This window comes from Lagenorhynchus albirostris, chromosome X (assembly GCF_949774975.1).
Source record: "Lagenorhynchus albirostris chromosome X, mLagAlb1.1, whole genome shotgun sequence".
Lineage (NCBI taxonomy): Eukaryota > Metazoa > Chordata > Mammalia > Artiodactyla > Delphinidae > Lagenorhynchus > Lagenorhynchus albirostris.
The window spans coordinates 44,427,834-44,572,012 of record NC_083116.1 but is presented as its reverse complement, the minus strand read 5'-3'; the positions used below and the strand labels follow the sequence as shown (position 1 = coordinate 44,572,012).

General features: G+C 39.2%; 4 protein-coding genes and 1 pseudogene across 8 annotated transcripts in view; 1 reads left to right on the top strand and 4 right to left on the bottom strand.

The window, feature by feature from the left end:
* Positions 1-844: 844 nt before the first annotated feature.
* Positions 845-4,698, bottom strand: LOC132513094 (uncharacterized; annotated as a pseudogene).
* A 25,377-nt stretch (positions 4,699-30,075) lies between these two features.
* On the bottom strand, positions 30,076-33,234 carry TRMT12 (tRNA methyltransferase 12 homolog). The gene is given in 6 exon segments (XM_060137296.1): positions 30,076-30,115; positions 30,117-30,271; positions 30,856-30,921; positions 30,924-31,015; positions 32,005-32,097; positions 33,207-33,234. Coding segments are annotated over 6 exon segments (474 nt in total).
* An 11,080-nt stretch (positions 33,235-44,314) lies between these two features.
* On the top strand, positions 44,315-70,063 carry CSTF2 (cleavage stimulation factor subunit 2). Of its 3 annotated transcripts, XM_060137532.1 has the most exons (16): positions 44,315-44,429; positions 45,767-45,845; positions 46,184-46,353; positions 47,580-47,716; positions 48,212-48,331; positions 48,426-48,563; positions 50,911-51,034; positions 53,873-53,938; positions 55,272-55,334; positions 57,833-57,892; positions 58,540-58,681; positions 59,473-59,648; positions 59,811-60,103; positions 63,548-63,658; positions 65,102-65,227; positions 67,358-70,063. In XM_060137532.1, the coding sequence occupies exons 1-15, from the start codon at positions 44,372-44,374 to the stop codon at positions 65,222-65,224; spliced, it is 1,860 nt and encodes a 619-aa protein (XP_059993515.1). In that variant the 5' UTR covers positions 44,315-44,371; the 3' UTR covers positions 65,225-65,227; positions 67,358-70,063. The 3 variants fall into 3 exon arrangements, with proteins under 3 accessions (XP_059993515.1, XP_059993516.1, XP_059993517.1); XM_060137533.1 differs by lacking the exon at positions 57,833-57,892; XM_060137534.1 differs by lacking the exons at positions 53,873-53,938; positions 57,833-57,892.
* Positions 69,284-103,744, bottom strand: NOX1 (NADPH oxidase 1). Its single transcript, XM_060137535.1, is given in 14 exon segments — positions 69,284-70,688; positions 75,361-75,485; positions 75,681-75,827; positions 83,705-83,867; positions 84,083-84,316; positions 85,040-85,134; positions 96,270-96,402; positions 96,489-96,670; positions 96,774-96,928; positions 97,264-97,340; positions 97,583-97,692; positions 100,548-100,582; positions 100,585-100,642; positions 103,700-103,744. Coding segments are annotated over 14 exon segments (1,686 nt in total). The 3' UTR covers positions 69,284-70,561.
* Positions 103,745-137,971: 34,227 nt separating this feature from the next.
* The window catches only part of XKRX (XK related X-linked), a 14,522-nt gene continuing 8,314 nt past the window's right edge, over positions 137,972-144,179 (bottom strand). For 2 of the 3 annotated variants that reach the window (XM_060136892.1, XM_060136893.1), the window contains exon 3: positions 137,972-139,768. In XM_060136892.1, coding sequence (XP_059992875.1) covers positions 139,023-139,768 — 746 coding nt within the window. In that variant the 3' untranslated portion in view covers positions 137,972-139,022. The remainder of the gene's footprint in view (positions 139,769-144,179) is intronic. The other variant, XM_060136894.1, reaches the window with a different exon arrangement.

Sequence of the window (144,179 nt, the reverse complement as noted above, 5' to 3'; positions counted from 1 at the left end):
CCCACATCAGCAAACCAAGACTTAATACCTAATCTAATTGCAATGTCAGCCTCTCCCAAGAATGTGACCTGTAACAAGTCATTCTGGAATTACCTGGTCAGCACTAGTGAGGTAATCTACTCGATAGACCATTTTTGTCCCCCATAGGAAGGTGATTTTGCCTGAGACAGTCCACTCTTGGCTAGAAACTTCCTTTTCCTGTCCCCTTCTGTCTATAAAAGCCTTCCATTTTGTGCAGCTCCTCAGAGCTCCTTTCTGTTTGCTAGATGAGATGCTGCTTGATTCATGAATCTTTGAAAAAGCACAATTAGATCTTCTGATTTACTCAGCTGAATTTTATTTTTTAACAACCCTCACAGACATACCCAGAAATAATGTTTTACCAGCTTTCTGGACAGCCCTTAGCCCAATCATGTTGACACATAAAATTAACCACCATAACTTCACCCCTTGTCAGCTTGGTACCCATACATATCTCCTTAAACCATACTGGATCTCCAAATAAAGACAATAACAAGACAATAACCATACTGGATCTCCAAATAAAGACAATAACAACTGACATGATATAGCTATCCTACAAGCAACTGAAAATGCACTAATCCCTTCCCCAGAAGAGAAGGAAGGGCACTTGAGTGATGCTTACTCTTCTCCTGATATCCTATAACTTATATACTATGATGTAAAATTAGCAATACTCAATTACTGATGTAAAGTCAATACAGCTTATCTTATATGATAAAAGAACAAGAAAGGAAATAAAACAAAAATATTTACTTAGTTTATGTATATATACACACACAAACATATGTATAACAAAATAAGGAGGAAATACTCATGACAATTATAGTCCTCATTTCTGTAACTGGTGGTGTGGTTGTAGCTGGTATTTATAATTACCTTCTTCTACTACACATCCTGTATTCCCTTTGCCTTCAGCAAGCACCTCAGCTGGTCATTGTTCTTTAGCTGGCAGAGTAACCCTAACTTTCATTCCTGAAGGGTCTGGCCCATTAGTAGTCTTGCTTGGATTCGTTTGTTGTAGCTTTCCATTGACTTTGACCACAAGGCATGGTAATACTCAGAGATGCCCTAAGGCATCTCCTGTATTCCAGACACACTCTTCCTCACTTCCACCACGTAGTAGTAGTCCAATTTCTCCTTGATAGTCAGGATCAATCACCCCAGATAACACCATAACTCCTTTTTTTGCCTGTTGATTCAGAGCCCAAAGTGGCAGGGTGACAGTCTTAATTTCCAGTTCAATGGAATCATTGTCATGTCTCCTGATAGAAGCTTTCCTCCCTCTGACACTAAGACCTCTAGGCCAGCAGAAAATAAAGTCATGAAAACAGGAAGCTAGCGGGTCACTATGGATAATAGTGACTGGTGCACTTTCATTTCCACCTGCTTGATTTCTGGACCTGTAAATCCTGGCTACTTGAGAAACAGCACCATATAGTGGATACTAATTAAGTGCATATACAGCTTTCTGGAGAAACTTGCCCCAGCCCTGCAAGGTACTGCCACCTAGCTGGTGCTGTAACTAAATCTTCAAAAGGTCATACCACTGTTCTATTAAGCAAGCTGCTTTAGGATGGTGGGAGACATGGTAAGACCAGTGAATTCCATGAGCTTGGGCCCACTGTCACACTTCTTTTATTGTAAAGGGTTGTTCTTGATCAGAAGCAATGCTCTGTGAAATATCATGACGGGGATAAGACATTCTATTAAGTCCGCAGATGGTAGTTTTGGAAAAAGCATTGCATGCAGGGAAGGCAAATCCATATCCAGAGTAAGTGTCTATTCCAATAAGGACAAACACTGCCCCTTCCATGATGGGAGCAGTCCAATGCAATCAACCTGCCACCAGCTAGCTAGCTGATCATGCTAGGGAATGGTGCCATATCAGAGGCTCAGTGTTGGTTTCCTCTGCTGGCAGATTGGGCACTCAGCAGTGGCTGTAGCCAGGTCACCCTTGGTGAATGGAAGTCCATGTTGCTGAGCCCAGGTATAACCACCATCCCTACCACCATGGCCACTTTGTTCATGAACCCATTGGGCAATGACAGGGGTGGCTAGCAAAAGAGGCTGAATGGTACCGACAGAATGGGTCATCCTATCCACTTGATTATTAAAATCTTCCTCTTCTGAGGTCACCTTTTGGTGAGCATTCACATGGGACACAAATATTTTCACATCTTTTTCCCATTAAGAGAAGTCTATCTACATACCTCTTCCCTAAATTTCTTTGTCACCAATTTTTAAATCATGTTCCTTCCAAGTCCCAGACCATCCATCCAAACCGTTGGCCACAGCCCATGAATTGGTATATAATCACACATCTGGTCATTTTTCCTTCCAAGCAAAGTCAACAACCAGGTGCACTGCCTGAAGTTCTGCCCACCAAGAGGACTCCCCTTCACCACTGTCCTTCAGGGATGTCCCAGAGAGGCGCTGTAATGTTGCAGCTGTCCACTTCCAGATGGTGCCTGCATATCTTGTAAAACCATCTGTAAACCAGGCCCAAGTCTTTTCTTTCTCTGTCAGCTGATTGTAGGAACTCCCAATGAGGCCACAAGTACAGGCTGGGAAAGAGAAGGCAGTGTAGCAGGAGTGGGGACCATAGGCATTTGGGCCACTTCTTCAGGTAATTTACCTGTGCATTTAGGGCCTACCCAGGCTTGATCATATATATACTACTTTCATTTGATGACGGAGTGTTGCTGTGCATGCCCAACTTTACGGCTTGGTGGGTCAGATAACACCCAGTTCATGAGGGGCAGCTCAGGTTTGATGGTAACTTTGTTGCCCATGGTCAAGTGTTTAGTCTCTAAGGCCCAGTTGGAAGCCAAGAACTGATTCGCAAAAGGAGAGTAGTTATCTACAGATGAGGGCAGGGCATTGCTCCAAAATCCTAAGGGTCTATGCTGTAATTCGTCCCACAGGGGCTTGCCAAAGGCTCCAAACACTAACTCGATCTGACACTGCCACTTCCAACACCACTGGATCTGCTGGATCATGTAGCCCAAGTGGCATAACAGCTTGCACAAAAGCCCAAACCTGTTTCAGAGCCTTCTCTTGTTCTGGATCTTACTCAAAACTATCAACTTTTCAGGTCACTCAGTAAATGGGCTAGAATAACACACCCAAATGAAGAATATGTTGCCACCAAATCCAAAGAGACCAGTTAAGCATCGTGCTTCTTTCTTGGTTGTAGGAGGGGCCAAATACAACAACCTATCCTTCACCTTAGAAGAGATGTCTCGACATGCCCCATACCACTGGATCCCTAGAAATTTCACTGAGGTAGAAGGCCTCTGAATTTTAGTTGGTTTTATTTCCCACCCTCTGACATGCAACTGTTTCACCAATAAGTCTAGATTAGTTGCTACTTCTCACTCATTAGGTCCAATCAGAATAATGTTATCAATGTAATGGACATTGTGATACCTCATGAAAGGGAAAGGCAATCAAGATTTCTGTGAACTAAGACAGAACTGGAGAGTTGATATACTTCCGATGTAGGACAGTGAAGGTATATTGCTGGCCTTTCCAGCTGAAAGCAAATTGCTTCTGGTGGGCCTTATGGACAGGTATGGAGAAAAAGATTATTTGCCAGATCAACAGCTGCATACCAGGTACCAGATGATGTGTTAATTTGCTCAAGCAATGAAACCACATTTGGTACAGCACCTGCAATTGGAATTACTACCTGGTTAAGCTTGTGATAATCCACTGTCATTCTCCAAGATCCATCTGTCTTCTACATTGGTCAAATAGAGTTTAAGGGGGATGTGGTGGAAATCACCACCCCTGCATCTTCCAAGTCCTTGATGGTAGCACTAATCTCTGAAATCCCTCCAGGAATGTGGTATTATTTTTTATTATTACTTTTGTAGGTAGAGGAAGTTCCAATGGCTTCCATTTGGCCTTTCCCACCATAACAGCCCACACTCAACAGATCAGGGAACCATTGTGGGGATTCTTCCAGCTGCTATATATATCTATTCCAATTATGCATTCTGGAAGGAAGGAAATAACCACAGGATGGAACTGGGGAGCTACTACACTCACTGTGAGGTACACCTAAGCTAAAACTCCATTGATTACCTGACCTTAATAAGCCCCTACTCTGACTGGAGGGCCACAGTGGTGCTTCAGGTCTCCTAGAATCAGTTCTAGTTTAGATCCAGTGGCCAGTAGTCCCTGAAAGGTCTGATTATTTCCTTTTTCTCAATGTATAGTTACCCTGGTAAAAGGCTGCAGGTCCCTTTGGGAGAAATATTAACAGTATAAATTTTCACTAGTGTACTGGGATCCTTCTTCAAGGGGACCCAACCCCCCCTTCATTCAAGGGGTTCTAAGTCTACAAACTGTCTTAAGTCTTGGAATTGATCAAGGGGCTGTGACTCTCTGTTTTTATGATTTGAGTTAGATTTTTGTTCACTTGATCTAGAACTTTTCTGCTTATACAGATCAAGTGAAAATCTAGTAGGCTTCCTATTTATTTCACTTTTTAGAACACTAACTAGCCAGCACCATAAGTCTGCATGAATCAGACTATTCTGACTGCTGCTTTGTCTCTGCTGTCCATTATGGTAACCACACTCACCTTCCCTTTGGTGATTGAATGCTGCCACTTGGCCCCTGCCACGCCAGGATCAAATTACTCCTACTGCATTTAGGTTTTTCCATTGAGTAGCTGCAGTTCCCACGGTAACATCTCACTTACAGAGATGAGCAATCACGGAGATCTTCAAGGATGCTAGGACTCCACTCACCAAATTATTTCTCAAAGTATTGGTGAAAGGTATGTCTTCTAGACCAGCGGTCCCCAACCTTTTTGGCACCAGGGACTGGTTTTGTGGAAGACAATTTTTCCATGGATAGGGTTGGGGGGGATGGTTCAGGCGGTTATGTGAGCGATGGAGAGCCGCAGATAAAGCTCTGCTTGCCCGCCTGCCGCTCACCTCCTGTTGTGTGGCCTGGTTCCTAATGGGCTGCGGACAGATACTGGTCCAAGGCCTGGAGGTTGGGGACCCCTGTTCTAGACACTCCCAGTATGGATGAGTAGGTCTTAAATGACAAATCCACTCTAACATTCCAATCTTTCTAAATCTCTGAACCCCTTCCTCTACATTAAACCAAAGGAGGTCAGGCATTTCCAATTCACATACCGTGGGAAATTTTTTGTCCATGTTTCAGTCAGATAACCAACCAACCAATTAGAGGCCTTTCTAACTTCGTCAGCTACATTAAATGCAGGATCTCTGCTTAGTGAGCTGTTAGAGGAGGTAACTGAGAGGATGTGAGCACTGGTTGACCCATGACCTGGCCCAGGAAATCAGAGGCTCCTTACCCGCCTCTGCTGACCTTGGGATGTATGTTCTGTTCATGTGTTGCTGAGACTATCTGGACTGTGTATGTGACTGACCTCCATTAAGGGAGGTTGATGCGGAAAACTACTCATCTTGCGACCACCCAAGACAAGCCTCATATATAGGTTCCTTTGTTTATTAAAACCACAATCTACCAATCTGGAGTGCTCTGCCTCTTTCTTTGGTCTCTCCTTGCCTTCTGTTAAATGGGGGCTAGTTTTGAATATCACCCAGGGAACTCCCAAGAATTGCAAACCAAGAATTGCAAACCAACAATTGGCAAGCCAGCCAGAAGACGGAAGAAATGGGTCTTGGGAAAGAGGCATCGATAGGGGAAATCCTGAGTTGGCCATTGACCTCTTTGTGGGCAGGGGTGGTACATAGTTAGATGTCTGTGGACTGCTGCATGACTACAGGGACATCCCAAAAATGCTGGCTGGTTTAATGTGTTTGTTTGAGGAACTACACACAGTGCACTGCAGCAAAGAAAGGAAACAAATGGCTGCAACTGTGGGTTGGTCTCTACTGTTGGCACTTCATCTGGCCACTGATGCCCAACTAGAAGCTGAAGCTCAAGTTAGACAGCTGGAAGAAGAGCTGAGGGTAGAGAAGGATGTGTGATTGTTCACTGCTCTGCTAGCTTTGGGGCAGAGCAGGATACTAAGTTGAAGACAATAGCATGCCTGTTTTGAAGAGCTAGGAGGGCACAAGCTGCTGCAGATTAAGGTGTGAGACAAAGGCTGAGACACTAAGACGTGGAATCCCTGGGAAAGTGAGGAGAACAAAGGGGAGAGTGTTGTGGTTATTGACAATGAAACAAGATGTAGCTGTACACCATCTGACCCCTAATACAAATGAAAAATTTAAATAGTAATTACCCAGATTTCTGATAATAGAGAAATATACCCCAAAACTCCTAAGAGAAAAACTTGCATTCTTTCTCTTCCCATTGAAGTTGTAAGTCTTACAATGTCTTTGAAATGTAAATACCCCAGGAGCTAACTAAAACACTGCCCAGGATTGCTCGAGACTGGAGGGGGGAAAAAGGTGGCAGAAGAGGCTTTTTAAAACACATACTGCTATAGAAGCTCCCTTGCCCAAAATCAGTCCACAGCCTCTATATGATTATTGGTCAAGGGCAAATACAAATCTTAAGTCTTCTCCACAAATATTAGTAAAAAGCTTTATCCATTTGAGTGGCTAATCTTAACTTGTTCTGTCTGCCAGTCACATTTGGATTCAACTATTATTTATAAACTAGTGAGTTTTGTATTGCTGTACCTGATTCATGGCTAAAATTTTGAAATGAAAGTTATATGGTCTCTGTCTGTATGCTTTTGTATGTCTATTTTTACCTGTTATATATGATATATTTCTACATCCGAATGGTATTGCCAAAATTAATTTATAAAAGAGCTCTATTTAATTGGTGAAGAAAAAAAGCTTTAATATCAATAGTGTACTTAGGTAAAACTAAAATTTAATTTTCTTTCATCTTTGAGAAGAACAAAGTTTCCTTGAACTATTGGTTTGTTCTTGATAAGATTATGAAAAGTTTTTCTTTACCTTTTAAGTAATCTACCTAGAAAACAAAGATTCTGTGTTTTATCAAAATAATTTTCTGCGCTTCATGTTGTCTTTATCAGTTCTTTCATTACTTAAGAAAACTGAGTCTTCTCTGTTAAAAGAGCTAAGATTTTTTATGACTATGTAACTTTCTGATTTTGCCTTCAAAGTCCTTAACTGACACTTTGGCTAAATAGATAACTAAATATTATTTCACAGTGACCTATAATACTATTTAAGCAAGTCTTTTAAAACCTTTTTTGATATTTTTGACAAACTTCCCCAAAATCAAATTCTAAATGAAGTCTTTTTGACTTCAAACTAACTTTGGGATTTTCCAGAGGGTCCCTGGAACATCTGAAAGATTTGTCCTCTCTCCTGATAAAAGAGACATATTAGGGACTTCCCTGGTGGCGCAGTGGTTAAGAATCCGTCTGCCAATGCAGGGGACACAGGTTTGAGCCCTGGTCCGGGAAGATCCCACATGCTGCAGAGCAACTAAGCCCGTGCGTCACAACTACTGAGCCTGCGCTCTAGAGCGCATGAGCCACAACTACTGAAGCCCACGTGCCTAGAGCCTTTGTTCTGCAACAAGAGAAGCCACCGCAATGAGAAGCCTGCGCACTGCAACAAAGAGCAGCCCCTGATCTCAGCAACTAGAGGACGCCCGCGTGCAGCAACAAAGACCCAATGCAGCCAAAAATAAAAAGAGAGAGAGAGAGAGAGAGAGAGAGAGAGAGATTAAGCTAATTAGACTTATTTGATGTGTTAAATTTGATATGTTAAATTACTCTACTGACCACAGTAGAGACCAGCCCACTGCAGAAGCCATTTGTTTTCTTTGTTTGCCACAGTGCACTGTGGCAAACAAGCATGTCAAACCAGCCAGCATTTTCAGGAGGTCCCTGTACTCAAGCAGTGATCCACAAGCATCTAACATATGGTCCACCCCTGGCCACAGAGAAGTCGTGACCAACTCAAGGTACCTCTTTTCCCCCACAGATGCCTCTTTACCAAGACTCATTTCTCAGGTCTCCTGGCCGGCTCATCAACTGTTGGTTCAAAAACTGGCCCCCATACACAGAGGGCAAGGAGACACTGAAGAAAGAGATAGAGCATTCCAAATTGGTAGGTAGCAGTTCTAATAAGCAACAAAACTTATATACAAGGCTTGTCTTGGGCAGCTGAAAGATGAGTAAATCTCTGCACCAGTCCACCAGAATCTTAAAAGTTTATATAGAGGCATTAACTAGGTTCAGTCACATACACAGTCCAGATGGCCTCAACAACACATTGCTCTTTCAAGGCTGCATCCTTGAAAATGGCTCCTAGTGTTGGAACAGTGAATAGAATGTACATTCCAAGGACAGGGGAAGAGGTGAGTAGCCTCTGATTGCCCAGGTCCAGCCATGGGTCAACCAGTGGTCACGTCCTCTCAATGACCTCCATCAACAATAATTCTAGTTATTTTAAAAATGATGTTACAGAAATAACCAAATTCCCTTGTCAACTGTATTACAATGAACTCTCATCAGATCTTTAACCATGGCCATTTTAAAGTCTTTTGTCATTTACAGACAGTTATTTTTTTACTGATGCTTTTGCAAAAGTATTCCTGCAAAAGTGCTTCATATTCAAGGAGATTCATGGAAAAGACTGACATATACAGGCTTCTGATAAAGAAGATTATACCACTGAACTGAATAAGAATTCACAGAACTCTAAGGAAAAAAAGGATGAATTTATAAAACTGCTAACCAAAGATCAAGATCAACAAGAATTAATTATATTAGACTAAATGAACTGATGAGGATGATTATAATTTTTATGTGTTTTTGTTTGAAACACTGTTGGTTCTTTTATGCTTTGTTTTTCCGTATTTAAGATAATCTTTATCTCTTTTCTCAAGTTATTAGCAATTTGCTAACATATACCTTTGTAAACAAAGATGAAACGTTTATCTTTTTCTCCCTACCTGATCCCTCCAGGATTCAGAAACTCTTGGTGAGTAATCTTATTTTATGGCAACATACTTATTTGCATAAGTTCAATAAGAATCTGTTTTCATTGAAACAGGACACAATTGGAAACTTGGTTATATTACCAAGGCTTTGATTGGAATGTCATATTTTAAAATGTGCATAGAATCAGATATGATCAGACAACTTTAATGAACAGCATATTAAGAACTTCCCTTCCCATGAACAGTTGGGTTGAGAATATGTTCTATCAACTCACCTCTGTTATTGCTCAAACTCCTATTTTGACTAAGTTGCATGCCTGTATGCAGCAGAGGAGCACCCTGTCCATCAGCCCACTGTCTCTGGAAATGCAGGTGCTACTAGGCCTGTGGAACATGTAGATCCTTCAAATGTCTCTGCCCTTATTCCTATGGCGGCCCCTGGGTCCTGTAGAGAGGTAATAGAAGAAATTCCCATTAATGCCTGGTGTACAGATGGATCTAGTCAGGGCAACCCGCCCACATGCATTTCAGTAGCTATTCAGCCCAAACTGACACCATCTGGATGGAAACAAGAATGAACCATAGCAGTCTATGTGCTGAACTCAACAATGTAGCTGGTGATCACTCATGAGCCCTGGCTATTAGCCCTTTGTACTGACAGTTGGGCTGTTCCAAAGGGTTTAACCTTATGTCTTGGATAATGGGAAACCAAGGGATGAATAATCACAAATAAGCCCTCATGGAGTCAGGATGTGTAGAAAGACATTTAAGTTCATCTGCAAGAGACTGAGGCAGTCCTCACTGTCTTCCACAGCAGACTGGGTGCATATAAAGAGTGGCCACTGTAGCACTCAGGTGTGATGGTGTATTACCAAGGATGCCAGATTGCCCTTGGAATACAGTGACTTGGCTAATGCAGCAACAACATGTCCTGTTTGTTCTAAACAACAGCCAAGGCAACTGCCAAAGGAGTCTGGGGCCATCCACAAGAGTTCCCAATGGGTGAGGCATTGGCACATTGATTATATTAGCCTCCTCTATCTCACTGAAGGTGCTAAATACACTTTGGTTTGTGTGGACACTGCATCTGGCCTAACCCAAGCTTTCCATTGTTGCCATGCAAACTAGGCTGCCACCATTAGGAGACTAGAGAAGCTGAGTACCATGTACAGATACCTTCATAGAATAGACAGTAACTGGGGGTTCACATTTCAAATGTCATGGTATGCAAGACTGGCAAAAGTACATGACATTCAGTGGAGGTTCCATCTTCCCTATAGCCCGCAAGCAGCAGTGTTGGTAGAAAGGAAAAATGGAATATTAAACAGCCGATTAAATTACTAACAGGTAAAATGACCTTGGCTTAATGGACTAAAATATGGTCCCAGGCTTTATTACATTTGAAAGATCAAACAGTAGGACCTGTTTCCCCATATGCCAGACTGGTTAATACACCCAACACCGTGAAGGTATAAAAAGGTATGGAAGTCGTGGAAGACAACTATTGTTCGACTCTCATCATGGATCAACATGCTATGCTGCTGAGAACACCAAGCCCCATCACGCCTAGGGAAAGTGTTATCTACTGAAATTTGCAATGTTGCAAATCCCAATCATCCCACCAGGATGGGTGAGTTACTTTGCACCTCTGGATGAAGCAGAACTACTCAATCTCCACTGGGATCCCACCGTCCTACTGCAAGTCAGACCTACTGAAGCACAACATACCTAGAATGGAACATGCACCATTGAAAGAGGGGAGAAGGTGGAAGTCCTGGTCAGCATATCCCACCCGCTGTCTATCTCCTCATGCCTGACAGTGCTGCCTCCCCTGGCAACGTGTATAGTATGCACAACCAGGTCAGATTCCTAAAGATGCAGTCATGTTAACATCTACATATCAGACAACAAGTGTTATTCCTATATGAGAAGACTTCCCCATACAAGTTCCTGCTAAATATCTGTCTTTCCAACCTTAGACTTCTGCTGTCCCTGTCCTGTGGTGTCCAGTCACTGGGTGAGCACAGTTTCCACTGCCAGGGTCATTTGGCCATTGTCTTTATTCCTAACATTAGCCTAGAGAACATTACAGCACACATAGAATCCCTTACTAGATTCACCAAACAAGACTTAAACGATAGCCAGCAAAGCCCTTCTTTACTGAACACTGACAAATATCTAAAGAGAAAAACCATCCTCTAAAATAGGATGGACTTGGACAGTATTACTGCCTCACAAGGAGGCACCTATGCCATTACCCAAACAGAATGTTCTATGTTCATACCTGATGAGTCTACTAATGTATCATCTTTATTAAATCACATGAGGACACAAGTGAATGCCCTGAGTGATCCAATCTCACTAGGGCACTTAGTAAATCAATGTTTTGGATCATGGGGTTCTTGGTGGGAAAAAAATTGTTACTTATATTGAGAATCATTATCTTTATCTGTGTTTTCTCTTGCATGTGCTTATACTGTTGCTGAGGCAACTACCTCCAATGTAGCCAGAGAGCTACCAATTGAGCCACATCCATGGTATTAAAACTCTTTGCTGATTACTTAGAGACACTGCAGAAGAGGAGGATGTATAAGATTGTAAGAGCTGGTCACCAGGGATGGAGTATTAGAGGAGGTTATTGAGAGGACTTGACCTCCAGTTGACCTGCAAGCTGGACCTGGGCAATCGATGGCTGCTTACCCATTCCCCTGTCCTTGGAATGTACATTCTGCTCACCATTCCCACACTATGAGCTGTTTCAAGGATGCAGCCTTGAGAAAGTAACGTATTGTTGAGACAATCTGGACTGTGCACATGACTAAACTTTTAAGATGCTGGCTGGTGGGTGCAGAGATCCACTTGTCTTGTGACTACCCAAGATAAACCTCATATGTAAGTTCCCTTGCTTATTAAAACTGCCACCTACCAATCTGGAGTGGTCTCTTTCTTGGGTCTCTCCTTGTACTCCAAGTATGGGGGCCAGTTTCAATCACCCAGGGACTCCCAAGGTTGCAAACCAACATGAGCCCATATCAGTAAATTCGGCCTGATCCAACTTAATGTTCCTTCCACCATTACCCTACATTCTTAGTATACATTCGTACAATTTCCCCAGATTTCTGCTTATATAAATTAGAAAACTCAATTAGTTCATTTGGAGTGTAGTGCACTCCCTCATGGATCACACTTTGTACCTCATCTTTAGAGGCCTGCTGGGACCTGAGTATAGTTATAGGTCTAGAAGCAGAGAAGGGTGATGGGAGTGGACCCTGAGGGGTCTCACCATGATCTTATATGGCAACTGCCTAAAGGGAGGCAATTACCATTTCTTCAAGCAATGCTATGTTAATCCCCATAGACAGGTGGAGAGGACCATACCACTGTAGGAGGGGAAACTGGGAGTGGAGATGCTGCTGCCGGTAGGGGTAAGGAGGCCACTTCTTCTATAGTTGGGAAAGACACTTTTCCTGGGGCTGAGGATATCAACTCAGCTAGGGGTAAGGAGGTCGATTCCACTGAAGATGGGGAGGCCGCTTCCACTGGGGGTGGGGAGACCTCTTCCACTGGCAAAGAAGATTTATCAGTATTTAGGGGCTCAATGTCTCCAGCTTCATCAGCGTCTTCCCACACATTTCCATCCCAATTTGCAGGATCCCATTATTTCGTAATCAATGCCTTCACTTTAACAGTAGACACTCTGCAAGGCTGAGTTAAATTTGTGTTGTAACTCAGCCAATTACAAGGTGAAGTGCTGTGTTTGACTTTCAGCAATTTTAGCTCTGCTTCTACAGGAGATAAGACTCTTATTCAAGGCACACAGAGAAGCTCTTAAGTCATTTACATGACACTCGAGCTAGGTATTCAAATCCCTGAGCTTATCCTTTTCTTATACCACTTTGTCCAGCAACATTAGAAGCAACCAACCACATCATTTAATTCATTAATCTTCAAAAAACGTTGAAAAGTATCATTCACTGAGTCACTTAGCCTCTTGCTTCTTATAAGTGGTTGATTAGGAGTATATATTTTGTGTATCTCTATAAACAGTTCCCATCATGGACTATTAATGTTCTCTTTACTACTGGAAATAGAGTCATCAGTGTCTTTAAATCTGATCACATTAGAAGGCCAATTCCAGAAACAACAGAACCAAATTATTTAGGTCTATTACCCATTTTGAGTTAATTTTTGTGAAGGGTGTAAGTTCTGTGTCTACATTCATTATTTTGATAATTCTCTTCAGTGGTATGTGTTCCTTTCTTTTTAGTTTTTGTGTATCTATCGTAGGTTTTTAATTTGTGGTTACCATGGGGTACATATATATTGAATACTACTACATATACTTCTTTTAAACTGGTAGTCATTTAAGTTCAAACACATTCTAAAAGATCTACATTTTTTACTCCCCTCCCCACATTGTTTTTGATGTCATATTTTATATCTTCATACTTCTCCCTTTACTGTTTATTGCAGTTATAGTTGCTTTTACAACTTTTTGTCTTTTAATCTACATGCTGGCTTCTTTAAATGATCTTCAATTCTTACTATATATTTGCTTTCCCTAGTGGGATTTTCCTTTTCTTATAGATTCTTCTCTCCCATTTAGAGAAGACCCTTCAACATTTCTTTTAGGGGATGTTTAGTATTGCTGAATTCTTTTAGCTTTCGCTTGTTTGAGAAGTTCTCCTCCTATTCTAAACAATGAGCTTGCTGAGTAGAGTATCCTAGGTTGCAGGTTTTTCCCTCAGCACTTTGAATATATCATGCCACTTCCTTCTGGCCTGCAAAGTTTCTGCAGAGATATTAACTGGTAGTTTTATGGGGATTCCCTTGTATATGACTCTTTTTCTCTTGCTGCCTTTAAAATTCTTTTGCCATTTTATTTTATTTATTTATTTTTGGCTGTGTTGGGTCTTCATTTCTGTGCGAGGGCTTTCTCTAGTTGCGGCAAGTGGGGGCCACTCTTCATCTCAGTGCATGGGCCTCTCACTGTCGCGGCCTCTCTTGTTGTGGAGCACAGGCTCCAGACGCGCAGGCTCAGTAGTTGTGGCTCACGGGCCTAGTTGCTCCGCGGCATGTGGGATCTTCCCAGACCAGGGCTCAAACCCGTGTCCCCTGCATTGGCAGACAGACTCTCAACCACTGTGCCACCAGGGAAGCCCCTCTTTTGCCATTTTAATTGTGGTATGTCTTGGTGTGGGATCTGTTTGGGTTCATCTTGTATGGGACCCTCTGTGCTTGCTATACCTCAATATCTATTTTCTGTCTTCAGGTTTGGGAAGTTTTTAGTGATAATTTCCTCAAATACATTTTCGATCCCCTTCTTCCTCTCTCTTCTCCTTCCGGGACCCCAATAATGTGTTTGTATGCTTAATGTTATCTCAAAAGATCTCTTAAACTGTTCTTTTTTTAACTTGTTTTTCTGTTTGACTTTCTTCTTGGATGATTTCCATTATTCTAACTTCCAGATCACTTATGTGCTCTTCTGCTTCATTTAGTCTGCTATTCATTCCTTCTAGGGTGTTTTTTGTTATTGAATTCCTCATTTCTGATTGGGTCTTTTTTATATATTCTAGTTCCTTGTTAAAATTCTGTGTTCACCTTTCTCCTAATTCAATTAACATTCTTACTACAATTGCTATAAATTCTTTATCTGGTAAATTGTTTTCCATTATTTGCTTTTTCAGGGTTTTCTCTGCCTTTTCCTTTTGCTTAACTTTCTCTGCCTCTATGAGTTTAGGTGAAACAGTTACCTACTGTGGTCTTAAAGGGGTGTCCTTACATGGGAGCATCCTTATGCAGGCTACGTGTGCCCAGTGCCTTTGGTGGGAGAGCTGGATTTGATGTGGATGCAAGTCACATCTTTCCTCAGGGTGTGCTGGCAGCTATCGCCTTGGTAGGAGGTGGGGCTGGAGATGGAGGTGCTAGTGCTGGAGCCAGGTGTGAGGTAGGGTTTCCCCTCTGCTCAGTGGCCATCACTGCCCTATCAGGGACAGGGTCTGCTCCCAAGTTGCTGGAGCAGAAGTCCTGAGGGTCAGGCCCAAGCTGGCTCTGTTCCCTTAAGTGTGTGCTTTTCCCTCTGCCAGGATTGGGACCCTTGACCCAGAGGAGGAGGAGTGCTGAAGCAAGGGGGTCCCCCTAGTGCTTTCAGTTTCACCACAAACAATGGTCCAAGCTGTCTCTGATGCACTACCTGTGCAGGTATCCACATTGTTTCCCTCACTCTGCTCACATGGAGTATTGGGTCCAAGTCCCCTTTGTTCCTCACAGCCAATCACTCCCCCTAGCCTTTGCCACCCCTGCCCTATTGTGGAGCCACACCACAGGGCAGGGGGTCCCATTTGGACTCTCAGCATGCATCTGGGGGTGAGCTGTGGTGGACTGGCCACTGTCAGAGTTCTGGGCTGCTTCTGATGTGCTGCTTGAGTAAGCACTAACAATGGCCACTGCCATCCCACCCAAATGTTGCCCTGGGACTGAGTCACTTCTGCATCCTTCTGAGCTTTCTCCCAGACCATGGCAGCCCTAAATCCAGTCCTGTGCCGCAATGTGGAGTAAGCGAGGGCTGGAGCATTCACATGGCTCAGGCTGGGGCACTTGCTGAGGCAGTAGCAGGAAACTGGCAGCCACTTGAAGAGTCCTTACTCTGGCCTCTCCGCCCTGCTTCAGGGGCAAGCCAGCACATATGCATGCCTCAGGTGTGGAGTCCAGGCTTCCCTAGCCCTCCTGTTAGTTCCAATGGTCCCAATCAGTCAAGGGTGATCATCTCCCCTGCGCAGGACCCCAGGACTGGGGCATCCAATCTGTGACTTGACCCACTCACTTTCCAGGGTGAATCTCCACCCATGGAGTCTCCCTTTTCCCCTGAGTCCCCTCCCAGGGACACTGGTTCTGACCTGATCACTTCTCTTCCCTTCCTATCTGATTATGTGTGGATCTTTCTTACAGCCCTGGTTGCGCATGAGTCTTTCTGGCAGTTTCTAGTTTTCAGTGAGAACTGTTCCACATGTAAATGTATTTTTGATGTGTTTGTGTGGGGAGATGAGTTCCATGTTCTCCTGCTCCGCCATCTTGATCAATCCCTCAATGTATTTTTTTTTAATTTTATTTATTTATTTTAGCTGTGTTGTGTCTTTGTTGCTGCACACAGGCTTTCTTTAGTTGTGGCGAGCGGGGGCTACTCTTCCTTGCGGTGTGCAGGCTTCACATTGTGGTGGCTTCTCTTGTTGTGGAGCACGGGCTCTAGGCACGCGGGCTTCAGTAGTTGTGGTGACCAGGCCCGGTTGCTCCGCAGCATGTGGGATCTTCCTAGACCAGGGCTTGAACCTGAGTCCCCTTTGTTGACAGGCGGACTCCCAACCACTGTGCCACCAGGGAAGCCCTCTCAATGTGGTTTTGATTTGCATTTCTTTAGGGACTGTTTATATTGACCATCTTTCCATATCGTTATTGGTCATTTGCAAATCTCCTTTGGCGAATATTCAATCTTTGCCCATTTTCAAATGGACTGTCTTTTAATTATTGAGTTGCAAGAATTTTATTTTTATTTTATTTTATTTTATTTTAATTTTGTGGTACGCGGGCCTCTCACTGCTGTGGCCTCTCCCGTTGTGGAGCACAGGCTTCAGAAGCGCAGGCTCAGCGGCCATGGCTCACGGGCCCAGCCGCTCCGCGGCATGTGGGATCCTCCCGGACCGGGGCACAAACCCGTGTCTCCTGCATCGGCAGGCGGACTCTCAACCACGGCGCCACCAGGGAAGCCCAAGAATTTTATTTTTGATATAAATCCCTCATCAGATATATGATTTAAATATATTTTCTCCTATTTTGTGGGTTGTCTTTTCACCTTATTCATAGTGTCCTTTGAATCCCAAAAGTTTTTAATTTTGAGAAGTCCAATTTATGTATTCTATTCTTTTGTCATTTATGCTTTTGGTGTCATGTGTAGGAAACCATTGCGTAATCCAGTCATGAAGACTTCTTTATACTTTTCTTCCCTTATATTAAGGTCTATGATCCATTGTGAGTTAACATTGGTGCATTGCCTGATGTAAGGATCCCAATTCATTCTTTTGCATGTGGATATACAGTAACTCCAGCACCATTAGTTAGAAAGACTGTTCCTTCCCCACTGAATTGTCTTGGCACTACTGATGAATTTCAATAGATCATAAATGTTAAGGGTTATTTTTCTGGACTCTCATTGAATTCCATTGATGTGTATGTCTATCCTTATATAAATACTGCAGTACCATACTATCTTGATTACCGTAGTTTTACAGTAAATTTTGAAATTGGAAAGTGTGAATTCTCCAACTTTGTTCTTTTTCAAGATTGTTGGTTATTCTGGGTTCTTTGTATTTCCATAAGAATTTAACATTTGCTTTCCAGTTTATGCCATAAAACAGATGGGATTTTTATAGGCATTCCATTGAATCTATAGATGAATTTGGGGAGCACAGCCATCTTAAAAATTCCAGTCTATGTACATGGGATGTCATTCATTGATGTAGATATTACCTAACTTCTTTCAAGTATGTCTTATACTTTTTAATAGACTTTATTTTTCAAAGCAGTTTTAGGTTCAAGTAAAATTGAGTAGAAGATACAGAGACTTCCTATATACCCCTTGCTCCCGCACATGAATAGCCTTCCCAAATAAAAACATCCTCCATGAGAGTGGTACATCTGTTACAACTGATGAACCTACATGGACAAATTATTATCATCCAGAGTCCATAGTTTACATTAGAGTTAAATTTTAATGTACATTCCATGGGTTTAGACAAATGTATAATGTCATGTATCTACCATTATGGAATCATACAGAGTTGTTTCAATGCACTAAAAATCCTCTGTACTCTGCCCATTCACCCCTCTTCCTCCATAATCCCTGATAACTGATCTTTTTACTGTTTTCATAGTTTTGCCTTTTCCAGAATGTCACAAAATTGGAATCATATAGTATGTGACCTTTTCAGATGGACTTCATTCACATAGTAATACACATTTAAGTTTCCTCCATGACTTTTCATGGCTTGATAGCTCTTTTTTTTTTAGCACATTTTAGGAATATTTAGTGATATTCCATTGTCTGGATGTACCACATTTTATTTATCCATTCTCCTACAGAAGGACATCTTTGTTGTTTCCAAGTTTGGGCAATTAAGAATAAACCTGATATACAGCCAAGACATGGAAGCGACCTAAATGTCCATCGACAGATGAATGGATAAAGAAGATATGGTGTGTATGTATGTACCTATGTGTGTGTGTGTGTGTGTGTATACATATATCACACACACACACACACATGATAGTATATTACTCAGCCATAAAAGAGAATAAAATAATGCCATTTGCAGCAACATGGATGGACCTAGAGATTAACATGTTAAGTGAAGTCAGACAGAGAAAGGCAAATATCATATGATATCACTTATATGTGGAATCTTAAAAAAATATACAAATGAACTTATTTACAAAACAGAAACAGACTCTTGGACATAGAAAGAAACTTATGGTTACCAAGTGCGAAAGGATGGGGGAGGGGCAAATTAGGAGTTTGGGATTAACAGATTAACACTACTATATATAAAATAAACAACAAGGATCTACTGTATGGCACAGGGAACTAAAATCAGTATCTTTTAATAACCTATAATGGAAAGGAAACTGAAAAGAATACATATGTATGTGTGTTTATATATATATGAATCACTTTGCTGAACACCTAATACTACATTGTAAATCAACTACCCTTCAATAAAAAGTTGTTTGCTTTGAAAAAAAAGAATAAAGCTGATATAAACATCCAAGTGCAAGTTTTTGTGTGGACATAAGCTTTCAACTCCTTTAGATAAATACCAAGGAGCATGATTGCTGGATCATATGGTAAGAGTATGTTTACTTTTGTAAGAAACTGCCAAATTGCCTTCTAAAGTGGCTGTACCACTTTGCATTCCCACCAGCAATGAATGAGAGTTTTTGTTCCTCCACATCCCTGCTAGCATTTGGTGTTGTCAGTGTCCTGGATTTTAGTCATTCTAATAGGTATATAGTGGTATCTCACTTTTGTTTCAGTTTTCATTTCCCTTATGATATATGATGTGGAATACTTTTTCATATGCTTAATTTCTACCTATATATCTTCTCTGGTAGGGATCTGCTAGGGCTTCTTGGCCATGTTTTAACTGTGGTATTTTCTTACTGTTGAGTTTTAAGAGTTCTTTGCATATTTTAATAACAGTCCCTTTATTAGGTATGTCTTCTACAAATATTATCTCCCAGGCAGTGGTTTGTCTTTTCATTTTCTTGACAGTCTTTTGTACAGCAGAAAATTTTAAGTTTAATTAAGTTCAGTTTATCAATCCATTTTTTCATAGACTGTGCCTTTGGTGTTGCATCTAAAAAACCACTGCCAATAATCTCCAAAATTTATAAGCAGCTCATGCAGCTCAATAACAAAAAAACAAACAACCCAATCCAAAAATGGGCAAAAGACCTAAATAGACATTTCTCCAAAGAAGATATACAGATTGCCAACAAACACATGAAAGAATGCTCAACATAACAAATCATTAGAGAAATGCAAATCAAAACTACAATGAGATATCATCTCACACCGGTCAGAATGGCCATCATCAAAAAATCTACAAACAATAAATGCTGGAGAGGGTGTGGAGAAAAGGGAACACTCTTGCACTGCTGGTGGGAATGTGAATTGGTACAGCCACAATGGAGAACAGTATGGAGGTTCCTTAAAAAACTACAAATAGAGCTACCATATGACCCAGCAATCCCACTACTGGGCATATACCCTGAGAAAACCATAATTCAAAAGGAGTCATGTACCAAAATGTTCATTACAGCTCTATTTACAATAGTCAGGACATGGAAACAACCTAAGTGTCCATCTTCGGATGAATGGATAAAGAAGATATGGCACATATATACAATGGAATATTACTCAGCCATAAAAAGCAACGAAATTGAGCTATTTGTAATGAGGTGGATGGACCTAGATTCTGTCATACAGAGTGAAGTCAGTCAGAAAGAGAAAGACAAATACCGTATGCTAACACATATATATGGAATTTAAGAAAAAAAATGTCATGAAGAACCTAGGGGTAAGACAGGAATAAAGACACAGACTTACTAGAGAATGGACTTGAGGATAGGGGAGGGGGAAGGGTAAGCTGTGACAAAGCGAGAGAGAGAGGCATGGACATATATACACTACCAAACGTAAGGTAGATAGCTAGTGGGAAGCAGCCGCATAGCACAGGGAGATCAGTCGGTGCTTTGTGACCTCCTGGAGGGGTGGGATATGGTGGGTGGAAGGGAGGGAGACACAAGAGGGAAGAGATATGGGAACATATGTATATGTATATAACTGATTCACTTTGTTATAAAGCAGAAACTAACACACCATTGTAAAGCAATCATACTCCAATAAAGATGTATAAAAAAAAAAACACTGCCAAACCCAAAGTCATCTAGATTTTCTCCGATGTTATATTCTCAAAGTTTTACACTTTTTTACATTTAGGTCTCTAATCTATTTTGAGTTGCTTTTTTGAAGGGTATAAAGTCTGCATCTAGATTCTTTTTTTTTTTTTTTTGCATATGGATGCTCAGTGATTTCAACACCATTTGTTGAAAAAACTATTTTTGGTCCATTGTGCTGTCTTTGCTCTTTTGTTAAACTGCATGGTACTGAAATAAGAATAGACACAGAGACCAGTAGAACAGAATAGAGAGCTCATAATTAAACCCTTGCATATACAGTCAACTAATATTTGATAAGGAAGCCAGAAACATCCAGTAGGGAAAGGATAGTCCCTTCAACAAATGCTGTCAGGAAAACTGGATAACCACATGCGGAAAAATGAAATTGGACCCCTATCTTATGCCACTTACAAAAATTAACTTGAAATGGATCAAAGACTTAAACATAAGACCTAAAACCATAAGCGTCCTAGAAGAAAACACAGGGAAGAAGCTCCCTGACATTGGTATTGGCAATGCTTTTTTTGATGTGGCACCAAAAGCACAAGCAACAAAAGTGAAAATCAACAAGTGGGACTACATTAAACTAAAAAGCTTCTGCACAGCAAAAGAAACGATCAACAAAATGAAAAGGCAACTTACAGAATGGGAAAAAATATTTGCAAACCATGTATCAGATAAGGGAGTAATATCAAAAAAATATAAAGAACTTATATAATACATACAACTCAATGATTTAAAAAATCCATAAATGGGCATGAGAACTAAATACACATTTTTTCAAAAAAGAAACCCAAATGGACAACAGCCACATGAAAAGGTGCTCAACATCACTAAGCATCAGAGTAAAGTAAATCAAAGCTACAATGAGATATCACCTCACACCTGTAAGACTAGAAGTCATCAAGAAGACAAGAGATAACAAGTGTTGGCAAGGACGTGGAGAAAAGGACACCCTTGTGCAATGCTGGTGGGATTCGTAAGCTGGTTCAGCCACTATGGAGAAAAGTATGGAGATTCCTCAGAAAATTAAAATTAGAACTAACATATTATCCAGCAATTCCACTTCTCAGTATATATCCAAAGGAATGAAAGCTGGTTAACAAGAGATATATGAACTCCTATGCTTACTGCATCATTATTTACAATAGCCAAGATATGGAAACAAACTGACTTTCCATCAATGGATGAAAGGATAAAGAAGATGTGATATGTATAGATGCAATGGAATACTACTCAGCCATTAAAAAGGAAATTCTGCTCTTTGCAACAACATGGATGGACCTTAAGGACATCATGCTAAGTGAGATAAGTCAAACAGAGAAAGACAAATAATCTATGATACCTCTTATACGTGGAATCTAAAAAACCCAAACTCAATAGTAGCAGAAAATAAAATGGTCTTGACCAGGCGTTGGGGGATAGGAGAATGGGAGAGATGTCATTTAAGAGTAAATACTTTCAAATAGATAAATAATTCCTAGAGACCTATACACAGTACAGTGATTATAGACAACAAAACTGTATTAAACATTAAATTTGCTAAGGAACTAGTCTTTTTTTTTTTTTTTTTTTTGCGGCACGCGGGCCTCTCACTGCTGTGGCCTCTCCTGCCGCGGAGCACAGGCTCTGGACGCGCAGGCTCAGTCGCCATGGCTCACGGGCCCAGCTGCTCCGCAGCATATGGGATCCTCCCGGACCGGGGCATGAACCCGTGTCCCCTGCATCGGCAGGCGGACTCTCAAGGACTGCACCACCAGGGAAGTCCAGGAACTAATCTTAATTGTTCCCAATATTAGAAGAAATGATAACTATGTGATGCAATAGAGGTGTTAATGGTACAATGGCAATCATACTGCAAAATAAATGTGTCAAATCAATATAATGTACACGTTAAACTTACAGTGTTATATGTCAAATACAACTCAATAAAAAAATTAAAAATAGAAAGTCATCAAACCACAAAAGAAGAGATAAAGAGAGGAAGAAAGGAATAAATGAACTACAAATAGCCAGAAACCAATTAACAATGTGATAAAACCATACATATCAATAATTACTCTAAATGTAAACTAAACTCTCCAATCAGAAGACCACGAGTGGCTGCACAAATTAAAAAAACAAGCAAACCAAGACCCAACAATATGATGCCTGCAAGAGACTGACTTCAACTTTAAGGACATATATCGATTAAAGAGAAGGCCTGGAATAAGATATTTCATTCAAATGGAAACCAAAAGCAAGCAAGGATAGCTATACAGTAGTCCCCCCTTACCCATGGAGGATATGTTCCAAGATCCCCAGTGGATGTCTGAAACTGCACAGTATAGAAGCATATATATATATATACACTATGTTTTTTCCTATGTACACATACCTATGATAAAATTTAATTCATAAATTAGACATAATAAGACATTAACAATAATAACTCATAATAAAATGGAACAATTCTAACAATATACTGTAATAAAAATTATATGAATGTGCTTTTTCTCTCTCTCTCTCAAAGTATCTTATTGTACTGTACTCACCTTTCTTCTTGTGATGATGTGAGGTAATATAATACCTACATGATGAGATGAAGAGAGGTCTGTGGTTGTGTGTCAGGAGCAGACTATGTCAATGATTGGGGATTCCAGGTGGGACAGAGTGGAACGGTGTGAGATTTCATCATTCAATTTAAAATTTATGAAATAAAAAGGATCATAAGAGACAACTATGAACAACTATGCCAATAAACTGGACAACCCAGAAGAAATGGATAAATTCCTACATACAACCTACGACAACTGAATCATGAAGTAACAGAAAAACTGAATAGACTGATTACAAGGTAAGGGATTAAATCAGATTCAAAAACCTTCCAACAAACAAAAGTCCAGGACCAGATGGCTTCACTGGTGAATGGTATCAAACATTTAAAGAAAAATTTACACCAATCCTTCCAAACTCTTCCAAAGAAAAACAGAAAAGAAGGAAACACTTTCAAACTCATTTTACGAGGCTAGTATTATCCTCATAACAAAACCAGGCAAGGACACCACAAAAAGAAAATGACAGGCCAATATCCCTGATGAACACAGATGCGAAAATCCTCAACAAAATATTAGCAAAATGAAATCAACCCTATAAAAGAATCACAGACCATGATCAAGGGGAATTTATTCCAGGGAAACAAGGATGGTTCAACATCTGCAAATTAATCAATGTGATATACCACATTAACAAAATGAAGGGTAAAAATCATATGAACATCTCAACAGATGCAGAAAAAGCATATAACAAAATTCAACATCCATTTATGATTTTTAAAAATCTCAACAAAGTGTACATAGAGGGAACATACCTTAACATAATAGAGACCATATATGAAAAGTCCAAGCTAACACCACATTCAATGGAGAAAAACTGAAACCTTCCTCTAAGATTAGGAACAAGACAAGGATGCCCACTCTCATCACTTTTATTCAACATAGTATCTGGAAGTCCTAGCCACAGCAATTAGGCAAGAAAAAGAAATAAAAGATATTCCAATCAGAAATGAAATAGTAAAACTGTTGCTATTTGCAGATGACATATTATATATGAAAAACCCTAAAGTCCATCAATAAATTCTTAGAACTGATGAACAAATTCAGTAAAGTTGCAGGATACAAAATCAGAAAATGTTGCATTTCTATACATTAATAATGAACTACCATAAAGAGAAAATAAGAAAACAATCCCTTTTACGACTGCATCAAAAAAAATTCTTAAGAATAAATTTAACCAAGGAAGTGAAAGACCTGTACACTGAAAATTAGAAGACATTTATGAAAGAAGAACAACTAAATGGAAAGACATTCCATGTTCATGGACTAGAAGAATTAATGTTGTTAAAACGTCCAAACCACCCAAAGCAATCTACAGATTCAGTGCAATCCCTATCAAAATTCCAATGGCACTTTCCAAAGAAACACAACAAATAATCTTAAAATTTCTTTGGAACCACAAAATACCCCAAGTAGTCAAAGCAATCTTGAGAAAGAAGAACAAAGCTGGAGGCATCACACTTCCTGATTTCAAACTATATTACAAAGTCATAGTAATCAAAACAGTATGGTATTGGCATAAAAACAGACACATAGATCAATGGAACACAGCAGAGAGCCCAGAAACAAATCCATGCATATATGGTCTTATGACAAAGGAGCTAAGATATACAATTCAGAAAGGGCAGTCTCTTCAATAAATGGTACTGGGAAAACTGGACAGTCACATGCAAAAGAATGAAACTTGACAACTACCTTACACCATACACAAAAATTAACTCAAAATGACTTAAAAACATGAACATAAACCTGAAATCATTAAAAAGAACTCCTAGAAGAAAAAATAGGCAGTAATCTCCTTGATATTGATATTGGTAAGAATTTTTTGGATTTGACACCAAAAGCAAAAGCAACAAAAGCAAAAATAACAAGTGGGACTACATCAAACTAAAAAGCTTCTGCACAGTAAAGGAAACCATCACCAAAATGAAAAGGCAACTTACCAAATGGGAGAAAATATTTACAAATCATATATCTGATAAGGGGCTAATATCCAAAATGTATAAAGATCTCATACAACTCAACAGCCAAAAAAATCCAATTGAAAAATGGGCAGAGTATTGAAGTCCTAGCCACAACAATCAGATGAAAAAAAGGAATCCAAATTGGAAAAGAAGTAAAACTGTCACTGTTCGCAGATGACACAATACTATATAGAAAAAAATCCTAAAGACACCACCAAAAAACTACTAGAGCTCATCAGTGAATTCAGTAAAGGTTCAGGATACAAAATTAACATACAGAAATCTGTTGCATTTCTGAACACTAACAATGAAGTATCAGAAAGAGAAATTAAGGATACAATCCTATTTACTATCACATCAAAAAGAATAAAATACCTAGGAATAAACCTATCTAAGGAGGTAAAAGACCTGTACCCAGAAAACTGTAAGACACTGATGAAAGAAACTGAAAACAACACAAACAGATGGAAAGCTACACCATGTTCATGGATTTGAAGAATCAATATTGTTAAAATGACCATACTACCCAAGGCAATCTACAGATTCAATGCAATCCTTATCAAAATGCCAATGGCATTTTTCACAGAACTAGAACAAATAATTCTAAAATGTGTATGGATACACAAAAGACCTCGAATAGCCAAAACAACCTTGAGAAACAAAAACAGAGCTGGAGGTACCATGCTCTCTGGCTTCAGACTATAGTACAAAGATAAAGTAATCAAAACAGCATGGTACTGTCACAAAAACAGACATATAGATCAATGGAACAGGATAGAAAGCCCAGAAATAAACCCACACATTTATGGTCAACTAATCTACAACAAAGGAGGCAAGAATATACAATGGAGAAAAGTAGTGTTGGGAAAGTAGTGTTGGGAAAACTGGACAGCTACATGTAAAAGAAGGAAATTAGAATATTTTCTTACACCATATACAAAAATAAACTCAAAATAGATTAAAGACCTAAATGTAAGACCAGAAACCATAAAACTCCTAAAAGAAAACATAGGCAGAACACTGTGACATAAACTGCAGCAATATTTTTTTGGATCTACCTCTTAAGGTAAAGGAAACAAAAGCAAAAATAAATAAATGGGACCTAATTAAATTTAAAAGCTTTTTCACAGCAAAGGAAACCATCAGCAAAACAAAAAGACAACCTACTGAATTAGACAAAATATTTGCAAATGATATGACCGATAAGGGATTAATATCCAAAATGTATGAACAGCTCATACAACTCAACATCAAAAAAACTCAATTAAAAAGTGGGCAAAGGGCTTCCCTGGTGGCGCAGTGGTTGAGAGTCCGCCTGCCGATGCAGGGGACACGGGTTCGTGCCCCGGTCTGGGAAGATCCCACATGCCGCGGAGCGGCTGGGCCCGTGAGCCATGGCTGCTGAGACTGTGCGTCCGGAGCCTGTGCTCCGCAACGGGAGAGGCCACAACAGTGAGAGGCCCGCGTACCACAAAAGAAAAACAAAAAAACGTGGGCAGAACACCTGAATAGACATTTTTCCAAAGAAGACATATAGATGGCCAACAGGCACATGTAAAGATGCTCAACATTGTTAATCATCAGAGAAAGGCAAATCAAAACCATTAGATATCACCTCATGCCTGTCAGGTGGCTATCATAAAAAAAACCCCACAAATAAGAAATGTTGAAGAAGATGTGGAGAAAAGGGAACCCTTTTGGTATACTGTTGGTGAGAATGTATACTGATGCAGCCACTGTGGAAAACAGTAGGGAGGTTCCTCAAAAAACTAAAAATAGAACTACCATATGATCCAGCAATTCCACTCCTGGGCATATATCCAACAAAAACAAAAACATTAATTCGAAAAGATACATGCACCACAATATTCATAGCAGCATTATTTACAATAGCCAAGATGTGAAAGCAACCTAAATGTCTTTCAACAGACGAATGGAAAATGAAGATGTGGTATATATATACCATGGAATACAACTTGGCTATAAAAAAGAATGAAATTTTGCCAATTACAACAAAATGGATGGACTTGGAATAATTATTCTAAGTGAAATAAATCAGACAAAGACAAATACTGTATGATATCATTTATATGTGGAATCTAAAACATAAAACAAACTAGTGACTATAACAAAAAAAAGGAGCAGACTCACAGATATAGAGAACAAACTAGTGGTTACCAGTGGGGAGAGGGAAGTGGGAAGGGGAAATATAGGGGTACGGGATTAAAAGTTACAAACTACTATGTATAAAATAAATAAGCTACAAGGATATATTGCACAGCACAGGGAATATAGTCAATATTTTATAATAACTATAAATGAAGTATAACCTTTAAAAGTTGTGAATCACTATGTGAATCACACCTGAAACTTATATATATTGTAAATCAACAATACCTTAAAAAATCATGTTCAAAGAGCCAATACTTTTGTAACTGAGCTCTATCTAATTATTAAAGAATGAAGGATTAAAATAAAAACAATAAGAGAACAAGTACCTCGATTAAAAAATGGGCCTGGGCTTCCCTGGTGGCGCAGTGGTTAAGAGTCCGCCTGCTGATGCAGGGGACACGGGTTCATGCCCCGGTCTGGGAAGATCCCACATGCCGCGGAGCGGCTGGGCCCGTGAGCCATGGCCACTGAGCCTGGGCGTCCAGAGCCTGTGCTCCACAACGGGAGAAGCCACAATAGTGAGAGACCCACGTACCGCAAAAAAAAAAAAAAAAAAAAAAAAAAAATGGGCCTTACACCTTAACAGACACCTCACTGAAGAAGATATACAGATGGCAAATAAGCATATGAAAAGAAGCTCCACGCCATATGTCATCAGGGAATTGCAAATTAAATAACAAGGAGATATCACTATACACCTATTAAAATGCCCAAAATCCAGAATACTGACAACACTAAATAGTGGCAAAGATGTTGAAGAGCAGAACTCTCATTCATTGCTAGTAGAAATATAAACTCGTACAGCCACTTTGAAAGACAGCTTGGTGGTTTCTTACAAAACTGAACATATTCTTCCAATACAATACAGCAATCACATTCCTTGATATTTACCTACAGGAAGTGAAAACTTATGTCCACATAAAAATGTGCGCACAAGTATGTATAGTAGCTTTATTCACAATTGCCAAAACTTTTGAAAGCAAACAAGATGTCCTTCAGTAGGTAAATGGATAAATAAACTGTGGTATATCTAGACAATGGAATATTACTCAGTGCTAAAAAGAAATGAGCTATCAAGCCATGAAAAGACATAGAAGAACCTTATAAATGCTTATTACTCAAAGAACACAAAGTGAAAAGGCTACATACTGTATCATTCCAACTATATAACATTCTGGAAAAGGCAAGACTGTAGAAACAGTAAAAAAAGATCAGTGGTATCCAGGGGTTGTGGGGTGAGTGGTGGTACTGAGTACACAGGATTTTTTAAGGCAGTGGAAATATTCTGTATGATATTACAATGACTGACGTAAGTCATTATACATTTGCCCAAACCCACAGAATGTACAGCATCAAGAGTGAACACTAAGATAAACTATGAACTTTGGGTAATTACTATGTGTTGATACAGATTCATCAGTTGTAATAAAAGTACCACTCTGGTGGGGTATGTTAAAAATGGGGGAGGTTATGTATGTATAGAGGCAGGAGGTACATGGGAAATCTCTGTACCTTTCTCTTGAATTTTCTATGAACTGCTCCACACACACAAAAAAATTAAGTCTTAAAAAAACCCCAAAGAATGGAAGGAAATATATGCAAATCAGGCATCTAATAAGGTTCTAATATCTTGAATATATAAAGAGCTCTTACAATTCAACAACATATTGACAGCCCAATTAAAAAGTGGACAAAAGACTTGAATAGACATTTTCCAAAGAAGTTATACAAATGGCCAGCAAGCAAATGAAAAAATGTTCAACAGCATTATTAGAGAAATGCAGAACTAAACCACAAGGAGATACCACTTCACACCCACTAGGCTGGTCATAAGCAAAAAAACAAAGTAACAAGTGTTGATAAGGATGTGGAGGAAATGGAAACTTTGTACATTGCTTGTGGGATTATAAAATGGTACAGCCACTCTGGAAAGCTTGGCACTTTCTCAAAAAGTTAAACACAGAATTACCATATGACCTAGCAATTCCACTCCTAGGTACATTCCCCAAAGGAACTGAAAACAGGTGTTCTAAATTTATCTAAAATGACTGATATTTGCATACCTCTGTGATTATACTAAATACCATTGAATTGTTCACTTTAAATGTGTGAATTGTATGTTATATGAATAATGTCTCAATATAGCTGTTATGTGCGTGCATGCATGTGCACACACACACACTCTCTCTCTCACATACATATGGAATGAAGTACTAATATGTGCTACTACATGAACGAACCTTAAAACATTATGCTAAGTAAAAGGAGCCAGTCACAAAGGACCATATATTCTATTTATATGAAATGTCCAGAATAGGCAAACAGAGACAAAATATACATTAGTGGTTGCCCAGGGCTAGAGGGAATAGGAGATTGGGGTGCTTATAGCTAAAGGTTATAGGGTTTCTTTTGAGGTGACAAAAATATTCTAAAATTGACTGTGGTGATGGTTCCAGAACTCTGTGAGTATACTAAAAACCACTGAATTGTATACTTTAAGTGTGAATTATAGTTCAATAAAGCTGTTTTTTCTTAAAAAAATTAAAACATATCACTAGGAGACAAGGGGATTACAACTTGAGTTGAACTAATAAATTAAAGGAATCAACTATGGAAGCTTACTCACAGATGGAACCCTTGTGCCCCTGGATTCACCTCCTCTAGTCAATTAGAGGACAGGGGTGGCAGTTCATATCCAGAACTCTGTGATCCACATGGGCACCACAGGATTTTACTAGCTGAATATGCAAGATCTGTGTCTTACACAGTTTACTGTGCTCTTGTTGGTAGAGAATGGCAACGTGAGTTTCTACAGGTTGAGCCCACCTTTGCCACTGTAGTTCGGTGACTACCACCAGCATTTCCCTCATAGACACCCTAGTAACTTTATATTTCCACTTGTCATTGATAATTTGCTGAGGATACTAACAGTGCTGCTTCTCTTCTATGTCCCTGCTTCCAGGAAGCTAGATTCTTCTGCAGGCAAGGTTCCACATTTCGGTGGACATGCAAAATGCCTCCAGTGTCCTGGTGTAACATTTGGCAGGCAATGAACCAGCCTTCTTCAGAGTTAAGGACCAGCCCAAGAACTATCCTGTCAGCAATGTGCAACAGTTTCAGCTACAAGAGGTGTAAAGAAAATGAAATGAGGAACAACAGCAATACTTTCAAAAAGGACATAGCCATAGCACAGCAAGAGGGAAAATGACTATGACGATTTTCCGAATTCTCTTTTCCACTTGTGTATTTTGAAAAGAAGAAAAACAAAGAAACAAATGCTTCTCCACTTTATTTTGTAGGAAATAAGGAAGACTCATTTTTCATGAGTTTTCACTCCAACTTAACATTTCTCCCATCATTTTCCTCTCTAATTTCTTTTAGAGCAGGCAATCCACATCTTTTAAACAGCATTAAAAATCTGAAGTCCCATAGTTTTACTTCAACCATTTTATTATCTTTCTGTACTAGTTCCAGACCTTGGCTGCTTACCAATCTTCTCCTTTACCCAATTACATGCAACTAATTATCTACATGTATCACTCAAATTCTATGAGTGAAATCATTCAATATAAGAACAGTGCTTTGTATGGTGAGATGATGAAGGTAAACAACACAGTTGGTCTTACTTTGGATATTTTCTGAAAGTCACTGCCTGGTAGTATATGTGGAAAGTCACTCAAAAGATATATTTCCCCTGCACTCACCTTCCCGTTATCTTCAAAGTATATTTGGCACCGATCTGCTACTCCATTTATCTCTAGATTTTTTTCTCAAGAGCAGGTACAGCATGAGGATTCCAATCACAGGCATGGATGAAGGCAGCATCAGCATAAACTAGGAATGGTAATGTAAAATAGTCAATCCCTACAGGAAGATTAGACACTGGTTGAGATTATGGATCCCAAGTGGCCAACCATAAATATAGGTTCCAAGCTCTAAGACTCAGAAATAGCAATCTTCTTGAAGGAACACCCAGCTATGGACTGAGCTGGGAGTTAATTTCCTATAATCACAGCCAAGGGACTTAAGAAGGCAGAGACACTGACTACCTCAGATGTAAGAAGTCCCCTTATTCAAATTTGTCAATGACTATACTCTAGACCTATCTTTATCTTCCTCCTCATTATCAATAAGCAGATACTTAGTACTATATTGACTGGGGTACTTACATACATGTTCTTTAGGGAGAAGACAACATTAATACAAATATTTAGAAGATATATAGAAACACAACCAAATGTTGAATACTTTGAGTATTTATACCATACACATACCAAAGGCCAGTGCACTCTAGGTAATAACTGAACAGCAGTGTTCAAAAGACAGTAGATAGGGAGGTATTAGCACTCTTTACATTACTCTGGGCAGAGTTTAAAAAGTTATTTGAATGACAGTCTAGTGAAGGAAATTATGAGAAAACATGTCAGGCATGGGAGTCATGGGAGAAGGTTCATGGGTATAAAAAATGTGGCAATCTAATAGGGGGTGCTGACATTCAGGAGGAGGACTTTAGACTTCATCCACAGTGAAACAGGAAGAGCCTTTAGGAGGAGAATCGCATGATCAAAAGGAAGACAATTTCTTCTTACATTTTAAAGAGTTAACCTGACAAGGGGACATTAAATTTGCCGGGAAGGTGATAAAGAATTTTTATTCTATTAACAAAAACAGATTTGGAGTTCACTGCACTTTAATACGAATATACCATATTTGAACAACAGAATTTTCTCATGGCCTTGAAGAAAAACACTGATTCAAGAGTGGACTGGACCTGAATAGGGGTCTGGGGAATAGGCTGCTACTTCAAGCCCATGGTCCCTAGAATCATCACCTGCATAGAGACCCCCACACACCAGTGCTTCTCCAGTACAGGGCAATGACATCACTCACAGCTTCTCGGTGATATCTCAAATGAGAAGATGCACTGGGTCCCACGAAAATCATTCCTAGGGAAAGAAATATAACAAGAAGGAAGTTGAATAACAAAGGCATCAAATTTAAAAAGTGAGAGCTCACAGTTGTTCGTGACATTACAGTAGCTAGTTCAGACAAGAACTGAAACTAAGAATAATAGCTAAAAAAAAAAAAAAGAATAATAGCTAAGATGTGAATGCTTACCATGTGCAAGGCACTGTGCAAAAGCTTGTGTTCTAAATCACTTAATCATCAGGACTTCCCTGGCGGTCCAGTGGTTAAGATTCTGTGCTTCCACTGCAGGGGGCGCAGGTTCGATCCCTGGTCGGGGAACTAAAATCCCACATGCCACAGAGTGTGGTAAGTACATAAATACATAAATAAATAAATCACTTCATCATCATCCCAACAACCTCATGAGGTTATTATATCCACATTACAGATGAGGAAACTGAGGTTCACAGACACACAGCTAGAAAGTGACAGAGCTGGCATCTGAACCCAAGGTATCTCTTAGTTTGTGCTCTTAAATTGCCTCCAAATGGATAGTAAACTATCATTCAAGAGAATTGGATTATGACCCTTCCAGATTTCCCTTTTTCTTTTGCTCCTGTTAACCACCTCCTACACACACATACCCCTACAAATGGGTTTCCACTAGTTCTATTACAGTCATCTAGATCTTTCATATTCTGGAAGACATTCTGATTTAATAAAAGGAACCAGGTCTCCTTGGAGAAATGGCTGGTTCTCCCATGGCTGTGGCAGGGAATATACAAAATGAGCAACCTGTAGTGCCAGAAAGTAAGGAAGTGCTCAAAGAACAAAACAATGGGGACATGCCAAAGGGATATAGGGTCCAATGTGAAAGAGTTTCTAATGAACAAAGCTGGAACAATTTGAGAAACAAAATAAATAATTCTTCCTTATAGAAGAATGCTAAATAATTTATGTAGATTCTCACCCTCCAGGAAATGGAGCTTAATCTTCCCCAACCCTTCTTGAAAGTGGGCTGGACTTAGTGACTAACTTCCGAAGAATAGAGTATAGAAAGTGGGGAAAATAACTATATGGAGGAAAAAGCTGGTAAAGGCTGGTCAGCTCATCAAAGCCTTGATATATGATGAGAATGGTATTTTACCTTTGTGGTCTTTCTCGCAAACACCCATAACCCCATTCTCATCATGAGGAAAAAAATCAGACAAATCCCAATTGAGGCACAGTCTACAAAATACCTGAATAGTACTCCTCAATACTGTCAAGGTCATCAAAACAAAGAAATTCTGAGAAACTGCCACAATCAACAGGAACCAAAGGAGACATGAGAACAATCTAACGTAGTGTCCTGGACTGGATCCTAGAACAGAAAAATACATTAAGTAAAAACTAAGGAGATCCGAAAAACAGTATGGACTTTAGTTCATCAGTATGGGTTCACTGATCGTAGCAAATGTACCATACTAATGTAACACGTTGATAAAAGGGGTAACTGTGTGCAGGGCAGGGAGTGGGTGGATATGGGAACTCTCTGTACTATTTTTGGAACTTTCTGGTAAATCTAAAACTATCCTAAAATACAAAGTTTATTTATTTCTTTACATCTTTATTGGAGTATAATTGCTTTACAACAGTGTGTTAGTTTCTGCTTTATAACAAAGTGAATCAGTTATACATATGTTCCCGTATCTCTTCCCTCTTGCGTCTCCCTCCCTCCCACCCTCCCTATCCCACCCCTCTAGGTGGTCACAAAGCACCGAGCTGATCTCCCTGTGCTATGCGGCTGCTTCCCACTAGCTAGCTATTTTACGTTTGGTAGTCTATATATGTCCATGCCTCTCTCTCACTTTGTTACAGCTTACCCTTCCCCCTCCCCATATCCTCAAGTCCATTTTCTAGTAGGTCTGTGTCTTTATTCCTGTCTTACCCCTAGGTTCTTCATGACATCTTTTTCCTATGTGTTAGCATACGGTATCTGTCTTTCTCTTTCTGACTTACTTCACTCTGCATGACAGACTCAAAGTTTATTTTAAAAAAAATCACAAAACCTGGAAAAAGAAATAGAATCAAAGCCCAGCTTTTGTCCTCATTAATTGTGAACCTTGTATAAGTCACTATCTAAACACTGGTATCTCTGTTTATAAAACAGATAGAATACTGTTTATTTCAGTGATATCTGTAAGTTGGTAAACTAGGAAACTCCAGGCTCTCCTACCCCCACCCACATTAACATTTTTAAAAAACCAACTAGAAATTAGCAAAAAATAACTTTACAGGAGATCTGGAAAACAGTCTATAGCAACCAAGCGAAAGCTTAATCAAGAAAAAGCCACACAGGAAATGGAAGGAAATTTTGTGGTATTTTTACTTACTTGTACCCCACCTCTCCTTCCCCTGTAGTGCACGGAAGCACAGTCTGGGAGATGCAGTGGCCTGGCTGTCAATTCCCTCCCTCTAACTGGAAAGAAGAGGAAGGTGAACCTTTTTTGCAATGTTCTAATCTGTCTAGGGGCTGCCTAAGGTACTGGTCTCTTAGAGTTCAGAAAGAGAAAAGCGGTATAGCTCGGATCTCAGGCTAGGAAAAGACAGGAAATAGTGGACACCGCTCGAGAAAGCTGCAGAGGGACTATAGTCTCGCAACATCCGGGGCAAGAGATTAGAGGCAGAGGAGCACAACAGAACATTAATGGCTGCCAGAAGAAGCAGTGGTGAGAGTCTTTTGGAAAGTAAGACACTTAAAAACAGATGTGTATTTTAGGGAATTGAAAAAGCACACACAGTGGCCTAGGCAAGACGTACGCCTAGAAAAGGTCCAAGAAGACTTTAAGCCTTGATACGAGGCTGATCCCAAGGCCCAGAGCAAGCCTTGCTAATTAGTAAATGTCTTCCCCAGCACACAGCCTACCTGCAAGGCTGTTTTTTTCAAATACCCAATTTTCAATTTAAAAAATCACAAAGCATACAAAGAAATAGGAAAATATGCCACATTCAAAGGAAGAAAATAAAGTGGCAGAAACTGTCCCTGAAAAAGCACAGGTACTAGAAGTATCAAACAAAGACTAAAACAATTATCTTAAATATGTTCAGAGAACTAAAGGAAAACACAAAGAACCAAAGGAATGAGGAAAGGAATATATTTTTAAAATGAGAATACCAAAAAAGAAACAAAAATTATAAAAAGGAACAAAAAAGAAATTCTAGAGCTGAAAATATAGTAACAACTAAAATATTCACTAGAGGGGTTCAACAACAGACTGAAACAAGAAGAAACAATCAGTGAAGCTGAAGTTATCATTTGAAATTATCAAGTCTGAGGAGCAAAAAAGAATGAAGTGGACAGAGATTAAAAGATTAATGGGACATAATCAAACAACATATGCATTATGAGAGTCCCAGAGGTTGAAAGAAAGAAAAGAAGAGCAGAGAGGTTATTTGAAGAAATAATGGCTGAAAACTTCTCAAATTTGAGGAAAAACATGGATTCACAAGTCTAAGAATCTCAATGAACTCTAAGTAAGATAAACTGAAAGAGGCCTATGACAAGATACATTATAATCAAACTGTCAACAGCTATAGTGAGAATCTTGAAAGGACCATGAAAAAGCTACTCTTATGTGCAAGGGATCCTCAATAAGATGATCAGCAAATTTCTCAGTGGAAACCTCAGAGACCAAAAGAAGTGAGATAATATATTTATAGGGCTGAAAGAATAAATGTCAACTGAGAATTCTGTATCTGGCAAAACTGTCCTTCAGAAATGAGAGAGAAATTAAGACACTCTCAGATGAATAATATTCAACATCGAAAAGGAAGTTTTAGCCATAGAAATTAGGCAAGAAAATTAAATAAAAGGCATCCAAATTGGAAAGGAAGAACTAAAATTACCTGTTTGCAGATGACATGATCTCATATGGAGAACAGCCTAAATATTCCTCCCCCTGAAAAAACTCATTAGAACTAATAAATGAACTCAGCAAACTTGCAGAGTTTGCTGCAAAATAACAAAAGTAAACAAATGGGACCTAATTAAACTTAAAAGTTTTTGCACACAAATGAAACCATAAACAAAACAAAAAGAAAACCCTCAGAATGGGAGAAAATGTTTGCAAACGAAGCAACCGACAAGGTTTTAGTCTCCAAAATATACAAACAACACATGAAGATCAATATCAAAAAAACAAACAATCCAATCAAAAAATGGGCAGAGGATCTAAACAGACATTTCCCCAAAGAAGACATACAGATGGTTAAAAAGCACATGAAAAGATGCTCAACATCACTAATTATTAGAGAAATGCAAATCAAAGCTACAATGAGGTATTACTTCACACCAGTCAAAATGGCCATCATCAAAAAACCTACAAACAATAAATGCTGGAGGGGGTGTGGAGAAAAGGGAACCCTCCTACACTGTAGGTGGGAATGCAAACTGGTACATCCACTATGGAGAACAGTATAGGTTCCTTAAGAAACTAAAAACAGAGCTATCATTTGATCCAGCAATCCCACTCCTGGGCATATATCCAGAGAAAACCATAATTTGAAAAGTTACTTGCACCACAATATTCATTGCAGCACTACTCACAATAGTCAGGACATGGAAGCAACCTAAATGTCCATCAAAAGAGGAATGGGTAAAGAAGATATGGTATATATATACAGTGGAATATTACTCAGCCATAAAAAAAGAACAAAATAATGCCACTTGCAGCAACATGGATGGACCTAGAGATTCTCATACTGAGTGAAGTAACTCAGACAGAGAGAGACAAATATCATATGATATCGCTTATATGTGGAATCTAAAAAAGCCTACACAATTATACTCCAATAAAAATGTTAAAAAAATAAATTAATTAAAATTAAAAAAGCCTACAAATGAACTTATATACAAAACCAAAATAGAGTTACAGATGTAGAAAATAAACTTATGGTTACTGGGGGGTAAGGGGGGAGAAGAGATAAATTTGAAGATTGGGATTGACACATACACACACACATAAATATATATATGTGTGTGTGTGTGTGTGTGTGTGTATATATATATATATATATATATATAAAAGGTAACTAATGAGCATCTACTGTACAGCACAGGGATCTCTACTCAACACTCTGTAATGGCCTATATGGGAAAAGAATCTAAAAAAGCGTGGATATATGTATTTGTATAACAGATTCACTTTGCTGTACACCTGAAACTAACACAACATTGTAAATCAATTATACCCCAATAAAAATTAAAAAGAAAAACAAAAAAAACCCAAAATACTGGAATTCTAAATTTCATCAGAATTACTAAAATATATTTTCCCAAATATTAAAATCATATTGAAGGGCCCACTTATAAATAATAACTCAGTTCACTTCTGAACTTAGGTAATGTTTCTGTAGTAATGTTTTTACACATTTTTAATTAAAAAATATATATATTTAAGGTGTAAAAAATAACATACAAAAGCCAGTTGCATTTCTATACACTAAGAATGAACAATCTGTATAGGAAATTAAGAAAACAATTCCATTTATAATAGCATCAAAAAGAGTAAGTAGAGGAACAAAACCAAAAATAAACAAGTGGGACTACATCAAACCAAAAAGCTTCTGTACAGCAAAGGAAATCATCAACAAAATGAAAAGGTAACCTACCACATGGGAGAAAACATTTGCAGATCATGTATCTGATAAGGGGTTAATATCCAAAATATAAAAAGAACTCATAACACTCAAAAGGGAAAAAAGCAAACAATCCGATTAAAAAATGGGCAGAGGATCTGAACGGACTTTTTTCCAAAGAAGACATACACGTGGTCAACATACATGAAAAGGTGCTCAACACAACTAGTCTTCTGGGAAATGCAAATCAAAAACCACAATGAGATATCCCCTCACATCTGTCGGAATGGCTATTATCAAAAAGACAAGACATAACAAGTGTTGGTGAGGGTGTGGAGAAAAGGGAACTGTTGTGCACTGTTGATGGAAATGTAAATTGGTACAGCCACTATGGAAAACAGTATGGAGTTTCCTCAAAAAATTAAAAATAGAACTACTACATGATCTAGCAATTCCACTTTTGGGTATTTATCTGAAGGAAACAAAAACACTAACTTGAAAAAATATATGCACCCCAATATTCATTGCAGCTTTATTTACAATAGCCAAGATATCGAAGCAACCTAAGTGTCCATGGATGGATGAATGGATAAAGAAAATGTAGTATACATATACAATGGAACATTATTCAACCATTAAAAAGAAGTAAATCTTGCCATTTGTGACAACACGGATGGACCTTGAGGGCACTACGCTACGTGACATAAGTCAGAGAAATACCATATGAGCTCTCTTACATGTGGAATCCAAAAAAAAAAAAAACAAACACCTCATAGTTAGAACAGACTGGTGGTTGCCAGAGGGTGAAGGTGGTCAAAAGATACAAACTTCCAGTTATAAAATAAATATGACCTGGGATGTAATGTAAAGCATGGTGAATATAGTTAGTAATACTGCATTGTGTACCTGAAAGTTGCTAAGAGAGTAGATATTAAAAGTTCTCATCACAAGACAAGAAAGTTTTAATTATGTGTGGTGATGACTGTTAACTAGACTTACTGTGGTGATCATTTTGCAATATATACAAATATTGAATCATTATGTTGTACACCTGAAAATAATATAATGTTATATTTCAAATATATATATATATATAAACAATAAAATACTCAGGATTAAACTTAACCAAGAAGGTGACTTTTATGCTGAAAATTACAGAAGGTTACTGAAAGAAATTAAGGAATACACAAATAAATAGAAAGACATCCATGTTCATGAGTTGGAAGATGCAATATTGTTATGATGTCAATACCACCAAAAGCAATCTACAAATTCAAAGCAATCCCTATTAAAATCCCAATGACATTTTGGAAGAAATTTTTTAAAAAATCTATCCTAGAAGTCACATGGAATCCCAAGGGATTTTGAAGTTAAAACAATCTTGAAAAAGAACAAAGTTGGAGTTCTCACACTTCCTGATTTCAAAACTTACTACAAATCTATTGTACGATGATCAAAACAGTGTGGCACTGGCATAAGACAGACATATAGATCAATGGAATAGAATACGGAGTCCAGAAATAAACGCTCACATATATGGTCAATGGTCAAATGATTTTCAACAAGGGTGTCAAGACCATTCAATGGGGAAAGGGCAGTCTTTTGAACAAATGGCGCTGGGAATATTGGATATCCACATGCTAAAGGATAAAGTTGGACCTTTACCTTAAACCATATACAAAAATTAACTCAAACTGGACCAAAGATCTAAATGTAAGAGCTAAACCTATAAAACTCTCAGAAGAAAACATAGAAGAAAAGTTTTATGACACTGGTTTTGGCAAAGATTTCTTGGAAATGATACCAAATGCACAGGTAACAAATAAAAAAATAGATAAGTTGAACTCCATCAAAATTTAAAACTTTCGTGTATCCAAAGGACACTACCAACACAGTAAAAAGACAACCCACAGAATGGGAAAAATATTTGGAAATCATATATCTGATATGGGATTAGGATCCAGAATATATTTTTAAAAACTCCTACAACTCAATGACAACAAAAAAAACCAAACAACCAGATTAAAAAATGGGAAAAGGACTTAAATAGATATTTCTCCAAAGAAGATCTACAAATGGCCAATAAGCACATGAAAAGACATTCAACCTCATTAATCCTTAGGTGTTAGATAACAGAAAATATATATATTTGGTTATGTCCCCGGTTCCTGGCACAGAGCTCCTAAAACCTTTTCCTAAGAGCACTAGGAGCATCTCTTGTTCTAATATTTGGTCTTTGACCCCATCCCTTACATAGGACTCCTAAAAGCCTCATAAATTCCTAAATGATAAGAGCACTAGCAGCATTTTTTGTTCTAATGAGGCAACTCTGGGTGAGCTCCTGGATGGGGGCTGGTCACCAGAATAACCAAGCCATGATCAGAAGCTTGGAATTTTTGGCTCTGCCCCCTCCCCCTCCTCCAGAGAGGGGAGAGAAGCTGGAAATGGAGTAATAATTGATCATGCCTATGTGACAAAGCCTTCATAAAAATCCCCAAAGTAGGGGGTTCGAAGAGCTTCCAGGTGGATGAACACATCCACATACCAGGAGAATGATGTACCCCCAACTCTTCAGAGACAGAAGCTCCTGCACTTGGGACCCTTGAAGAACTCACCCTATATATCTCTTCAAATGGCTGTTCAACTGTATCCTTTGTCATATCCTTTAGTAAACTGACAAAAGTAACTGTTCTCCCGAGTTCTATGAGCCACTCTAGCAAATTAACTGAACCCAAGGAGGAAGTCGCTGGAACCTCTGATTTATAGCCAATTAGTCAAAAACACAGGTGATAACCTGGGCTTGTGACTGGCATAAGTGGGGGTGGAAAGCAGTCTTGTGGGACTGAGCCCTTAACCTGTGAATCTGATGCTATCTCCAGGTAGACAGTGTCAGAATTGAGTTAAACTGTACGACACCCAGCTGGTGTCACAGAGAATTGCTTGTTGTGGGGAAAATCCCCCACCACATATTTGGTGACCAGAAGTGTCAAAAGTAAAGTGTTCTATGTGAAAGTAATGGAGACACACAGGAGAGGAGAACAGTAGGTTTTTCCAATATAGTACAGAAATGCAAATCAAAACCACAATGTAATACCACTTCATACTTTTTAGGGTGGCTATTATCAAAAAAACAAACCAGAAAATAACAAATGTTGGTGAAGATGAAATGGGAACCCCTGTGCATTCCTGGTGGGAATGTAAAATGGTGCAGCCACTGTGGAAAACAGTATGATGGTTTCTCAAAAAATTAAACATAGAATTACCACAAGATCTAGCAATTCCACTTCTGAGTATATATCCAAAAGAATTAAAAGCAGGGACTCAAACAGATATTTGTACACCCATGTTCATAGCAGCATTATTCACAATAGTCAAAAGGTGGAAGCAATCCAAGTATTCATCAATGCATGAATGGATAAACAAAATGTGGTATATACACACAATGGAATATTATTCAGCCTTAAAAAGGAAGGAAATTCTGATACATGCTACAACATAAATGAACCTTGAAGACATTATGCTAACTGAAATAAATCACAAAAAGAAAAACTGTGTTACGATTCCACTTATATGAGGTATGTAGCATAGTCAAATTCATAGAGACAAAGTAGAATGGTGGTTGCCAGGGGCTGGGGGGAGGAGACAATGGGGCATTAGTGTTTGATGGGTATGGAGTTTCAGTTTGTGAAAATACAAAAGTTCTGGAGATGGAGAATGATGATAGTTGCACAAAGTGAATATTCTTAATGCCACCGAACTATGCACTTAAAAATGGTTAAAACTGGGCTTCCCTGGTGGCGCAGTGGTTGAGAGTCCGCCTGCCAATGCAGGGGACACGGGTTCGTGCCCCGGTCTGGGAAGATCCCACGTGCCACAGAGCGGCTGGGCCCGTGATCCATGGCCGCTGGGCCTGCGCGTCCGGAGCCTGTGCTCCGCAACAGGAGAGGCCACAACAGTGAGAGGCCCATGTACCACAAAAAAAAAAAAAAAAAAGGTTAAAACTGTAAATTTTGTTATGTATATTTTACCACAAAAAGATAGCATACTAAAACCATCTCCCAGGTTTTGTGAGAATAAAGTGAGATCTATGTAAAAAAGCTTTGTAATCTATATGGCCCTTCACAAATATTAGCTCTTTTTAATCACCACCCTGTTTACCCCAGCCTGATGCCATTATCCACATGCTCAACCGAGCCATGCTCACCTAGCAGCATACTGTTGGAGTTTAAGTGCTATCCAGTGATATCCACCTTCATCTTGCTAGGCCCTGAATTCCATGTGCCAAGGCAATGGTATCCCAGAGTTCTGGTTCTGAAACAGAACAAGCCCCCAAACAGACAAAAGTTTCAGACAAGCCTGGTGGCTCCTAGAGAAAAAACTCAAAAGACTTCTTCCCCTCTTACTCAGTTTTTCCCAATGCTTGGTTTGGAAACAGTCCTCATTCAGCAACAAGAGGTCAGCATGCCACTGCCAAGAACAAAGGAAATCCTCCAATTCAACTGACCACCCAACTCCCTGGCCTGCTACCTAGCAACATATTTAATGAGGCAGCCTTTGAGCAGGTGAACAATCCTGAACCTCCTTTGAAGGAACAGGATTCTGGGAAAGGAATACAGGAAATATATTCACTGAGCATGAACTGAGAAGTAGTTACATAAGAAATATAAATGAAAATGCTAAAGCTGAAAGACCAGAATAACCAGCTTTGATGGGTTAGACAATTATCTGTAGAGTAGCCTCAAACCTGAACCCTCAAACATTCTCAGAAAGTATAAATATTGGTGCAGAACCACTGTAATAATGCAGTAGTGCAAAACCTAGGAATGATGTTTCTTTCTGGAAAGCTAGCCAATTGGTACCTATAGCCAGATACTGACCAGGATCTGTGTCAACATTCACGTGCGTTCTGAGGGCCCCAAGTTACCTTATGTCTTGCAGGCACCAGAAGATTCCTCCTAACTTGGGTAATGCTACAGTTCTATTTGGAATCTTTTTTGTGAAATGTTGTCTATCCATAGGTTTCTGCCTTCCAAAGGGAGATTTCATTCCATGACTGTCTGAGGAAATTTAAATGTGGACCAAACATAAGCAACACTTACTCCAGCCTTGGAAGTATGACCTTTCATGGCCAGGATAAATAACCCAAGTCTCTGTGCCCTCACAATCTTGAATGTCTTTGTTTGCTTCACTGGTACCTTATCCAATATTCTTAGTGCCATTAACAAAACTGGATAAGAACTCAGGACTTTACCACAAAACTTTCTGCCAATGCCCCACAAATCTTGCCCGTGGTTTCCCAAATTCTTTGATTCTCCACTACATACCCTTTCTCTTCTGCTCAAAACCCCCAAATAACACTTAGTCCCATTTGTGTAGAAATGCATCTTTCCTAGTTTTTCCCCTACCTCTTCATACAGCACCTATTTCCTTGTGTTAACTGAGGTTCAGTCATAATACCTACAACAGCATCAGACAACACCTTCTGTCTTCATTTTGCTACAACCTGGAGGCAAAAGAAATGTGTCACTCTGGGAGCGTAGCAATGAAGGGAAAAGACCCTCATGGACAACAGCAATGAGGCATGGGGTCACAGGCACATGGTCTATAACTGAAACACAAATATAAAAAACCAAAAGCTTAGGAAATAGCCCTTGTACACATGTCTTCTTCTATAACCAGTAGGGGTGGTTGATGAAGTGATAGAACCAACAATCCATTCTCCACAAATGGTTGATGGCAGAACAAGCCCTGGCTAAGCGCCTCAACCTATTCTTCGGTGGTTCATTATTATGAGACAGTGATCCACCATCACCAGGCCCTATGCTCTAAGTTCTTTTCCAAAAACGGTTTAAAAAAAAAAACTTACGCCATTAAAAATTCTGAGTTATTCTGGTAGGCAGTAGATACAGCACTTAAACATGCAGCCTCTGGAGCCAAAGCAACCCAAGTTAAAATCATCTTAGCTGCTCCCGATGTACAACCAGTCAAAGATATTTTCCGTTCCGAAGTTTTCAGATACCCTGCCTGCCAACGTCCTCCGCCGCCCCGCCCCCTCACCACCACGAAACACTTGGAGCCCAGAGGCTGCACGAGAGCAGGTAGGGGTGTCTTCCGCGTTTACCTCCCCATCTCCTCAGCTATGTGGCCGCCTTGACGTTGAGCGCCCCTCATCCTCTAGGCTGCCGCGACTGTCTTTCCTCATGTCGCCCTGAAGGTTCACAGCTTTTGCAAAAGAATAAAACGCACGCCGCTGGGGCGTGGCCAAGCGTTTCCCTCCCGTAACAGGGCGGAACTAAAATGAAAATGCCACGGTTGTTTACCATAGGACTTCCCTGTTACCATGGTAAAGCCGCCGCCGCCTCATTATTGTGGTCGACAATTACTTGCGTTAGCCTAAGAAAAAAATGAGTAATAAGGAATTCTACATACTAAAAGCCTTCAAATCAGCCGAGCTCCAGCTCAGAACCAAGTTATTCTCAGGCGGGAGCCCAGGGCCGGGGAAGCTGGGGGAGTAGCACTCTCGTGGATGTAACGCTTGCCGGCTGCTGACGGAATAACGCCGGGGGAGGGACCCTGCGTCCCTCGGGCCCAGGAGTTTCCGGCTCACGCGCCGTACGGAAGCGTGTTCGGCGCTGGGCTCACGCGCCGTACGGAAGTGTGCTCTGGCGCACCGGAAGCCGTTGGAAGAGAGCGATGGCGGGTTTGACTGTGAGAGACCCTGCGGTGGATCGTTCTCTACGTTCGGTGTTTGGTGAGAGGAATTCGGTGGAGCCAAGCGTCGGGGAGGGACAGAAAAAGACAGGGATCGGCGAGGAATGCCCCCCTGCACCTCACACATCGCCGCGGGGCTTGCAGTTCGACCTGCCTATCCCAGGCGGCCAGCCTGGTGGACTCGTGGGCAAAGTGATGCTCCCCTTCCCCCGAGGTTTCGCAGCCTTTTCACGATGTGGCTGAGGAAGTTACACCAGCGTTCAGCTTATATGCGTTTCTCTTTTCATGAGCTTCAATTATTATCCAGAAGCGAGGGCTCATGGCAACTGTCCCGTACTACTTCTCACCCCCAGTCCCAGAATACAGGTTGTGTGCTGAGGGTATAGATCCTTGTGTCCACTTCCCGCCCTCTCATAAGGGCTTTCATCCTCTGCTTTTTCCCCGTTACATTTTAGTTCGTCGTTAGTGGTAGCGACTACCCGGCGTCTTAAGGTGGATTGTAAATAAATAAATGAATGAATGAAAGACTAAGACCTCATCGAAGAAATTTTAAAGAGGGTGGAGTCTATTCTGAGTAATCTTTTCAGCCAAAATAAGTTGTTTATTTTAAAGTATGTGTGGTGATTTTAAAGCATCTTTTGGAAGGAACATGACAAAACAGTGCAGAATATATATATATATTTTTTTACGGAACTATAGTTGATTTACAACAATTTTTAAACATCCTCCAGTACATTCATGGTCATTCCCCTTTGAGTGCGTGTATATGTAGAAATACGGACATATGAGCCGGCTTTAAAAATTATAATATTGACATTTTTAGTAGTTATTGATAAGACTTAAACACCTTCAGGTAAATACTAATGCCGAAGTATTTATTTTCACCATAGTTAAGGAAAATCTAACACATACCAGTTAAGTCTGAGAACTGATACTTAGGAGTGCCTACACCTTTTGTGTTTAGTCTAACTGGTTTATTTCTCTTGTAAATAAAGTCAGCAGACAGGATTGAAATCTTGTCTAAGGGAATACGGTGGAACCAGGATTGGAGGAACACTGTATTTGAACCAGTTGTTACATTTTCTTTTTTTTTTTAACATCTTTATTGGAGTATAATTGCTTTACAATGGCGTGTTAGTTTCTGCTTTATAACAAAGTGAATCAGTTATACATGTACATATGTTCCCATATCTCTTCCCACTTACGTCTCCCTCCCTCCCATCCTCCCTATCCCACCCCTCTAGGTGGTCACAAACCACCTAGCTGATCTCCCTGTGCTAAGTTGTTACATTTTCAGTGATATATGTAGATACTTTCTCACTAAAGATCTAGGTTACAAACTCAGAGTTTTGATATGTTATCTATTTTCTTCCTTAGTGGGGAACATTCCATATGAGGCTACTGAAGAGCAATTAAAGGACATCTTTTCTGAGGTTGGACCTGTTGTTAGTTTCAGGTGAGATCCCCTTTTACCACTTGGTGGAAGTTTCTTTAAAATCACCACAAATTTGGCCCTTAGTAATAATGGCAAGCCTTTTACTGGTGAGTTTTCACATGCATTCTTCTTGTTTGTTTGTAACAGCTTTATGGAGATGTAATTCACATATCATACAATTCACATTCATTTTTACTAAAAGATACATTTTTTTTCACTTAAAAAGATGTGTAAAAAGTATTTCAGTGAGACAGAGCGATAAGGTTGTCTTATGGTAGATCAAATTAGAACATGGCAATGTTAGTGGGAACCCTGTGTGTATGTAACACTTGTGCCTGACACTTGGTTCTGCTCTCCAGGTTGGTATATGATAGGGAGACAGGAAAGCCAAAAGGTTATGGCTTCTGTGAATACCAAGACCAGGAGACAGCACTTAGTGCCATGCGAAACCTAAATGGGCGCGAATTCAGTGGGAGAGCACTTCGAGTGGACAATGCTGCCAGCGAAAAGAACAAAGAAGAGCTGAAGAGTGAGTATAAACCCAAGCTGTGTGCAACATGAGTTAGTAAAGATGTAACAATGAAGATTTTCCACTTAATGATATGTTTTAGCATCTGCTGAAATGGTTGTCAGCCACACAGCTTCTTTACCTGACCCACCTGAGGTACCTGTATTAGGGAAGTGTGTATCTTTGAGAAATAAGGTAAAGTTGACTTAAGTCCTTCCATTGCCAAGGAGTTGATTTCCAGTTGAAGATGAATTACAGGTTTACCACGCCATTAGTTATGTTAACTATGTCTGTCATTAGTGTTTGCCACTCCTGTTATGTTGCCAGATGTGTAACTGATGGGGATACCGAGGCATTCTCATGGCTTTTTTCATGAGGTAATAGATCCAGAAATTCCATTTTGAAATTAGATTTTTTTTCTATTTGAAACTTTTGCTCCTGAAATGACTTGTGAAAGGAAATGGATATCCCTAGTCCCTAATTTATGTTAACATTGTTCATCTATACAATCCTGGTCTCAGCTTTCCTTTGAGAGTAGAAAATACACTTTGTCACTTTCCTACACAGAAATAAAAGACTTGCAAGTCACTTATTTCTTTTCTTTTTTTTTTTTTTTTTTTTGCGGCACGCGGGCCTCTCACTGCTGTGGCCTCTCCCAGTGGCCATGGCTCACGGGCCCAGCCGCTCCGCGGCATGTGGGATCTTCCCTGACTGGGGCACGAACCCGCATCCCCTGCATCGGCAGGCGGACTCCCAACCACTGCACCACCAGGGAAGCCCTCTTTTCTTTTTTTTAAAAAAAATATTTATTTATTTATTTATTTTTAGTCACGTTGGGTCTTCGTTGCTGCGCATGGGCTTTCTCCAGTTGCATTGAGCGGGAGCTACTCTTCGTTCCAGTGCACAGGCTTCTCATTGTGGTGGCTTGTTGTGGAGCACAGACTTCAGGGGCACATGGGCTTCAGTAGTTGTGGCACGTGGGCTCAGTAGTTGTGGCACACGGGCTTAGCTGCTCTGTGGCATGTGGGATCTTCCCTGACCAGGGATTGAACCCGTGTCTCCTGCATTGGCAGGCGGATTCTTAACCACTGCGCCACCAGGGAAGTCCTGCAAGTCACTTATTTCTAAGCTCCAGAAAATTTAAAGTTATCAACAGGTCCTTACAGCAACCCTGGAAAGTAGATACTTGAAATGATTTAGCTCTTTAATTTGCCTCCTTAATGTTTTTGTACTTTCTTCCCAATCAGGCCTTGGCACTGGTGCCCCTGTCATTGAGTCACCTTATGGAGAGACCATCAGTCCTGAGGATGCCCCTGAGTCCATTAGCAAAGCAGTTGCCAGTCTTCCACCAGAGCAGATGTTTGAGCTGATGAAACAAATGAAGGTAAGAGGAGGCATTAGGTTATGGAAAATCATAGCATATCAACTCTTCAAGAAGTCATTGATGTTAATGGAAATTAACATTGAGTTAATGGAAATGATTTCCTGAGCTCAAATAGAAAGTGTGCCTGTTGACCAACATTTCTTGCACCTTCAGTATTCCATATGTGCACAGTGTGTTGTATATTTCATACAAAGAGCTTTCCATTTTTTGTACACAAACACACCTACACAATCTGGCAGGGTTTTTGTGGCCCATAGATATCAAATGTAGATGTTAAAATGTGGCTTTTTTCCTAAATGGTGGTATTATGGTATTTGAAATGCCTCTTCCTTCTCTTGCCTGCCATGACCAAGATTTTGTGTGCTATGTAAAAACTGATAATAGCTTTAAAAGCCTCTTGAATATTACATTTCTCAGATGGGAATAGCTCTAAATCACTGTCAATTTCTGAGTAATAAGTTTTGAACCTGATGATGAATCTGTTTATCTTCACAGCTCTGTGTCCAGAATAGTCCTCAGGAAGCACGGAACATGTTGCTTCAGAACCCTCAACTGGCTTATGCTTTGCTACAAGCCCAGGTAGTGATGAGAATTGTGGATCCAGAAATTGCCTTGGTGAGTGCTTCTGGTTCTTTTATGGAAATGCTAGGGTAAACCTTGAGTGGGGTAGAAACAGACAGCTCATAGATTTGTCTTTTCATTTTTTTAGAAAATTCTGCATCGCCAGACAAATATCCCAACACTGATTGCAGGCAACCCTCAGACAGTCCACAGCGCCGGACCTGGCTCAGGATCCAATGTGTCGATGAACCAGCAGAATCCTCAGGCCCCTCAGGCCCAGTCTTTGGTAGGACTTTATCCCTTAACATTTTTGAACTGCCTTGAAAATGTCATTTTCATTTTAGGAGGATATATTGGAAGAAGAATGGTGAGCAGCCAGAGATGATAATTTCAGTTTCCAGGCATAAAAGCAGTTAACAGGGTTGCAGAGTACATGACATCTGAATGAATACAGATTTAGTGCCAAGTTTGTAAAACAGAGATCCTTCCTTTATGCCCTTTTTTTATAAGCTGATTTTGTGTATATGTGCATGTGTGGCACTGTGGTTGGCACTTTGTTATTCCATATACATTGTCTCATTTAATACTTAGAGCGGTTGTATGAGGTCGGCACTCTTCTTATCTCCATTCTCACTGATGAAAAAAGTAAAGCTTATTTTCCAAGTGTGACACAAAACCCTGAAGCCATGAAAAATTGGTATATTTGAAAACTGAAAAACTTCTGAACAGAGAAAAAGAAATAAACACCAAAGACAAATGACAAATTGGGAAAAAGTATTTGCCACACACGTGATGGACAGCAGGCTGATTACCTAAGGGCCATTAGTCATATTCAAGAATGTTTATTGCCACATTTTAATAGTGAAAAATTGGAAACATCCTAAATGTACAGCAATGGAAGAATGGAGAAAATGTGGTATATTTATCCAATGAAATACTCTACAACAGTTAAATAAACTACATGTGTCACCGTGAATGACTTTCAAAAATGTAGTTTCATATAGCAGTTAGGATGAACTAGGATACATGGTATCAACACAGGTAACTCAAAAACATAATGCCATACAGAAGTGAAAATAAGTGAATGTGGAAGTATTTCCAAAATACAGGATGTATGTGTCTGTACATATCCCAAGAACATGTTGAGTGAGTTGCAAAGAATGTGTTTAGTATGTAATGGTTTACATAAAATTTCAAAACATCTATAAGAATTCTTAAGTGGTTGTCTAAGAAGGGGATACAGGATGCAATGGGGAAGACCATACAGGAGATTTCAATTACGTATGTGATTTGTTTCCTAAGCTATGTGGTTATTTTATTCTCTATACAACTTATATGTCTGAAATTTTTCATATTAAAAAACACCTCCTATAAATTAGCAAGAAAATTACCAATAACCCAGTAGAAAACTATGCAATGGACATGAACAGTTCATAAGAATGGAAATACAAATATATATTAAATGTATGAAAAGTATTCAGCCTCAAAATAAGATAAATGTGAATGAAGTACAATAAGCTATCATTTTTCACCTGTTAGATGGGCAGAGGTAAACAATTTGGATGGCTCATACAAAAGTTATGGTGAGGGTCAGCAAACATCTTCTAAATGGCCAAATAGTAAATATTTTTTGGCTTTGCAGGTCGTGGAATTTGTCTTAACTACTCAGCTCTGCCATTGGAGTGTGAAATGAACCACAGACAGTACATAAACAAATGTGCATGATTGCATTCCAATGAAACTATTTATGAAACCAAGCAGTGAGCCAGATTTGGCCCATGGGTCATAGTTTACTATCCCCTGCTCTGATTCAATAAATACTTTTTCAGAAATAGAAAGGAAATAAATTAAGGTCCAGAGAGGTTAACTGCTCCAAAAATAACAATCTAAGTGGCAAATCCAGGATCTGAATCTGGTTCTGTCTGACATCATAACCTGTTTTCTCTTAACCACCTCACTCTACAGTTTCCTCTTTTCTATTCTAGAGTTTTGTTTGTGTTCTCTGAGAATATATGTAATTTTTTAAATATTTATATATATCTTAGTTTTTATTTTTCTATTCCAAGGGGCTGCTCAGTTCTTTTGGGAATACACAAATGAAAACATAACATTCCCTTTTCCTCCGGAGCTTTAATGTAGCATTAGAAAAATTTTACATCCCCCTCCCAAGTAGAACTATTTCTGAGGACAGCAATGAGAAAAGATTGGTCAAAGAAAATTTTTCATCTTAAAAATGTAGACTACCAGCAGTTCTGTTTTGTTTTTTTTTTTAAGTCCTCATTTCTTCTTGCATTCAAGGCACTTTTTTTTTAAACTTTTACTGCCAGGCCCTTGTCTCTAAGTCAACAAATAGGTGCTATATATGGCCTCACCACACAGATAAGACTTGTCAACCTCTGCTTTTATAGTACGGTCTGTCGTAATTGTGTTCTGTGTAACCAGGCTCATTGCATGTATTGCAGCTTCTGTTCAAAGTGTGTTATAAATCTAATGCTGCATGAGACGTGCTGTCAGAAAAGGGTATTTGGTAGACTATTTGGGGGTGTCAATTTGAAGAGTTATTTAAGGTCATAGACTTTGTGTGTTGAGTCTTCACAGGGGCATATACATACTCTGGTTTTTCTCTTGGTCAGAGTGGAATGCATGTCAATGGCGCACCTCCTCTGATGCAAGCTTCTCTACAGGCTGGAGTTGCAGCACCAGGGCAGATACCAGCCACTGTAACAGGACCTGGGCCTGGTTCCTTAGCTCCTGGAGGTACGTTTTCATTTAGAATTTTCACCATTTTGGTATTTTGCTAGAGTTTTGTTATAGCAAATGGCATAGTGTAGCCAAATTATTATGTGGCAACGAGATCTTGATATTAAATTAATGTATAGCTAGGCAGTATATATCCTAGGTGGAAGAAGTAGTTGATTTCTTATATACACATCCTATATGTCTGATTATGAGAGCAGAGGAAAGAACAGTAAATTGGAAAAGTACAGTAAAATTCCAAGTTAATGAGGGGAAAAAATAGAATGAATGGAAACTACACCAAGCCAGCAAATATAGAGAAAAGGAAATTACATTGTGAAGTAAGTAATAATAAACATAGAGTTAAGGTAGAAGGAATAAAATCTCATATAGTCATTATTCTGCTAAATGTGAATGGACTGAATTCTCCCACTAAAAGCCAGACTGTCAGATTAGGTTAAAAAGTACATGCAGGAAAAAAAACAGAAGCAAAATGCCTGGTTGCATTTGTTATATGTAACAAACATAACATTGGATTTCATGAAATATAATTAGACCAAACAACAAAAGGAAAAAAGAATTCTAAAAACTAATATGTTCACTAAAATTGTGTATATAGGAATTAATATTGCGCTTGTAGCTTTTCGTCATTTAACAATCATAACTTAAAAAGTTATGGGTGAAATAGGTGATTCCTCATATAAAACACCAGTATGAACATACGATGTGTATCAGTATTTAAAGTTTTTTGCACAACAAACTCACTTCTTGTTAATTTATCTAATCTGGGTTAGATTGACTACAACACAACTAATGGGCAATAATTTGGCCTTAAATTGTTCTGGTTTATAGAGAAACCAGTCTAAAGAGCTAAGTTGACAGGGAATGGGAGAAGGGATTTTCACTTATCCTATAGAGTTACCATTAAACTTAAATTATCTTTTATTGAAAGAAATAGATTCTGTGTTTTATACATTTTTTGTGCTATAGGTACCTAGCTTACCTTAAAATATCACAAGTTGTAATGTGGTCCTACTACACATAACAAGTGTGCAACCCATGACATATGCAGCTCATTACATGAGTTGAAAAACACCCAAACTGGTCTATACCCTGTTCAGTGAGACAAGTACATGTCATGCACTTGGATGTCACAGCAATGTCAAGTTGCTATAAAAGTGTCTACTCTCCATTTCTGTAGTTAACAATCACGAACTGTTAACATACAGTGTGTATCATTGTCATTTGTAGACCACACTGACAAAAAAATCTGTAGACAAAAAATAAGGATGTTGAGAAATAAAATAATGGAATCAATAAGCTTGATTTAATATAGAGAGGGAGCCTTATATCTTTTGATTGGAAAATATACTCCCCCCATTAAAAAAATGACCATGTACTTAGCCATAAAATAAAAACAAATTTTAAAATGTAGAGATTTTACAGGCTGCATTCTCTGATTATAAGCCAATAAAGTTAGAAATAAATAATTTAAAGGTGACTGGAAAGAACCTTTACTTGTAAAGTTAAGGAACATATTCTTGGTAATCCTTGAATTAAAAGAGAAAATAAAAAGATATTTATAAATTATCTAAAAGACAACAAAAAGTAGTACACTTCATACAAAAAAGTGCAGGAAATAGTGAAAGCAGTACTTAAACGAAAATGAATACCCTTAAGTGCCTTATTAAAGAATAAAGGAACTCTGCTAGTTCTAAAGTATTAGAAAAATAATTTTTAAAAAACCCAAGGTACCAAGAAGAGGGAATTAATAAATACAAAAGTTGAAAGTAAGTGTAAAAGAAACTTAAATAATTGAATTTTCAAGTGATATTTTTTATGCGTTTGTAGCATTTATAGTTCTGAAGTTATTGAAACTTAAAACTTCACTACAATTTTTGAGATACCCTGTACGAAGCTCTTTGGCTGTTGATGAGAAGAGGGAACAAACTAGTAGAAAAGTAGGCAAAGAAAATGAGTAGGTACTTCATAGAAGAGCACATCATAGAAGAGCAAATCCAAATGGCAATAAACATTCATTTATATTCAGGGGATTTCGAATTAAATAACGAGATTTCACTTTACTTAAACCCGTCCTACTAGCAAAAGTTTCAGAGATGACACTTAATATTGGTGGGGAGAGTGGTAGTATACATTGCTGGTGGAAATGTGAACTTTTTAAGCCTTTTAAGAAAGTAGTCTCACATTAAAAATTCATATACACTTTGACCCACCAATTCTACTTCTGGGAAGCTAGTCCATATAGATAAAAGTGCCATTATGTGATAGTGTAGTATGATAAATTACCCATATTGCCTTCTGCCATTGCTTTCCTCAGATCCTAAATTTTTGTATTGTTTTGATGAGTGGTCTGAATAAATCATAGAATGTTATAGCTAGAAGAGAGCTTTGAAATCATTTAGACCTCAAATGTTAGGGTGCATTAGCATCACCTGAAGGGCTTATGAAAACACAAATTGCTGGTCTCCACACCCAGAGTTTGCATTTCAGCAGGTCTGAGGTAGAGCTCTAAGCTTTGCAGTTCTGACAAGTCTCTGGTGATGCTGACGCTGCTGGTCTGGGACCACATTCTGAGAAAACACTGTTTAAATAAACTCGTTCACTTTACAGATGAGGAAGCCTGAGGGTATGTTAATTTTATCAAATCAGTTGTTCAAAATGACAATTACTTAGTAGCATTGGTAGGGCTAGCACAGACTCAGGTTCTTAATTCATGGCTCTTTGGTGCCTGGCATGTTAAATGGGATAAGAGAATGTGACATGTATTGTACTTGGGTATTTTAGGTGAGTATTAATGAACTGCAAACAGTTCAGCTTGTCTTTTCTCCCCACTCGCAGCATATATTGTTCCTTTGAGGAAAACAGAATTATTGCTACGTGGGAAGGACCAGACAAGGACTTATGGTACATGTTTAGTCTTTGTATAGCAATCATAGCCCTGCTGGTTAGAGCAGACCTGTCATTCTCAACACTATTAGACCCAGTGGCTCCTCTTTGTAACATATCTTGCAGTGACCCTTTACTATCCTGAAATGAAATGCACAGGTGACATAGCATACTTAACATGGCTTCCAAAAAATCAGTATAATTACCCTAACTATAATATAAAGGAGAAGTAAAAGGAAATTAATTTATAGTAAAAGAATATTATAAATACACAAGTATTCAAGCACAGCTACACTAGAAAACAATAAATAGCAGTCAGATGCTTGCACCAATACTATAAAAGTAAAAGACAGACCCAGGTATGTTGTTTTGGCAATTCAGATACCACAAGGACTGTTGACATTGATGATGTGATTTTCTGAATGGTGAAAATGAAAACTCTTGGTAAAGTTCTTAACAAAACAAGATACAATACCCATAATTTACTCAGTAATTGCATTCTTGGAAAATTCAATGTGTGTGTGTGTGTGTGTGTGTGTGTGTGTGTGTGTGTGTGTGTGTAAAAACTGGACAAAGAAGCGCTTTGTTTACAAATAAAACAGACAAGTTTTAAGTTTAGATGACTATAAAAAGGTTTTCATTTGTGTGAATGTTTAGCAAGACGTTTGAAAGTTTTGCAAGACAGGGTAATCCTTGATTTTGCAGAATTGTCTCATACGTTGCAGGACATCTAGTATCCCTGTTGGCTTCTCATAAAATGCCAGGCGTGCCCCCACAAATCTTTGTCACAACTGCAACAGTGTACCCCCCCATTTACAAAGTAAACTGGGAACAGTAGTGCCTCCTGTGGGAGGAGGTACATGGGTAAGTGCCATTGTTCTGTATTACAGAACTCCCTGCCAAAGTTTTTTTTGTGTGTGGTACGCGGGCCTCTCACTGTTGTGGCCTCTCCCATTGCGGAGCACAGGCTCTGGACACGCAGGCTCAGCGGCCATGGCTCACGGGCCCAGCCACTCCGCGGCATGTGGGATCTTCCCGGACCGGGGCACGAACTCGCGTCCCCTGCATCGGCAGGCGGACTCAACCACTGTGCCACCAGGGAAGCCCCCTGCCAAAGTTTTGGTAACCAGTGAGATTACGAATTCTTCTTTAACTCACTTTTCTGTCACCAATGGCTAAAGTACAGTAACAAACTCCATCTTCTGTATAACTGCATTTAGTGGTACTTATGATCTTCCTGTATAGGTTTCTGCTTGTGGGGCAGAAAGAGGAAATTTGTTAACTCAGCCACTGTCCAAATTTTTTCCCCACTGTCCCAATTTGTTTTTCTTTCCTGCCCTTTATCTTCTAGGAGGAATGCAGGCCCAGGTTGGAATGCCAGGAAGTGGACCAGTGTCCATGGAGCGGGGACAAGGTAAATAAATATTAATGTCTGATTAATGTGGACTAGACATGGAAATGTTCTATATCTGTACTATCTGATATGGCAGCCACTAACCACATGTGGCTATTCAAATATTAAATTAATTAAATTGAAATTAGGTAAAATGTAAAACTCAGTTCCTCATTCACAGTAGCCACATTCTGAGTGCTCAGTAGCCGCATGTGGCTAGTGAATACCATACTGGATATTGCAGATATAGAACACTTCCATCATTGCAGAAAATTCTGTTGGGCAGCACTGTCTCGACTTCTATCTAGTGATTCAGAGCCCAGCTCTACAAGAATTGATGATGAAGCAAATTGATCCTTTGTTTCTATTTAATTTATGTTGCCTTTCCCTGATAGTTTAATGCCTCTACTTACATGGAGATCTGAGTAAGGAATTTTAATTATGACCATGTAATATGTGACTGGGTATGTGGAAGACTAAATTTAAACCCCAGAGAAAACTGGGAGGGGGTCAAAGGTCTGTGAAGCCTGCTTGGTAAGTGTATGTTATACTGTGGCAGTAACACTGGATACCACAGTGGCAGCCGCTCCAAAATGTCCACGTTATTTCTCTATGTTACTGGAGTTTGAAGAAAAGAAAATGCGGTGATTCGGTTGAAACCAACATCAGGAAGAGAGAGAGTGAGAAAACAGAAGGAACTAACAAAACTGAGCGCATCCTATAGGCCATGCACTTTAATTTTCATAAACAACCTTGTGAGTTAGGTGGCAGCACCTCAGTTTTCAGGTGAAGAGCTGGAAGCTCAGAGTTCTGAGTTACTTCCTCAAGGGGACATGGTAAGTAAATACTGGTATCTGAGTAACGTGGCCTGGGCTTGGTGCATTCGTCTTCTTTTCCAGCTAATAAGTGGCAGAGCTAAGATTCCAAAGTCCCTGACTCTGAAATCTATCCTCTTTCTGTCAATCACACTGCTTCTGTTTCCTTCCAGTGTCTTCTGTTCTTATTCATTGTGTCCTTGTGATGAGAAAGAACTGCTTTGGACAAGTGTAGGGAAGCTTAAGTTACTTCTTATTAGCATATGGTCTATAAGTAAAACCCATTAAAAAAATTTTTTTAATTGATTTTTTTTTGGCCACACCATGTGGCTTGCAGGATCTTAGTTCCCCAACCAGGGATTGAACCTGTGCCATGGCAATGAAAGTGCTGAGTCCTAACCACTGGACTGCTAGGGAATTCCCCAAAACCCTTTTTTTTTTTAAGCAAAGTACTAAGATACAGGCCTATGCACTGTACTCCTTGTTTATGGTTTGTATACTGATATTGGTTGCTAAAGTGACAGAGCTAATAATCTTGTCAGGCAATTGACAATGGAACAAGCTCTTTGTCCAGACACCTCGTCTGAGCAGACCATGCTTTTATGCTATTGTGCCCCACCCCCCTCAGCTGCTATCAGTAGATCGTGTATGTGCCCCAAAGTATTTTTGCAGTAGTGAGAAGGAACTAGAAGTTTCAGTCATACCTCTACCTCTCCCCCAGCCATCAGTAAATCAAACTTTGTTTAATACACACTTCCACAAGACATCTTCCTTGATACAGTTATCTTCACCTTTCTGGTCAAAAGTTAACAAAGGGAAATGACTTGAGTTTTGAAGGTATATCAAGGATGTCTTCATGAAGAGACAAAATGAGACTTTTCTTTTATACTTTTCCTTTAGTACCCAGCAGAGGAAGCAAGAATCTTTCATTTGTACCCAGTTTGTCATTCTTTTCCTGCAATCCATGCTTCTTTTACACATTTGTAATGTTGAAAAGAGACATTGAGATGTTTAAGAAGAGACTTCTTCTTGCCTTCTGCCACCTTTGTTTAGTGTTGGCACCCTTGTCATCTTATTAGTCTTTATTTGCTGATGTCATGATGTTTGTTTATCAAAAACTTACAGTGGCAGAGTACTTCTTGAGGAGTAATATTCTCTTTCTTTGTCTAAAGTTCATTCACTGCATTTCCCCATTTGATAGCAGAAATTTTTGTGCTTTAAATTATGACAAAAATAATACTGTGCCACTTCTGTTAATGGGCTTTTCCAGAATAAATCTTGCCTTCCAGATTCAGTGCAATTTCTTTCATTTTTTGCTTATGAAAATATGTTTACCTTCTTTGCCTAACTGGAGTTTCAGAAGCATCCTTTTTATATTTTGTTTCTCTTTTTCATAGTATCATAAGATTTAAGGGGAATCCCAGTAGGAGAGGTGTAAATTGAAAGTGGCTGGTTATTCCTGCCCAAATAAAATCAGTGGCCCACAGGTTTTACCTTAGGAAGCAATCTCATCAAAGCAGAACAGTTTCAGATCCCAAAGAAGCTTATATAGTTTAGGAAGATTTTGTAGCCCAGGGCAAGCTAATGAACTCTTGGCTCTTTAACTTATATGTGTAAATCTCCACTGTCTGTGTGCCTCTGCGTGTGTGTGAAAGCTATTTTAAGTGTCTGTTCTTTCTCCTTTTGAACTTACTGCTCACCTAGGAACCCTACAGCACTCGCCCGTGGGACCCACCGGGCCTGCATCAATTGAGCGAGTCCAAGGTACCCATTGTATCTGCGGGTTTCCTTTTGCTTGTGATGTTCAGGGTGGGACGTTGAGAGGTAAAGGGCTGCTTGGCAGTCATCCTCACATTCGGAACCCAAAAGGGTAGTGTTTTGGGTTTTTTGTTTTTTCATTTTTTTCCTTTTGGGGCCACAAGCCTAAGATTGACCTCTTCACACAGGGCAGAGAACATGGATGATATGGGCAACTGTCTGAGGCTGTACTCCCTCCCTACTGGTGTCAGGAGGCTTGGATGGAATAGCAGTCTGTAAGGAGACAGCAGGTTCTTGCAGAGCCATGGCAGTGTTCACATATGCCAAGGCCCTACCTCTCTTTTGTGACTCTGGTCCTTGAACTAAGATTGATTATAAGCAAAACCAGGAGCCTCAGTTTCTTCAGGTTGCAGTGCTAGGCCTTGGCAGGTTGCTCCCCAGTTTGTTCTTTACATAATTCCATCCATACCTCTGACATGGAACAAATTCTGCCTATACCCTGCTTCTGTTCTTGAGCTGCAAGAGAAGTCTGTTGTGGTGAGGTTTCACCCACTCTAAGGGGTCTGAACTGTGTTGTCAGTGGCATATAGAGTCATTTCTTCTTGCCTTACATGTCCTTCACAGCAGTACCTCCCCATTTGTTTCCCTGTCAGTGCCGATGCAAGACCCCAGAGCAGCTATGCAGCGTGGGCCCTTGCCTGCCAACGTCCCAACTCCTCGAGGTCTGTTGGGAGATGCTCCAAATGACCCACGCGGAGGCACTTTACTTTCTGTAACTGGAGAGGTAGAGCCTAGGTAAGCACTGACACAGAAGGAAAAGATTGAAGGAATCAGAATTTCCGCTTGCTTTGAGAACAAAGTCTTTTCATACCAGTTGTGCCTGTTTGCTTACTTCAAAAGATAAATAAATATTCATGGCCACTGTCCAAGATGAAGCACTTCCTGGGCAGAACTATGTAGTTGAGTGTGTCATTTTGAACTAACCATTGCTACTCCATCCTCAGAAATTGGAAATTCTAGCACACATATCTAAACAGGAAAAAATTATATTGCTTATTGTTAGTAGTAATACTAATAATAGTAATAATAATAATAATAATTGGTATTAGTGGGGATTATGCCTCTCAATCTGCTCTGAGTACTTTACTGAGATCATCTCACTAAATCCACACAACAGCCCTGTGCGATTGATACTAATATCAGTCCCATGTTACAGATGAAGAAACTAAGGCTTAGAGAAGTTAAGCAAATGTGCCCAAGATCACACAGCTAATAAATGATAGAGCCTAGATTTGAACCCATACAGTAGCCCATGTTCTTAAGCACCCTACTGCGTATTCATTATATATAATGGATATCCATTCATTCCTCCTTAATTTGAGTGCCCTGACCAAATACGAAATTCTAGAATACATGGATTTACATCTCGATAGCTTTTCTTTGACCTGTTTTGTGTTATTCTCTTAGTATTTGTAGACTGATGTTTGCATCAGCTCTTTATCTAATTTTACTGATCTTCTGGTTGACACTTTTTTCTTATTGTTTTGTTCTGTTTTAAAATATAACATTTTTTTCTCCATCTCTAGAGGTTACCTGGGACCACCTCATCAGGGTCCGCCCATGCACCATGTCCCTGGCCATGACAGCCGTGGCCCACCCCCACATGAGATGCGAGGAGGGCCGTTAGCTGAGCCCAGACCTCTAATGGCAGAGCCAAGAGGACCCATGCTAGATCAGAGGGGTCCACCATTGGATGGCAGAGGTGAGGGGAAACCACGTCACAAGGCTGACTGCTATTTGTGGGCTCATGATGATCGTGCTGTCTTAGGCTCCAATCTGGGATACAGAACGTTTATTTGATTGTTGGTTATTATTGCAGTAAAGGTGGGTAGCTACCCAATGGTTTTCTTGCAACTTTTTATAGGTGGAAGAGATCCCCGAGGCATAGATGCACGAGGGATGGAGGCACGAGCCATGGAGGCAAGAGGATTAGATGCTAGAGGATTGGAAGCCCGTGCGATGGAGGCCCGTGCAATGGAGGCTCGTGCAATGGAGGCCCGTGCAATGGAGGCCCGTGCAATGGAAGTCAGAGGAATGGAGGCCAGAAGCATGGATACAAGGGGCCCAGTCCCAGGCCCTAGAGGCCCTATACCTAGTGGAATCCAGGGTCCCAGTCCAATTAACATGGGGACAGTTGGCCCCCAGGGATCCAGACAGGTATATGTAACTGTCACTTCTATGTGAAATCTTGATCTATTCAGGAATTGATTATTGAGGCTGATTATTACTGCTTTCTGATTTGGGTTGTTTTCTCAGCTTTTTGGGGAAGATTAGAATCTCCCTTCCTTTAGTTTCTCTGTTCCTTAGGGTGGTGGTTTTCTGACTACCAGGATTATAGTCCAAAAGTGTAACCTTGTCCCACTATTTCAAATTCCATTCAGAGCAGAATCCCTGATTTTAGGGGATAGAGAGCACATCAGTAGAATCTAGGCATGGATAATTTGAAAAATCTCCCCCAAATAATTCTAATGTATAACCCTAAGAACCACTGCATTAGAGCATATGAAGAGCTATTAGTGGTCATTTAGCTGATCTTAGGTTTGCAGAAATCTATTTTAGTTTACTTTCATCACATAGCCTAAAGTGAATAGTGGAGTTGAAAGGCAATTTACTAATGCTTGTCTTAAAAGCTGTGCAACTAAATTCTTATCTCTTCTTTCTCTTTATTTGGCTTTCTCCAGCTATGTGTAATGGTGGTCTATGATTGTCTATGTGTTCTTATCTCCATCCTTTTTACCCTCCAGTTGGTTGCGGAGAGGTAGTACATGTGTATCTTCCCTCTGAGTTTGTTTTGTTTTGTTTTGTTTTTCGGCTAACACCTTCGTTTCACTCTAGCCCTTCCACCTTCATTTTTCCTCAGTGTGACTTCCTCATTCCTCTACGTACTTCTTTATCTCTTCTCTCTTCCATATGCTTCTGTGCCTTACTCCCTCTTGTGTGTGTGTGTATGCACAAGAGAGAGAACTGTATTGTCAGAGCTGGAATGGAACATGTCAGTCACCCAGTTCTTTCATTTTATAGGTTTGGAAACTGAGACCCAAGAATTCAGGTGGCTTATCCAAATTCACACAACTAAAAAGTGGCAGAGCAAGGAATAGAACCCACTATTTTTTCCGCTATGCTACTCTGTCTTGTTATCTGCACGTTGTATATGTGTGTCTATCCCTCCTCTCTAATATGAAATATGAATATGTTGTTTTCTGGTATGTATAGAAAAAAACTTTTCTATTGTTTTTCAAGTTTCACTTAAAAAAATGTGTTCGTGGGCTTTGATTTTTATCATACCCTCTATGGTCAGTAGCCTCATAATAAAAATGGGTTTTATGCTTTCAGTCAGTCGTTCAACAAATATTTATTGAGCACCTACTATATACCAGGCAGAGCTATAGGTACTGGGGATACAGCAGTGTGAACAAAACGAAGTCCTGCCCCCATGGAGCTTATATTCTAGTGGGGAGATAAATAACAAATAACTACATGATGTCCTTATATAGTTCTGTCAATAATTCTTTGGAGAAAGATGTCGAAAATAATGGTTGGAAGACCATTTATCAATAGTTTCTTGCTCCTTTATCTGCTAGTACTCGAACTTATTACTCTAATATTATGTTTATTATAATTTTCATTAGTAGATTCTATAAAGCCAATTAGATCTGAGGTAGAGAAAATAAAAACTTTATCTTCAAACTTTAAAAAAATTGTTTACTATGTTTACTTATAAATAAATATATAAAATACATTCACTCATGTACAAAAGATATACAGTAAGAACCTCACTTCCTCCTCGTACCTGTCTCCCTTGTGACCCCCATCTCCTATAGATAATCACTTTTATTATAATGTATCTTTCTAGCAAATAAGAATATATATTCTTATTTTTGCAAATATGAATATATATGTATTCTTACTTTTTCCTCCTTTCACTGTTTTGCATCTTGTTTTTTAACCTAACAATATGTCCCTAACTCATAATTTTAAATCAAATTTTAAAATTAACTTCAGTCCACCTAGTTGGAAACTTGTTGGTAAAAGGCTTATTATTACTAGGGTGATTAAATAACTTACTGTCCACAAACAGGGACACATTTGAGAGTGCTGTTAGTAATTACTGTGGGGCAGAAGCTTAAACTGGGACTGTCTTAGCAAACCTGGATATGTAGTCAGCTGTATTATTACTTGAGAGCCTAGAACAGGCTCTTCTGGAAACTTTAAATGGCCATTATTAAATGGTTAGATCACATTACAGTACCTCAAATTAGTATTGACTGAAGCTTCAAAAAGGTTACTCTCATAGATTTTTCAGGTCTGTAACAGCTCATTAAGGTTCAGACTGGTCTCCGGATTCAGTATTTATAAAGAACAGAAAGTGATAATTTCTAGCAATCTGTACAAAGCTGTACTAATGCTTCATGTCTCTGGTGTCTTTGGGAAATTAGTTAATGCATCCAAATGAATGTTCCACATAATAGAATTATTCAACCAAGTTTTTAAACTATTTTAATGAAAAATCATTTATGAAGTATACTATGCTTCCTTCTCTTCTTAAACAGGATACAAAAAATTATTTTGATCATTTTTGATTACTCAAGGTCATCATTAAACGTACCCATTATTGTATAGGCTATAATAGAAAGCATAGCATCTCCTGTTTTGGTTTCTGGTATCCTTCACTGTCAGGTTGTCACCTGGCTCTTCACATTGCTGTCATGATATCTGCTCCTAATGGTTCATCCACATTTCTTTCATGCTTTGCTGCTTCTCATCTGCTGGGGAAGCAGGTAACATGTTTGTTAACAATTTGTATTTAATAAGAGTACCACCTAAGCTCTGGGTAAATGCCTGAGTGTGAACATAAATCCAGCATAGGGACCTTTTAACAGTTATTCTAGGTGCTCTGAGGCCTTTTCCTTGGGTTCTGGTTGTCTTCCAAAACATTGAAACCATCGAAGATCTTAAGTACCAGTAAGCATGATATAACTGCACTTTGTTAACTCAGGTCAGTCGTGTTTCTTGGTCTGTATTTAACAGAAAGCAACTGCTGCATATTCTCTGAGGAAAGTTATAAAAAGCAAATGTTGGGCTAATAGTAGTCCTTTCCCTGGAGGCCTTCCCATCTCCTTTCTGCCTCTGCCATTATGATCATCTCTGCCTTACTTGTGGGATAGGGCCTGTGTCTGATTGAACTAGAGGTAGGTGGTATCCCTGTGAATGTAGCTTCTCCAGTGGACCAGCATACATTATTCTAGAATCTGTCAGCTTTCGTTTCTGTTTCCACTGAGTGCTAGTTTCTAGAATGCCCTCAGTTTCCCCTGTGCTTATGTGGCTGAATTTTGCTTGATTTGATGGTATCCACTTGTGCCGTGTGATACTTGTTGATGATGCTGGAGCTGTTGTAAGAAATTTGTCAACTTGCTAGTTGATCTCTGGCTAAACCCTGCCTTCTGCTGATGCTAACAGTAGGAAATGATATTCAGTCATTAATTTGCTTTTTTAACTCATAGCCACAATCAGATATTTTTTCACATTGCTGTTATTACTGGCTTCTGGTTACCTAAATGAGAAGTACCGAAAATCTCTCTTCGTCTCTCTCTGTGCACATAGGTCCCAGTCATGCAGGGAGCGGGCATGCAAGGAGCGAGCATTCAGGGTGGAGGCCAGCCTGGTGGCTTTAGTCCTGGCCAGAACCAAGTCACTCCGCAGGACCATGAGAAGGTAAGTAATGCTGTCCAGCTGCCTCCATATGCACGAGTCTTTTGGAGTCCTCTTTTCACAGTCACCATGTGGAGGTCCTGGGTCTTCAGAGTCCCTTTGGAAGTGATGTTTTTACTCTTAGAACTCTTTATGATCTTGTCACCTGAGAATCTGTGGGCTTGGTCCTAAAATTCTTAAATGGATGTATGTGAATGGCAGCTTATCTTACATTTCATCTCATCTGCCAGTAGATTTTTTGTGTGCAGGCCTGATTGACCTGGAAATCCAAATCCCTTTCTTCCTCCCTTTTTTGCCTTATCCCTAAAAACAATAGCAGATTCCCCATGAGCATATCTTTCTGTTTCTATATTTGACCATTGTTGGGAGTTCATATCTGATAGAAAGGCTAAAACTTGTGAAAAGGAGAAACTTTTTTTTTAAATTTATTTTATTTTTGGCTGCATTGGGACTTCGTTGCCATGTGCGAGCTTTCTCTAGTTGCACGAGCAAGGGCTACTCTTTGTTGTGGTGCGCAGGCTTCTCATAGCAGTGGCTTCTCTTGTTGCGGAGCACGGGCTCTAGGCGCGTGGGCTTCAGTAGTTGTAGCACGCAGGCTCAGTAGTTGTGGCTCGCGGGCTCTAGAGCACAGGCTCAGTAGTTGTGGCACATGGGCTTAGTTGCTCTGCAGTATGTGGGATCTTCCTGGACCAGGGCTCGAACCCATGGTCCCTACATTGGCAGGCGGATTCTTAACCACTGCACCACCAGGGAAGTCCCAGGAGAAACTTTTAAAGCAGGATTAAAAATTGTAGACTGGGACTTCCCTGGTGGCGCAGTGGTTAAGAATCCGCCTGCCAATGCAGGGGACACGGGTTCGAGCCCTGGTCTGGGAAGATCCCACATGCCGTGGAGCAGTGAAGCCTGTGCACCACAACTACTGAGCCTGTGCTCTGGAGCCCATGAGCCACAACTACTGAGCCCACGTGCCACAACTACTGAAGCCCGCGTGCCTAGAGTCCGTGCTCTACAACAAAAGAGGACATTGCAGTGAGAAGCCTGTGCACCGCAACAAAGAGTAGCCCCTGCTCATCGCAACTAGAGAAAGCCCATGCACAGCAACAAAGACCCAATGAAGCCAAAAATAAATAAATAAAAATTAAAAAAAAAAATTGTAGACTTCCCAGGGCTCACAGGTGTCACCTTAGTCTGTAAGAATTTGGGGTTCATTAAGGTGTCTGTTTTGAGTCTTCTGATCTTAGGCATTGTACTTGTGTTTTTCATTGTGCCTTTTCTCACCAGCTGGTTTTGGTTTTTTCTCTGGTTTGGTTTGATTTTTTTTTTTTTTGGCCTGCTGTTTTTTGTGTGTGAACTATCCTTTCTCTGTTCTTCCTTTTTGGACAGAAGCTGGTGGTGGTTTTTTAGCTGCCATCATTAAAACTCACTACCTTTTTTTCCTCTGCACAGGCTGCTTTGATCATGCAGGTTCTTCAACTAACTGCAGACCAGATCGCCATGCTGCCTCCTGAGCAGAGGCAGAGTATCCTGATCTTAAAGGAACAAATACAGAAATCTACTGGAGCGCCTTAAAAGGTGAGCAGTCTTACCCTGCCTGAGTCAGACAAGCTCCTCGTGCATTTGGGATATATACTTTCAAGCTTAACCAACAAGACCCTCCAAGACCTGCACTCCTCTTGGCTAAACCCTTCACCCTTCAGTAGCTCAGTCCCTATCATGACAGGGGAAGGCTGTAGGCATTTGTTCAGTTATTGAATGGATTGTAATCTAATTTAACCTTTCTTTCCTAATGACAAAAGTGACATATGATCAATTTAACCAAATTAATCAAATACAGAAATGTAGAAAGTTCAGGGTAAAATCTCTGCCCTCTCAATCTCATTCCCTAGATATAATATAATTTGATATGGTTTGATCATATATTCCTCCAGAATCAGTTGTTATTTTATTCCAAAATAAAATAACGTAAATAAAATAAAATATTTCCCCATCAAAATGAAGAAAATACAAACCATTTCAATAAAACGTATAAGCATTCAGTTTCCAGTATTTATTTTACATTGAATACTTTGAGGTTAAACTATTACAGCACATAATTTAAGGTAGTGAATGTCCACCATCGCCATCAGTCCCTGTACATTTTAGAGGTTGCTGTACACTGCTGCCCTTATTTTTCTTGCTCATCAGTCAGGTAAAAAGGAACATAGTCATGTGACCTAACTTGATTACATGTATTGGCGTTTCTTTTTAAAAAAATTTTCCCCAACATCTTGTATTTCATAAACAATTCTGCTAAGAACAGTTTAAAATGTACATTGTCCCAATATCAGTTGGAATATCACATTTTGAATTTCTGCTTTTTATTCCATCTTTATTATAATTCCCATCCATGTATTATCATATGACAGTGAACTCATTTACACTAACTAGCAGTCTTTACTAAATATATTGTATTTTAATCCATATTTGTAATGTTGTTAAAACATCCAAACTGGAAATGTGCATTATATCTATATCTAGACTTTAAATGACTGAACTTTAATGGGAAGCTGTCGTAGATGGATGGAGTAGACTTTCAGTATGACCAGCACTTTTAGTCCAGATACCCAAGGCATTCTATTTTCTTCAGTAAAAGTATAGACTATTATAGATCTATAAAAGTATAGACCTGTTATATTCAGAGGAATAGATATATTTAAAAAATTATTCCTCTCTTTTACTTTTTCTAATTTATTTATGCCAGAGAAGGCATTCCCTACAATGTGAGGAAATTATGTTTTGGGATAGTAGAGGTAAAAATGTTTCTGAAAGTACTTTCATTGTGTATTCTTGCTTGTAAGATATCTCATTTTAAAGCCTTGCACATAAACCACAGGGCAAGGTTTTTTGTTTTAACTTTTATTTTGAAATAATTAAAAATTCACAAGAAGTTGGGAAAGTACTACAAAGAGCCTCGTGTACCCTTCCCCTAGCTTCCTGCAATGATAACATCTTGGGAAGCTGTTGTACACATACCTTTTTGGTTTATAGTGCAAAAGGAAGAAATTGACTTTGGTACCTTACCGTTAACTAGACTACAGACCTTATTCACCTTTTACCATTTTTACTAAACCTGCATTAATGTGTGTGTGTGTGTACGCACACGTAGTTCTGTGTATGTAGTTCTATGCAGGGAAGGTTTTAATGTGTATTTGCTGGTATTTGTGCATACTGTAGCCGAGATGTTGGCTCTCCCTCCATCCTATACCTTGCTCATTGTGATCCAGCTCTGCTGTCACTGACAGGCTTATGTACCACTACCATCAGGTCAGTGGTTCTCAACCAGAGGCAGTTTTGCCCCCTACACGACATTTGGAAGTGTCTGGAGACATTTTTGGTTATCACAGCTTTAGGGGGTATGGTGTGCTACTGGCTTTCAGTGGGTGGAGACCGGAGATACTGCTAAACATCCTGTAATGCACAGGACATCCCCCAATAACAAGGAGTTCTCTGGCCCTAAACGTCAGTAGTGTTGAGGTTGAGAAACTCCGCTGTAAGGGATGATTACTTTGGGGAAGCAAGAGGCAGATACCTTAGGGATCTTTCCCTGGTGATTTGCTCATATGTGTAGCCTCCCTCCCCCACCTTTACTTTTTTTTTCCTGGTGTTTGGGGAAGAGAACTTTGTCTCCACTTCTGATGGCTTTCTCCCAACTTTTCCTTACAGGTTTTCAAAACTACCTGGCAACAAATCTGGAAATTAATTCCATAACTTTGTTGAAATGTTGCAAAAAGAAGAATTCTGCATCCTAACCCTTGAATGACTCAAATTGGTGCCAGGTGGAGGACTCCCATCACCTTCTCTCAGAACAAAATCAGTTCATTCTGTTGACTTAGTTTGTATGTTTTCTGTGACTTGAAATAAACTTTGAACACAATTTTAGTATACTGCAAATTGATATACATGACCTTTTTGCTTTTAAAAGGCTGAACACCAAGGGTGAAACCTTACATGTGTTTTCTACCCTTACTGCAGTATTGTACTTTAATATTATGTTGCCATAGCTCTGTTTTTCCTTTTAAGTTAACCATTTATTCTTCTTGATGATATTTGAGAATTTCTCAGAAACAGTGTTTTCTGGAACTTAGTTCTGCTTAGTTTGCTTCCAACAGGAATAATATTTGCCCTTTGAGAGCTTGCTAGAACTTCTGAGTCTACTGGGAGACAATAGCATGTGCTTAGAGCTGTAAAATGGTCAGAAGGCCAACAATGCAAAGAGCCTACCTAGGAGAGCAGTGTATTTAGTTTAGAAAAATCCAAATATCAAAATGTATTTTTTGGTCAGTACCAAGTCTATTCACATGCATAGTTCAGAGTTAAGACAAAGATGATGTATGATCACTGGTTTGAGTGTGTCAACAACACAAGAGACTGTTGACATTTTCTTGTCTGTTTTAAAACTCTTAAGTCTGGGTAGTCAACCTTAAAAGTTAAGAAAGCCACTAATTTTTCACATGTTCAAGGTGAAATAAACACTGAACAGAAATCAAACAAACAAAATACATTTCATCCTGCCTTCTAAATAATTACTAACCTACAGCCCTACCCAGTGACCAAATTTATTCTGGGAAACTAAAACATAGAAACTCTAAAACTTTTACATTTTTCTCATTTATTTTAAGAGGACCAAATGTAGAGCATAAGCTGTGAGATTGCCCTTTAGGCCTGCCCCTGCCTGCTTCCTTTCAAACAGGTGTGAACATAATCAGTGCCACTGGCTCTAACCTATTGCTCTTCCAGCCTAGTATTCTCTCTCATAGTGGCATTAAGGAGAAACATGATTTCTCTCCATCAGGCCAACCTCAAGAGGTTAAGAGGTGCCTTAATAATTAGTAAAGTTCCACTGGAACTACTCCTGAGCCTATTTATGTTCACAGAGTCCTAGCCTCTGGGTTAGGATTATGGTCAAGTGAATTAAAAGCCTGCCATAGGCTTAGAGAATGTAATAGCATATTGCTTACCTGTGAAGCAAAAGAATGCAAAGATAATCAACTTTATGAGAGACATTAAAATTGAGGGATTTTCTACTCTGATATGTAAACATTTACTGCAACAAAAATTTGCTGAATAAGATACTTGATATTACAACCTAGGAAGAAAAACTTGCTCAAAACAGCTGAGGAGCTTTCTAGGTATCTTGCTCATCCCCAGTTCAGGCTTAGATGTTGATTATGTGTAGGATTTATTATCATTACCTTTTCTGCCTACTTCCATGAACATTCTAGGCCTTGATATGTTGATTTTAGCAGCAGTCATATCTTGAAGTGTCAATATATTTAGACATTAAGACCAAGAGTACAGCCTTTCTCCTTAGGAACTCATTATAAGTTTCAAGAACACTAAGATTCCAAATCAAACTCACTGAAGATCAAATTATAATTTGGTCAACAGTTGTCTAGTAGGAACCATATCATCAAGGTTCCATTGTGCATGTTCCTAAAGCCTTATTAAATTTAAATTAGCTGAAATCCGGGAAATTGGTAACAGCAGGGGTATCCCAATCTATTCCCATGGAAACATCCATTAGTATTTTTTCCTGATGTCCAGTTAATAAATGAAACACAATTAGCTACCATGAGTTCATGACCTACCTTTATTTTGTTCAAACTAGTGACTGAAAAGATTGGTTTTACTAATCTTTCAAGTCATGTAGGTTTCTGGATAATTAGAAACAATCATTTATTCATTTTTGCTCACTTAATGGTAGAGAAATAGGTGCTATAATGTTGATTCAGTAAAAACATTCTTGTAAATCCAGTGATTTGAATTGTCTTTGGGCACAAAGAAATGTGGATTATTTTTCCTCTTTTAAGGGCCCCGATCTTCTTTCGTTCTGCTGTTTCACTGTGACTACTGACATCCCAGAGCCAGGTGAATGGAATAAATAAAAAGCATTTCAATAGGAGAAAGAAAAGGCATTTTGCTGATGTCATTAGGTGAATGATTCCTTAATGAATGGGTATATATGAGCCAAAAAATGTGTTGTCAAAATTTTAAATTATCTTTTTTTAAGACTAGACATTAATAAAACCCCTTGATAAAAATGGCAATAAAGAATCCTTGTTGACTAAATAATCATCCTAAGATGGAGTTCAAGTTTTCACAATTATTTCCAACAGAACAATGCAAGCTAATGACAACATAACTGACTTTCAATTATAATACAATTTCAATTATGATTAGCATACTTCCAAGATTTTCTTTCCCAAATGGAGAGCCTAGGTAAAGTAACAAAAGATTTATTCATTAAGCAAAGAAGAAAATCCTTCATTTTTTGACAAGCAAAAATAAGTAAAGCATAAATTGCTGTTCACACTGGATAAGACCATGTTTAACAGTAAGAATGTATATAGTGTTATATAGGTATTGAGTTCTTGGTAATTCTATGTTTGTTGTTTTACTATTTATGCTTATTATTATGTTTTGTCATTAATTCTTTAATAAATTTTTATTTAAAAAAATCACCCTACTTAGAAATCTTCTTTGTGGGTGGGAGGGAGAGGAGAATGTGACCCAGAGTCCAGGAGACAGTAACACTTGGAATCAACAAAATCACCTGGAGTTAAATTGTGTAACTGTCAACCACGTCTCCCATCAAGCCTTGTTTCAATCATGGCATTCCAGAAGGATTTACAGTTGTTTTCCCGAGAAAGGATCCATGGGCTTTGCAATTATTGTGACTTCTGAAGTTCTTAGGTCCATGAAGCTCAGTGATGACGAAGTTGAGTCCAATCAAAAAAGAATACCAGGGAGTCAAGGCTTGAAAGAAACATGTTATTGTCCTTAAGTGGTTGCCCAAACCTGACCAGACCAAGTAAATTGTTGAAGATACAGAGGCTAAATGCAGATTGCCATCCTTATTCTTATAATTCAGAAATTTTCATTGTTGAAGTAGAATTGAACCTTCCTAGGATCCAGGCTGGAGTACTGATGACAGCATTTGCACAGGCTCTTTGCCAAAGTCTGAGGACCACATAGGAAGACTCCCACCGCCGACCTGCAAGAATAGAATGGTAGCCAGAGTTAGAATGCAGCAAAGGCTGCTGACAATGTTTGAGGGAATGGTTTCTGCCTCTGCTAGGCCTCTACTACTCCCAACAACCTTACATAAAAATTCAGTTATTGACTTTTTCATGTTCTTCATGTTCGTCTTCTCACCTTTTCCGCTTGCAAGCCCCAAATATGCTCCCAACTCTTAACCCTCTCAGCACTCAGCCTTGCCTACTCTATTGAGCACAGACAGGAGATGGAGTGCAGTGCACTGATGAAGTACTAGACTCTGAAGCCAGGTTGTCTAGGTTCCAATCCCTGTTCTGACATTTGTCCCAGCTGTGTGACTTTAGGCAAGTTTCTTAACCTCTCTGTGTTTCAATATTCCCCCTGTAAAATGGGATAGTATCCACCTCACAGGGTTGTTTGAAGGTTTAAACAAAAATAACATATGTAAAGCAATTAGAAAAATGCCTGGCATATAGCAAGTGCATATGTTAGCTGCCATTAAATCCATCCAGTGTTTTCTCACACTGAAGAGGTGGTGGTTCTTATTGCCAAGGATAATCTTTCTAACTAGGCTCTGGGTCTCACCCTGTCCTTCCTTCCCTCATACCTTCCTCTCCCCTCTTTTTCACTTGAGACATAATTCACATGACTTAACATTCACCCTTTTAGAGTGTGCAGGTAGTGCTTTTTAGTATAACCGCAAAGTTGTGCAACCATCACCACTATCTAATCCGAGAACATTTCCATCTTCCCAAAAAGAAAGCCCATACACATTAGCAGTCACTCCCCATTTCCTCCCAACCGCCCCCACTCCCTGCCCTAGACAATCAAGTATACTTTCTGTCTCTAGATTTGCCTATTCTGAACATTTCATAAAAATGGAATCATACAATATGTGGCCTTTTGTGTCTGGTTTCTTGCACTTAGCATACTGTTTTCAAGGTTCCTTCATGTTGTAGCATGTAATATACTTCATTCCTTTTTACAGCTGAATAATATTCCTTTGTGTGAATATACCACATTTTGTTTATCCATTCATCTGTTGGTGGACACTTGGGTTGTTACCACTTTTTGGCTATTTTACATACATTCACATACAAGTTTTTGTGTGGACATATGTTTTCATTTCTCTTGGGTATGTACTTAGGAGTGAAATTGCTGGGTCATGTGGTGATTCTATGTTTAACATTTTGAGGAAATGCCAGAGTTTTCCTAAAGTGCTGCACTGTTTCACATTCCCATAAGCAACGTGGGAGGAACTTGCCTACAGTTTCCCCATTTCCTCGCCAACTCTTGTTATTGCCCTTTTATTATGGCCATCCTAGTCCTGTCTCCCCTTTTGTATGTTTATTTTATTCCTATCTACTGTCTCCTGATCTGTCTATAAATATGCTTAGATCATCCTTAAACTAAATATGTATTTCCTGGACCCTGCCACTCCTCCAACCCTGTTGACAATACTCCTCTAGTATTTCCTCCCTTGGCTTCTGTGATACTGCTTCTACACATTCTCCTACTTCTTCCCTGGCTCATCTTTCTCCCTTCCCACATAATGTACGCATTCCTTAATACAACTTCAACTATCATCAACCCGACCAATAATTAACATAATCTCTTTTGTTTATATGCTGTTTTACAGTTTACAGAACATTTTTAATATATTGTCTTGCTTATTATTCACAACAATCCTGCAAGTGAGTAGAGCAGGCGCTTACTAATATAAACCCCCATTTTACATATGAGGAATCTGAAGATCAGAGGGCTTTGTAGCTCAAGGTCCCAGAACTAGAAAGTGTCAGAACTAGCAGTAGGACCCAGGATCATCTGAATCTGAGTCACTAAGTGTTCTCTCCGCTGCCTTCCTGAAGCCTTTCCTGATCACCCCATATGGACATAGACTTTTTCTCCGTGTCCATGTACCTGCTTCATGGAGTGCATCATTCTGCTTGAGTTGATTATATGCATCTCTTGTTAAAATGTGTGCTCCTTGAAGGCAAGAACCATATCCTATTTTTCTTTCAACCTCCAAATCTTTTAGAATAGTGTGTGCTGTACCCTATAGAAGGTAACCAATAATGTTTGTGGAATTGAACTGATCTTCACCTGCCAACTTGTTCCAAGGATTTATCTAATACGATCAGCTTAATCTTCCCATTGGAATAGCTTATTTTATGGCTGATTTTCATGCTCTAGCATGTCTCAGAACCCCTCAGAAAACTGAGGTCAGGTCATCAGTTAACTAGTTAATACAGTCCAAACCCTTGTTACTTTAAGTAGAGGTCATTAAGGCCCAAAACAATGCATTTTTTAAAATTTAATTGTAGTTGACTTTTACAATATTGTGTTAGTTTCAGGTGTACAGCTTCAGATTCTTTTCCATTATAGGTTATTACTTCCCTGTGGTATATGTTACAATCCTTGTTATCTGTTTTATATACAGTGGTGTGTATCTGTTAATTCAATACTCCCAATTTATCCCTCCCCCTCCCCTTTCCCCTTTGGTAACCATAAGTTTGTTTTCTATGTCTGTGACTCCGTTTCTGTTTTGTAAATAAGTTCATTTGTACCATTTTTTTAGATTCCACATATAAGTGATATTATATAATAGTTGTCTTTGTCTGACTTCACTTAGTATGATAATCTCTAGGTCCATCCATGTTGCTGCAAATGGCATTATCTGAGTAGTATTCCTTTTTTTTTGAAAGAAATTTATTATTTTTTACTTATTATCTATTTTTTGGCTGTGTCAGGTCTTGGTTGCAGCATGCAGGATCTTCGTTGCGGCTTGCGGGATCCTCCACTGCGGCGCGTGGGGGCTCCTCATTGCCGTACTCAGGCTTCTCTCTAGTTGTGGCCCGTGTGCTCAGTAGTTGCAGCACGTGGGCTTAGTTGCCCCACGGCATGTGGGATCCCAGTTCCCCAACCAGGGATTGAACCCACATCCCCTGCATTGGAAGGTGGATTCTTAACCACTGGACCACCAGGGAAGTCCCTGAGTAGTATTCCATTGTGTGTGTGTGTGTGTGTGTGTGTGTGTGTGTGTATCACATCCTCTTTATCTAGTCATCTGTCAATGGACATTTAGGTTGCTTCCATGTAAATAATGCTGCTATGAACATTGGGGTGCATGTATCTTTTCGAATTAGAGTTTCCTCTGGATATGTGCCCAGGAGTGGGATTGCTGGATCATATGGTAACTCTATTTTTAGGTTTTTTTTTTTTGTGGTACGCAGGCCTCTCACTGTTGTGGCCTCTCCCGTTGCGGAGCACAGGCTCCGGAAGCGCAGGCTCAGCGGCCATGGCTCACGGGCCCAGCCGCTCCGCGGCATGTGGGATCTTCCCGGACCAGGGCACGAACCCGCATCCCCTGCATCGGCAGGCGGACTCTCAACAACTGCGCCACCAGGGAAGCCCTATTTTTAGTTTTTTAAAGAAACCTCCATACTGTTTTCCATAGTGGCTGCACCAATTTACATTCCCACCAACACTGTAGGAGGGTTCCCTTTACTCCACACCCTCTCCAGCATGTACTACTTGTAGACTTTTTGATGATGGCCATTCTGACTGGTGTGAGGTGAAACTTCACATTGTAGTTTTGATATGCATTTCTCTAACAATTAGCGATGTTGAGCATCTTTTCATGTGCCTGGTGGCCATCTGTATGTCTTCTCTGGAGAAATGTCTGTTTAGGTCTTCTGCCCATTTTTTGATAGGGTTGTTTTTTCTTTTTTGATATTGAGTGGTATGAGCTGTCTGTATATTTTGAAAAGTAAGCCCTTGTCAGCTGCATTGCTTGAAAATATTTTCTCCCAGTCTGTAGGTTTTTTCATTTTGTTTATGGTTTCCTTTACAGTGTAAAAGCTTTTAAGTTTGATTAGGTCCCATTTGTTTATTTTTGCTTTTATTTCTTTTGCCTTGGGAGACTGATCTAAGAAAATATTACTACAGTTTATGTCTGAGAATGTTTTGCCTAGGTTCCCTTCTAGTTTTATGGTGTCATGTCTTATATTTAAGTCTTTAAGCCATTTTGAGTTTATTTTTGTGTATAGTGTAAGGGAGTGTTCTAACTTTATTGATTTACATGAGGCTGTCCAGCTTTCCCAACACCACTTGCTGAAAAGACTGTCTTATCTCCACTGTATATTCTTGCCTACTTTATTGAAGATTAATTGGCTGTAAGTGTGTGGGTTTATTTCTGGGCTCTCTATTCTGTTCCACTGATCTATATATCTGCTTTTGTGCCAGTACCAAGCTGTTTTGATTACCACAGCTTTGTAGTATTATCTAAAGTCTGGGAGGGTTATGCCTCCAGCTTTGTTCTTTTTCCTCAGAATTGCTTTGGCCCAAAACAGTGCATTTGAATTGTTCCCGTTCTCTATTTTGTTTGGTAAGACAACCAGAACTCAGTCTCTTTGCCTCACTGTTTGAATGCATGTGGGGACAACAAATGTCTTCTCGTCAATTACAAGATCAAGACCCTTATTTCGCTGAAACGCCACAGGAAATTTCCTCACTTTTAAGCAAGAATCTAAGATTGGTGCAAATAGTTTTGGCCCCAGAGATCTTTCCCAAGAGTGTTCAACATGCTGTAATACTTGTCCTAAACCTAAATCTGCAAAATGAATCAGTTCTGCAAAATCAATTCTGTAACTAGAAGAGAATACACTTACTTGGGGTGGGTGGTAGCTATTGTAGAAAACTCATTGTCCCACATAGGTCTCCCAAAGGAGGTTTTCTGTTTCAGACCTGTCAGGATATCAGTGGCCTTGTCAAAGCTTAATGCTGCATGACCAGCCTGGAGTCAGAGAAATAGGAAGTTAGAAAAAGCAGGTCCTGATAGCTGCCTCTTCCTTCAGCCACTTTTAAACTTGGGTGTGAAGGTGAGAACAGGTAGGAAATCATAAGAAATGATTATTTCTAATCAGCATGCATTATGTTTCGTCTGACATTCATCTTGCATCTTGGGAATTAGTCTGTTGTTTGAACTCACAAAGTTGCAGTCCCATCCGGTGAGGAAAAGACGGTAGTTTAGGAAACCCACTTTGCCTAATTCCTCCATCTCCTGTTCCAGGGAAACCAATAGGTCATTGAACCAAGCAAACGCACCTGTCTCCCTGTAGATCCAGTAGAAATAGATCTGGAATCAGCAAAAGAGAATATAGCCTTATTAAGTGCCCTTTACAATGTGCACTATGGTGACATGATTATGTACGTATACACTATATTTGTTGATCCAGTCTAAGAGTGACCTGAAAAAATCACCTCTACAATACAGCAGACTTCAGGTGGCATTAATGTCCAGAGTCCTAACAACTTCCCTTATGGAAAGAGAACTCCAACGTCAGCTTTAGTTCAAAGTGATTTTAAACTCCAATTGAAAATGAAGACCCAGAGGACTTCCGGGAAGATGGCGGAAGAGTAAGACGCGGAGATCACCTTCCTCCCCACAGATACACCAGAAATACATCTACGCGTGGAACAACTCCTACGGAGCACCTACTGAACGCTGGCAGAAGACCTCAGACCTCCCAAAAGGCAAGGAACCCCCCACGTACCTGGTTAGGGCAAAAGAAAAAACTAAACAGAGACAAAAGGATAGGGACGGGTCCTGCACCAGCGGGAGAGAGCTGTGAAGGAGGAAAAGTGTCCACACACTAGGAAGCCCCTTCGCGGGTGGAGACTTCGGGAGGCGGAGTGGGGGAGCTTGGGAGCCGCGGAGGAGAGCACAGCAACAGGGGTGCGGAGGGCAAAGCGGACAGATTCCAGCGCAGAGGATCGGGCCGACCGGAACTCACCAGCCGAGAGGCTTTTCTGCTCGCCCGCCGGGGCGGGCGGGACTGGGAGCTGAGGCTCCGGCTTTTGTCGGAGCGCCGGGAGAGGACTGAGGTTGGCCGCGTGAACACAGCCTGCAGGGCGTTAGTGCACCGCGGCTAGCCGGGAGAGAGTCCGGGGAAAAGTCTGGACCTGCCGAAGAGGCAAGAGACTTTTACGTCCCTCTTTGTTTCCTGGTGCACGAGGAGAGGGGATTAAGAACGCTGCTTGAGAGAGCTCCAGGGACGGGCGCGAGCCGCGGCTAAAAGTGCGGAGCCCAGAGACAGACATGAGACGCTAAGGCCGCTGCTGCCGCCACCAGGAGGCCTGTGTGCGAACACAGGTCACTAGCCACACGCCCTTCCGGGGAGCCTGTGCAGCCCGCCACTGCCAGGGTCCCGGGATCCAGGGACAACTCCCCCGGGAGAACGCACGGCGCGCCTCAGGCTGCAACGTCACGCCGGCCTCTGCCGCTGCAGGCCCGCCCCACACTCCGTGACCCTCCCTACCCCCCGGCCTGAGTGAGCCAGAGCCTCCGAATCAGCGGCTCCTTTAACCCCGTCCTGTCTGAGCAAAGAACAGACGCCCTCCGGCGACCTACACGCACAGGCGGGGCCAAATCCAAAGCTGAGCCCCTGGGAGCTGTGAGAACAAAGAAGAGAAAGGGAAATCTCTCCCAGCAGCCTCAGAAGCAGCGGATTAAAGCTCCACAATCAACTTGATATACCCTGCATCTGTGGAATACCTGAATAGTCAACGAATCATCCCAAATTAAGGAGCCCTGTGGATGAAAGGCTCTTAGTGCTGCAGCCAGGAGTCAGTGCTGTGCCTCTGAGGTGGGAGAGCCAACTTCAGGACACTGGTCCACAAGAGGCTTCCCAGCTGCACATAATATCAAACAGCAAAAATCTCCGAGAGATCTCCATCTCAACGCCAGCACCCAGCTTCACTCAACGACCAGCAAGCTACAGTGCTGGACATCCTATGCCAAACAACTAGCAAGACAGGAACACAACCCCACCCATTAGCAGAGAGGCTGCCCAAAATCATAATAAGTCTACAGACACCCCAAAACACACCACCAGACGTGGACCTGCCCACCAGAAAGACAAGATCCAGCCTCATCCACCAGAACACAGGCACTAGTACCCTCCACCAGGAAGCCGACACAACCCACTGAACCAACCTTAGCCACTGGGGACAGACACAAAAAACAACAGGAACTACGAACCTTCAGCCTGCAAAAAAGGAGACCACAAACACAGTAAGATAAGCAAAATGAAAAGACAGAAAAACACACAGCAGATGAAGGAGCAAGATAAAAACCCACCAGACCTAACAAATGAAGAGGAAATAGGCAGTCTACCGGAAAAAGAATTCAGAATAATGACAGTAAGGTTGATCCGAAATCTTGGAGATAGAATGGACAATAGAATGGACAAAATGCAAGAATCAGTTAACAAGGACCTAGAAGAACTAAAGATGAAACAAGCAACGATGAACAACACAATAAATGAAATTAAAAGTACTCTAGATGGGATCAATAGCAGAATAACTGAGGCAGAAGAACGGATAAGTGACCTGGAAGATAAAATAGTGGAAATAACTATTGCAGAGCAGAATAAAGAAAAAAGAATGAAAAGAACTGAGGACAGTCTCAGAGACCTCTGGGACAACATTAAATGCACCAACATTCGAATTATAGGGGTTCCAGAAGAAGAAGAGAAAAAGAAAGGGACTGAGAAAATATTTGAAGAGATTATAGTTGAAAACTTCCCTAATATGGGAAAGGAAATAGTTAATCAAGTCCAGGAAGCACAGAGAGTCCCATACAGGATAAATCCAAGGAGAAATACGCCAAGACACATATTAATCAAACTGTCAAAAATTAAATACAAAGAAAACATATTAAAAGCAGCAAGGGAAAAACAACAAATAACACACAAGGGAATCCCCATAAGGTTAACAGCTGATCTTTCAGCAGAAACTCTGCAAGCCAGAAGGGAGTGGCAGGACATATTGAAAGTGTTGAAGGAGAAAAACCTGCAATCAAGATTACTCTACCCAGCAAGGATCTCATTCAGATTTGATGGAGAAATTAAAACCTTTACAGACAAGCAAAAGCTGAGAGAGTTCAGCACCACCAAACCAGCTCTACAACAACTGCTAAAGGAACTTCTCTAGGCAAGAAACACAAAAGAAGGAAAAGACCTACAATAACAAACCCAAAACAATTAAGAAAATGGGAATGGGAACACACATATCGATAATTACCTTAAATGTAAATGGACTAAATGCTCCCACCAAAAGACACAGATTGGCTGAATGGATACAAAAACAAGACCCATATATTTGCTGTCTACAAGAGACCCACTTCAGACCTAGAGACACATACAGACTGAAAGTAAGGGGATGGAAAAAGGTATTTCATGCAAATGGAAACCAAAAGAAAGCTGGAGTAGCAATTCTCATATAAGTTATATATATATATATATGTAGTTTGCTTGAGTGCAGTGTTTTTTGTTTTCTGTACTGAATTCATTAGCATGGGTCGGTATAAAATTTAGCATAGGTCAATATGTAATTTGTAAACTAATAAGGTCTTAAAAGTGAGGAATTAAGTCTTTTAAATTTAATTATTTATTGTAAAGAGCAGAATAGCATACATAAACAGGTGCCTAAGGAAAACTTGTATTCTAATATGGAACTCTCATGAACACCTTTTTTTTTTTCTTCTAACGGTATGATAGTAGGCCATTTGATTATTTTTATGGCTTTAACTTTACAACAATGAAATATTCGTAAATTTTAAAAAGTATTTTTCTTTATTTGATGCGGGTGGGATACTGGAGAAATAAAAGGTCAAACACCTATTGAGGAATCCATACTTGTCTATATATTGTGTACTTTTATTTCAAGAACTGATTTAAAATTCCTAAAAGGATGCTATAATAAGTTATTATGCCATTTTACAGACTGAATTAAGTGAATTTCAGGGAGGTATGAAACTTGCCTAAGGCTATCCAGCTACCAAGCGGTAGAAGTGAGAATTAAATCCAGGTATACCTATCGCCAAAGTTTCTGCTCATCTCTTTACATCATCCACTTTTAATAGCCAATGCTTTCCTGCTTACAAATATGACTGAGGTTGCCAGACAGTCAACATTCCTTTTTAATCAGATAGAAAAATCACTGTTGACTCTCTAAAGACATATTCCTTTTCCATTAAGTGACTTTAGTTGTTCAAATGATACTTCCAGACAGTAGTAATCATACAGTTGGGGACTAAGAACAGAACTCAGGGATGTGTCTAGCAGTCAGTAAAGACCAACTGGGCTCACTGATGATATTTACGGTCATTTCCTCTAGACTAACATAATCTTATTAATAAGACCCTAATAATTCACAGTACTGCCCTTGCCTGATTGTTTGTTCTTCTCCCTCTATCACTCTCTCTTTCCCCATATTATTATTATTTTTGGCAATTTTTGGTGAATTAAATTCAGGGATTAGTACTCAGGAGTACTCATCACAAAAGCAGAGAATCTTAGCTCACACCAAAGGAAGAAAATAGAGAAAAAGTATAAATTATATGAATACACACACATACACACATGTGCCAACTATATGCTGCACTTCTCCAAAATCTATTCGGTATCTGCACATTTACTGTATATTAGCAGTAAGACCAGAAATGAGCGTAACGCTCTGTTTACAAGGCACAGAAAAGAGACCCAAATATGGAAATTACTAGCAATGAGAATGGGGAAGAAAGACTACAACAAGGAATGTAGATGATATTTTTGTTTCCTAGCTATGATGCCAAATATTGAACTTTCAACTTGAGACAAGGAGGCCATAAAAAGTTGTATTAGTTTCCTAGAGCTGCCATGACAAAGTACCAGAGACTGAGGAGGTTAAACAACAGAAATTTACTCACTCACAGGTCTAGAGGCTAGAAATCTGAGATAAGGTGTCAGCAGGATTGATTTCTTCTCAAGTATCCCTTCTTGGTTTGTAGATGCCATGTTTTCCTTTTGTCTTCACATGGTCTTCTCCCTGTGCATGTCTGTGTCCTAATATTTTCTTTTTATAAGGACACCAGTCATAGTGGATTAGAGCCCACCCATTTGACCTCATTTGACCTCAGTTACCTACTTAAGGGCCTTATCTCCAAATACAGTCATATTACCAGGTATTGGGGGTTAAGACTTCCACATATTAACTTGAGCAGGACACAATTCAGCTGATAATAGAAGATAAGAGTAATTTAAGCAAGTAAGTAACTGTTGTTTACAGTGAGTTGCTTAAGGATATGAATTTACTCAAGAAAAACAAGAAGAAATTACATAACACTGTACGTTATACAAAGATATTAAATTAATCATCATAACATCCTGTGAGATGGGCATTAAATTATACCAAGCAAGATGAAGCAACTTATCCGGAATTGTATAGTTGGTACTTTCCAGAATTTAAACCAGGTATTTTCCCAGTTCCACTCTACGTTTTATATTCATTTCATTAGTTGAAATGAATTTTGAGTCTTCATTTTGCTTAGTTTCTGAAGTTACATGGGGATAGAATGGAGTTGGATCTTTTCAGTGACATTCACACATGGGGAAGGAAATTGAGTCCAGAAGCTTCAGCAATGTTTCCATGGAGAACACTAACAACAGAACCAGAAACACCGTTATCCTTTTGGTTCAGTGATCTTTCCTGAAGCACTACAAGAATCAATCTTAAGAAGCCCAGTGCTTTCCAAACTTTCACCAATGGGCTCTGTAGGGTCCTCTAACAGTATCTAAGAGACTAACTAGTTTCACATCCCAAGCCACTTAAGACAAGGAGTTCTGATTGTTCTCTGTGAGGAAATCAAGTGACAATCATAGCTGGTGATTTAGGATAGTTTCTTCAGGGCCCAGGCAAAACCTAATACACAGTAATAATCATTGTTAACTGCATCTTTGACAAGGATTAATCAGGTATCAAAGAGGTCTATAAATTGGGAGAAATTATGATCAAAGAGAAACATAGACCACAGATATTTAATTAATGCTCAATTATTTATGAGTTTAACTTTGGTTAACCTAATTTTCCTTCTTCTAGACAATTTCCAATTCGTCTCCACAAAGAGACCAGAATAAGCACCTTCCAATACAAGATTTATTGTGTTGCTTTAATTTAAAGCATACAGTGACTTCTACATTCACTCCACCAAGTTTTGCCAGGAGAGAAAAGGAGACGTTATAGTTTGTCTTGAATTAGATATGCCACCATACTTGACTTAGCTCATCCTACTGGAAGCACTTTGAGGGCAGATTCTACAGTCTTGTCTTACATCCTCTACGGAATCAAGCCAAGGGAATCACACACAGTTACAGCTGGAAAAACATTTGTTCTGGGTTAATACTTTTAGCCTTTACCACCAAGACTTTATCACCAAGACCTACCTTTACAGTCTCTAAACAGGAGACCTTCTTGCCTTCCCTTTTCATATTGACTAGGAAGGTAAAGGGAAGAACTGAGAAGTACCCAAAGTCAGCTAGCAGCCAGCACAGATAAATCATCTGTGGAGATATTGTTTCTTTCAAAAGATATAAACATAAGAGGAAGTCCTAGTGTTTGAAGCAACTGTGCATAATAAAATTCCATGAAAACCTAGAAATCCAGATGCAGATCAGTAATATATTGGTTAAATAAGCTGTTATGTTCATGCAATGGACAAGTGTACATACATTAAGAAGAACGAGATACTCTTTTCTATGAGATTCTCTTTTCACTGAACTCATCAGTGCTGCAAACACAATGTTACATAATACTTTTTCTTTAACATTATATCAGGCATCCTCATCTTGTCCTGCATTTATTGCCAGTGTTACTAAAGTCTATCACTTACCTCTTTCTCTTTTAGACATATAATTTCTTCTTATTTTGGAAGCATTCATCAATCCCTATTTTACTCTTTCTTTTAAATTACAAATGAATATTGAATTTTATAAAATATCTTTTGGGGGATATTTCAAGTGATTGTATACTTTTGCTCTCCTTTGACCTTGTTATATGGTAAATTATATTTTGTTATTTTATATTATGCTATTTATTATATATTGTATTATGTTTACTAATGACATTTATTATATTATAATTACATTATTTTTAAGGTAGCATTTTGTTTTAGATAGACAAAACAACCAGTGGGATAGGAAGCATCTTAAAATTAGATGCGAGAGCATAAGGGAATTGAGATTAAAATAAAATTCACGTTTTGGATCAGCAGCAAAAATTATTCAACAAAAGTGGGAAAATATGGCTATCATAGAATTACTAAATTCTAGATACAGCAACTAGTTAAAAGTGAAAAAATAATGAAAGTGTAAAAGTATCAGAAACCTGGGAGACTTGAAATAAATTATTCATGAGGAATACCTTTCTAAGATACAAAGAAAAAAGGATACATTTAATTATATAAGAATTAAAATTTTCCTCATGGCAAAATGCACTACAAAGGTCAGAAAACAAGCAAAAGAAATTGGGAAATAAATTTAGAAATGGATATGCCTTCTTTACAACTTTTGAGAGAAGCACATGTTTCTTTTTCCTTTAACCTGTTATGTGGGTATTAATCTATAATGTAAGTGCATGGTTCCTTTCCTTTAACCTGTAATGTGAGATTTAATCTATATGGTAAGTGCATGGTTCCTTTCCTTTCATCTGTAATGTGAGCGTCAACATGGGGCACTGTTTCCAAGCACAGACTTTGGATGTTCCTGTACTGGTCCCGTCACTGACCATCCACAAAAACTTACAAATGTTGCTTTACTTTCCTGGGGGTTAGAGTCTTAGCTAAGAAATGGAAGCAAAATAGAACTTTCCCCCAGGGATGACAGAAGGTTTAAAGGAGTAAATATGTAAGTGACTTGGCACAGTGCCTAGTACAAGAGAGATCAAAATAAGTACTTACCAATTTTTTAAAGAGACACATGAAAGAAATAAAATGTGGTGATTTCAAAAAAAAAAAAATGAAGACCCAGTTCTTATGGTAAGTCTGTAGAAGAGGATGCCTTGGCAGGGAGAAGTGATCACTCACTCTCATAACTCCAGGGAGGGGTTACTCTCTTACCAGTTGTAAAGAGCTTAGCCCATGAAAGCAATGGACCTATCAGGCCCAGACCAGATGAAAAGTGGTATTCGGGAGCATACCGTTTGTGTTTTGAGGTTGTGATTTGCATTCCGGAATTTGTACCAGATGGATTTCAAGATGGAAGCAAAGGGGGTGACCCCAATTCCTGCTCCGACCAACACAGCCACTTCATACTGGAAGACATCCTCACTGACAGTGCCAAAGGGACCACCCACCTTGATCCTGGCAGAAGGCAAAAAGCAAAGGGCAAGTGAAGTCTCACCTCCACCCACAACCTCAAAAATCCTCCTAGAGGCAGAGCTGTTCCACAGCTGATTGCTACCTGTTTATTTTAATCATACTCCATTGTACCAGACTTAAGTTTCAATGCGGAATTGCTTTCTCTTTTCTGCTTGTCTGCTTTCTGGTCTGGGTCTCTGCTGCTCTTAAGGACCTACCTGGGAACTGGTGAATTCTGTTGTTCAAAAGCCCTTATGAGATTTTCTGTCCAGTCCCCCACTGCTCAGATATGAATGGAAAATAAGTCCTCCTCTGGAGCAGAGGTCAGGGTAAAGGGATGCCACTCCAGGTAAGAGACTGAGGGGCAATTAACAAAAATATACTGTCCCACTTCCATGCTGAAGCCATTTTTGTGCATCTGCAATTCCAAAACTTTGGATGGGTACATGACCCATCCTATGAATAAAGCACAGAGGCCAAAGGAGGCAAATTCAAATGGCGACAGGAGCAGGCAGATAAGGTAAATAAGTAAAGCTGGAGAGCTGGTGATGGCCGTAAATTGCGAACACAAGTCTTTTCTAAAGGGGCAGCAGTTACCAAGTCCAGACAATGGTCATACTACAGAGCCAAGACTCAGCATTGTCAGGTTGCCTGATTCTTCAAGAGAAACCAGAAATGCCACTTTAAACAACTGAAGCATGGTTGATTTACAATATTGTGTTAGTTTCAGGTGTACAGCATAGTGATTCAGTTATTATTTTCAGATTATATTCCATTATAGGTTATTGCAAGATATTGAATATAATTCCCTGTGCTGTAACTGGGTAGGTTGGAAAAGCAACAAGAAATGCCACTTTTTCAATGTGAAAGCCTCCATCCAGATTTCTAAATGTTAGCAACCAATTTGACTTTCTAAACAATCAGGGTGTGTGCCAAACAAAATATGTCTGTGGGCTAGATATGGCGCAGACTGCCTGTTTGCAGCTTCTGACATAGACCCAAGCTGATGATTTCTGCCAAACCTCTCTTTCCAGCTCTGTCCAGCTCTGGAGGAACTCAAATATATTGCCCTCAAATTCTTTTTTATTCCTGTCAAGGTGACAATGTGGCAATTTATTTCTATAATCAGGAAGAACACAACTCTTAGCAGAGCAAGAAGAAAGTGCATATTCTTTACCTTGGTAATCACAACCTTCTGCTGGGAGCGATAAAATCGGAGGATCCTTTCAAAGATGTAAATAATGACTGGTGTAAGGATCCACTTCCAAGACTGCACACAGAGACAATAAAAAGTGAGGTTACACATTAATCTCTTCTCTAGGATTTGTTTGTGTAGCAGTTCATTCCTTCATTCAATAAATATTTACTGAGTTCTCTGACATGTATCATTATTAAGCTGCTAATTTCACCAAAGTTTGAAGACGGAAATGGAAAGGAGTAATCCACAATGGTTTTGTTTGCTAATCTGTTACTCATAAAGCAGATCATTTCCTGAAATTTTACAGGTCTCACCAGGAAGCAAGAGAAAAGCACAGAAATAAAATACATGGTAATTATATATATTCTTAAATAATATTTAAAGTTTAATTTTAAGAATCTAAGACTATCTTCCAGGACAACTTGTCCAATCTGAAAAACCAACAGAGAAGGTAGATGTGAAACAGCAGCAGATGATTCAAAACAAAACAAAACAAAAAGGGAAAGTGTGTGGCTGACACTACTGGTAACAGTAATACATAAAACTTGGTATTTATCCATCACCTCTTTTTTCAGGTGCTCAAAACATCTAACATAGTAAAACACTTTTTATCTTGTCTACTTTTTTTAAAAGCAGTCTCTCTATCCCTGAGATCTTCTCAAAGGCAGCAGTTTGCTTCTATATGCACAGGAGCTACTAAAAATGTATTTCCTAGCAGTGCTAAGTCATGTTCTTTTTTGCCCAACTGCTCAATCACAATACATTGGAACTGTGTGGAATGAGGTTTCTTATGCTGTTTCAGGCAAGATACTTTCTTGGGTATCTCTGGGGAGGAAAGGGGCAGAGACAGGGACAGTAAATCAAAGAGTGGGTATAATACAATTTGATGCTACTTCTTATTTGGAAAAAATCCCCAGCTGAACTCAGAAGACATGAAAAAAATATATTTAAGAAGTGACTAGGACTTCCCTGGTGGTCCAGTGGTTTGGACTCCATGCTTCCAGTGCAGGGGGCACGGGTTTGATCCCTGGTCAGGGAAGTTCCGCATGCTGTGGGGTGTGGCCAAAAGTAAATTAAAAAAAAAAGTGGCTAATCACCAATGTGGGAAAAAAATGTTAGCTTTGAAAGTAATCAGAGAAAATGAATATTAAAACAAAATAGTATTTTAGCATCTCAAATTGGAAAGCAGTTTCAAACAATAATTCCCACCATTAAGTGGGATGCAGGGAAATAGACACATTCACATGTGCACCTGGGGGAAGTACAAATAAGTAGCATCTTCCCAGAGAGCAATTTGGCAAAACATCTCAACAGCCTTGAAAGCATTCCTTCTCTTTGACACAGGAATTTTACTTCTAGGAAATGGAGCATAAAATAATAATTAAGGTGTGCACAAAGTATATGAGTATAGTCATGACCCCTTATTTACTAAGAAAAAATGACAAAAATGGCATATCAGACTCCTCTGGTGGCACAGTGGCTAAGAATCCACCTACCAATGCAGGGGACACGGGTTCGAGCCCTGGTCTGGGACGATCCCACATGCCGTGGAACAATTAAGCCCGTGCGCCACAACTACTTAGCCTGCGCTCTAGAGCCCGCGAGCCACAACTACTGACCCCTTGTGCCACAACTACTGAAGCCCACGTGCCTAGAGCCCGTGCTCTGCAGCAAGAGAAGCCACAGCAGTGAGAAGCCCACGCACCGCAACGAAAAGTAGCTGCTGCTCGCCGCCACTAGAGAAAGCCCGCGTGCAGCAACAAAGACCCAATGCAGCCATGAATAAATAAATAAATTTATTAAAAAAGAAAAAAGTGGCATATCATACAGACTTTTTTTTGGCTAATACCAAACTGTCTTTTCTTAATTTTTATTTATTTTTTTGTATTGAGATATAATTGACATATAACATATTAGTTTCATGTGCACAACATAATGATTCAATATTTTTATATATTGCAAAATGATCACCACAATAATTCTAGTTAACCTTTCTCACCATGCATGGCTACAAAAAATTTTTTTTTCTTGTGATGAGAAATTTTAAGATCTACTTTCTTGGCACCTTTCAAATATGCAGTAGAGTATTATTAATTATAGTCACCATGCTGTACATTAGATCCTCAGGACATTTTATAACTGGAAGTTTGTACCTTTTCACTACCTTCACCCATTTCGCCTATACCCCAACCCCTGCTTCTGGTAACCACCAATCTGTTCTCTGTATCTATGAGCTTTTTTTTTTTTTAGAGTCCATATATAAGTGAGATCATACAGTATTTGTTTTTTTCTGTCTGACTTATTTCATTTAGCATAATACCCTCATGGTCATTAAAAATGATCATGTAGGAAAAAATGACAAAAATGGTATAACATATGGCATTTTTAAAACAAATTCTTCAGGGACTTCCATGGTGGTCCAGTGGTTAGGACTCCACACTCCCAATGCAGGGGGCATGGGTTCAGTCACTGGTCGGGATTGAAGATCCCTCATGCTGTGTGGTGCAGCAAAAAAAAAAAAAGTTTCAGTAGAATACTTGACAATATAGGAAAAGATCCATGATATAGACTAAAGGAAAAAAGTTATTACTTCTAGGTGATAAAATTCTGTGAAATTTTAATTTTCTTCTAAATATTTTTTTTTTTTTTTTTTTTTTTTTTTTTTTTTTGCGGAGCACAGGCTCAGCGGCCATGGCTCACGGGCCCAGCTGCTCCGAGGCATATGGGATCTTCCCAGACTGGGGCACGAACCGGTGTCCCCTGCATCCGCAGGCAGACTCTCAACCACTGCGCCACCAGGGAAGCCCTCTTCTAAATATTTTTCTGTGTTTTCCAAACTTTCTACAATAAGCATGTATTATTATTATTATTTTTTTTTTTTTTGCGGTACGCGGGCCTCTCACTGCCGTGGCCTCTCCCGTTGCGGAGCACAGGCTCCGGACGCGCAGGCTCAGCGGCCATGGCTCACGGGCCCAGCCGCTCCACGGCACATGGGATCCTCCCGGACCAGGGCACGAACCCGTGGCCCCTGCATCGGCAGGCAGACTCTCAACCACTGCGCCAGCAGGGAAGCCCCAGCATGTATTATTTTTATAATTTTTAAATGGGGAGAATGTGGAGAGAGTATTTTTGTTGTGTTTATGGAAGAAACAAACCAATACATTCAAACAGATGGCAAAACCGGTATTCTCTCCCTTGTGGTATTACATGACGATTCAAAGCAACCCCTGAGTTCTCAGTATACCTCCAAATAGGCCAACTATACCTTTATCTCAGGTAATAGATAGGAAAGGGATAGAAGCTGATGTGCAAGGTAAGACAGGGGATTAACTGCCTTAGCTAGTAAGGGACTAGTCAAGCATTATAACTTCTTGTCTTTAAGGACCTCTTACTGGTCAAATAATATAAAAGGTGTCTGGTCATAGCCTACAAGTTCCACTGACTTTAGAAATGAAATGTGCTATTAACATATATCAGGTATGTCCTTTTAAAATTATTTTTAAAATAGGTAATACACGTACATGTCACAAAATTCAAAAGTACAAAAGGGTATACAATAAAAAGTAAATCTCCCTTCCACTGCTCCCCCCAGCTCCCCAAGGCAGTCAATATTATTATTTTGTGAATCCTTTTGGAGAATATGCATTTAAATGATAATATTACATTAAGTATAAATGGTAGCAGAGCATACATACTGCCCTGACTTTTTTTCATTTAACATCTTAGAGACTGGTCCATATTCATATCTAGAAAGCTACCTTTTTATTTTCAATGGTTACAGAGTATGCCATTGTAGGAAAGTCCCGTAATTTAACTAGTCCCCTATTGATGGGCACTTATTTCCAATCTTTTGTTCTACCAAGCAATGCTACAATGAATAACCTAATACATGTAATTTAACACATTTGCAAGCATATTTTAGATGCTCACCAGCAATGCTTGAGAGCATTACCAACACAGCACATGAGCAAACTCTTTGATCTTTGCTAATCTGTTAGGTTTATTACTGTGATTACTCTGTTCATATCTTCTACATCTTTTTTTTTAATCAGGTTGTTAGGCTTTTTCTTATTGATTTCTATATTTGTATATTACGAAATTAATTCATGGTCTGTGAACTGTAAATACTTTTCCTACTCAGTAATTTGTTACCTGTCTTTATTTATGATGGATTTTTTTGCCATAAAAAAATATATATATGGATGGATAGATGGAGAGAGGGAGAGAGAGAATAAATAAATTTGAATAAAAATATGTATTTTCTTTCCTTTTCTGGCTTCGAGCTTTTTAAAAATATTATTTAGAATATTTTTACTAACACTCCAGTATTAGAAAAAAATCCCATGTGGTCTTAGGGTGCTTTTATGATTTCTTTCATTTTTTTCAACATTTAAATCCTTGATCCATGCATCCTTGACCATATTTTACTGTAAAGTGTGGAATAAAGAGACAGCTTTTTTTCCTAGATGTCTATCCTATTATTGTAAAGAAAAGTATTGAATAATGTATCTTTTTTCCCAACTGATTTGAAATGTCAACTTTAGGGGATTTTCTTTCTTTCTTTCTTTTTTTAAAAATTAATTTTTGGCTGTGTTGGGTCTTCATTGCTGTGCGTGGGCTTTCTCTAGTTGCAGCAAGTGGGGGCTACTCTTAGTTGTGGTGCGCGGGCTTTTCATTGTGGTAGCTTTTCTTGTTGCAGAATACAGGCTCTAGGCACGCAGGCATCAGTAGTTGTGGCACGTGGGCTCAGTAGTTGTGGTGCATGGGCTTAATTGCTCTGCGGCATGTGGGATCTTCCCGGACCAAGGCTTGAACCCATGTCCCCTGCATTGGCAGGCGGATTCTTAACCATTGCACCACCAAGGAAGTCACAGGGGATTTTCAAAAAACATTTTTCTCTTTCTACATGAGGACAGAGCTATTGCTCTTAATTCTGCATATGATTTAAAGACTTTAATCATCCTCAGAGCACTTTAAGACACCACAAATCAACCTTTCCCTTCCATTTCTTCCTCAATCTAACATATTTTATGAACAAGCAAAGGTAAAGCGTAATATCCATGGTACTTATCTTGAGTCACACCGTAAGTTCCCTGGAATCCAGTTTATTGATCATCCACTATCTAACAATAAATTCCAGGCATGTTCTTACAATACCAAAGAAAGTCAACTTCAAGAATGGTTTAAAAAATAAATTGAGGGGGCTTCCCGTGTGGCCTCTGCCAATGACATATGACAAAATAGGGCACTAAGCTCCCCGAGCCTCAGGTTCCCCATCCAGGAGTTGAGGAGCAAACCTTCCTTCAGACGCTTCTTGTTGGTATTTTATGAAATCACAAGGCAGCGGGCTGTGGCCAAGATGGTGAAGTAGGAAAACCCTGAGCTTGCCTCCTCCCACATGCACACAAACATTACAAATATTTACAGAGCAACTATCTATGAGAATGACCTAAAGACCAGCAGAAAAGATTTTCCACAGCTAAAAATATAAAGAAATAACCAAAACGAGATGGCTAGGAGGGGTGGAGTTGTGTTATAGTCAAGACCCATACCCCCAGGTGGGTGACCCACAAACGGGAGGATGATTACAATTGCAGAGGTTCTCCTGAAGGAGGGAGGGGTCTGAGGCCCACATTGGGCTCCCCAGCCTGGGGTTTTGCACAAGTCCCTGAAATTTTGACTTTGAAAGCCACTGGGGCTTACTTTTGGGAGGCCCAGAGGGCTGTGAGAAATAGAGTCTCCACTCTTAAAGGGTGTATACAAAATCTCACATGCTCTAGGACCCAGGGCAGAAACAGTCGTTTGAAAGGAGCCCGGGTCAGACCACCTGCTGATCTTGGAGAGCCTCCTGGAGAGGCAGGAGGTCATTGGAGCCCAACCTCTGGGATATAGATACTGGTGGCAACCATTTGGGGGAGCTCGTTCTACCACTAGAACACTGGTGTTGGCAGGTGCCATTTTGGAGTCCTCCCTCTAGCCTATTAGTGCTGGGAGCTTACCCACCCACCAGAGAGCTGGCATTGGAGCTCCCCCAGCTGCAAAGACAGTCACACTGGGACATGGTCCCACCCAACAGCAAGCTGGCACCAGCCCTAGGACCCCCAGACTATGAAGGCAGCCACATAGGGACCCAGCCACCCAGCAGGTTGGCAGTCACTACAAGAGGCAGGGCCTGGCAGCCAATGTGGCCAGAGGCCAGTCATGCTTACCAGTATGCCCATAGTAGTCAGCCTCATCACAACAGAAGAGCCCATGCAGCTCACATAGGCGGCACCCATACAGCATATAGCTCTGGTGATCAGAGGGGAGTGTGCTACTGGGCCCCATAGGATGTCTCCTACATAAGGCCACTTCTCCAAGATCAGGAAATGTAACTGACCTATCTAATACATAGAAATAAACAGACAATTAAGCAAAACGGGGAGACAAAGGAATATCTTCCAGACGAATGAACGAGACAAAACCCCAGAAGAACTAGGCAAAGTGGAGATAAGTAATCTACCTGAAAAAGAGTTCAAGGTAATGATCACAAAGATGCTCAACACACTCAGGAAAATAAAAAATGAACGCTGAGAAGTTTTAACAAAGAGTTAGAAAATATAAAGTAGAACCAAAGAAATAAAATAAAATAACTGAAATAAAAAATACACCAGAAGGAATCAACAGTAGATTAGATGATACAGAAGAACAGATCAGCACACTGGAAGACAGAGTAATGGAAATCACTGAAGCTAAACAGAAAAAAAAAATTTTTAAATGAGGAGAAAAAAAATGATATAAGTCTATATTGACCTGAAAAGATGCTCAAGATATATGGTTTTCTTGAAAATCAGGAATCAAACAAGTACTACAGAATTGTTCCATTATTAAAAACAACAAAAAACTAGATACATATGTCTGAATATGTATGTATATTAAAAAGCCTATAAGAATAAAAAAATGAGGAAAGCTTAAGAGACTTCTGGGACCACTTCAAGCATGCTAACATTTGCAATATAGGGGTCTCAGAGAAGTAGAGAGAGAGAAAGGGGCAGAGAACTTATCTGAAGAAATAATAGCTGAAAACTTCCCTAACCTGGGGAAGGAAGCAGACATCCAGGTCCAGGAGGCACAGAGAGTCCCAAACAAGATGAACTCAAAGACATCCACACCAAGACACATTATAATTAACATGGAAAAATTAAAGATAAAGAGAGAATCTTAAAAGCAGCAAGAGAAAAGGAACTAGTTATGTACAAGGGAACTTCCATAAGACTAGCAGCTAACTTTTCAGCAAAAACTTTGCAGGCCAGAAGGAAGTGGCACTATATATTCAAAGTGATGAAAAGAAAAAACCTACAACCAAGAATACTCTACCTGACAAGGCTATCATTCAGATTTGAAGAAGAGATAAAGAGTTTTACAGTCATGCAAAAGCTAAAAGAGCTTAGCACCAGTAAAGATCAGAGTGGAAACAAATGAAATAGAGACTGAAGAAAAATCAGTGAAACTGAGAGCTGGTTCTTTGAACAGATAAACAAAACTGATAAATCTTTAACCACACTCATCAAGAAAAAAAGAGTGGGCCTAAGTAAATGAAATCAGAAATGAAAGAAGAAAAGTTACAACTGATACCACAGAAATATAAAAGATCATAAGAGATTACTACAAAAAATTATTATATGCTAATAAAATGGACAATCTAGAAGAAATGGATAAATTCCTAGAAACATACAATCTCCCAGGACTGAATCAGGAAGAAATAGAAAATATGAACAGACTGATTACCAGTAATGAAATTGAATCAGTAGTAAAAAAAAAAAGCCTCCAAACAAACAAAAGTCTAGGACCAGATGGCTTCATAGGTGAATTCTGCTAAACACCTGAAGAAGAGTTAGCACCTACCTTCTCAAATTATTCCAAAAAATCACAGAAGAAGGAACAATTCTGAATGCATTCTGTAAGGCCAGCATCACCCTAATACCAAAACCAGGCACCACAAAAAAAGAAAGTTACAAGCCAATATCACTGGTAAACATAGATGCAAAAATCTTCAACAAAATACTAGCAAACAGAATCCAACAACACATTAAAAGGATCATACACCATGGTCAAGTGGGACTCATCCTAGGGATGCAAGAATGGTTCAATATCCGCAAATCAATCAATGTGATACACCACATTAACAAACTGAAGAATAAAAATTATATGATTATCTCAATAGATGCAAAAGAGCTTTTGATAAAATTCAACATCCATTTATGATAAAAACTCTTAACAAAATGTGTATAGAAGGAACATGCCTCAACAAAATAAATGCCATATATGACAAATCTACAGCCAGCATCATACTCACTGGTGAAAACCTTAAGAGTATTTTCTCTAAGATTGGGAACAAGATGAGGATGCCCACTCTCGCCACTTTTATTCAACATAGTATTGGAATTGTTAGCCACAGCAGACAAGAGAAATAAATAAAAGGTATCCAAATTGGAAAGAAAGAAGTAAAGCTGTCACTGTTTGTAGATGACATAATAATGTGTAGAGAAAACTCTAAAGACACCACCAAAAAAATATTAGAACTAATAAATTAATTGAGTAAAGTTTCAGGGTATGAAATTAATATACAGAAATCTGTTGTGTTTCCATACACTAAAAATGAACTATCAGAGAGAGAAATGAAGAAACAATCCCATTTACAATGGCATCAAAAAGAATAAAACACCTAGGAATAAATCTAAACAAAGAGGTATAAAAACCTATACTCAGAAAACTATAAGACATTGATGAAAGAAATTCAAGAGGACACAATACATGGGAAGATATACTGTGCTTATGGATTGGAAGAATTATTATTGCTAAAAAGACCATACTACCCAAGGCAATCTACAGATTCAATGCAATCCCTACACCAAAATACTAATGGTATTTTTTGCAGAACTAGAACAAATAATTCTAAAATATGTATGGAAACACAAAAGACCCTGGATAACCAAAACAGTCTTGAGAAAGAAGAACAAAGCTAGAGCTCCCAGGTTTCAAACTACACTACAAAGCTACAGTAATCAAAATCCCTACCAAAATACTAACGGCATTTTTTGCAGAACTAGAACAAGTAATTCTAAAATATGTATGGAAACACAAAAGACCCTGAACAACCAAAACAGTCTTGAGAAACAAGAACAAAGCTAGAGCTCCCAGGTTTCAAACTACACTATAAAGCTACAGTAATCAAAAAAGTATGATACTGGCATGAAAATAGACACATAGGTGAATGGAGCAGAATAGAGAGCCCAGAAACAAACCCAAACTTAGATGGTCAATTAATCTATGACAGAGGAGGCAAGATCATACAATGGGGAAAAGATAGCCTCTCTAATAAATGGTGTTGGGAAAACCGGACAGCTACAGGGAAAAGAATCAAATTGGACTATTCTCTTACACTATAAATAAAAATAAACTCGAAATGAATTAAAGACTTCAATGTAAGACTTGAAACCGTAAAATTCCTAGTAGAAAACAGGCAGTATGCTCTTTGACATCAGTCTTAGCAATATTTTTTTTGATATGTCTCCTCAGGCAAGGGAAACAAAAGCAAAAATAAACTAATAGGACTATATCAAATAAGAAGCTTTTGCACAGTGAAGGGAACTATCAACAAAACGAAAAGACAGCCTACTGAATGGGAAAAGATATTTGCAAATGATATATCCAATAAAGGGTTAATATCCAAAATATACAAAGAACTCATATAACTCAACATCAAACAAACAACTCAATTAAAAAATGGGCAGAGGACCTGAATAGACATTTTTCAAAAAAAGACATACAGATGGCCAACAGACACATGAAATGATGCACAATATCACTAAGTCATGAGAGAAATGCAAATCAAAACCAAAATGAGATATCACCTTACACTTTTCAGAATGGCTATTATAAAAAAGACAACAATTAAGTGTTGGTGAGAATGTGGAGAAAGGGGAATCCTTGTGCACTGTTGGAGGGAGTGTAAATTGGTGCAGCCATTATGTAAAACAGTATGGCAGTTCCTCAAAAAATTAAAAATAGAACTATCATAGGAGCTAGCAATTCCACTTCTGGGTACAGCTGACCCTTGAACAACGTGAGTTTGAACTGCACATGTCCATTTATATTCAGATTTTTTTCAATAAATACATACTATAGTACTACAAGATCTGTGGCTCATTGAGTCTGCTGATGCCAAAACGTGGATACAAAGGCCAGCTGTAAAGTTATACACAGATTTTTGTCTTTCCAGGATTGTCACTCCTAACCCCTGAGTTGTTCAAGGGTCAACTGTATTTTTCCAAAGTAAACAAAAACACTAATTTGAAAAGATATACGCATCCCTATGTCCATTGCATCATTATTTACAATAACCAAGATATGGAAGCAACCAAGTATCCATTGATAGATGAATGGATAAAGAAAATGTGACATATATATATATATATATATAAAAATATATAAAATGGAATATTATATATATGTACTTACATAATAGAATATTACTCAGCCATAAAATAGAATGAAATCTTGCCATCTGTAACAACATGGACAGATCCTGAGGGTATTATGCAAAGTGCAATAGGTCAGAGAAAGACAAATACCTTATGATTTCACTTACACGTGGAATCTAAAAAATAAAACAAATGAATAAACATAACAAAACAGAAAGAGACTCGTAGATACAGAGAAGAGACTGGTGGTGTCAGAGGGGAGATGGAGGGGGGCAATGAGTGAAATAGGTGAGAGAGATTAAAAGGTACAAACTTTCAGTTATAAAATAAGTCAAAGGGGTGTAATGTACAGCATGGAGAATATAGTCAATAATATTTTAATAACTTTGTATGGTGACGGATGGTAACGTATTATGGTGATCATTTTATAATGTATAAAAATACCAAATCACTCTGTTGTACACTTGAAACTAATATAATATTGTAAGTCAATTATACTTCAATTTAAAAAAAAAGAAAAAAAGTTGAACTCAGAAACAGAAAGTAGTAAGGGGCTGGAAGGTGGGGGAAATGGGGAGATGCTGGTCAAAGGGTACAAGCCTTCAGTCAGAAGATGAATAACGTATAGCATATGTCCTCCATAGGAGCCGGCACCAGGCTGAGCTAATAATGGTTATCATAAGAAGAGTAATAATAACAATAACAGCTCCTAACAAGAATCTACTATCCTTGTCCTGGTCTTACCTCAGCGGGGAGCCCTTCAAATTGGGGAGGCTTGCAGTGGGAGTCAGGATCGTTCCACTTCTCAAAAAACTCTGCACACTTGTGAGGATGATTCTCATCCATGTTCTTTTCTGTTTGATCCCGGACAAGTCCACTGAGACAGACAAAAAGACAATATGTGGCAAAGAATTATGCAAGGTCAGGAACTGGGGCATGAAAATGGGAGTTTGAGGACCTTACCCAAGGCCATGAATCCCTAAGCCAATGAAGTACATGATAAAAATATGGTGTGTATACCAGAAGACCTCAGAATAACTCTTCCGGATAAATTCCATAGCTAAAGTCACCATGAGAACTAGAGCTATTGTGATGATCACTCCAGTGACACCAGCAATGTGGGTGAATGTCACATACTCCATCGTCTATGAAAGTAGAAATTTCAGCCTGACACAATGTCCACCAGGGACACCATGCCTTTCCTGCTCATGACCAGATTCCAGATGCTTTGCCCTTGAGTCAACTCACCGTGTCTGAGGACTGGATGGGATTTAGCCAAGAATTTTTCTCCTGATGAGATAGGTTGGAGAGAATGGAAGCAAGGGATCCATCTGTGGCCTGTCGGCTTCTGCTATATCGTTCAAAGTTAAACAGGTGTGTGGTGATGTGAATAGCTAAATGAAAAGATGGAAAGGAATGTGAGAGTTGTCTCAGAAACATCATGGCAGGCATGCCCCACTAGAAGAGGAGGATCCTATATATAGTGCCAAGCAGAATGGTGAGTCCACAGAAGGTGCCCAATAATGATTACAGAGAGAATCAAGATCTTTTTTATACTCACTCTGTCCCCAAAGGAATAGAATGTAAATTCCATGAAAGCAGGTTTAGAATAGTGCCTGGCAAATAATGCCACGTGTTCAATAAATATATTTTGAATGTTTATATGCGTGGATGAATGAAACTAGATTCTGAATGTCCAGGAGCCTGCAGTTTCATCGTTTGCCCCAGTTACCCAGTAGGCAGATTATATATGCCACCAGCTTGTGGAAGGTGAGGTTGTGATCCAGTTGCTTTCCCAGGGTGCGCCTACAAAACAACAAATGTAAAATGATCAAGATCGGGTGTATCCAGGCAGCTTTATGAAATTCGCTAACCCATAACCAACATGTCTTACATAGAGTGTGCCAATACACACCCACTCTTGCTCACCCCCTTGGTTACCAAAGGAGACCTCTGGCTTCCATTCCCAGGGGCTTGGTGTTGAGCTGTCCTACTGAGACGTCAAGAGTCTCTTGTCTTTAATGTGAAAGTTGACCTACAATTGGCTGGGACTCAGTGAGCAGGTGCCTCTCGGGAAGGACAGCAAATTTCGACACATGGGAAGCAGGATCAGCATGCTGTTAAAATGCAAGCTGCAAGCAGAGGCTTGGGCCCAGGCCAATGCCAACTAGAACAGAGGAGAGAAGAAGCCATTAGCTGCTTCATCTCCTCATCTTGCAGGTGAGCATGGGCCCAGTCCACTTGCCTGAGACCTGGACAATCAGTCCAAAATCTCTGTTTACAAATGACAGAAAATTTGCTGAACTTAACATTGAATTGAGAAATCCTCATGACAGTGGTTTGGAAATGTTTGACTATATATTTATCAATATGAAAGAGAACAAGATTTAATGTTAACAAATAAATTATATGAATATAATACTTTACAAGGTTTTTAGCTTAATACACTCAATTATGATTTTAGTTTGTCACTTGTAAAACAATCTTGAAGATCATATATATTTTATTTGCACTTTAAATAAAGCTTAGATATTTTGAGTTATAATTACAGATGGTAACTATTTTTCCTCTTTTCTATATTTTCTAATGTTGCAATTATATGCATGTAATAATCATGTAATAAAAACCATAAAAATTAACCATTTATATTTAAGATCTCTTTAATAATTGAATAAAACGGGCAAAACGAATGAACCCCTCAGAGCAAAAATTTTAAACTTAGGTAGAGATTTGAGAAGGGAGAACTTCTAAGAACAAAATTTCAAACTGATTTCCTTGGGTGGCCAGGCAGCATACATCAAGATCAATCTGATCCAACAGTAGAAGCTGCTAGAAAAGGAGACAAGGAATCAGTGCTTCAAAGAAGTATTGAGCCCAGAAATAGGCTTGATTAGTATAGGCTAGACAGAATATATTCAACTCTGTGGTAGCTAATTCCGACTTCTCTCCTCAGCTGTACAACTGGTCTCTGAGTCAGCTCCTTGGGATTGCAGACAATGGGGTGTGACAATTTCACAGCAGCAGTGAAGGTGGTGGCATCAGCCAGGCAATTTTTGTTCACTTCAGCTGACTGGTCAGCCTTACATGTACGCCTGTCAATGACTTGCTAAAAGAATATGAGATAGAGTTAACAATTTCTCGGCCTTTTTCTAATTATCTTTTCGGCACAAAAACTATTTTTCCATACAACCTAGACCCGGGACAACGTGACATTGGTTTAATAAGCCAGGTCAAGATCTGCCTACCATCCATAATGGCTTACAATGTCAGGCAGTGCAATGAACATGAGCTGCCCTACTGTTTTCCATTTCTGACTCTTCCACATGACCTGTGTTTTCTCCCTCTGCTGAGTCACACTCCAACTGCTTTTGGTAGAGACGGCCTGTTCTATTTCTGAGTAAATTTTCTCTGTTCAACTCAAATATCCTGCATTTCCACATTGGTTTCCACTGCTTGCTTATTTGAGTCACAGAGGTTCCTTAAAGCTAAAATTGACAAGTGACTTGAAGAACATAGGACTACAATTTCACAGCTACATATTCTGTGGAGGCTATCTGTATGGGATGAATTCTTTTTTTTTTTTAAACACATCTTTATTGGAGTATAATTGCTTTACAATATTGTGTTAGTTTCTGCTTTATAACAAAGTGAATCAGCTATATGTATACATATATCCCCATATCCCCTCCCTCTTGTGTCTCCCTCCCACCCTCCCTATCCCACCCCTCTAGGTGGCCACAAAGCACCCAGCTGATCTCCCTGTGCTATGGGGCTGCTTCCCACTAGCTATCTATTTTACGTTTGGTAGTGTATATATGTCCATGCCACTCTCTCACTTTGTCCCAGCTTACCCTTTCCCCTCCCCATGTCCTCAAGTCAATTCTCTACAGCTGCATCTTTATTCCTGTCCTGCTCCTAGGTTCTTCAGAACCATTTTTTTTAGATTCCATATATGTGTGTTAGCATATGGTATTTGTCTTTCTTTTTCTGACTTACTTCACCTAGTATGATAATCTGTAGGTCCATCCATTTTGCTGCAAATGGCATTATTTCATTCTTTTTTATGGCTAATATTCCGTTGTATATGTGCCACATCTTCTTTATCCATTCATCTGTCAATGGACACCTAGGTTGCTTCCATGTCCTGGCTACTGTAAATAGAGCTGCAATGAACATTGTGGTACATGAGTCTTTTTGAATTATGGTTTTCTCAGGGTATATGCCCAGTAGTGGGATTGCTGGGTCGTATGGTAGCTCTAAAACTAAATTTTTAGTTTTTAAGGAACCTCCATACACCAACGTGCCATACCCACCCCCACCCTTCCTCTTCTGTCCTTGATCTGCTCCTTCCCCAGCCTTCTCCAACCTGTTACTCTGACCTGACCCCACCTTTTATACAGGCCTTGAATTTGGCAACACCACCCACTTCACAAAACCCCCCACCCCAAGTATCCCTCTTGTTTGATAGGTATTTTTCTGTGAGATCAGTCCACAGTGGTGGTTTTCAACTTGTTCATTTATTTGTTTTCAACCAAACTCTTTCTTAAAATCATAAGCAGGAATCCATAAGACAGATAAAGGTTGCTTTGGTTGAAGTAGAGACACTGCCCAGTTAGCCTTCCCCTCACACCCTGTAGGGATACCTGAATTTCTGTGGAAACCAGTTTGAAAATTGCTCAATATTTCTTTACTGTGTATTTTCATTATTGAGTCTGGGGAGTGTGCCCTGGACAGGTCTGTCAGATTTAATAAACAAAAATACAGATGCCTAGCTAAATTTGAACTTCAGATTTTTTAAAAATGAATAATTTTCTAATATTGTCTCATGCAATATGTAGAATAACTTATACCCCCCCCCAAAAAAATTTGTTATTTTTCTGGAATTCAAATTTACCTGGGCATCCTGTATTTTTTTTCTGGCAACTCTAACTCTAGGCGAAATGAGGGCATTGGGTCTCAAAGAAGCCAGCGTCAGAGATAAGAAAAAACAGAGATTCCCCACATCACAACTGTGATACTCACCCCCAGGATTTGTCTTGTGTAGTAGTACTTGTTACCTTCTCAAATGACAGGAAGGCATGCACAAACAGGAAAACATTCAGCCCCAACCAAGCAGCCTAGAGGAAGAAAAATTAAGCAAGGGATAAAGTGAAATTTGGGTACAGGAAAGAGTAGATAAGGGGTAGAAAATAGTGTTACTATTTGGCTATTTTGTGTTTATCTGTTTTCATTTTGGGGGTGGTGGGTGTGCCACACAACATGTGGGATCTTAGTTCCCCAACCAGGGATAGAACCCCTGTCCCCTGCAGTGGAAGTGCAGAGTGCTAACCACTGGACCGCCAGGGAATTCCCATATCTGTTTTCATTTTAAATGAGTCAACTTACTCTGAGTCAGTTAGGACTTCAAGACATGCATTAGATGCTAATGACCAGGGTCAGCACATCAAGGCTCATAGACCAAATCTATCTCACCACCCGTTTTGTACAGCCTACAAGCTAAGAATGGTTGTTATATATTGTTGTTTTCACATTTTTAAATGGTTGTAAAAAATCAAAAGAAGAATATATTTCATGACGTGAAAATTATATGAAATTCCAATTTCAGTATCTATAAATACAGTGGTATTGGAACTTAGCCACACCTACTTATTTCTGTATTGTTTATAACTGCTTTTGTGATTCAATGGAAGTGTTGAGTAGTTGTGACAGAGAACATATGGACTGCAAAGCCTAAAATATGTACTACCTAGCCCTTTACAGAAAACATTTGCCAACTTCTGGATTGGAGCGTTCAAACTATTGCACCTATAAGAAGGCAATACGTGAATAAATGGATTTCTAAAGAAATAGAAAATAAATTTAACATCTGTGACAATACCCATCTGAAGGGACTAAACCATTCCTGATGGGCCTGCCTCTTTAATACACTTTCCTGACGTACACTTTCCTGTTTTTAGATTGTGATTCTTTTTTCAAATTAACCTATCATTGCTTTGGACTCATTTGAGCTCTTAAGACTTCTTTTGTCTGTCCCAAGATCTGTCTCTACATTGGCAAAGAGGGAAATTTGGAACCTACCATCCATTTCCTTGGAGAACAACCAGGTGGGCTTTAGCCCAAGCTTGAAGGTGCTAGTCTGTAATTGATCAGGACTCTAGGGCACTGGGATGCCTCTGATATATATCCATGGCCCCAGGATGGTCCAGAACCATCTCAGCCCCACAGGTAGAGGGCCTTTAGCCTAGAACATGGCCCATTCAGATTCCCTAGATCTGGACCACTCACACACCTCTGGCATCTTAACATAGTGATTCGAAGTGTGATATTGGAGTCAAACTCCTTGGCCTCAAATTCTAGCTCCACCACTTTCTAGCTCTGTAATCTTAGATCTGTGATTTAACTTTTCTGAACCTCAATTTCTTCACCTATAAAATGCGGACAATAACTATATCTACCCCACAGCAATGCTGTGAGGCTTATATGCGATAATGTATGTGAAGTGATTAATACAGTGCTTGGTGCATAGTAGAAGCTCAATAAATTCTGCCTGTGTCATCACCAGACTGGCTTTACCAATCAATTTCTTCCTGCATTCTTTGCCCACACACCCTTTCCAGAGTTGTGTGTCTTCCAGAGATCATTTGACCTTAATGGAAAAAGAGAGGTAAAAGCCACAGATACTTCAAGAGTTCAGAAGACAAAGGAGAGAAGCTTATTTAGAGGGAGCAGAAATATTTCAGAATCTGAGAGGGACACAGAGGTAAAGACCTCTGTGTCAGCACATCATCAACTGTAGGTAAGATGAATGATGAAATACAGTGACATCTGAGAGTAAGGAATTCCATTCCCCACCTTGACTATAATTTCCTCCACTATAAATGGAAAAGAAAGAGTAGAAGCCCTGGCAGGAAGAGTAAAAATATTTTGGGGGTAATTTATTTTTCATTAAATTAATAGTTCAAAGGAGTGTATGTCAGAGATAACAAGAAGTCTGAGCCTGCCAGTGGGATTGGTGCAAGGTGAAAAATCAAAGCTAGTTACATCATCATCACCACCAGGGGTGATGAACTCTCCAAGCAAAACCTAAGAGAGGGATAAAAAATGCAGAGGATTTTAGACCTAGAAACACACTTATATCTAATCTAGTTTTCATCAATCCCCCCCCACCCACACACAGGTGACCTGAAGGCTAGAGAGGATAAATAATTTGATCAAGGTCACTCAATTAATAGCAGAACTGAAACTAGAGTTCAGTTAGAGAGTGCATTAGAAGGGGATTGTGCATATGTGGTGTGGTAAAGGCATTCTGGCTTGAACCCTGGGGAGCTAGCTTTGAGTGATCGCTCTGCAATCAATTCACTGTGTGATGTCTAGGTCTTATTTTCCCTTATAAAATCAAAGAGTTGGTTTGGTTCTGCACTACGCAAAGCTGTAGCCACTAAGCACATGCGGCTACTAAGCACATGAAATATGCCTAGTTTTAATTGAGATGTGCTGTAAGTATTAAATACACATCGGATTTCAAAGACTTAGTAAAAATAAAAGAATATAAATTATCTCATTAATATTTTCATATTGATTACAGGTTGAAAGGATAACTTTTTGATATATTGGGTTAAACAAGATATATTACTGGAAATTAATTTCACCTATTTCTTACCTTTTTCAATTGTCTAGGTATTAGACAATTTTTAAATTACATATGTGACGTTACATTATATTTCTAGTGGACAGCACTGGACCATAATCTCTAAGATCACTTATATCTCAAACATTCAATTTTATTATGTCTTGATGTGAGCAATATAAGAAGAATGGAGAGAAATGAATGCTCCATGGCACTAGTTAGAAGTGAAATGGAAGAGAAAAAGAGAAGACAAAAAATGAAAACAGATTGAAATTCCAAATACTTGTGGTTTATATTTTTGTCTCTTTACCAATCAATTTCTGGAGTTGGACATTTTTCCTTTTCTAAAATGCTGAAATATATCATACACAGAAAAGTATATAAAACATATATGTAATCCTAGAGTTGGACCTTTCAGCTGATAACTGGCCTTGATGAGCTCAATATTGGCATGGAATCTTTCCCTTTCAAGTAACTTCACAAATATTAACAAACATAATGTCTCCTTACTCTAAGAGTAATTATTAGAAAGTGAAACATCACTTACCAGAAACAAAACTGAGAACCAATGGTTAACCACCCAGTTTCCCATTGTCAAGTGGTGGTTTGGAGTCTCTGTAGGCAGCAGGGAAGATTCAGCAACTTGGATTCTGGAGAGATTCTTCAGGGTTGGCATCTCTGTCCAGCTCAGGGACTGTGAATCTTTAATATGTGAAAGATGCACACCTACCCACAAAGCTTTCAGGAATGAATACATGCACTCTGCCTTCCTCCTCTGGTCAGAACTATGTTATCAGCTTTGGTAGACCAGCCCTACCTATAAGTACCACAGGTGTTTTCCCTGGTGGGATTTTATCCCTTCAGGAAATAACAATCTTCTTGGGTGAGAATGTTCTCTCCCATCAACTTATCAACATGATTTAATGTGAGGCATTGTCTTCCTTGATAAGACATTCGCTAAGGCTTCTCATAAGGAAGATTTTAGGCTGAGGCTATAAACAGATGATCTCAGGAAAAGCAGGGCAGAACGCACGCATGTTAAGGAAGCTGCTTTAAGGTGGGCTTTCAGAAGAGCTGCTGCAGCTGCCTGCTGCAATTTGGACCTCAGCCTGGCTAGCTCAGAAACTTTGTTTACCAGTTCTCCTGGAAGATGATCTGGCTCTGGGGAGCGCTTGACTGGTTGGAAGGACAAGTGAAAAGAATGGCCACATAAAATAAAAGAAAATTTAGCAGGTACAAATGAACACCTCGGTTCAAAAAAAAACAGAGGCAAAGTATTCCAAATGAGAGAGGTGATTGTATTCTAGTATGATGGATTAGCTAGAGTTGTGTGTTCAGTTCTGGGCACTGATATTTTTCCTTTTCTAAAATGGTGAAATATACACAGAAGAATATATAAAACATATATATGTAATTTAAAAAATAATTTTAAGGAATAAATAACTATGTACTCAGTACCCAGGTTTAAAAAATTGAATATTTACTTCCAGTATCTTAAAGTCCTCTCTGTGTCCCTCTGTGATCACGATTTCCCTTCTTCCCCAGTCTCTCCCCCATCAGATGTAACTACTATCCTGAAATTTGGAGTAATCATTGCCCTGTTTTTCTCTACAGTTTTACTAACTAAATGCATTCCTAAACAACATATTGTTTAGTTTTTCCTGTTTTTGAACCTCTAAGTAAATGGAATCTAACTGTTTGTATGTATATATGCTCCTGTGATTTGCTTCTTTCACTCAACATTGTGTCTCTGAGATTCATACATGTTGGCACATGTAGTTCCCACAGTTTGCGGGATCTCATTTCCCAGAGCAGGGATTGAACCCGGGCCATGGCATTGAAAGCCTGGAATCCTAACCACTAGGCCACCAGGGAACTCCCAGTTGAGCATCTTTTAATTCAACTGTTGGCCATTTGAGTGAGTTTTCTTCTTTGAGAGGTGCCTAGTCTAGTTTCTGGCCTTCCTTCCTTCCTTTCTTTCTGGTGTGATTTCCCAAGTCTTTATTGTGTGGTTACAGAGGATGTGGAGATTGGTTTCAGGAGTTTTGACATGGTGGGAAACACGTCGTATTCCCTGAGCTCTTCAATGTGTCTGTAGGTTTCACAGTGCTTGGCTCTGCATCCTTGTTTGGCCACCTTACACCAAAAGACTAAGTTTTGGAAATCAAAAGCTCAACCTGGCTTCAGCCCCTCTTGCAAAGGTGATAGTATGAACTTGTTTCTTTCATTTTTTCTTCTCTTTCTTTTTCTTGATGTTTCATCTTTTGTCCCATCTCATTATGGTTCCTTCTCTATATCTTTAATTGTAGAAGATCTTTTCTGCTAGTCTTTTGTTCTTCTGATCAATAATTTCTCTGTAAATAATTGTAATTTTGGTGTGTCCATGGGAGGAGGCAACATATGTATATGTATAACTGATTCACTTTGTAATAAAGCAGAAACTAACACACCATTGTAAAGCAATTATACTCCAATAAAGACGTTAAAAAAATGAGCCTGAGGGCTTCCCTGGTGGCGCAGTGGTTGAGAGTCCGCCTGCCGATGCAGGGGACACGGGTTCGTGCCCCGGTCCGGGAAGATCCCACATACTGCGGAGCGGCTGGGCCCATGAGCCACGGCCACTGAGCCTGCACGTCCGGAGCCTGTGCTCCGCAACGTGAGAGGCCACGGCATTGGGAGGCCCATGTACCGCAAAAAAAAAAAAAAAAATGAGCATGAGAATAGGCTGCCCTATAAAGTATTTTGTGCTGTGGGTTGAAAGCTTAAATAAGTAGTTTTACCTAACTAGTTTCAATTCTACCTAAATGAGGAAATTATAGAAAAATTATTGGGTGAAATATTGGTCAAATAGTATCAGGATCCTTTTACCTTCTGTAAACACCAAATAATGTACTGTCATCAACAGGGAAAACTTCACTCAGATCTCTGTTGCTTGTCTTGCTATGGAATTGCAACTCTTTGTACATAAATATGAAATGGATGGAAATATGACAGATTCATGGTTCCACTTCTAAAATAAGAAAATGTTGCCTTTAATGAGACCAAGGCAGATGAGAGGTAGAAGAGAAAGTATAAGTAAGTCAGGCAGGCAGTCTCCTATATTGTATAATTTTTTGAGAAATTCAAAATGACATTCCTCTTCCCCACCCCACTAAAATACAGCCTTTTCATTAGTCTGTCATAGGGTAGGAAATTCTTACCATTGGAATTAAAAAGCTATGCTCCCAGAGGCTATAATTAAATTCCATTGTTATCTTGTACTGATGGAGGGGTGGGGGTGGGGGATGAAGCCTCTGCTCTAAGGAGAGAGAGGGAAGTAACGAATGAACCCACTATCACCTGTAACTCATATTTTCACAGAAGGCAGGATCCAGAGAGAAGGGGACCTATAACAGATTCCTGGGGCATCTGGCAATAAGGAGTAGTTAGAATGGGGTACTGTAGCAGAGGACTTTGGAAAACAGGGGTGCATTGGGTGTTTGGAGGTGGACTGAAGCCAAAGTGAATGCCCGAAGACCCACTTGATCCACCTATAATGCCCTCTCCATACCTACTGAATCAGAATTTTCATTTCAACAGGATCACCAGGTGATTCATGTGCACATTAAATTTGAGAAGTGTTGCTCTTACAGAGTCTGCAACTCACAAGGGCTCAAACAGTTAAGCAGGTTGGGAGAAAGATTAAATGGAAAAAAAGTTGGGAATTGGTCTCACAAAATGGTTTAATTAGATTCCTTTATTTAACAAAGATTTGTCCTTTAAGAAATGGTTTAGAAACTAAACTTCCTTCCTTCCCCCCTTGCTTGAATCTTCCCGGATCGCAAACCACACACAATCCCCCCTTTTTTTTTATTACAGGAAAAGCCTCAGTTTAGGTGAAATAAACATCAAGATTCCGGGCTGGAGCCCTTCTTTTGATGGTTAAGGAAATATGAAAACAAACAATAATCATAAAACCCCTAGAGACTTTGTTTAGCTACCACTTTATCTTAGCACCTGTCAGAGGTCATACAGCTGAGAGCTGGGAGGTAGGTGGCAGGTCAGATCTCAAAGTGGACTGCTCTTAAAAAAAATAAGAACAAAATATAGTCATTGCTCCAACTTAAGGCTCTTACATTTAGAAATCTCAATTGGAACTCAGCTTAGGTCCTTGGCCTTTTCTGAGCAAGCTGATTCAATGAAAAGGGATCCCCTATTTTTCCTAATAGGTAGTCCAGCTAGGCCCGTTAATGTGCGCCTACCTGAAGGGAAAAATCTAGCCAGGCTGGAGACAGAGCAGGTGGCAGACAATCTTTGAGGAAAGATTGAAAATGTGCCTCTGCCTTGGAACTGACCTCTCTTCACTCTGATTTTTTGCTACCCTCAGGTGGCTTCCTGGTAGTATAAAGAGAGGAAAAACAGGTAACTTTGGGGGAGACGAGGAATATTATTTTACTGTTTTATAATTGGATTATAAATTAGTTCATTTCCAAGGGGGAAAATGAATATCTTGAGGAGTTTGGGGTAAGTTCCATTTTCTCAGGGAAAACTTGATTCTACTGGGCTTTCCAGAGACTAAATCAGAGAATCAACAAAGTAAGCATTTGCTCATTCAATGTTCACTCAACAAACATTTATTAAATACTTACTCTCTAACAGGCACTGTGTTAGGAGCTGATGATACAGCAGTAAATAAGATATACAAGCTCCCTGTCCTTATGGAACTTATATTTTGGTGGGAGAGACAGATTAAAAACAAATAAAAAGAAATATACTTCAGGTAATGAGGAGTGCTATGAAGAAAATGGAAACAGGGAAGGGAATAGACCATGATGTGTGTGGTGGAGGGGCTATTTTAGATAGGATGATCAGGGAAGACTTCTTTGAGTAGTTGACATATGGCACTTGTATTCTGAGAAGGGAACAGTCATGCTTCTTTGGCATTCTAGAGGGAGAACTAATACATATAAAGGACCTGAGGTGGAAATGAGCTTGGTGTGCTAGAGGAACAGCAAGAAGGCCAGTGTTATGGGTTGAATTGTGTTTCCTCTAAAATTCATATGCAGGGGAATTCCCTGGCGGTCCAGGGGTTAGGACTCAGCACTTTCACTGCCGAGGGCCCAGGTTCAATCCCTGGTCAGGGAACTAAGATCCCACAAGCCCTGTGGGATGGCCATGCCTTTTGGCATGGCCAAAAAAAAAAAAATTGTATGCAGAACCCCCAGTACCCTAGAAAGCAACCTTATTTGGATGTAATTCATTAAGATGAAGTCATACTGGAGTAGGGTGGGCTTTTAATATGACTAGTGTCATTATAAAGGGAGGAAATTTGAACACATACATGCACACAGGGAGAACACCATGTGAAGATGAAAGCAGAGATCAGGGTGATGGTTCTATAAGCCAAGGAATACCCAAGATTGCCAGCAAACCATCAGAAGCTAGCGGACAGGCATGGAACAGATTCTTCACAGCTCTAAGAAGGAAAAGTCCCTGTCAACATCTTGAACTGGGACTTCTAGCCTCCAGAAGTGTGAGACAACAAACTTCTTTCTGTTGAAGCCACTCAGTGTGTGGTACTTTGTTATGGCAGCCCTAACAAATGAATACAGCCAGTGTTTCTAGAGACAAATGAGAGAATGGGGTAAGAAATGAGTTCAGAGAGGTAGGTAAAAGTCAGATTATCTAGGGTCTTGCAGGCCTTTGCAAATGTGATGCAAATAGACCTAAACCCATTGTTTTTGGTAGACTTAGGGAGCCTCTAAAGATTAGAGGTAAGTGAGGGCTATAGGTCGCCTCTCCCACAACCTCCTTACTAGGTAGAACATTACAGTGAAGGTAACTGTCAGACTAAATTCTGACACATGCAGTTATTAGCAATCAGGGGTCAAAACAGTCACATAGCCGCTTCTTGTAAATTGGATGAAGTACCAATACATACTCTCTGTCTGACCTTTAGGAACTCCAGCAAGCTGCTTGCATGAAAGATTTACCTGAAACAGATGGCCTAATAATATGGTAACGGGATCAACCTATCTTCTGGGTGGAGCAGGAAAATCTTCCATTAAGTGATATATATTAGTTATCTATTGCTGTGCTACAAATTAACCCCCAAATTAGTGCCTTAACAACAAACATTGATTATATCACATAGTTTCTGTGTGTCAGGAATCCAGGATCAGCTTTGTTGGCTGCTTCTGGCTGGAGTCTCTCGTGAGGTTGCAGTCAAGATGTTGGCTAGGGTTGCAGTCACCTAAAGGCTTGAATGGGCCTGGGGATCTTCTTCCAAGGTGGTTCACTCATATGCCTAGCAAGCTAGTGTTAGTTGTTGGCAGATCTCAGTTTCTCAACACATGGCCCTCCATTTCTCATAACGTGCAAGCTCAGAGCAATGATCCAAGACAGAAGCTGTAATGTCTTTTCTGACCCAGCCTTAGGAGTCACATTTGGTCATTTCCATAATATTCTACCAGTTACATTACAGTGGTTACATTCTTCCCTATTCAGTGTGGGAAGGGAGTAACTACACAAGGAAAGAATCACTGGGGACCATCTGGCAGGCTGGCTATCATGTAGTGGGATACAGGACCACACAGAGTCTGAGGCCTAGAATGCCACTCCAAAGAGTACTGAGCTGTTGGGTTTGCTTGCCAGATTTTTATATTCTGATCATGCAAGGATGGAAGCACCTGGACAATATTTCCAGCCACTTCACATATTCTGAAAGCAATTCATTTCACCAATGAAATATATTTCTTACATTTTTTATGCTGATAAGTGGAGTCTGTGGTGCAAGGTTTCCTAACCTTGGGTCCTGGGGATAGAATCCAGGGGGTTCTGGGACCTTGATGGGAAAAAATTATGCCTTTATTTTTTTGTTGTTACTGAATGTAGTCAACAAACCACAGTCTTATTAGTAGGACCAGTGACTTTGTCACCAGCACATATCAAAGATATTTTCATATCACATTATAGCTATTGCCAATATCTTAAAAGATCATTAAATTCATTACTATTTCAAAATTATGGTGATTATTAGACCTGCTGCTAGATCTTGTTATTTGCTGGGCTAGTAAAGAAATATATATATTAATATGTCAAAATTGTACCTTTAATTTTTTCTATTTCTTTTTTATTATTATTAATTTTCATTGGAGTATGGTTGCTTTACAATGTTGTGTTAGCCTCCACTGCACAACAAAATGAATCAGCCATACACGTACGGATATCCCCTCCCTTTTGGATTTCCCTCCCATTTAGGTTACCATAGTGCAGGGCATTAGGTAGAGCTCCCTGTGCTATACAGTACGTTCCCATCAGTTGTCTATTTTATACATAGTATCAGTAATGTATATATGTCAATCCCAGTCTCCCAATTCCTCCCACCCCACCCCACCCTGCATCTTTAATATTTTGATAATTGCATTTCAACACAATTGGTTTTAATTGTAATCTTATGTGTTTTATCTTGCTGTGCATTAAAAAAATGACTCTGAATCGGGTTCACCAGTTGGCCAAAAGGGCCCATGGCACAAAGAAAGTGTAAGAACTCCTGCTTTAGCACAGGTTCAGATAGGAAAATGTGAACATGGGGGTGGGGCGTGTAACTACCTTTGGGGTAAAGACACCTGAGTAGGATCTTTCAAATGCTAACCAACCACTCCTGAGTCTATATTCCTGATTAGGATAATTCAAATGTTAACTAACCACCCCCAGAGTGTGGATTAAAACTAATTTACAATGAGTTGAATAAATTGTTTATCAATATGAATAATCATTGCCTGTTCTTTCTCCACTTCAAAATATATACAAAACCCACCCCTCCCTTCTTCCTACCTCCACTGCCCCCACCCTAGACCAATATTTCAAAAGATTATTTTTTAGACACTACACCGTTTCATTAAATCATTGATTCTATGAATCCAAGATGTCCATAGGTTGTAAAACCCATCATTCTCTTACGCACCAAGAAAGAAAAATTGCTCTTAATTAAACTATGCTGTACCATTAATGGTAAAATTCATCCCAATTTCAGAGGTGATGAAAAGTGGGAAAATATGCATCTTAGAAAAAACAAGGTATATTACACAGCTGATACTGAAGTGTTTTGAAGTAAATTATAGGCAATATAAAACATTGCACACATACAATATAACATGGCGAGGAGTTTGGATTTTATTTTAAATGTGATAGAAAGCTGTTTTGAGCAGGGAAGAGATGTGATCTGGTTTTCATTTTTTATACGTATACTCTGGTAGTTGTGCAAAGAACAGATCGGGGGAGAGGTGGATGTGACCAGAGAGGCTTGGTCTAGGGTTGGAGCAGTGGAGGTAGGAAGAAAGGGTGGATTTAGTAAATACTTTGAAGAGGAAGAAGACCAGTAATGTTCGTTCATATTGATAAACAATGTATACAACTCATTAAGCAAAAAGAAAACACTGCTACAAATCTAAATAATTCTTAACTCTTGTCTTGACATTCATTAAGTCAGTACTACTGAATCTCTTTGACTTTCAGAAGTTCTGCCAATCTTTCATTAGCTGCAGCTAAGTCCCACCTCCAGGTGCCAGTATTTCACTTCATTGTAAAGGAGAAAGCAGCATGAATGACTAGTACAAGGGCGGGAGGGAATGACTGATAACAGCCCCTTGTGTGAGCCTTCCCCAGGGACATTGATATTTTCATATGGGTGCTTTAAAATACAAAGTAACTACGTGTATTAGTTTGTTCATGCTACCTTAACAAAATAGCACAGAGCGCGTGGCTAAAACAACAGAAATTAATTTTGTCACAGTCCTGGAGGCTGGAAGTCCAAGATCAAGGTCACCATCAAGTTGGTTTCTAGTGAGAGCTCTCTTCCTGGCTTGTAGATAGCTATCTTCTCGCTGTGTCCTCACATGGCATTTCCTCTGTGTACATGGAGAGAGGGAAAGAGGGAGAGACAAAGAGAAGGAGAATGGGAGGGAGACAGGGAGACTGGGACACCAGCCTTATCATATTAAGGCCCCTTCCTTATGACCTCAACCTTTATCACCTACTTATATGCCTTATCTCCAATACAGCCTCATTAGGGGTTAGCGCTTCAACATATGAATTTTGGGGACACACAATATAGTCCATAAGATTACCATTCTTCAAAATATATTAGGGACATAATTTGAAGTACAGAAAAAACTTATGAATAAAGATGTTCATTGCAGCATTATCTGTAGTGGTCAACAAAAAGGAAATAAGCTAAATGCTCAATAACAGAATAGTCAAATCAATAATAGCATATCTACACAGTGGAACACTACACAACTATTTAAATGAATGTAACAGGAAAATGTGTATGATTTGAAGTTAATGGAGAGAAAAACCAAGATATCAGAATAATCACAACACTGTATAATCTGGCATGTGAAAAGCCTGAAAGGAAATATAGCAAAATATTAAATGTGGCAATTGATAAGTAATGAGTTTCTTTGTGATTTTTTTTTATTTTCTGAATTTTCTACGGTTTTATAATGTGCATCATTGCTTTTATATTTTAATTTTTAAATTTTTTATCAAAGTTATGCATTATCATAGTTTACAGAGTTTAAAAGTTCTACAAGTTTTGTTATGAAAAACAGTGCCCTTTTCCCTTCCCCATAATTTCCCACTCTCCAGAGGCAAGAGTTTTCAACTCTTTTAGCTGATTCTTTTGGTATTTACCTTGGTTCTCTAAATAACATTATTTTATTGCTACTTCTTGAATTTTAAGTTTTTGACATTGTCTATTGGCATTACCTACACTCACCCTGCCCTCCCAATTCACCCAAAGACCCTTTTTATCCCTACATTTTTCCAATATAGGCATATCATAATTTTGGTTAGACCACTATTCAATGTTTACAGTATGGTGACCAAGGAAACTTTATTCACAGCCACGAAGTGACAAATACTTTTCCTTACTTGCACAAGTTTTTGTGTTTCCTGGAGCTCATAATTATTTTGTTTTTTCTTTAAATAATTTTCTATGTACTTAGCAAGAATTCAACTTTAAACTCTTGATCAGTTACCTCCAGCTCCTCTCCATGTGTTTTGGTGTGTCAGGTATCTTGAAGATATCTCTCCTGAAGTCTTCTGACCTGTACGAGCTAGTTGACCTCTATTCCTTCTTTGTGTGCAGCTGTCATCCTGGAACCTACCTTCACCCTCTTCTGGAGCTTCCCTTTTGCCTCTTTCTTATGCTGGATCATCTCCCCACTAACCCAAGTCCTTCTGCTTTCTTGGTTTAAAGCGGTTTCAAACAGGGAATTATACTGAATATCCTGTAATAAACCATAATGGAAAAGAATATAAAAAATGTACACATGTGTATAACTGAGTCACTTTACTGTACAGCGGAGATTGGCACAACATTGTAAATCAACTCTACTTCAATAAAAATTTTTTTTTAAAGAAAGAGGTTTAAAGAGATTTATTTCTTGGTTTCAAGAGGTGTATGAGGGGTAAATTTTTGAGACCTTGCTTATCAGAAATTGTATTTGTTCTATCCTCACACTTGATTGACAGCTTGGCTGGGTACAGAACTCTAGGTTAAAAATAATTATTCTTCAGAATTTTGAAGGCATTTTTGCTCATCTCCTAGTTTCCAATGTTGATATTGAAAAATCCAAAGCCATTGTGATTCCTGATCCATTATATGTGACCTGTTTTTATCTCTGGGAGCTTGTAAAGTCTTCTTTTTAACCCAACGTTGAGAAATTTTATGAAGCTGTGTTTTGGTGTGGGTCCATTTTCGTCAGTCAAGGATATTTCAACCTGGAAACTCATGACCTTCAGTTTGGGGGAAATTTCTGGACTATATTAAACATTTTATTCCCTTCATTTTCTCTTCTCTCTAAATAGAATGCCTCCTCTTCTGATATTGGACCTGCTGGACAGGTCCTCTAATTTTCAAATATTCTTTCTTCTATTTCAATCTCTGTCTTTTTGCTCTCCTTTCTGGGAGATTCCTTCAACTTTATCTTCAACTTTCCTATTGAATTTTTCCTACTGTCATATTTTTATTTCCAAAGAGCTCTTTGTTATTCTGATTTTTCCTTTTAAAAAAGTGCAACCCATTCTTACTAATGGTTTCTCTTAACTCTAGGGATACTAACAATAGTTCTTTTTTAAAAAAAAATCTTTTATTCTCCCTATGTAGCAGACACCTGGTGTACATTGTTTCACATTCTTTCAGCCCACAGTTTAGCCCAGCCATTGCTGTGGCAACCAGTCTTTTGTAGGAGTAATCTGACAGTGCCTCACTTTAGCTGCACCAAGAATTGCTTCACGCCCTAGAGCTCTTCTGACCTACAAAGTTATGCTTGGGGAAATCAGCTCTGCACTGCAGTCTACATAACCCAGAAGTGCATGGCAGTTGACATCCTTGACCAATGAAGGATGGGAGCCAGTGGATTAATGCTCTCCCTTTTCATAACTCAGGAGGAAAATTCTGAGATAGGTTCAACATAGCTCCTCAGAAGGTACTAGCAAGATAGAACACCAGTTGCCAACAGCAGTGACTACTTGATAATGCATCCTTTCCTTCCTTCCCTTTTTTACTATCCCAGGTCTCTCATTCTTGTTTCCTGGGATTACTTCCCAAAATAAATCACCTGCAGGCAAGCCTTTACCTCAAGCTCTGCTTTGGGGTAGAGGAAAGAGACTGTAAAACTTTACATTATCCACTTTTGCTATGTTTACGTGGGCTACTATCTTTCATATTAGAGATTTTGTTCAGATGTGTACTGACCTTTGGCCATCTGATTATAATTAACAATGGGAAGCTAAAAAGCTAATTGGAAGTTCAAAGCCTGTAGTTGGTGTTTGTCAATTGTGACACTGTAGGATAAGGTAGTTAGGCCATTTCATTGGGGAACACTTGGCATCAATATATTTAGGTCTTTGTTCTTGGGCTCTTCTGATTCTCCAGAGAAGAGTCTTCCAGTCTCCTATCTGGAGGATACATAACTGGCCACCAGCTTTCTGGAAACTGAGTGGGGAAGAGGGCTAAAGTATCAGCGTTCAGTATGTAAACATTCACTTAGTCTCTCTGTTTCTGGTTGGATACCTTTGTCCTCAATTGTATCTAGTATCCTTCCTGTCCAGACATTCTCTGTTTTACATTTTCCAGAAAACAAATCTTCAATCCTTTGTCAGGAAAAAGGACAGTTGCTATATGCATGGAATGAAGGAAGGATTCCAGGGATTTGCTTTTTCCTGATCCCTGTTGGGGGGCAGTACAAATTGGTCTTTTTTCTTGCTATTGTTATAAGGTTCAGCTTTGTCAGATCTGCTGAGTAAATTATCCATTTCACCATTGTTTTCCAGCTTTCAAAATACTATCTATAGGACTTCCCTGGTGGCGCAGTGGTTGAGAGTCCGCCTGCCGATGCAGTCCGGGAAGATCCCACATGCCGCGGAGCGGCTGGGCCCGTGAGCCATGGCCGCTGAGCCTGTGCTCCGCAACACGAGAGCCACAACAGTGAGACGCCCGCATACCGTGAAAAAAAATACTATCTATGCTATCTTCTTTCCTATTCCCTTCAGTCTTGTGGGTTATGCCTTTTTAAAAAATCCCTTCATTGTCATTTTTTATATATTAAACACACATATTCTGGATACTAATCCTTTTGTTATTATTTTGCAAGTCTTGGAGGTTTTCTTTCACTGTCATTTAAATGGGGCTTGGTGAAGGAGCAAAACCAAATTCATATGTTCAATCTGCCATATTTAAGTGGAACCATGTTTTGCTTTTATAATTTAAAATACATATTTTCACATACAAGTGAAAATTTCCAGAAGAGTAAAAGTCTAGTGGAACACATCTTTTTGGCCCCGGAGTCTTCCCAGAACCCTTTGGATCACAACGTTTAGACTACCACTGAAACATCAAGTCAGCTCTGGGGAAAAGCTTTAATGAGCTGCAGTACCCAGCATGTACCATGGATAGAAATAAGTGATAGGATACTGTGAACATTTGCCATTATATCAGAAAGTGCTTTCGGTTCCTCTCTCAGCTTGCTAATTCAGGGTCCCTGAAGCGGCTGAATAGACGATGTTTGCATGACATGATTTCAGGAAAAGGTCTCACTCTCAAGTTTGTATCCTCCCTTCATTCTGCCATTGCCACCCTCCCTGGTGCCTGAACTTCTTTTAGCCAAAGACAGAGCCTTTCTTTTCACAGTCAGAAGACAAACTCTCCAGGAGAGGAATGTGATGACATATGGTCACAAGAGGCTATTGATAGGTGCAGAGACCACCAGCGTTCTGAGTATTTGAGGTCAGAGAGAGGGCACCTTGAAGAAGGGCTGGGAACACAAGAATAAGAGGAGGTCTAGAAAAGAAAACCTTGGAACATTGGTAATGAACACTTTCTACCTCACAGTATTGCCAAAGCTGGTGGGGGGTGGAGCCTCAGCCTGTTACAGTTTAGAAAACACTTTCTTCACACTTCTGAAAAGTCAATATTTCAGTTCTTAAGCCTGCTGACCTGCCATAAGATGGCAAGAGCTCCAAGGAGACACTTGGAGAAGCAGTGAATGGGAGTGAAGACAGTGCCTCAGATGAAAGAAATATCAACAACAATAACAATAACATGTTTGTCTTTTGGATGCCTCCAATGGGTTTATTTCAAATTTGACAATAGTGAACAGAAAACAAGTACTTCGGGGAAGTATAAAGATGCACATCTAATGTCTCATTCTGCCTTGTGCGTACTGCTCTATGCCCTTCAGTCACAGGGTCATAGGCAAGATCATATGATTGGTATAGACGGCAAACAATGAGGACTATTTGCAATCAGGCTGTCAGGGCTGTTTAACATGTTTCGGAACCTACTTCAGCCTCAGGCAGCTTGTGACCTGGCGCATGACAAGCCAAGGCTTGCAACGTTACTTTGTTCCTCATTACTGTCAGGCAACCCATTTGTTTTTAGCACAGGGTATGTAATAGAGAAAATAATAGGATGCAAGCTCTCTTATGTATCTGTGGGATGAGTGGTGAGGGAGGTGAAGCCTCTCCTGTGCCATGAAGGCCAGAGTTACCAATTTGATCCACACTGGCCCTGTGGAGAGATATAAAGAGGCCTGAACTCTCACACACTGGTGATGGGAATGGAAAATGGTATAGCCCCTATGGAGAGGAATTTGTCTCAATCTAGTAAAATTAGATGTGCATACATAAAGCAATCTCACTTTCCAGAAACTATTCCAAAGGTATATTGGAAAAAAATTCAAAAATAGCATATGTCCAATGTATTCATTATGACACTGTCTGTAATATCAAAAGGCTGAAAGAAACCCAGTACATCCACGAAATGGAATAATACACAGTTACAAAAAGGGATGAAGATAATCTTCATGTATTGACATAGAAGGATCTCCAGAACATACTAAGTGGTAAAAAGCAAGGTAGAGAATAGTTTCTATAGTATGCCATCTTTTGTGTACAAAAAGGGTAGAAATACCTATACGTACTTGCTTATATTTTTCAACAAGAAACAACAAGAAACCAAACTGGGAGAAGAAGGGAAGAGTGCAGTGACAGGAATAGAAGCTAAACTTCTCTGAATGTACCTTGTTATCTAGTTTTGACGTTGGAAGCATAATTAAAAAATAAAATTAAATCAAAAGGAAAATAAAAATCAACCCTTAAAAACTGAAAACAAACTGAAACAAATGAACCTCACTGTCTATCAAGTTGGTGGCATAATCACACAAAGAAGAGAATAACGTCAAGTGACTTTAAAAGACAGTATTTTGGTTGTACATCCCTAGCTATATATGGTGTAAGAACAAAATGAACCACAAAGATGGGAATTCTCCAGCTCCCACTGCAGGAGGCACGGGTTCGATCCCTGGTGGGCAGCTAAGATCCCACAAGCCACATGGTGTGGCAAAAAAAAAGAAAAAGAAATCTTGAACTGCTTTCAGTAGCCTTATTGTTAATCATAATATTGGCATTGTTAATTTATTAATGGCTTATTTAGAATAAAGTAAATAAGTATGATGTTAATGTAGTTATAAACCAAGATTATCAGGGTAAGAGAAAAAAGATATAAGTACAAAATAAAGAAATTAGGTAAAACCCTGTACCATTAAATTCGACTTGGAAATATCATTAAGGACTCATATTTTTTGTTTTTTTAAACATCTTTATTGGGGTATAATTGCTTTACAGTGGTGTGTTAGTTTCTGCTGTATAACAAAGTGAATCAGCGATATATATATACTTATGTCCCCATATCTCCTCCCTCTTGCGTCTCCCTCCCACCCTCCTTATCCCACCCCTCTAGGTGGTCACAAAGCACCCAGCTGATCTCCCTGTGGTAAGTGCCTGCTTCCCACTAGCTATCTGTTTTACATTTGGTAGTGTATATATGTCAATGCCACTCTCTCACTTCATCCCAGCTTACCCTTCCCCCTCCCCATGTCCTCAAGTCCATTCTCTACGTCTGCGTCTTTATTCCTGTCCTGCCCATAGGTTCTTCAAAACCATTTTTTTTCAGATTCCATATAATATGTATTAGCATACGGTATTTGTTTTTCTCTTTCTGACTTACTTCTCTCTGTATGTTTTTCCTAACTCTATCCAGTGAAAAGCCTAGAAGCAATGACAACTCAATAGCAACAAATATCCAGGTCTGAGTCAGTAAATGTACAAATGAGCCTGAGATATCTTGTAGCAAAAAGCGAGGAAGCTATCAAAAATTACTGGGGTCTGTCAAAAGAAAACAAGCCAGTTTGAAGGGGATTCCACTGGCCAATGATGAGACAATTTGTGCATTAAAGGTAATGAATGGATATCTGTTTTTAGCTCAGGCATATTAAGAGCTTGGAAGTGGAATTGCCATCCTTAAAAATTTATTTTTTTAAAAAATGGAGGTCACCGAAAATGGTGGAGTAGGTAATTCCAGGGTTCCGTCCCTCCACAAAAGCAACTAATAAGCTATCAAACTTTCAGAATCAACTTTCTGGGATCTCTGGAATCTAGTAAAAAACTCATACCAACCAAGGGAAAGCTTAATGGAGAAGATGCTGCATTACAGTGAGAGGACTGTGGCATTTTAAATTGTGTGCTTGTCATCCCTCACTCCAGATTGGCAGCAGCTGTGAAGATAACAACCTATCCTCCTGGTGCAGGTTGTTGTGCCAGAGGAAACAACGATACAGACGTTATCCTCAAGGAACTGTGAATGTGTATTTTGACCTGTCAAATGTGCTGCTTCCTTATTGTTTGTCTGGATGATCTATCCATTGTTGAGAGTTGGGTATTAAAGTCCCCAACTATCATATTACTTTTTATTTCTCCTTTTAGCTCTGTTAGTTTTTGCTTTATATATTTAGGTACTGTGATGTTGGGCATGTAAATATTTACACTTGTTATATCTTTTTGATGGACTGACCCAGAATATTATTCACTAGATAGATAGATAAAAAGAAATGAACTCTCAAGCCATGGAAAAACACGTGGGAAAATTAAGAGCATGTTACTAAGTGAAGGAATACAATTTGAAAAGGCTACATACTGTATGATTCCAACTATATGGCATTCTGAGCAAGGCAAAACTATGAAAACATTAAAAATATTAGTGGTTGCCAGGGGTTAAGGGGGAGAGAGGGATGAATAGGCAGAGCACAGAAGATTTTTAAGGCAGTGAAATTATTCTTTATGATACTACAATGGTGGACACATGTCATTATACTTTTGTCAAAACCCACAGAAAGTTCAATACCAAGGGTGAACCCTAATGTAAACTGTGGACTTTGGGTGATAAAGATGTGTCAAGGTAGATTCATAGATTGTAACAAATGTACCATTCTGGGGCAAGATGTTGATAATGGTGCAAGATGTTGTACATGTGTCGGGACAGGGGTATATGGGAACTTTGTACCTTTCACTCAATTTTGCTGTGAACCTAAAGCTGCTCTAAAAATAAAGTTTAGTAGTAAAGGAAAAAACTCAACATTTTACCTATAGCAAAGGACGTATTAGGCCAAATTAAAAGGACAAATAAATGAAAGGGAAGAAACTGCCTATGTTCTTTTCTTTTTAATTTTTGTGTATATATTGCAGGTTTTTGATTTGTGGTTACCACAGGTTTCATATACGTTGACCTATATCTGCTTGTTTTAAACTGGTAGTCATTTAAGTTCAAACACATTCTAAAATATCTACATTTTTACTCCCATCCCACACATTCTGTGTTTTTTCATGTCATATTTTATATCTTCATGCTCATCTTTTAACTGTTTATTCTAGTTATAGTTGCTTTTACAATTTTTTTCTTTTAATCTTCATACTGGATTATTTAAGTGGTTGATCTTTAGCCTTTACTTTTATTTGTTTTTCCTAGTGGCATTTTCCCTTTCCTATAGATTTTTACTTCTTTTCCACTTAGAGAAAATCCTTCAACTTTTCTTTTAGAGTGGGTTTAGTATTGATGAACTATCTTTTAGTTTTTGCTGGTCTAAGAAGTCCTTTATCTCTCCTTCTATTCTAAAGGATAATCTTGCTGGGTAGAGTATCCTAGGTTGCAGGTTTTTCCCTTTCAGTGCTTTAAATATATCATGCCACTCCCTTCTGGCCTGCAAAGATTCTGTAGAGAAATCAGCTGCTTAGCCTTATCAGGGTTCCCTTTTACATGACTCTTTGTTTTTCTCTTGCTGCCTTTAAAATTCTCTCTTTATCTTTAACTTTTGCCATTTTAATTATGATATGTGTTGTGTGGGTCTGTTTGGGTTCATCTTGCTTGGGACCATCTTGCTTCCTGTACCTTAATATCTGTTTCCTTCCTCAGGTTTGGGAAGTTTCCAGCCATAATTTCGTCAAATAGATTTTCAATCACTTTCTCTCTCTCTTCTCCTTTTGGAACCCCTATAATGTGAATGTTGATATGCTTAATGTTATCCTAGAGCCCTCTTAAATTGCTTTCATTTTTTTAATTTGTTTTTATTTTTGTTGTTCTGATTGGGTGATTTCCATTATTCTATCTTCCAGATGACTTATGCATTCTTCTGTATCAGTCTGCTATTCATTTCTTCTAGTATGGTTTTTATTTCAGATATTAAATTCTTCATTTCTGATTGGGTTTCTTTTATATTTACTAGTTCCTTGTTGAAGTGGTAATTGTTTACATCAATTATTTTCCCTAATTCAGTTAACATTTTTATTACAAATATTTTTAATTCTTTATCTGGTAAATTATTTCTGTTTCATTGTTTATTTTTTCCAGAGTTTTCTTTCAGTTGAGACAAGCTCCTTTGCTTTTTCATTTTGCTTAACTTTCTCTGTCTCTATGAATTTAGGTGAAACACTTACCAATTGTGGTCTTGAAGGGGTGTTCTTATGTGGGAGCATCCCTATACAGACTGCTTGTGCCCAGTGTCTTTGGTGGGAGGGCTGGATTTGCTATGGACCAAAGTCCTGTCTTTCCTTAGGCTGTGCTGGTGGCTATCACCTTGGTATGGAGTGGAGTTGGAGATGGAAGGGCTAGAGCTGGCACTGGGTATGAGGTGGAACTTCCCTTCTGCTCAATGACTGTCACTGCCCTATCAAGGACAGGGTTTGATCCCAAGTTGCTTGAGCAGAAGCCCTGAGGGTCAATCCTGAGCTAGAAATACATAAGCTGCCAAGACTGAATGAATAAGAGACAATTTGAACAGACCCATCATTAGTAGTGAAATTGAATTTGTAATTTAAAAAAATACTCCCAGCAAACAAAACTCCAGGACCAATGACTTCACAGGGGAATTCTACAAAACACATAAAGAAGAACTAATACCTATCATTCTCAAATTATTTCAAAAAATTCAAGAGGAGGGAATACTCCCAAATTAATTCTACAAGCTCACAATTGCCATAATACCAAAACCAGACAAAGACACTACCAAAAAAGAAAATTACAGGCCAATATCTTTGATGACTATATATATATATATATATATATTTTTTTTTTTTTTTTGCAGCATGCGGGCCTCTCACCACCGTGGCCTCTCCCATTGTGGAGCACAGGCTCCGGATGCGCAGGCCTAGAGGCCATGGCTCACAGGCCCAGCCGCTCTGGGGCATGTGGGATCCTCCCGGACCGGGGCAAGAACCTACGTCCCCTGCATCGGCAGGTGGACCCTCAACCATTGCGCCACCAGGGAAGCCCTCTTTGATGAATATAGATATAAAAATGCTCAACAGAATATTAGCAAACTGAATCCAACAATACATTAAAAAGGATCATACACCATGATTAAGTGGGACTTATTCTAGCGATACAAGAATGGTTCAATATTCACAAATCAATCAATGTGACACACCACATTAGCAAAAGGAAACATAAGAATCATGTGATCATGTCCATAGACACAGAAAAAGCATTTGACAAAACTCAACATCTGATCATGAAAAAAACTCTCATCAAAGTAGGTATAGAAGGAACATATCTCAACATAATAAAGACCATTTATGACAAACCCACAGCTAATATCAAACCCACAGCTAATATCACACCAATATCAATGGTGAAAAGCTGAAATCCTTTCATCTAAATTCAGGGACAACACAAGGATGCCCACTCTTGCCAGGTTTACTCAACATAGTTTTGGAAGTCCTAGCCACAACAATCAGAGAAGAAAAAGAAATAAAAGGAATCCAAATTGGAAGGGAAGAGGTAAAACTATCACTGTTTTCAGATGACATGATACTATACATAGGAAATCCTAAAGATGCCACCAGAAAGTTACTAGAGCTTATCAATGAATTCAGTAAAGTTGCAGGATACAAAATTAATACACAGAAATCTGTTGCATTTCTATACACTAACAACCAAGTATCAAAAAGCAAAATTAAGAAAACAATCCCATTTACCATAACATCAATAAGAATAAAATACCTAGGAATAAACCTACCTAAGGAGGCAAAGACCTGTACTTGGAAAACTGTAAGACACTGATGAAAGAAATTGAAGACAACACAAACAGATGGAAAGATATACTGTGTTCTTGGATTGGAAGAATCAGTGTTGTTAAAATGACCACACTACCCAGGCAGTCTACAGATTCAATACAATCCCAATCAAAATACCAATGCCATTTTTCACAGAACTGGAACAAAAAAATTTTTAATTTGTATGGAAACACAAAAGACCTCGAACAGCCAAAACAATCTTGAGAAACAAGAACAGAGCTGGAGGTATTATGTTCTCAGACTTCAGACTATACTACAAAGCTACAGTAATCAAAAGAGTATGGTACTGGCACAGAAACAGACACATAGATCAATGGAACAAGATAGAGAGCCCAGAAATAAATCCATGCACTTATAGTCAGCTAGTCTATGGCAAAGGAAGCAAAAATATACAATGGAGAAAGACAGTCTCTTCAATAAGTGGTGTTGGAAAACCTGGACAGCTATCAATACATGTACAAGAATGAGATTAGATCATTTCCTCACACCATATACAAAAGTAAACTCAAAATAGACTAAAGACCTAAATATAATATCTGAAGGCATAAAACTCCTATAAGAGAACATAGGCAGAAGCCTCTCTGACATAAATCATAGCAATATTTTTTTTGATCTGTCTACTAAGGCAAAAGAAAAAAAGCAAAAATAAACAAATGGGACTTAATTAACTTAAGGAAACCATCAAAGAAATGAAAAGACAACTTATGGAATGAGAAAGTACCTTCAAATGATATGACCAACAAGGGATTAACATCCAAACTATATAAGCAGCTCATGCAATACAGTATCAAAAAAAACCCACACCCAATTAAAAAAATGAGCAGAAGACCTGAATAGACATTTTCCCATAGAAGACATACAGATGGCTAACAAGCACATGAAAAGATGCCAAACATCACTAATTATTAGAGAAGTGCAAATCAAAGCAACAATGAGATATCACCTCACACCTGTCAACATAGCTATCAACAAAATGTCTACAATAAGAAATGTTGGCAAGGATGCGGAATAAAGGAAACCCTTGTACACTTTTGGTGGGAATGTAAATTGGTGAAGCCACTATGGAAAGCAGTATGAAGGTTCCTTAAAAATCTAAAAATAGATTACCGTATGATCCAGCAAGTCCACTCCTGGGTATATATCCCGAAAAAACGAAACCCCTGATTTGAAAAGATACATGCAACCTAATGTTCATAGCAGCAATATTTACAATAGCTAAGACATGGAAGCAACCTAAGTGTCCATCAACAGACAAATGGATAAAGAAGATTTGTTACAAATATACAATGGAATATTACTCAGCCATAAAAAAGAATGAAATTTTGCCATTTACAACAACATGGATGGACTTGGAGAGTATTATGCTCAGTGAAATAAGTCAGACAAAGAAAGAGAAATACTGTGTGATATCACTTATACATGGAATCTAAAAAGTAATACAAATGAATGTTTATAGCAAAACAAAAATAGACTCACAGATATAGGAAACAAACTAGTGGTTACCAGTGAGGAGGGGAAGAGGAGAGGGACACATTAGGGGTATGGCATTAAGAGATACAAATTACTATATGTAAAATAGATAAGCAGCAATGCTATATTGTATAGTACAGGGAATTATAGCCATTATCCTGTAATAATTTTTTTTTTGGTATGCGGGCCTCTCACTGTTGTGGCCTCTCCCGCTGCGGAGCACAGGCTCCGGACGCGCAGGCTCAGCGGCCATGGCTCACGGGCCTAGCCGTTCCATGGCATGTGGGATCTTCCCGGACCGGGGCATGAACCCATGTCCCCTGCATCGGCAGGCGGACTCCCAACCACTGCGCCACCAGGGAAGCCCCTGTAATAATTTTTAATGGAGCATAATCTGTAAAAATACTGAATCACTGAAATTAATGTAATATTGCAAATCAAATATACTTCAATAAAAAATGAACTTGATATAAAAACAAAAAAAGAAACTTGCAATGATATGGCATTTAAAGAATTAAAAGATATAAAGATTTTTAAAATTTTCTAAAAGCATGCTAGTTGGAATGGAGGAAATAAAACTATATAGAAAACCCCAAAGAATTTACAAAAAACTCCAGGGGCTAATAAGTGACTTTAGTGAGATAGCAGGATATAAGGTCAATGTCCAAAAGTTCATTGCTGGAATTCTGTTTCTGGGAAGATGAAGTAGACGTACATTTTCCTGTTACTCTCACTAAGTATAACTAAAAATCTGGACATAAGCAAACATAAGAAGACTGAAAGATGGAGATAAGAAGGCAGACAGGCTAGAGACCTCAGAACCCAAGGTAGTACATGGCGGTGAGTTCTCTGGGTTTTCTTTTTTGCATCACATATCGTAGACTTGGATCTGAAGAAGCCAGCAAGTTGGAAATGCCAATGAGTGTAGACCAAAATAAAACAAAACAAAAAAACTCCAACAAAAGTCTGCTGTCTTTAGCCAATGGACTAGGCAAGGGGCAGCCTAGCAAGACAGAAAACTTTTAGACAACGACTACTCTATTCCAGCCAAACATCACAGAAAAAAATGTGGTCCCACCCCACCCATGCCAGCAAAGGCTGAGCAGAAACCTAGACTTTCACCATCACCAGATTGTAGCAAGGCACCATGAATGAATGAGAGAGAGAGAGAGAAAGAGAGAAAAGGAGGGAGGGAGGGAGGGAGGGAGGAAGGAAGGAAGGAAGGAAGGAAGGAAGGAAGGAAGGAAGGGTTGGATTATAGCCCAAAGAATAAAATAAATATCCATGATGCAAATAAATGATTGAACAAATAAATAAATTGGGGAGAATAGGCAAATCTCCCACACAGATGAATTCCAAATAATTTATGTAGATAATGCCTCCTTGAGGAGATGGAACTTAACTCCTCACCCCTAGAATGTGGGCTGTTCTTAGTGACTTGCTTCCGAAGACTGGAGTATGGAGTGAGTGGTGGGGATACTATTACAGCAGAGAAACCTGGCAAACACTACCTCAGCCAGGTGATCAAGTTTAACATCATTAGTGATAAGTCATGTTGCTAGCATGTATCGTTGATATGATATGATGACAATACTTTATCTCTGTGGTCTTCCTCCCAAGAATACATAACTCCAGTCTAATCATGGCAAAAATATATGCAAATTCTACAAATTACCTAACCAGTACTTTTCAGAACTGTCTAGGTCATCAAAAATAAGGATAGTCTGGGAAACCATCACAGACCAGATGAGGCTAAAGAGACATGACAGTTAAGTGTCATGTTGTATCCTGGGTGGGATCCTGGGACAGAAAAGGGGCCCTAGGGAAAAACTAGTAAAATCTGAGTAAACAATGGAGTTTAGTTAACAACAATGTATCAATAACGGTTTCTTAGTTGTGACAAATGTACCATAGTAATGTAAGATATTAAGAATAGGGGAAACTGTGTGAGGGATATATGAGAACTCTCTGTATTATCTTTGCAACTTTTCTGTAAATCTAAAACTAGTTTAAAATAAAAAGTTTATTAAACAAAGAATAATGACTGCATTGGATTGAAGCACATCAAACATATAAAAATACATAAATTCATAATGATGCTAAAAGCAAAAAACCTTTGTTGAGCACCATTGGAGATTGCTAAGGCAACAACTTATTACTCAGAAAACCAATAAAGTGAAAAGAAATGAAGCATTTATTCTGCCTTTCCTTGTATAAATTGTTTCTCAGAGTAAGCAGATAGCTGATGAGGGAAAGTTATTATTTATAGAATTCCAGCTAATAAATGCCGAAGAAATGTTAGCACTAGAAAATCACCATCTTGCAATTCCATAATAATCTAGGCAAAGGTTGATGGAGAGCTTTATAATAGGGGAGATAAGCTGGCATCATCTAAACTCACTGATTGATCTTAGCATCAATCAAAATGAGATATGCAGACATAATGCACCTCACAAGCTGATGTGGTAGGAAGCACCTAGCACCATCTATCAGGTATCCTTGCCGAAAAATTGATGCTGAATCTAATCAAATCTCTAGATCTAACAGTTCATAGGAAATATAGGTGATGGGAGAGCAAGTTAAACAATATCATAAGGAAGCAATTGCCCAAATCCAGAGTGCATGACAGTCTACAGAAAAAATGATCCCGTTTCTTCAACAAATCAGTGACATAAAAAAGGGAGTATGGACTATTACAAAATAAGAGAGACTTGAGACCTATTACCCAAGTGCAATGTGTAGATCTTGTTTGGATCCTGATCTGAACAAACCAACAGTACAAAGACATCTTGAAAACAATTGAGAAAATTTGAATATGGACTGAAATTAAGGAATTATTGTTAATTTTGTTGGTTGTGATGATGGTATAGTGCTATGTGTATTTCTTAATGTCTTTAACAGTTATAGATTGCACACCAAATTAATTATTGTAAATTTTTTAAAAAAATCCTCCAGCCAGATGAAAAGAAACAATTATTGGAAGCTTGATGAAATAAGAATGGCAAAATGATAATTGTTGAAGCTGGTTGGTGGTATATGAAACTATATTATATTCTCTCTTTTATGTATGTTTGAACACTTTTATAATAAAAAGTTTTTTAAAAAAAGAAGTATAGACTAGGAGTATGAGCCCTAGTTTACATTCTGATTTATCCTTAATTAGTTGTGTGATCCTGGCCAAGCCACTTCATTACAGTACCTTAACTCTTTCCTTAGTAACTTAGAAATTATAACTGATAAAATAATGATAAAATTTATTGTCTAATGTGTGCCTAGAATTATGCCAAGTAGTACAAAGGAACAAAGAACTGTATATATACTACCTATTCTCCAGGCATCCGGGTTGGGGTGGGGAAGTGGGAGGAGAGGAAATATGGCTTTTGGAAATGTAAACTATTATAGAGAAGAAAACTATCACTTCTAATTTCATCATGCAGAAATAACACATTAAGATCTTAGTGTATATTTATATACCTTCCAGACATTTTACTATCTATATATACATGTCTTTTTTAAAAAATAAGATTTGGACTATTCTGTATGTGTCCTTTTGTGGCTAGTTTTTTTGTTTTGTTTTGTTTTGTTTTGTCTATAGTGTGTACTATTATACCCTTTGAGTAATCAATGGAAACTAAAATATATCAAAACATTATAGATATGTAAACATGATCTAGTTTAGTTTCTTTTTTTCCCCTACAGCTCTTTGATTAATTACAATCGGCCCTTTAATGAATATGTACCACATATAGTCATCTCTAGTTTAAATTCTTGCAGCTGGTCTCTCGACATCTAGTTTTACCCTTGTGTAATCCATCCTTCACACACCACCAAAGTGATCTTCTTGAAATAGCCCTAACTACGTCCCTCCTCTGCTCAAAAACCCTCAATGCAAGAGGCTGTGTACTGTATAATTCCATATGTATGACATTCTCAAAAAGACAACACTATAGGGAAAGAGAACAGATCAGTGGTTGCCAGGGGTTTGGGGGTGGGGAAGGTGTGACTGTAAAGGGGTAGTATAAGGAAATTCTTTTGGGTATTGAAATTGTTTTGTGTCCTGATTGCAGTGAGCCAATCCAATGGAAAAGAGCAAATTGAAGAGTCAAGTGAGGCAGGCAGAGGTTGGTAAACCAGAGAAGCAGAGTAAAATGGGTCTGGAAAGCAAGAAGGGACTGGAGTCCAAAGCCAAGAATATGAGCGCATGGAGGTCAGGAAACTATACAGAGCAGGCTAAGCCATAGGTTAGTTTGGGTATATATCAGAGATAAGCACCCTTTGTTCCTTTCTGTGAATGCACCTGCCCCATTTAAAAAGCCAAAGCTGAGTATAAAATACCCACTGACTTCAGTCCTACCCAGTCCAGACCATTGGACCAAACATCTATGGGAGGCAGTGTAGTAGAATGGGAAGGATATGAGCTTTGCAATAAAAAAGACCAGGATTCAAATTCTGCCTCTTTCCCTGAGTAGTTGTGTGACCTTAGGCAAGTCACTGTCAGCTTCAGCTTCTTTGTCTGAAAAATGTAGATAGATAGAATCTATCTCAGAGGAGTGTTGTGATGAAATAAAATTATGTAAGTGATCCGACATGAACCTTGGTATCTAATAAGCACTCAACAGATGATAGCCCATATCCTTCATGGGCACCTATCTTAATTTGTCTTATATTTCTACTTAGTTGTATGCAGTACATCTCTCCCTCTTCAACCAGATCTTAAACTTGTTGGGGGCAGACACTGTGTGTGAATGATTTCTTTACATATATTTACTTTTTAAAGTAATACATTTTTCAGATTACAAACATCATGTAAAATTATACAAAATTCAAATATTACAAACTACTTAACACAAAAGAAATCCTCAATCATGTCCCCCACTTCCCCAACCAGAGAACTGCTGTGAAGAGTTTGGAGCATTTTCTTCCAGCTCCTCCCACCACCATATTGTTGTTTTTGTTTTGTTTTTACAAAAATGGGATCATTGTTAAAGTATGATTTTCAAAATGTTCAGAAAAAGTTTTATACAAAGATTGTGAGCATGTGTCAAAGTTTAACTCATGAAGGAGGAAACCAGCAGGATGGCAAAGTTAACTCAAAAGAGGATGTGAGAACTGGTATTTTATATATAGTCAGTTAAAAAACAAAGGAATGTTAAAATAATATTGCTAAGTTAGACTCAAAACTGATAAATGTCCAACAGAGCAATAAGAGCCATAATCATGGTGTCTTATTTAGGTGGACAGAAAATGTCACTGTATCAGTTTTACAGAATTGTAAAATGACCAAACCCTGATCAGTTGTGCTAAATTACACTTCTCTTAGACCTAGAGAGTCAGATGACACTTAAACAAGCCTGTTAGAAAATGCTCTCAACGTGACATTAAAGCATCAAGTAATCATCTTTCCCCTTTGTATTAGTTTCCTAGTGCCACTTCAATAAAGTACCACAAACTAGGTACTTTTATTATTAAAAAAAGAACATTTCCTTATAGTTCTGACAGTCAGAAATCCAAAACCAGTTTCATGGGGCCAAAATCAAAGTGTCAGCAGGGCCCTGCTCCTTCCGGAGGCTCTATGGGAGAATCCATTTCCTTGCCTTTTACAGGTTCTAGAGCTGCATTTCTAAGTTTGTGGCCCCCTCCTCCATCTTAAAGCCAATAGTGTAACATCTTCAAATATCTCTGCCTCCATCTTCACATCACCTTCTCTCTTATAAGGACCTTTATGATTACATCTAGCACACCTGGATAATCCAGGGTAACTTCCTATTTCAAGACCAACTGATTAGCAACCTCAATTCCTCCTTAATTCTCCCTTGCCATGTAACATGACATATTCACAGGTTCTGAGAATTAGAACAAGGGAGATCTCTGGGGCAGAGTGGGAGGGAGTGGGTATCATTCTTCCTATCACACCCCTGTTTCCAAATTTTGAGTAATTCTTCATAACCTTATGCTATATATTTTTCTCTCCAACTTGCTTTTTTTCACCTATGTTTTCACTCAGCACATGCTGTATACACCTACCCCATTCTTCTTTTTTAAAAAATAAATTTATTTATTTATTTATTTTTGGCTGCGTTGGGTCTCCATTGCTGCACGTGGGCTTTCTCTAGTTGCGGAGAGTGGGGGCTACACTTCATTGAGGTGCGTGGGCTTCTCATTGCAGTGGCTTCTCTTGGTGCGGAGCACAGGCTCTGGGCATGTGGGCTTCAGTAGTTGTGGCGCATGGGCTCAGTAGTTGTGGCTTGCGGGCTCTAGAGCACAGGCTCAGTAGTTGCGGCACATGGGCTTAGTTGCTCCGTGGTATGTGGGCTCTTCCCGGACAAGGGCTCAAACCCGTGTCCCCTGCGTTGGCAAGCAGATTCTTAACCACTGCACCACCAGGGAAGCCCCCACCCACATTCTTCTTAATGACTGGACAGTATTCCAGTTATGGAATTGCCAGAATTTAGTCATTTCCCTGTAGATGGAAATTTAAGTTACCAGTTTTTCATGGTTATGAACAGTGCCTCAATGAACATTCTTGTACATATCTCTCTGCACAACTGTGGCTATGTTTCCATAGGAAAAAACCCTAGAGGTTAAAATTCTGAGACAAAAAGTATGCCCATTTAATTTTAACTAATGCTGACAAGCTGCCTTCTGAAAATTTGTGTGAATATTTTACTCTCATACTAGTAATATATGAGAGTGACTTTTTACCTCCAACATCACTTACACTTGATATATTTTTTTAACATCTTTACTGGAGTATAATTGCTTTACAATGGTGTGTTAGTTTCTGCTTTATAACAAAGTGAATCAGCTATACACATACATATATCCCCATACCCCTTCCCTCTTGCGTCTCCCTCCCTCCCACCCCTCTAGGTGGTCACAAAGCACCCAGCTGATCTCCCTGTGATATGTGGCTGCTTCCTACTAGCTATCGATTTTATATTTGGTAGTATATATACGTCCATACCACTCTCTCACTTCGTCCCAGTTTACCCTTCCCCCTCCTCGTGTCCTCAAGTCAATTCTCTAATAGGTCTGCGTCTTTATTCCAGTCCTACCCCTAGGTTCTTCATGACCATTTGTTGTTGTTGTTAGATTCCATATATATGTGTTAGCATACGGTGTTTGTTTTTCTCTTTCTGACTTGCTTCACTCTGTATGACAGACTCTAGGTCCAACCACCTTACTACAAATAACTCAATTTCATTTCCTTTTATGGCTGAGTAATATTCCATTGTATATATGTGCCACATCTTCTTTATCCATTCATCTGTCGATGGATACTTAGGTTGCTTCCATGTCCTGGCTATTGTAAATAGAGCTGCAATGAACATTGTGGTACATGACTATTTCTGAATTATGGTTTTCTCAGGGTATATACCCAGGAGTGGGATTGCTGGGTCGCATGGTAGTTCTATTTTTAGGTTTTTAAGGAGCTTCCATACTGTTTTCCATAGTGGCTGTACCAACTTACATTCCCACCAACAGTGCAAGAGGGTTCCCTTTTCTCCACACCCTCTCCAGCATTTACTGTTTCTAGATTTTTTGATAATAGCCATTTGGACTGGTGTGAGGTGATATCTCACTGTAGCCTTGATTGGCATTTCTCTAATGATTAATGATGTTGAGTATTCTTTCATGTGTTTGTTGGCACTCTGTATATCTTCTTTGCAGAAATGTCTGTTTAGGTCTTCTGCCCATTTTTGGATTGGGTTGTTTGTTTTTTTTGTTATTGAACTGCATGAGCTGCTTGTAAGTTTTGGAGATTAATCCTTTGTCAGTTGCTTTATTTGCAAATATTTTTTCCCATTCTGAGGGTTGTCTTTCTGACTTGTTTATGGTTTCCTTTGCTGTGCAAAAGATTTTAAGTTTCATCAGGTCCCATTTGTTTATTTTTGTTTTTATTTCCATTTCTCTAGGAGGTGGGTCAAGGATGATCTTGCTGTGATTTATGTCATAGAGTGTTCTGCCTATGTTTTCCTCCAAGAGTTTTATAGTGTCTGGCCTTACATTTAGGTCTTTAATCCATTTTGAGTTTATTTCTGTGTATGGTGTTAGGGAGTGTTCTAATTTCATACTTTTACATGTACCTGTCCAATTTTCCCAGCACCACTTATTGAAGAGGCTGTCTTTTCTCCACTGTATATTCTTGCCTCCTTTATCAAAGATAAGGTGTCCATATGTGCGTGGGTTTATCTCTGGGCTTTCTATCCTGTTCCATTGATCTATATTTCTGCTTTTGGGCCAGTACCATACTGTCTTGATTACTGTAGCTTTGTAGTATACTCTGAAGTCAGGGAGCCTGATTCCTTCAGCTGCATTTTTTGTTCTCAAGATTGCTTTGGCTATTCGGGGTCCTTGGTGTCTCCATACAAATTGTAAAAGTTTTTGTTTTAGTTCTGTGAAAAATGCCAGTGGTAGTTTGATAGGGATTGCATTGAATCTGTAGATTGCTTTGGGTAGTAGAGTCATTTTCACAATGTTGATTCTTCCAATCCAAGAACATGGTATATCTCTCCATCTATTTGTATCATCTTTAATTTCTTTCATCAGTGTCTTATAATTTTCTGCATACAGGTCTTTTGTCTCCTTAGGTAGGTTTATTCCTAGCTATTTTATTCTTTTTGTTGTAATGGTAAATGGGAGTGTTTTCTTAATTTCACTTTCAGATTTTTCATCGTTAGTGTATAGGAATGCCAGAGATTTCTGTAAATTAATTTTGTATCCTGCTACTTTACCAAAACATTAATTAGCTCTAGTAGCTTTCTGGTACCATCTTTAGGATCCTCTATGTATAGTACCATGTCATCTGCAAACAGTGACAGCTTTACTTTCTCTTTTTCGATTTGGATTCCTTTTATTTCTTTTCCTTCTCTGATTGCTTTGGCTAAAACTTCCAAAACAATGTTGAATAATAGTGGTGAGAGTGGGCAACATTGTCTTGTTCCTGATCTTAGTGGAAATGATTTCAGTTTTTCACCATTGAGGACGATATTGGCTGTGGGTTTGTCATATATGGCCTTTATTATGTTGAGGTAAGTTCCCTCTATGCCTACTTTCTGGTGGGTTTTTATCATAAATTGGTGTTGAATTATGTCAAAAGCTTTCTCTGCATCTATTGAGATGACCATTTGGTTTTTCTCCTTCAATTTGTTAATATGGTGTATCACATTGATTGATTTGCATATATTGAAGAATCCTTGCATTCCTGGGATAAACCCCACTTGATCATGGTGTATGATCCTTTTAATGTGCTGTTGGATTCTGTTTGCTAGTTTTTTGTTGAGGATTTTTGCATCTATGTTCATCAGTGATATTGGCATGTAGTTTTCTTTTTTGTGACATCTTTGTCTGGTTTTGGTATCAGGGTGATGTTGGCCTTGTAGAATGAGTTTGGGAGTGTTCCTCCCTCTGCTATACACTTGATATTTTGGATTCACTTGTCTTTCAGCATCTATGTAGCACTTTGAGATATTTGTATCGGTTTTACAGGCACAGAATAAGAGTTTAATAATTGTTTGATGAATTGAATTGAAAGTTAGCTATTGTATTTATTTATTTATTTAATACACTCATGGCTAAATTTATTTATCCTTATTACGTCATCCTTCTTGCCAGGTTTCTTCTTTTTTTAATTCAAGTGTAGTTGATTTACAAGATTGTGTTAGCTTCAAGTGTACAGCAAAGTGATTCAGTTTCTTTTTCAGTTCTTTTTCAGTCTCTTTTCCAATATAGGTTATTATAAGATATTGATTATAATTCCCTGTGCTATACAGTAAGACCTTGTTGTTCATCTATTTTATACATAGTAGTGTGTATATTTAATCCCATCCTCCTAATTCAATCCTCTCATTAGAACAATGCAAATTCATGTGTACAACTCAGAGGGCTTGTGCTAACAATGGCACATTGGTAAGAGAGCAATATGTGTGCGTCTTGAATATTATAAAGTGTTATTCAGATGTTAGTTACTTCTATACATGGAAATGTGTTTTCACAGGTAGTTCTCATATCTCACACAGATTGGCCTTGCTGCTTCCCAGGTTCACATGGTATAAGCTTTGTTGCCAAGGCCCATAACATACTTTCACTGTGCACCCCACAGGCTGTAAGGTCTAAAGTGTGTGACTGATGGTGCCAGTCTTTTAGGAGGAAAGGCATGATAAGATTATGGGCATATGTGTCCCCTGAAGATAGTAATTGTGTGGCTGCACCACACTGACTCCATTTTGTCAGCTCCATCTTAGGCCCACAGTCCTACTCCCTCCCCTTTCTGCATGACTGAGCTTTAGCCTACTCACTAGGAATGCACCCAAGCCAGATAAGTTCCGTATCAACTTTTACCCTTGCCTTCATCTGATATGAAAACTAGAAGAATACCTTCTGCTGACATAGATGGGTAATGGTAATGAGACCCCTGGGGTGGGGGGAGGAAAAAAGCCTGGTTCCCATAGGTGCAGCCGTGCTTCTCCCTTGGTAACCAGATTCTATTTTTAGCTTTGGCCCTTTAAACTCCCCCATGCCCCTTTCGGGGGCACAGAGTGCAGCTGTGAATACCTCTGGATCATTGTCCACCCGATCCTGCCTGTATGTAAGTTACCCCCAATAAACTTCATAATTGTACTTTATGGAGTTGCCTGCTTCACTTTTTGGTCTTAAAGTTCCTTCTCAGTTCAGAGGGTATTACTCAATATCCCCGCCTCCCAACAGTAATAAAGCCCAATAGCAAAAGTTTCAGAGAAGGAGCATCTCCATTCTTGGATAAATATTTTGGAGGGTCCAGAGTCAACTGATTTTGTACTAAAAGATTTCTCAGAGACAGAGTCTCATGGATTTAGATGGAATGTTCTGGGGAGTACCCAACCCTACAGCCGCCCACCTCGCCCTATCCCAGGAAGTAGCAATCAATTCTGTAATGCTAAGGACTATGACCTTGTGAGGTGCAGGGATGAGGGGGCTAGCTGAAAGAGCACTCAAGGTTGACCTAGTCTCTTAGGACTGTGACAGCTCCCAGAGGGGCATTATTCTGTACCATCCCCATCCTCTGGCCTGCTCTGGGAGTCAGCTTCTCAGCAGGAGTAAGAGCAGTGTTGGCAAGAGAAAGTATAAGAGAATGAGCTTCAGCACTACCCTGCTCTGATTGGTTATTTCTGGAGGAAGTACTCATACAAACCTGACTGGGAATTGCTCCCTCCAGTTTTATTCCCACAACCAGGGTCTAGAAGGTGTGTGCCTAAGAATATACAGGAGACAAAATCCTGAAACTAGAAAGGAAATGATTCCCTTCACCATCCTTCCCCTCCCCCGCAACCCCACTTCCTAACTCTCCCAGTCCCCAGCCTATAAGTGCATGTGAACACATGCTCGGTTTTCATCCTAAGCTTTTTAGGACTTGACCCTTCTCTAGAGTGAACTGAGTGGTGCCCCTTGATAAGGAGTGTTTGTGAGAAAGCATGCTTGATATGAACCCAGCCATAGCCCATAAAATATTCTTGAAACCACTAACATATTAAAATAATTTCACAAAGGACCTAAGAGAACTTAGAGGTTTACATCATGATCAAGAGTGTAAGGTCTGGAGCCTGAGTCCCCAAGACTGAATCTGGCTCTGACACTCTCTGTGACCTCAGGCAGGTCACTTCACTTTTCTATGCCTTAGAATCCTCATCTGTAAAATGCGGAATAACATTACCTACCCTCCTAAGAGTTGTTTTGAGGATTGAATGAAATAATGCATATATAGGACTATGCCACACATATCGTAAGTGCTCATAAATATTAGCTAGTATTTAATTATCTGACAGTGCCTCATGGTTCTATGCCCATAGTCTTTAAGGCATTTGTGGAGCAAATGAAATTGACGACGATTAGTTTATTTAATACGTTTCCTTAATATGTTCATTTGCCCATACTTTTTAGCCTACTGACTTTCCAATGACACGAGGATAGTTGTTGTTACAATGGCCTAGTATTTACACCCAAACTTTGTGATTCTGCACTCCTTTTCCAAGACCCATTTGCTGGCCCCATCTCTGCCTCCTCTCCCACTCCGTTAGACTTGCCCCTACAAAAGTACCCTGTGTTACTTTAAGATTTGAGGATAAAAAGAGAGTAGTCAATTAAAGAAGTGTTTGTGGGTGGAAGGGAGCACTTTCCTCTGCTCTACCCCCCGTATTCCACAATTTCTTCATCTCCTGTGTATTTATGAGATTGCTGTGGAACAGAAAGGCTACCACCTATAGGAGGTTCTGAAGGTTCATTTGTATAATGTATCACTAGTGTCTCTTCTCTGTAGGTAAGGGCAGCAGGTTTTTCAGGTGGAACTTGCTCCACACTCTTTACCCTAAACTCGCTGCATTCCTGGGATATAAAGTCACTGAGGCTGGAGAGGATACATGGGGGGAAATATGCCTGGTCTGGCATGAGGCACATTTTTCTGCCCTGTGTGCATCTCCACTCCAGCTCTAATTGGCTTGCCTTGCTCACTGTGTGTCTCTGTGTTCTCATAGCATCTGACCCTTAAGTAGCTGAGTCACATGGCTTTTATGGACCAAATTATGGTTCCACACTGCTCTTGCTCTTAATGGAAGGCATATTAACCATGAGGGAGAAATTGTTGCTTGAATTCCAAAGAGGCAGTGTGTTCTTCTGGAGGTTTGGTAGATTCTTTCTTTCAAATTCACCTTGAATAACAGTCAGAGGACAGCAGTGTGTGCTTCTTATGACAACAACCTACATCTCCATCATGAAAGATGAGGATGAGGAATGCGGGAGTTAGGTTGAAAAAGGAAATCTCCACTGATCCAAAGCAAGTCACTTCACTCTCCCCCAATTAAGTATGCAATCCATTTAGCCCCAAACAGTGGTTGAAGATGGGAAAACCACACTAGACATATCAGCAAATAGGACAATTCTGGCTCATAGCCCTGCTACTTAGAAGAGGGAGCTCTTCCAACATAATGTCCTGACACTGTATAAGAGGAGGGGAAATGGCTAAAGATAAATTCTTAACATGATCCCAAGAGTAAAACTGGATGAGAATGAAAAGGCTTAGCTTAGATTGTTCACAGTTCTTCACAGCACTGTGGTGGGCACAACTGTACATGCTACTAGGAGTTCTCACTTTCCTGGTCTGTGAGGGGCAAGCATTAGTTAGGTAGATGCTGGGATACTCGATCCCAATAGGCAGTGGCCATAGTAACTTCAATTCCTTGGTGACTTTAGAGGCATCCAGCTGACTTTCTCATCAAAATACCCAACTCATATAAGATATAAACATTAAGATACATAAGGAAGGGAGAACTGCATTCATCCCCTGGGGGTGTGGGAGTGAGCAGATGGTTGATAAGCATATGCTCCTTATTAGAAAATAAAATCCTGTGGGCAGAAAGCAGTACCGATGATGATTTAATGTGATCTCATTTCCCTCCTCTGCCTTCACTCTACCTTGGAGTGTTAGCCACTCTCCCAACCCCAAACAACATAAAGGCAATGTCCTAGCTATTATTACCTCTCTCTCCCCTAAAAAACAAATCAACAAAATACTCAGGATAGTAGGAAACACAAAGCAATCTTCATTTCTTCCACACATTAGAAACATTTTCAATTACAGTTCAGCTTCTCTGAGATATACATCAAATGTTGGTCAACGAGCACAGAAAAGCCAGGTTGGAGGGAATCCCTGATAAGGAGGCATGAAGTGAGAGCTTTGATTCAACCACTCCACTCAGCACAGTGGAGGCCCATGCAGGTCCCTGAGACAGTCATTCTGCTTTATGCCTTGAAGGAAACCCACTCTGTACTCCCTCCTCAGAGTGTGCCTTTGAAGGGCCACTGAAAGGAAAGATCCTTGATGAATGATCACTAGTAAAGTCCTAATGGAGAGCTAACTCATTTAAGGAGCAGCTCTTTTAATAGTGGGGGTTTTCCTCTTAATCAGTGTTTCTCACTGGAATTAAAAGACCCCAGCCACGTTCACAGTTACAGGTTTCACATAAGTCAGACTGTTTCCCGGGAGGTACCCATAGCTGATAAGCAGGCACATCCTCTGATCAGTCAGGATATATTCTGGTGGGATTCTGGGCCATTTGGTTCAGCCCACAGAAACCTCAGTAATGCTCAAGCGAATGAGCAGAGCTTAAAGGTCACAGAGAGCCTTAGGTGCATGGAGGTAAGTTATCTCATAGGACAGCCAGACAGCTGACCTGGGTGGGAGGAATGTGAATGATATATCTGACCCTCCCAGGTACACAGTGGTTACCTTGGTGTCCAAACATAGTAGTCAATCTTAAGGAAATAAAATCTATTTGGGGGCTGCTCTTTCTTCTGATAGGCTTTCAGAAAACTCAAAACAATGTCCTGGTGGGTACTCACCCATAAGCCTCATCGTCTCCTTCAATTTCACAGTTGCTCTTGGCAACCCCAACCCATCCCAAAATACCCAAAAGACAGAATCAGACAATGCTTTGCCTTGCTTCAGCATCAATGGATGGCTCTGAGTTCTCAACCCTGCCCCGAGGGTGCTGGTAGCAGCAGACACAGTGGAGATAGTCCACTACATTGTGGGTGAAGAGTGAGCGCAACGGGTGCAAGTACTGGAAGAAAAGGAGCATGAAGCCAATGGAAATCAGATAAGCAATAATGAGCTGCAAGGCAATCAAGGAATGACAGTAATTCAGTAACACTTTCACTCCAAAGAACTTAAAAACCAAGACCATGATCACATTCTCTAACAATCTCACACTATAGTGCAGGCCCATATGTCCCCAGTTCTGACCTTTCTCAACAAGGTCGCTGTCTGCTAACTTCAACTGCAAAGCTGACCAGCAAGAGAAGTTGATGCCAGCATAGAGGACGGTAACGGAAATCAACACCACTAAGGTGCCAAGTCGGCTGATATTTTTCTCAATGTTATTGGGCATGTGGGCACCACTCCTCCAGAACTTAACCCAAGGCTCAAAGAGGATGATCAGGAAGTTCAGCAATAAGAAGGGCACAGCCTTCAATTTCAAGGTGGCTGAAAAGAGCACGAGAATCATGAGGCGGGAGGTGATCTCCAATGTCCGCCAAATGGTGATGCACAGGACTTCTAGTGGACCAAGGCGAATCTTGTATTCATCGTACTTGATCTGGATAGCCAACATATTGCAGAGGGTAGCCCCATAGGTGACAGATATCAGGGAAAAGACTATTAGCACAGCTGTAAGAAAAAAAAAGAAACAGAAGAAAATAGATAATCAGTCAATGTTGGTGAAGCTTGTACTCTGACCCAGAGGTCCAGAGAGATGATAGGTGAGACTCAAGGGCCCAAGTCAAGAGCAAACCTACGAATGAACAGAGCTATGTAAACAAACAGCATACACAGAAAGAAAATGGAAATAAACTAAATTATTTTGCGTGACAGGGATTGGGGCAGTTTTTAATTTTTTCTACATTTCTCTAGTTTCTAAATTTCCCATGAAATAAGAAATGAACATATACTGGCAATATTTTAATAATCATATAAACATACAAAATAAAGTAAAAAAACAGTGGGCCTCAGAACCATCACTGAGGGGTCACTAGCATTGAGAGGTCACTAACCCAAGAAGAGTACATATAAAGGGATGGGCAGCATCTACCTGATGAAACAAGCTTCTGAGAAAACAGTGCTGGAGGCAGAGAGAACTTGATCTGAAAAAAATCCAGTCTTAGGAGACTCAGAGAGAATCCCTTTGGTTATAGAAGTCCCTGCTTTGATGAACATCTTCTTCAAGGAACTAATCTTGTTTGTGTGTGCTTCTAGAACATAAAATATATACTGGAAATTCCATGAGAGCAGAAGGGACCATGTCTGTTTTGTTCACTGCTGTATCACCAGAGCCTAGCACACTGCCTGGAGCATAGTAGGTGCTCAACAAATGTTTGTGGAATTAATGAAGAATTCTGAGTTTAGAGAGGCACCATAACATACCTACGATTAGAAGTGCTTGGTTCAGCAGTGTGAGAGCTTGTGCGACTCACTGAATATCCATGTGCCTCGGTCCCCTAGGTCACTGACATACTCTAGAGTTGCTTGTATTACTCATCAGCAATACCAATTTCCCAATGCTTTGGTATACTTTAGGAGTCCCCAAACTTCTGGCAGAGTGGCTTAAAAATTTTTAAATCCTATTTCCTAGCCCATAACATCCATAGCACTGTGCGTTAGAGTAGGGGCCCTGAAGGATCAGGATGCCCTCTAATCCTGCTATCCTAAGTCTCAACTATAGGTCACACAGTGGCTCTTTCCTTTTCTTCATTTCTTTATATCAGAGGATACCAATCACTAAGAAAAATCTAGTGCTCTCAAGGAGAGTGAGACACCGGAGTATACTCATCCAAAAGAAAAGCTGGAGCTTTCTGTTCCCATAAAAACACTGGATCCAGGGAACTAGAGCCATTGAAATGTCAATTTAATCTGCAAGAAAAGTAAAGACCTTCCGACAGAAACCCAGAAAGAAGCACAGCGTTGTTTCTGAGATCTTTTCCAGCTCTAAGCAGAGGGTTGCAGTCTCAAAGACTGGAAGACTCTCTTAAAGTGTCTACTCTTATCTTTACTTTTATTATTTATTATTTTTTCCAGCTTTATTGAGATATAATCGACATATAACATTGTATTAGTTTAAGGTGTACAGCATAATGATTTGATATACTCTTAGCTTTATAAACCACTCTAAGTCCCATCCTCAAGAGTTGATGCTCCTTGTAGAGTTTGGAACATCAGGGTGTATGTACAGCCAGCTAAGTGTGGTGATGCTTTCCCTTAGATTTAGAACTCGTTTATTGATAGTAGTGTAATAAAAAGCAGAAAGCCTGATGCTTCCAATAAATGTAAAAACACCTTCCATCTGTCTCCCTACAAAAAGACACATGCCATAAGAGGTCATAATGCTGCTAGTGAAATTTGCTCATCTATGCTGATCCAGACGGCCTCCCAGAGAAAAAGGAATAAGAAAAGGGGTAGCAAAGAGAAGACAGGAGGGTGGGTGAAAGTGAGGAAAACTAAAACCAAAAAGTAATTCACAAAACCTTAAAAGAGAGGGTGTTGTCAGAAAGTTTTTAATAGGAGAAATCACTGAAGAATTGAAAACAAGGCCTTGTAGAAAGATTCCCTTACATCCTTTGTAGAGTGACCTATAGTTAGAAACACGGATCCTAAAGGCAGATGTCCTGCATTCCAATCCTCTTTGCCATCTATTACTTATGGAACCTTGTGGGGAAATTTGCTTAGCCTCTTGGTGCCTCTGTTTTCTCATTTGTAAGATGTGGATAATAACAAGTATCTCATAGTGTTGTTGTGAAGATTTAAATGAAATAATTAGAGAAATGCCTGGAACATAGTAAATGCTATCTGTTAGCTCCTATCATCATCATCATCATCATCATCATCATCACCATCCTCTATTTCCAAAAGTACAGGAGATGCATTTACTTTGTTTAGGTGTTACCCTGACACTTAGGAAATCAAGTGATTTCAAAACTGATAGAACATCTAGACATAAGCCTTACAAAAATGTGAAAAACCTATAATAAGAAAATGATACAATTTTACTGAAGTATATTTAAAAATATTTAATGACATGTACTTCGGTAAACTTGTATATAGTTGGCCCTCTCCATCCACAGATTCAGCCAAAACCATGGATAGAAAATACTCGGGAAAAAATTCCAGTAATTTCCAAAAGCAAAACTTGAATTTGCCATGTACTGGCAACTATTTACTTAGCATTTACATCATATTCATAACTATTTACATAGTATTTACATTGTATTAGGTATTATAAGTAAGCTAGCGATGATGTAAACTATACGGGAGGATGTACACAGGTTATACACAAATACTACACCATTTTATACAAGGGATTTGAGAATCTATGGATTTTGGTATCCGCAGGGGGTCCTGGAAACAATCCGCTGAAGATACCCAGGGTCAAGTCTAGTTTTCTTGCTACGGGTCTCACATATTTATGGCACAGAGTGTAGTGATGCTGCACGGATGTATATTTATCTCCAAACTCATCAAGTTGTACACATTAAATAGGTAGAGGTTTTTGTTTGTTAATTGTACCTCGATGAAGTGATTTTTAAATATTTAATGAAATGGAGACTTAAATTATCTTCTAATATGAAATTGATTGATCCTGTAAAGATGTAAACTCCCTCCAAAATAACCTAAATAATTGAATGCAATCCCAATCACAGTCTCAATAAAATGTTTTTTCTTTTGCTGTTATTGTTTTGCTTTGTTTTGTTTTCTGGTGGGGGAATTGACAAATTGATTGTGAAAATTCATTCTGTTTGGAAGATCAGGCTAAATTGCTCTACTAGATCTGAGCTGTGAAAGGCCTTTGAAAGGCACAAGACCTAAAAGCAATAAAGAATTTGAATACATAAAAATGTAATACTTCAAAATGCCAGAAAATACTACAAGTATATTGTCTCTTACATATAGTGTGTTGCACATCTGTTACATGTATGACATGTATATGCACATTTAAAATGTGTGTATGTACACAAATACAGAACATTATACAAATGTATACATACACACTTATCCACAGCAGAGAAAGGATTAATAGCCAGAATAAGTAAATAGATCCTCCAAATTAATGAGGAAAAGATAAACAACCCACTAGAAAAAGTGAGTAACATATAAATAAGATATTTAAAGAATAGAATGACCAAACATGAAATGATGCTCAGTTTCACTCATAAAGTAAATTATTAAAACAGTTATTTTATAATTATATAAATATTTAGTTTAAGATATAAAGAAACAGGCATCTTCATACACTGCTGGTGGGAATACAAATTCATGCAACCTTTTGGCAGTACTGCTAAAATTCTAAATATGCATATCTTTTCTCCCAGCAATTCTACTGCTAAGAAGTTATTCTACAAAGTCTCATTCCAGTACACAGGTGCTTATAAAGGTGTTCACAGGAGCATAGTCTGTAATCAGAGAAAAACTTTTTTGCATGGATGGAAAAATTATAAACAAACTTTAATCCTACCAACAGAAGATTAGGGAAATAAGAAAGAATGGTCCAATTCATATAAAGGAAATATATAGTATATTTATCATTATTATTATATATATAGATAACTGTTGAAGAAATATTGGCATACTTTTGAAAAAAACATGCTGCTGAATAGAATGTTTAATTTTCCTTTTTTGGCAAATATATATATACACATATATATGTTATATGTATGTTTATATTTACATAATAAAAAGAAGTCTGCACTACTTTGTATAAAATAGATAACTAATGAGAACCTGCTGTATAGCACAGGAAAGAAAGAAAAAGAGAGAGAGAGAGAGAGAGAGAAAGAAAGGAAGAGAAAGAGAGAAAGAGAGAGAGAGAGGGAGGGAGGGAGGGAGGGAGGGAGGGAGGAAGGAAAGAGTCTGGAAGGATATACACTAAATGGTAAACAGATTACCTTTGGGAAATGAGATTACATCTCCTATTTTGTATATATTCTGTACAGTTTTGAGTCTTTACCATAACCATGTCTGATTTTTATAATTAAAAACAATAAGGACCAAAAATAGTAATACATGATCATGGTAAAAAGAAATCCAAGCC

Excerpts from the sequence above, each read along its gene's own strand:
- CSTF2 (XM_060137532.1), top strand. The coding sequence starts at position 44,372 with ATGGCGGGTTTGACTGTGAGAGACCCTGCGGTGGATCGTTCTCTACGT. Across the intron at positions 44,430-45,766 it reads TTCTCTACGTTCGGTGTTTG|TGGGGAACATTCCATATGAG; the intron begins GTGAGAGGAATT and ends TTTCTTCCTTAG. Across the intron at positions 47,717-48,211 it reads AGCTGATGAAACAAATGAAG|CTCTGTGTCCAGAATAGTCC; the intron begins GTAAGAGGAGGC and ends TTATCTTCACAG.